We start from the raw sequence: 121,896 nt of genomic DNA on the forward strand, positions 1-121,896 counted from the left end.
GTACAGAAGCTTAGAGAATATTAATGGGGACAAGTATCTAAAGAATCCCGATACAAAAAGTAGGCTAACCAACCCTACGCTACCTCACGGTTATATGTCGCCAGATGGTATTATTCCATCGAGTGAAGAAATTCCTCCTCAACTATTTTACCACTACGATGCAAAAACCGGCAAGAAATGGTTGTCGGGTTCGATTGAAGATAGTGGGGAGGCTTGCCCTACCGAGTTCCAGAAACACAACGGGAATTATGTTAAACGAGGAGTAACTATGTATCTGGTGACTGATGATTTGACCATCACTCCTTTGAATATGAACTCGAGCTTTTCGGTTCTCGATCGTCTCGACATTCCTTTATCCAATGTCGAAGAAGTGGAGGTGCAAGTTGGATTACAAGAGGTATCTAGTTTGTGATTCAACCAACTTCTTATGAGCGATCAATCGATGCTAATTGTTTCAATGTTTAATGTTGGTTGATCGGTTTTTCTTTTCTGGTGCAGTGTTTGAGCATACTGAAGGCATCACTGACATCCACTTGTGCACTAAGCAATGGTCTCAGGATCATTGCCAAGCCAAAACCACCGCCGCCGCCACCACGACCTAAACCAAAACCTAGACCTAAAGGTACACCGATAAACAAGAAGCAAAGAATACTTCCGCCCAACTTACCGGAACAACGGGAGGAATGATCAACTGGTCGAATTCTGCTATGCTGTTGTACAAACTGGTTAAACAGCTTCCATCGGCATGTGTCTCTACTTTATAATGCAATCTTTCGGGGGAAAAATACAGTTTTCGTCCCTCACGTTAGCACCGATTTCACATTTGGTCCCTCGTGTTCACAAAAAATACAGTTGGTCCCTCATGTTTAAAAAATTCAACACTTTTAGTCATTTCTGTCAATTTTCCAGTTAAAACTAACGGAACCAAGTGTGTGACTTAACTGATAGACTAACGGTAAATTGATGGAAATGATCAAAAATGATAAATTATTGAATCATGATTCATGAGGGATCAGAAGTGTTTTTTTATGAACATAAGGGATCAAATGTGAAAGCGGTGCAAACTTGAGGAATGAAAACTGTAATTTTCCCTAAAATCTTTCGGAATGGCAATGTCGGAAAAAGCTTGACTAGACTCCTTCAAAATCATTGCAACATAGTACTTTAGTTTTTTGTTTGCTTAACATAACTTTCAAACTCAATTCAACTTCCTTATTAGTATTGTTTTGGCTTGTCTGTACAAAATCTAGAAATCTATATTTTTTCTTTTTTAATGATATGATTTCTTTATGAAATTGTATGTAGTTTAATTAATACTAATTTTTTTTTTCATTATGAAATTAAGATCATAACTTTCATACTGATGCCATTGTAGAAAATGAGAAACAAACAATGTTACAGATTATAAGATCACCAACGTAACAAAATGCATGCATGAACAACCATAATTAGTTTTCTTGCTTAGGTTGTTTGTTCAACACAGGACTGATCTTCAGACCATCGGTCAGAGCAGAAGTCGATGTAAGAGATGCCTTCATTATACTCAAACCCTACACCAGAAACCACTAGTCTCAACAAATTAAATTCATGTGTGTGTATATATATATATATATATATATATATATATATATATATATATATATATATATATATATATATATATATATATATATATATATATATATATATAATTAAGTTGAATATTCATATTAGTTACCTCTTTCAATCCAACGTGCACTTCAACTTCTTCAACGTCAGTAAACGAGATATTGAGCCGGTTCAGAATAGAGAGGCTAGACGTCATACACAAAGGGGCGACGGTTAAATCATCACTCACCATATACATTGTTGCTTCTTTAACGAAATCTCCCTTCCCTTTGAACGAACCGATAATCGTAAAAAGCTTTGCACCATTGGTATTGGAAAACGACAACCACTCTTTGTTTAGTTTCGCGTCTTGATTGTAGTATAGGGTTTGAGCCATGCACTCCCTAAGAGGAAGAACCTGATTCTTGGATATATAGCCTTTCGCTATATCGGGTTTCATTAGCCTGTTCTTCATATTTGGAGACGCAAAATATTTGTTTTCGATAAGATTGACACTCGTGTACAAGTTCTCTATACTCTTCAGACAATTAGTAGTATTACTGCCGAAATGGTACTGAAATCCACCGAGGGGGACGATGAGCAAACTACAAAGAAAATTTACGAAATCGTTCTCAGCTTGAGCAAACAATAACTTATTTGTAGATTTTTGTACCATCAGTTTCAGTTTCATGCTCTTGTAGTAAGAACCTGTCCCTTTACAAAGCTGATGCAATAGGGTTTCCGGTTTAAACTCTCTTTTGATAGATTCGATCTTTCGTTTATTGAGTATGATATCTGTTAGCGGAGTAAGTGAAATCAACGACCACATGAGCAAATCCATAATCTGAGGCGGACAACAAATGTTAATATACATACAAAACTATATATATTTAGAAATTATCTATATAATTTAGCTTGGATGTATTATATGTCAAAAGATTACTAATAATATGAAAATTTGAATTTAGTTTTGATATCAATATTTATATTAATAATTTCAAAAATTCGACTTTAAAAGATTGAATATATGTGTTTTGCTTAATTTGAATATTTTTTTTTCAAATTATAAATAAAAAATATTTTTTGCATAACTTTTATTATAAATATCATGCACCCCCTTGTCTTACGAAAAACTTGCATTGAACCCCTTCAATAGTTAACGTGTTAATTGTCAATGTAATAGGGGATTTCATGCAAGATAAAATAAAACACAGGGCGATTCCACGCAATAAAAATAACACAAAGGGGATTTGGTGCAAGTTTTCCATAACACCAGGGAGTTTTATGCAGTTAATTTACTCATACATACAATTCAAAAAATATTCAAACAATAACAGAAAAATAAGTAAGACACTAACTAATTAATTACCTCATTGAATCCAAAAGTCACAGTCCTCAACTCAGCGCCATCGGTATCGGTAATGCCAAGTTTTACGAGGGTTTGTAATGCAGGAACCGCGACATTAGGCACCATCTTCAGATCATCGGAGATTAAGAAAGAAGCTTTGTCGGCTGTAAAAGCTCCACAAGAAACATCATGCGAGACCTCTACAGGAATTTCCCTGTTCATCTTGTTACCACATCTGCATGTATCAGTATTACAGTACATGCTTACAATATTTGCCGTTACAGAACTGCAGTTAAATGTTTCACAAGAAAAGTATCTGGTGGGCTGATTCTCGCCAAGGTCGAGTTTTAGTCTACGACACTCAGTCGCGAACGGACTTCTCGGATTGAGCAGCATCTGCTTACACACATCCGTCCCGAAATAGCCGGTGCCGAGATTTTCTAATCCGCTGTACAACGCCGTTAAGCTCCCGATTGTACGACCGTGCTTCTTCAGAATTCGAGCAATGGTTCCCAGTGGCAATGTTAGAAAACTCAGCAAAACGTCCGCGAAATCGCTGTCGATTGCTGCGAAGAGTACTTTGGTTTTCTGTTTATTTATCATTACTTTCAGAGTGAACTTATTACCTGGCTTATAATAACCATAATACATTCTGCTGGCTTAGCTGTATATATTTTATTTTCAAGATTTTTGCGAAGCACCATTCTTTTAAAGCCAAAAAAAAAAAAAATTACACTAAGAGTCGATTTTTTGCTGCCGAATTCAAGGAGTCTGATCAAGGGGGTCTAATGGTTGACCTTCCATTTTCCTTGAATATTATGACTCAATACGTTGTTCTGAATGTGATATACATACTTACTTCCACGTGGCATCTTAATAGCCATGGTCAAGTCAAACACGTTTTTAAATATTTTGAAAGCATAAGGGGAGTTTGAACTTTGAAAGATAAATTGTATAATTTCAAGCAATAGAAAAGGATATTAATTGAAACTAGTAAAGAACAACCGAGGAAAAATGAATGTTTTAGTCCTGTAAGTTTACTGGTTGAGAGATTTAGTCTTGTGATTTGGTACTATGATGACTTGCTATAACAGAGAAATATTCAGAAGTTGGTTGAATGAGTTGTCACTTAATATATAAAAATAAATAGATTAAAAATAAAATCGATGATGTGCCTCAGATAAAAGCTCCTCAAAGTTTCCAGTCATAACATACGGAAAGAAGATGACCCAAGGTGACAAATTTGAATTGAAATGGCTGAAGGGAGAAGAGGGCTTTTTCTGAAAGGTGAAGGGATTGAATTGAAAATGTTGAAAACTTTCATTATGGGGCTTATTTTCGAAATTTCTAATGCAAATGGCATTTGAGTCTTTTTCAAGTCAAAAAACCAACCTCGAAGTCGCGTAAATGGCGAGTACATATCACATGATTGACTCGCAAGGGCCTTATTGGCTTTGACTAACTTTAATAGGGGGTCCTTGCTAATTGTTTTAACATAGGGACTTTAGTAGCAATTATAGATTGCACAGGAGTGGTTAATGCTATAAGCTCTATTTATATATTAGGACTAAATGCACGTCACCCCCTATAAATTTCCCATTTTCGCACTTTCCCCTCTAAAAATTTAAAGCTTGATAATCCCTCTTCAAAATATTATTTTTGTTGCACTTTACACCAGAAGCCAATTTTTGGTGGCATTGTGCAACAAAATAACATTTTAAAGGGGCAATGTACAAAAAAATAAGGGTAAATTACAAACACCCCCCTGAGGTATGGTCAAATTACAAAAACACCCCTCTTGTTTGGATAATTACAACCACCCCCTCAGCTCTTCAAATTTAGTGGAATCTTCGAGATTATATGAAATATTATCACTTTTGTACCCGTTTTATACTATTCAAACTCTACATTATGAAGTAAGATGATCATAATATGTGATTTTTAGCTTGTGTATATCAGTTTGTGATGCATCGAAAACTGTATTTTTACACAAAACGAATACAAACTAGAGCACATTCCACGGAATCTAGATGATTGTATTGAATTTGGCACAATAAAGGTGGAGGTGTAAGAAAAAATCATAGTTGAGGGGGGTAGATGTAATTATCCAAACAAGAGGGGGATTTTTGTAATTTGACCATACCTCAGGGGGGTGTTTGTAATTTACCCAAAAAATAATGTTTTTAAGGGGTAACATGCAACAAAAATAACATATAAAGGTGCAATATGCAACAAAAATACTCAAATGCCGATGAATAATCCATTAAATATTTGCTATCGGAGCAATTTGCAACAAGAATAATATTTTGAAGGGGGACATTCACTTTTTAAATTCCGAGGGAGTAAAGTGTGAAAATTAGAAATTTTTAGTGGGTGATGTGCAATTTGCGCTATATATTATTTGACCAAAATATTCCCATCATTTTTCTTGGAGTAGTTTAAGTAGTTCGATATTTAGCGTGTCTTTCTATTTGTGTAAATTGTAATAGGTGTTAATGTTATTCAATGACTGTTGTTTATACCTTAGAACGCTACAAACTTATATAGCACGGACATGGGAAGGTAGACACGGCGAACAGGGAAACTGACATGGGAAAATCCCGTTTTTCAAAAAGTTGGATATGAGAACATGGAGAAAACATGTAAATATTAAAAATATAGTGGTACATTCATAATTTTTAAAAATATTATAACGTCCACTTTTTTATTGTTACCAAAAACGTCCCGAAAACTTTTAAATATTTATGGAAACGCCCTCGAAACCTTTCCTACAAGTGTCATGGAGTTTCGGTTTCCAAAACATTTAAGAAACCTGAAAACGCGTGTCTGTTGAAGTTTCGGTGTCTCAGTGTGTAATAGAAGTTGACTCAAGGGAGCAAATATATTTAGAAAAGAAGTCTTCCCTTGTGGTCCACATATTTAGAAAAAAAAAGTCTTCTACGTGTAGATAATACTTGCACACATCCAATGAGCTTCAAGTACAAATTGTCAACGAAGTTAAAAGCAAAGTCTAAGTTCTAACATGTGCAAGATGTTATACAGGGGACACATAATTTTGTTCAATTTTAGCTGCTATAACTTCAATTCATGGGGCCACATAATTTTGTTCTTGTTCCACACACATAGTACATGCAACTCTTTTAAGTAGATGAAGCCGAAAACACGAACATCACTTGCTCAAGGAAAAAAAAAATGTTCGAACGTAAAGTAATTAGTAGTAAATTCCTTGTATTTATTCTATTACTATGCGTCGAATGTTGTCATGTATTTAGTTCTGGAGACGAAGTAATTGAGTGCATGGAGAGTGAGAGAGAAGCTCTTCTCGGATTCAAGAAAGACCTGATAAATTCCGGTGACGTTCTTTCGTCGTGGGGAATTGAAGACGATAAAAGGGATTGCTGCAAATGGGAAGGCGTTGAGTGTAGCAACATCACGGCTCACGTGATTCGTCTACGGCTTGATTTTTTCCGACTCGTAGGTAACAATATCAGTTCTTTTTTGCTTGAGTTGCATTATCTGGAATATTTGGATTTGAGTTACAACGATTTTGGAGGGAATAAGATCCCGCAATTCGTTGGTTCCATGAAACAGTTACGACACCTCAATCTCATTAGCTCCAATTTTTCTGGGGTAATTCCTCCTCAACTAGGGAACCTTACGAACTTAAGGACTCTTGATCTCTCCCTTAATAATTTACGGTCCGAGAATCTCGATTGGCTTTCTCACCTCTCTTTGTTGTCTCGGCTTGATTTGAGTGATTCGAACTTAAGCGATACCAATTGGTTGCAACATATATTAAAGCTTCATTTGCTCGAGGAATTGTTGTTGTCTCACTCAAACATTCAAGATGTACTTGTTACGTCTTCTGTTGTTGATGATGATTATCTCTTTGTTAATTCTTCTTCTCTATCTCTTTCTGTCATTAATCTATCGGAGAATAACCTCACTTGTAGTCATGCAATTGACTACTTATTTAGACCGAATCATCTGAGAGAATTGTATCTTGGTGGCAATAAATTGAAAAGGTTGCCTAGAAGTCTTGGCGAGTTTTCCAAGCTCGAGACTTTGGACATCAGTTTTAATTCATTGCAAGGCGTAATAACCGAATCCAACTTAACGAGACTTCGTAGATTGAAGTGGTTGGATTTGTCCTCCAATTCATTGACGTTTCACATTACCCCTGGTTGGACTCCTCCTTTTCAGCTAGATTATCTAAGTCTAGCATCTTCCAAAACGGGCCCGCATTTCCCGACATGGATTCGAACTCAGAGTAGCGTTAATTCGCTCGATCTTTCTGGTAATAACATATCAGGTGAAGTGCCTAAATGGTTTTGGAGTTTGTCTCCTTCACTGCGAACCTTAAATCTCTCCCATAACCAGATAAGTGGTAAGATTCCTCATTTTATCTCATCAAAACTAACAATGATAGACGTTAGTTTCAACAACTTTTCAGGTCATATACCATCAATACATCCCAATATCGAGACTTTCCAGCTCTCTCAGAATATGTTTTTAGGTTCGATTTCATCTATATGCACTACTACAACTACCCTGGAATTGTTTTCGCTTGACCTATCGAATAACCAGTTAACAGGAGAGATTCCCAATTGTTGGGAGTTCATGTATCAGTTAACATTTCTCAATTGGGTAACAATTATTTTTCTGGTGAAATTCCACGTACTTTGGGCTCCGTGTCGAGTCTCAAGGTAATGCGCTTGCGCAATAACAACTTGTCCGGGGAGTTGCCCTCAACTTTGAAGAATTGCCAGCAATTGGAATTGATTGATATCGGAGGAAACATGTTAACGGGAAACATCCCTTCATGGATAAGTGCATTCTCTCAAGACATGGCATATCTAATCTTGAATGAAAACAGATTTTACGGTTCTATCCCTCCGGAAATATGCAATCTTACTCGGATCCATGTGTTGGACCTTTCTAGAAACAATTTCTCAGGACAAATTCCACACTGCTTCAATAGTTTTACTGAATTGCTTGACAAGGGGACAACGAACGGTCAAGATCTCTTGTCGTATTACTATTACGTTGAGTCTGCATCGGTTCAATGGAAAGGTCGGGAGTCCGTGTACAGAAAAAGAACTTTGAGACTACTTAAACTGATTGATGTTTCAAGCAATAAATTAGTCGGAAATATTCCTGAAATAATTTCGTCTCTCAAGGGATTAATTTCCTTAAACCTCTCGAGAAATAGCCTGACAGGAAACATAAATCCGGACATTGGTCAAATGGAGGTGTTAGAAGTTCTTGATCTATCCAGAAACCAACTCTCCGGCACAATACCAATCAGCATGGCGCAATTGCATTCTTTGGCTGTTCTTGATTTGTCGAACAACAATTTATCAGGCAAAATCCCATCAAGTACCCAACTACAGAGCTTCAATGAGTTTTCCTATGCCGGAAATCCCAAACTATGCGGGCCCCCTCTCGCGTCTTGCCCGGGAGACAAACTAATCCCGGACACCACCGATCAAGGGAAACGTAATAACAAAGAGATCAAAGACGATGAAGATGATGGTGGCTTTATTCTGACGAGGATATCTTTTTGGAAAGAGGTTGGAATATCAATTGTCTTCGGTTTTATTGTTGGGTTTTGGGGATTTGTTGGTTCTTTGTTTGTCAAGAGATCATGGAGAATTGCATATTACAACTTCTGGGGTCGTGTCGGAGATTGGTTCTATGTTACTACAATTGTGTTTTTCAGAAAACTTAGGCGCGCCTAAATTGATCAAGGTAAACTATATATATACACATATAATTAACTCTCTATATATACACTCCTTGATCTTTAAACAACTTAATTTTATTGAAACAGTAATTTGCTTTTATTCTTTTTTTTTTTGTCGTCGTTCGGAATGTAGGTTGTATGCTTCGAGCGCGAGCTAGAGGTGTGGACTAAACACCAGAGCTGGTACCTTGGCCTAAATAACTGTAACATATATGGCTTTTTTCATGGTACCTTGTTCTTCTATATTTTAAATCGTAGTCTTTTTCTCTGCTTTGATTACAGGTGACTTGTTTAGTAAATTGTGGTCTATTTTGGGTGGTATATGAGTGAGCTTAAATATGTTGAAAACGTATTTTGTGTGTGACTCGATGAAATGATATTTAAAGATGTTAGAATATTGTACCAATCGGATTTTCGGGAAGACCAGACACACTAACAATAATGAAATATCAACGCAGCAACGATAATGTTGGAAATTTTGAGTATTTGACTCAAATTTCGTTGAATATTTAAGTGGTTTAATTTAAATTCTCAAAATTAATTTTTGATGAATGATAAATTAATGGATCATTTAAAATATTTAAGTGTGGAAAATAATAAAGTGAAATGCCACCGTTGAAAAAGATGGAGGTGTTAAAACACCTATTAAATTGAATAGGTGTGTAGTTAATGAGAACATGTGTGATACCTTTTCATGAAATTATTTTTCTAAGGGTTGTGACTTGTGGTCATAACCTTTGAAAATCTATATATAGATTCCAAAATCCACTATTTAATTAATTGATTATTCACATGGAATTCAATACATTAATTGAATTCACATCTCATCATAGCATCTCATTGCATATTGTTGCACTACCAAGTCCTTTTCTTCGTGTCTTATAAAGTCCTAAACGTCGTTTCGTTCGCCGTGTTCCAATAATTGGTGTGCTACTTTATTGGAACTAAAATAGTCGTTGTATCTTGGGGGACAATTGTCGTACACCGAGAGCACTGCACGGGGCAAATTTGTCTTAAGGAGAAAGAACTGAGTTCTTGCCTCGACTACATTTTTCTTGTCAAGCTTATGTCCAAATTTTGTTCGTTCCCATTTCGAAATACACACAGTCACAAATAACAGATAATACAAATTGTGTCAAATGTGTATATGCTGATAATATATTATTATACGTAGATCCAAACGGTATACTTCAATTGGGTGGATCGTTTAAAGAAAGCAAAAAATGGAAAAGAATAATACAAGAAATCAAGAATCATTGTCCTTGTAAGAATTCGGGAAAATTACAGTTTATGTCCCTAAACTTTACCATTAAAACGATTTATGTTCTCAAACATTTCAATCCACGAAGTATATCCTCAAACTTGCCACTTTTGATCACTTTATGTTCTGCTGTTAACGTCGGCAGCTAACTTCGACGGAAATAGCACGCGTGGCTCACGTGACGTCTATGTGGCCGTTAAATGTCGAGATGTACAACACCCAGTGCTTACTTGGTCGACGAAACGTGATGTGGAGCGACACGTCATTCTCCTCCCCTATTTCTATTCTAAAATCCCTAATTCTCCATATCCCCAATGAACCCGTAAATCCAATCCCTAAAACCCCATTTCGAATCCTTCAATTGAGGTGAAATTCGAAAATAGCAGAATATCCATGGCCATTTTTTGTGGTGTTTTACAAGCAAAATAGCCCAATAAACAAATGCCGAATGTTTCCTCGATTTCACTTTCATCTTCGGGCTGAAATATCATGTCTTCTTCCACTTCGTTGGGGAAGTCGGGGAGCTGGAATCCGTTCTTGGGCACTCTATTCTTGGCGAAAAAAGAATTATATGCAACTTTGACAGGTGCTGCATGTTTTTTTCTTTTCCGAATTGGTTCATAAATTTTGTCGAACACCTTCTGGGCAGGTTCTGAAACTACTGAGTTCGGTAGAATTTGTGTCATCTTCACCATCCTTGTGCTCGCTTCATCGAGACCACAAGGGGCACAAGCATCAGCCGGCAAAGAATCACACGACCCCAACGTCATAGAGATGGAGTTGGGAGAAGAATTAAAGCTTCCTCTAAAATCTTTTTCAGAACCAGAAGAGGAGTCGCATTTACCTTCTTCCTCTCGATTGCAGGCATGTGTTTGCACGTGAATCTGCTGTTCTTTGAGAAGGTAAAACTCTTCAAATGTGAGAATGTTTGGATTTTTTATGGGTTTATGACTTCGATTTTAGTATGGGTTCGAGCAAGAATGCAGATTGGATTGAAAATTTTGGAATGAGAATGAAACGTGATTTGGGATTTGGGATTTGGGAGAGTGAGTTAGAGGAAATTAGTATATTCTTGTGCCACGTCAACATTTAATATTCAATATATTATTCCACGTCACATTTAACGGCCACATAGACGTCACGTGAGCCACGCGTGCTATTTCCGTCGAAGTTAGCTGCCGACGTTAACGACAGAACATAAAGTGATAAAAAGTGGCAAGTTTGAGGACATATTTCATGGATTGAAATGTTTGAGAACATAAATCGTTTTAGTGGTAAAGTTTAGGGACATAAACTGTAATTTTCCCTAAAAATTCAGTCTTCAGTCTTCAGTCTTCACAGAAGTTTGAAGGCATAAGAACCAAACATAACGTCTAATGGTAATAAACTCTGGAGGCATGAAAGAAAATTACTATGATATTTATGCTGATTTCAATTGAGTCCTTAGAACTTTCTATTTCAGCCCCGTATGATATCTTCAGATGAAAAGACGAAAAAACCATGCATCTTGGGTGCCGGAATATGTCAAGATTCGTCTGAAAGTTCGTCGTAGGTGGTTAAGTGAGACAAAATAACGGATTTGAGCATGCACATGCAATTTTTTTGGGTTTTTTGCAATAACTACCCATGTGTAATCTCTTATTGTCATACTTATCAAAAAAAAAAAAAAATCTCTTATTGTAAAAAAAACCCAGTGTTAAAAAAATTAGCAAGACCCCCTATGAAATTTAGTCAAAGCCACTAAGGCCCGTAACGGCTTATCGTGTTCTGCACAAGCGAATTGTTGCGTCAGGGGTGCGTGTTTTGACCTAAAAAGACCTAAATTTTCTGTAAATAAAAATAATACAAATTTTAATAACCCTTGCTGTAGAGTATGTGGCCCAAATAAATTCTTTGTGAATGGCCCATTAAAATTCCACCTTGCAACCCACTTACGAGCAGCCCACAAAATTTGAGCCCAAAATTAAAGTCAGTCCAATCTCACTAGTTTTTCCCTTTTATTCTCTCTTGACCTTTTTTTTTTATCTCGGTGTTTTGTTTTACAGCAGATTGATTATTCAAATCTGCCCCTTTTTTCTCTCAACAAATCTTAGTGATTTGTTACCTAATTCTTCGTGAATTTGGTGGATGATTTGGGCGTATAAGTGCACCCTTTTCTTTTTCTGTGTGAATGACGAGACGAAAAAAAAACCGAGAAAATAGAGACGAGAATACTTCGTGTATTTTGAGAGGGAAAAATAGAGTGGAAAGAGAGAACCTTTTTTGAGAAGCAAAGCTCGATTCTTTCGATGGATTCGAGCTTACTTCTTTAGGGATAAACCGGTGAGATTAGGGTTTGAATTTGAGTTTCGTTTTCTTCGTATTTTTCGTTGGAATACACTGTGTGTGTGCGTGTGTGTGGCTGCCGTGAGTGTTTGGAGGCCCCACTTGGATCTTGGACGAGGACTCGGAGATTGAGGACTGAGCCGGAAAATCGACGACCGCCGGTGCAGCCGTCGGAGGAACTGTCGTTTGCAATTCTGTGTGAATTGCTCGGTTTTGTCCCTTACCCTTATTTAATTTTTCCTGCATTAATTAAATAATGTTTTATTCTAGGTTAATTGAGCATTAATATTTTGTTCATAAAATATTGAACAGTTGCATTCTGCTTATTGTTGATTGTTGGTTTTGCTGATTGTTGATTGATGGCTGCCGTGGTTTGTTGCTGATTGGTGCCATTATAAATTAATGTCATTGGATTTAATAATTAATTAATTGATTTTGTTGATTTATTATATTATATCATATTTTAATTATCTCTAATAAAATATGAATAATTTGATTTTGTGTGGTTTGTCTTCTTCGAGCGGATACCCAACAGTGGTATTAGAGCTTTGTTAAGGGTCCGTCCGGAGCGGCGTACGAAACCCTGGTCAAGGGGTTTCGCTCATGTATAAGTTTCTACTCTTGGTGAGTTGATTGATTCTTTGTGATAATTATACTTGGTGAATCTTGGTGATTCTTTGTTTATTGCTTCTGCTAATATTTTGTGTGAATCTGTGTGATTCTTTATCTTTGTGATATTTGAAAAAATTGGAATCTTTGTGATCCGTTTTTGCTCTGAAATTGTGAATCTTTGTGATTCTATAATTGTGTGATTTTTTGAAAAATTGTGAATCTTTGTGATTCGATTTTGCTAAAGTTTATTGAATCTTTGTGATTCTCTTGTGTGTTGATCCTGCTGATATTTAATCTTGGTGATTTTGCTATCTTTGTGATACTTGAATATGGGATCTATGTCTATGTTATCTTTAGCTCCTTTCGATGGAAAGGGTGATTTTTCTATTTGGCAACAAAAAATGAAAAGTATTTTAATTCATCAAAAATGTTTTAAAGCGATTTCTCTAAGTGAGGAAGTTTTTATAACTGTTGCTAAACGTGAAGAACTTGATGAGCTTGCTTATTCTGCTATTATCTTGAATCTAAGTGACTCTGTGATTAGAAAAGTAGGAAAGCATGATTCTGCTAGAAGTTTATGGAATAAATTAGAAGAGCTTTATGTTGAAAATTCTTTGCCCAATAAAATGTTTTGCTTGTTTTTGCATTACTTTGTGTTTTGCTTGCTTTTTGCATTACTTTGTGTTTTGCTTGTTTTTGCATTACTTTGTGTTTTGCTTGTTTTTTGCATTACTTTGTGTTTTGCTTGTTATTTGCATTACTTTGTGTTTTGCTTGTTTTTGCATTACTTTGTGTTTTTGCTTGTTATTTGTATTACTTTGTGTTTTGCTTATTATTTGCATTACTTTGTGTTTTGCTTGTTTTTGCATTACTATGTGTTTTGTTTTTTTTAAACTTGTACTAACTTTGTGTTTTGAGTGCATATAGTGTCATACGGCAATGATGACTTCGTTTCTCCTAAAAGGGTCCCGATGATCCATTTGGGCCAGGTGGAGATTTGTAGAGTATGTGGCCCAAATAAATTCTTTGTGAATGGCCCATTAAAATTCCACCTTGCAACCCACTTACGAGCAACCCATAAAATTTGAGCCCAAAATTAAAGTCAGTCCAATCTCACTAGTTTTTCCCTTTTATTCTCTCTTGACCTTTTTTTTTATCTCGGTGTTTTGTTTTACAGCAGATTGATTATTCAAATCTGCCCCTTTTTTCTCTCAACAAATCTTGGTGATTTGTTACCTAATTCTTCGTGAATTTGGTGGATGATTTGGGCGTATAAGTGCACCCTTTTCTTTTTCTGTGTGAGTGACGAGACGAAAAAAAACCGAGAAAATAGAGACGAGAATACTTCGTGTATTTTGAGAGGGAAAAATAGAGTGGAAAGAGAGAACCTTTTTTGAGAAGCAAAGCTCGATTCTTTCGATGGATTCGAGCTTACTTCTTTAGGGATAAACCGGTGAGATTAGGGTTTGAATTTGAGTTTCGTTTTCTTCGTGTTTTTCGTTGGAATACACTGTGTGTGTGTGCGTGTGTGTGGCTGCCGTGAGTGTTTGGAGGCCCCACTTGGATCTTGGACGAGGACTCGGAGATTGAGGACTGAGCCGGAAAATCGACAACCGCCGGAGCAGCCGTCGGAGGAACTTTCGTTTGCAATTCTGTGTGAATTGCTCGGTTTTGTCCCTTACCCTTATTTAATTTTTCCTGCATTAATTAAATAATGTTTTATTCTAGGTTAATTGAGCATTAATATTTTGTTCATAAAATATTGAACTGTTGCATTCTGCTTATTGTTGATTGTTGGTTTTGCTGATTGTTGATTGATGGCTGCCGTGGTTTGTTGCTGATTGGTGCCATTATAAATTGCTGTTATTGGATTTAATAATTAATTAATTGATTTTGTTGATTTATTATATTATATCATATTTTAATTATCTCTAATAAAATACGAATAATTTGATTTTGTGTAGTTTGTCTTCTCCGGGCGGATACCCAACACTTGCAGAATTTTCAATTAAGTCCTTGCCAATTTCATAAACGCCCTCTCTCCAAATCATCTCATTGCGATCAAACTCTCCAGCATTTTCACGCACAACACACACAAAATGCTTCTCGGCGCCCGGACATAGACCGACAGATATTTCTTTTCCGGCCCCTTTTTCGACATAATTTTTTTCCAGTAAAAAATTTCCGACGGACCACTCTCTTCATGTTTCTCCAGCAAAAAACCAAAAATTTGTGAACCAACTGACATTCTGAGCTTCAGGCTCTTTCATGTGGTTAATTGCAAATACCACCCTTGTGTTGACAAATTCGAAGCTCACTGCACACACTGTGCTTTAAGGAGCTGAGTCAAGTGAAATGATAAAAATATCATATGGATTTTTTCAGCAATTAGTAAAGATATTTGATTTACAAATATTGTATGTATTTCTATTTTTTATTTTTTAAACTTTGTAATTAATGTAATTACACCAAATTTTATAACATAATTAATTTTATTTTTTTATTTAATTTCGTAATATTAAAAGTTTCTATTTGTTCTTAATTTTAATTTTTTTTATATTTAAATTACATAAAGCCCAAAAATACCACCCTTGTGTTGATTGCAAATACCACCCTTGTGTTGACAAATTCGAAGCTCACTGCACACACTGTGCTTTTAGGAGCCGAGTCAAGTGAAATGATAAAAATATCATATGGATTTTTTCAGCAATTAGTAAAGATATTTGATTTACAAATATTGTATGTATTTCTATTTTTTATTTTTTAAACTTTGTAATTAATGTAATTACACCAAATTTTATAACATAATTAATTTTATTTTTTATTTAATTTCGTAATATTAAAAGTTTCTATTTGTTCTTAATTTTAATTTTTTTTATATTTAAATTACATAAAGCCCAAAAAGACAAAAAACAAAAAAAGAAAAAAAAAAGAAAAGGAAAAAAAAAAGGGGAGAGAGAAAGAAAGAAAAAGTCGTCTTCTTCCCGCCCCCCCCCAAATAAACACTTCATCCACCATTTCTCGAGCCCGCTGCTTCGCCGCCGCCCCACCACTACCTCACCCTTCCTGCACCACCACCTTCCTTCCAGATCCGCAACCCACCCACAATCGTAAAAATCTTTTCCAAATTCGTGAAATTTGAACAAGGAGTGGGTGACGGTGACACGGTTTGCCTGCATGGGTCTCGATTGCCCTGACTTTGTTAACACACGACGTGTTGGTGAATTTTCTTTTTTGATATTGACAATTAGAGATAATACAGGGGTAGTATTTGCAATTAACTCCTCTTTCCTATATCAAACCAAAAAAGAGTTGAATATTTTCTCCAATTAAGAATAACACAGGGTCTGTGTTATTAGCTTTTTTTTGTTAAGGTGACAAAATGCAAAAACGCACACAAAATACACGTGATAAATGGCTACCTAAGGTGATATCTGTATGTCTACGACACCACATGCAATTGACACACTCATCCGGTGAAAACTACTCGAAGGTTCTTCTACTTACCGTCTAATTATCAAAATAGCTCTGTCGAGTCAATCCCAATAATCACAGATAAAGCACATAAATTGATCAAGTTCATGCACTAACAATCATAACAAGTATAAGAAATAATCATAAAATCATAATTGCATAATCTCAAGAAAACGGGTTCACCATCCCCACATAGGGTTCCGACAAAATCCTAGATTAAAAGCTTAGCTACTCGTAATTCTTATGATAAATAAAATAGAATTAATAAAAGAAATAAGAAAAACTATGCTTGAGTCTTCGTTGATCTTCGTTCCTCGCTCCTCTCGCTCCAAGCTTGTGTCCAAAGTCGTGTCAAAAGTCCCCTAATTCGTGCTTGGTTTGGGCTTAAATAGATGTCCCAACTTGGTAGATGATTCTAGGTTTCCTTGTGTGTTTAAAAGTCCAAAATTGTCTCCAGCGTGATTTGGCACGGCCGCGCGAAAATCAGTGCAATTCTCGCACGGCCGCGCGAGAATCGCCGAACCTTCTGCCCAAATTCTGCATTTGGCACGGCCGTGCCAAAAATAGGCTAATTTTGGCACGGCCGTGTGGGCCTGTTTTCAGCCAATTTCAGCATATTTTTTATTATTTCACTTTTGGCCCATATTTTCTCCAAATTTGCATTTTTGACCCCAAACTTTTCCAATTCTTCAATTTATACCTAAAATACAATAAATCAACTTTTTAACCACCAATTATCGTTAAATCACACCAAAAGCTCAAATAAAAAGGTACAATAAAGTATAAAAATATATACTTAACAACTGGTATGGGGTCGCTATCGAGATGCCTGGTGAAAGGGCTAGATCCTGCGAGATCTCGCGTTGGTCCACTCCGCAAGGCTTTTAACTCGTCCATATCGCGCCTCAGACTGTCAACCTCCGTCCTGACGCCATGGCTGTTGCCTTCTCGATTCTCAGAATGGCTGTCGCATTCATCCTCAGCTCGCCCTTCATTCGGGGAGCGTCTAAGATCTCTCCTAGGCCGGTTGTCCTGGGGTAAGGATTGAGTGTAGTTCCGAATGGCCGCGGTGATCATGGTTTCCACCTCGTCTCTGGTGTATGTTCGTTCATTGGAGGCTTGAGCCGGGGCCGTGACTGGTTTTCTCGAAGCAGCTTCGCCACTCTGGAACTCGAAAGAGGGGCTACTCGAGATGAAGGGAATCCGACCTTCCTTTTCAGGCGTGGCTAGGCTACATCCTGATTTGTCCTTTAAGACGGACGTCGGATCAGTGGGCGTATCGCGAGCCGCTGCATCTAGTTCCTTCTGCAAATTTCGGGCAGTGGTGTCTCCTTCTTCCATTGTTCTCTACGTTTATAGCTCAGATCTGGACTTCCGGGGGCAGATCTGATATTTTCCCGGAAGTTGTTTCCAAAACTTCTAGATCTTTCCCACAGACGGCGCCACTTGATTTGGTCCGTGGGGCTTCCGTCTTCCTCAAGTCACCTTGGTCCGTACTCCGGTGAGTGTACCTGCAACGCCGGGAGGGGTTCCCGGCGGGAGAGCTCCGACGATCAAGTCAGTGATCGGAAAAGATGAATATGTGTATGCAATGTAGTAGTAAATAATGTATTTTTTTGTGTGTGTATGTGTTTGATGATCCTTCTATTTATAGATGAGGAAATCTTGGCCTCCTAGGTTTCCTTTTTTAGGGTTTGCTCCCTCCTCAAGTCAAGTGTTTGGGCCTCTCTTATTGGGCCTGCTTTAGGTCATGCTTATGCTGGAATACGAGTCATGGTGTTGCCAGCTCGTTGTTCGGAGGTCGCCGCTTGACGTCGAGTCTTATAATAGTAATTTGGCTTCTCTCAATTTGTATTTTGCTCATCTCGTCATAATGGCCCGTATCAAATATATTGATTTCTACTACCTTGATGCATTAGTACAATGGAAGGGTCGGGAGGCCGAGTACAGAAAAAATATTCGACTTCTTAAACTGATTGATCTTTCAAGCAATAATTTAGTCGGAGACATTCCTGAAACATTTTCATCTCTCAAGGGATTAATTTCCTTAAACCTGTCGAGAAACAGCTTGACAGGAAACATAAATCCCGACATTGGTCAGATGGAGGTGTTAGAAGTCCTTGATCTATCAAGAAACCAACTCTCCGGCACAATACCCGTCGGCATGGCACAGCTGCATTCGTTGGCGGTTCTTGATTTGTCGAACAACAATTTATCAGGCAAAATCCCATCAAGTACCCAACTACAGAGCTTCAATGAGTCTTCCTATGCCGGAAATCCCAAACTATGCGGGCCCCCTCTTGTGTCTTGCCCGGGAGACAAACTCATCCCGGACACCACCGATCAAGGGAGACGTAATAACAAAGAGATGAAGGACGATGAAGATGAAGGTGGCTTTATTCTGATGAGAATATCTTTTTGGAAAGAGGTTGGCATATCGATTGTGTTTGGTTTTATTGTTGGGTTTTGGGGATTTGTTGGTTCTTTATTGATCAAGAGGTCATGGAGAGTTGCATACTTTAACTTCTGGGGTCGTGTCGGAGATTGGTTCTATGCTACTACAATTGTGTTTTTCGGAAAACTTAGGCGCGCCTAAGTTGATCAAGGTAAGTGTAAATAAGAATTTCAGTATTGTTTCTTATCGAGTACTTTAAGATCTAAGTTGTTGTCAGTTTGTTTACAATTATGTTGTCCAATTTAGATTGTTAATGGCACTAATGCCTTCGATACCTGTTTTATCAATAGTTTGAAACTTGTGGTTTTGATAATTCCATATTGTATAATAACATATCGCATTTTTATTCCAAGTAATAATTCCCGAAAAAGTATTGATTCTATCTCTACAGACATGATATTTTGAAGGTGGATTATTCAGTTTTTGATTTTTTATGGGGGAAAGTGCGAAAATTGGAAATTTGTAGGGGGTGAAGTGCATTTTGTCCTACTTTTAAAGGCAAAAATTATCCTCCAAGAGCCTTTTACACGGAATCTTTACTTGTTCTTGATCAGGGGCGGAACCAGGATCAAAATGTAGGGGGGGGGGGGGGGGGGGGGGGCTAACTAAAATTTCGAGGTTCGGGGCAGTGCCCCGAAAAAAAAATTTAGGTTCACAAGACATTGCAAAAATAAGTTTATATTGAATTTTTTTTTAATTAAAAGGACATATATATTATAATTTTATCATATTTTAAAGCATGACAAAAAATCTAAATTAATCCAAATTATTCTAATAATGTATCGTACTTAATATTTTGGGGATTCATTGCATTATCTCATATTATTTTGTAGAGTCATTGATAAGAAAATTCAAAAATACGTAAATATTCATAAAGTTTATTTAAAATAATAGAAGTTTTAACGATTTTATTTTATTTATTTTATATTAATTATGATATATATATATATATATATATATATATATATATATATATATATATATATATATATATATATATATATATATATATATATATATATATATATATATATATATAATCTATTTACCAATCTAGCCGATTTAGTTGACATTCTTCAATAAATGTTTAATAATAAGATTTGGTTTTGTTTGTAACCTATGTAGACGGACATAATGGGGATACGAGAATTTGGAGGGAAACGTGTAAATCTTAAAAGCATTAGGGTATATTTATAAATATTCTATATAAACATATATAAGTTTTTATTTATATATAATTTTTTTTTATATATTTTTATACAAACATATTAAAAATAAATTTTACCATCAACTATCAATTTGCAATTACTCATTAAATTATGTAATTAAATAATTTGGGAAACAACAAAAACATTTGAAAATTTACTATTCAAACATTTGAAAATTTGCTTATTTATGTTCTTGTCTTTCCTGGGGCGGTTATGCAAGTTTCAGAACTGTTGAGAAGGGTGTTCTGGCTTGGCCTGCGGATTTGGTTTAATTACAGATTGACCCCCACCTGGGGGCTGCAAGCATTTTTAGAAACTTTTATTGGGTTGCTAGTTTTAGTACTTGTAGTTTCGTTGAATTTGAATGCCTATGAAAATCTGTTAACCGAAGTTGTAACAGTTGTTGTGGGAACAGTATTCAGTTACAACTACAATTCTTGTGTTAACACAGTTATAAACTACTGAAAGCGAGTAAACAAACACAAGAATTTAATGTGGTTCAGACACAAATGTGCCCTACATCCACGTGGACCTGCAAACACGATTTCACTAGTTCAGATTTACAGTGTACATTAATAGGACTTATTAAAAACACTAAAGACTCCCTCTTTATGTAATATGCCGTTCTTGTACACAACTTGAACTCCGTGTCTCTTCCAACAGCAGCTCCACACCGCGTGCCTCGAACTCCCTTCAGGCCTGAACTCCCTTCAGAAACGCGGCTGATCTCCTTTGAGATCTATACAGCAGATCTGTATATATTGGCACACACAACGATGGCACAGTGCAACGATGGCACAGTCCTGCTCCGCAGAACGCCTTAGCAAACCTTCGACGCTGTGAAGTGATTTTTCTTCCAAATAATGCGCACGGTTCTTGTATGTCTTGGAGGCTTATATAGCCACGAAAATAAGCCCTAAGACCTAACTTGAACCCCAAGAAATCTATTTAACTAGGTAATAGAATCCTAGTTGATCTCTACTTCTATTCTAGATAAGTACAAAAGATACCTAACTAGAATAAAATACATGGAAATAAATCTAAGTCCTAATAGAAGTATTATAAAATAGGACTCTAATAAATTCCAAAATAAACATGGAAAACAAATCTTTGCCAATCTTTTAATTCCAAAACTCGGCAGATTTCCTCGATCTTCAATACTCGGAAATCTGGCGCCAACACTTTCCTTTACTTTTTATCCCAATTTGGGGCTTCATTGTAATAGTTTAGATACATTAGACGTTGATTTTTTATTACTATTGTAGGGGTACTCTTTTTTCTTGTGTTATGCCAACAAGGTTTAACGAGGCCTCAATCGGATGTTTATAATGAAATAATAAAATCTTTTAGGCAAACAAAAAAAAAAAAACCTTTCAAAAATTGCAAAATGGCCCATAAGGTATCCGGCAGGTGTCTTCGAATTTCCGATACAAAACGTTAAGAAGTTTAAGTTTTCGTACTACATAGTTTGTAACATAGCGTGTGTTTCATTCATCTGCAACATGCAACAGAGAAGCTTGTTAATAATTAGGGTAAATTCCACTTTCCCCTTGTATTTTGGCTCGATATCACTTTATCCCCTTCTACTCTCGATTTCATAAATTTGCCTCTGTACTTGAATTTTTTTCTCAATGTGGCATCGCTGTTAGTTTTCAGACCTTTTGACCCTAACACCGTTTGATCTAAGTCTGAAAATTACAAAAAAATCACTCCTCCCAATTTAAATAATTATTAAAAAAATAAACAAATAAATTGTGTCTGACATCGTGGACTATGTTTTCTCGTTGTCTTGAATTTTTTATAATTATTTTATTATTATTTTTTTTGTTTTTTTTTATTTATTTTTTATTTTTTAAAAATATTTAAACTGGGAGATCAGAGGTGGCGTTTTTGTAATCTTCAAAAGAGCTTAGAGTGTTAAGGTTAAATGTCTAACAACTAGCAGCGAGGGCTACATTGAGACAATTTTTCAAGTACAGGGGGGCAAATCAATGCAATCAAGAGTAGAAGGGGGTAAAGTGATACTGAGCCAAAGTACAAGGGGAAAAAGTGGAATTTACCCTAATAATAAACTATAAATTTTCTTGGTCTTCATAAGACGTCATTTCAGTTAAACTAATTTGACTTTGTTCTGATATAAATTGTCGTGTTGTTGACATATTCAATGATCTTCTGTGTGTCTCTATCTATGTTTTTATTTTGGATCAACTACAACAATACTACCCCTAATTGGTATGATATATTGTTCTGCCAAACCCCTTACTACTTTATCACCATAAAAAAAAAAAAAAAGAAAAAAAAAAAAAAGAAAAAAAAAAGAATGATTGATGATCATAAAGTAATTAGAAGTAAATTACGATCTGTATTTATTCTATTAGTATGCATGGGGTACGGTAATTATGTATCTAGTTGCATACATAGTGAGAGAGAAGCTCTTCTCGAATTCAAGAATGACTTCATAGATCACGGTGGTTTTTTCCGGTCGTGGGGAAATAGTATCGACGAATCAGATTGCTGCAGATGGGAAGGCGTTGAGTGCAGCAACACCACCTCTCACGTGGTTGCTCTAAGACTTAGTTTTCTCCAACTAATTGTAGGTAACGCCAGTATTAGTATTAGTAATAGTAGTACTGCTTTGCTTGATTTGCATCATTTGGAAATTTTGAATTTGACCTACAATGATTTCGGAGGGAATCGGATTCCCGAATTCATTGGTTCTATGAAGCAGTTGCAGCATCTTCGTCTCAAATTCTGCAACTTTTCCGGGACGATTCCACTTCAACTAGGGAACCTTACGAACTTAAGGACACTCGATCTCACCCGTAATAATTTACGGTCTGAGAATCTCGACTGGCTTTCTCACCTTTCTTTGTTGTCCCGTCTTGATTTGAGTTATTCGAACTTAAGTGATACCAATTGGATGCGGCATATATTAAAGCTTCCTTCTCTCGAGGAATTGTCATTGTCTCACTCGAACATTCCCGATGTACTTGTTACATCTTCCGTTGATGATGATCTCTTTGTTAATTCTCTTTCTGTCATTAATCTATCAGAGAATAACCTCACTTCCGACGCGATTTACAGCTTATTTAGACCAGATCATCTGACGAAACTGTATCTTCGTGGCAATAAACTGAAAAGATTGCCTCCGTTTAGCGAGTTTTACAAGCTCGAGGTTTTGGACGTTGGTTTTAATTCCTTGGAAGGCACAATAACCGAAGCAAATTTAACAAAACTTCATAGTTTAAAGACGTTTTTTTTGTCCTACAATCCATTGACCATTCGCATTAGCCCTGGTTGGACTCCTCCTTTTCAGTTGGATTCTATAAGTCTAGCATCTTCCAACATGGGCCCGCATTTCCCGACATGGATTCAAACTCAGAGTAGGGTTACGTTGCTCGATCTTTCTTGTAATAATATATCAGGTGAAGTGCCTAAATGGTTTTGGAGTTTGTCTCCTACACTCAAAAACTTAAATCTCTCTCATAACCATTTAAGCGGTAATCTTCCTCATTCGATTCCGTCGATCTTCATAGATCTTAGCTTTAACAACTTTTCAGGTCCTATACCGTTATTACATCCCAATACTATGCATTTCCAGCTCTCCCAGAATATGTTTTCAGGTTCGATTTCATCTATATGCACTACAGTTCCCATGGATTTGGAGTTTCTTGACCTATCTAGTAACCAGTTGGCAGGAAAGCTTCCCAACTGTTGGAAGAACAAATCCTACTTAAATTTTCTCATTTTGGCTGAGAATAGTTTTTCGGGTGGCATTCCGCGTACTTTGGGCTATTTGTCAAGTCTCCAGGTACTGAACTTGAGGAATAACAACTTGTCGGGGGAGTTGCCTTCAACTTTGAAGAACTGCAGACATTTGAAGTTGATCGATATCGGAAGAAACACGTTAACAGGAAACATCTCATCATCATGGATAGGTGCATTCTCTCAAGAACTGGCATATCTCTTGTTAAATCGAAATGGATTTTACGGTTCTATCCCTCCGGAGATTTGCAATCTCACTGGGATTCAAGTGTTGGACCTTTCTAGAAACAATTTATCAGGACATGTTCCCCAATGTTTCAACAATTTTAGTACAATGCTCGACAAGGGGACTACTGTCAATAGGCCTTTTAAGATCTATCTGGGTAGCCAAGGAGGTTTAAGTTTTGCGGACGGATTTAATCCTGGAAACTACATTGACTATGCATTTGTTCAGTGGAAGGGTCAAGAGGCTGAGTATAGAAAAAGTTTGCAACTTCTTAAACTGATTGATATCTCAAGCAATAATTTAGTCGGAGACATTCCTGAAACATTTTCGTCTCTCAAGGGATTAATTTCCTTAAACCTGTCGAGAAACAGCTTGACAGGAAACATAAATCCCGGCATTGGTCAAATGGAGAGGTTAGAAGTCCTTGATCTATCAAGTAACCAACTCTCCGGCACAATACCCGTCGGCATGGCGCAACTGCATTCCCTGGCAGTTCTTGATTTGGCGAACAACAATTTATCAGGCAAAATCCCATCAAGTACCCAACTACAGAGCTTCAATGAGTCTTCCTATGCCGGGAATCCCAAACTATGCGGGCCCCCTCTCTCGTCTTGCCCGGGAGACAAACTCATCCCGGACACCACCGATCAAGGGAAACGTAATAACAAAGAGATCAAAGACGATGAAGATGAAGGTGGCTTTATTCTGATGAGAATATCTTTTTGGAAAGAGGTTGGCATATCGATTGTGTTTGGTTTTATTGTTGGGTTTTGGGGATTTGTTGGTTCTTTGTTGATCAAGAGATCATGGAGAGTTGCATACTTTGACTTCTGGGGTCGTGTCGGAGATTGGTTCTATGTTACTACAATTGTGTTTTTCGGAAAACTTAGGCGCGCCTAGATTGATTAAGGTAACTCTGTATATACCTTTCTTGAACTGTATATAACCTCATTTTATTGAAACTAATTTCCTCTTGTCTTGATACACTTTTTCCAGATATGGAAATGTCTTGTTTGGAGCTAATGAAGTACTGAGTTTGGTTGAAGCTAGAGGTTGATTGAATAAGATAAAATCAAATAAAATGATAAATGTAGAAGTATTTGTTTCTTTTCAAGTATTTTAATATGTTATTAGTTGTAACTTGTGATTCTGTTTGCAATTTATGTCCAATTTTGATGGACTCTTGTTTAGAGGGTTTGTGTGCTAAAAGAATTGAAACATAGGGGAGTTTTTGCTAATAAAATAATATGGGGTGGTTTTTCAGCAATTGGATATAATACAGGGGTACTAATTGCAATAAACCCAAAATAAAAAAAATATGAGCCATATTTGGGCTGGGGCCGAATCCCAATCTAATTCCCATACAATATTGGGCCTAAATATTAATGATGATAAATTCATAGGCCCAAACTCACCGAAAGATACCAAGATTGAAATGTACATTAGAAATTATTCTCGAGTTTATTGCAATTAGTACATCTTTGTTATATCGAATTGCTAAATGAATACCATATGTTATTTTATTTGCAAAAATCCCCTATGGTCTAATTTTTTTTAGCTATTAGTATCTCTATTTAGGGGGTTTTGTGTTAATAAAATAACATGGGGTAAGCTTTTAGCAATTCGATATACCACATGGGTACTAATTGGAATAAACCCATAATTTCTCATATTATGGTGAGTCAATTATTTGATTAAGCTTTTGTGAAGTAATTTGATTGAATTAAAAAAGAGAAAAAAAGAAAAACTTATCCATTCAATTAAATCCTTTATTCAGCACAGTCAATGTACTTTTTACCAAATCAAATTAATTATGAAAATTTTGCTTGCAATTATTTGATACAAAAATTAGTAGCAAATGTGGCTAAAACATATTTAATCGTCCGCGCCAACACGCACGGCGATTTAAAACCGGACGTCTGCTGGCATTGACGATATAAAAACATTAGGTGAAATCATTACACTCAACCAATAAAAGGTAAGTAAAATAAAACACGGAATTTCCAGAAGTGAATTTTGAACACGCGCTAGCGCGATTTACATAAAAGTTGTCGAAATCATATCGTAAACGACACACACAAAAAATGTCACAATTCTATTGAGGAGACATGACATGACAACACATGCAATTTGTATTATTTTAATTTAATAAAATAAAATATAACATGACAATACATGCATGTGAAAACAAAGTTTATTGAGTGATGAAACCGGGCCGGGCCAGCTTTGTTGCTTAAAAAAGGTCTGAGAATGTCCTAATTTCACGCACGTGATTTAACAAATTAGATGTACTGTACTTTTATAGCAACTTGTTGTAGATACGTACTATCCAATTGCTGCTGCTTTAATTACTATATTATTGTTTGGTACTTCAAAGTTTTTTTTGTTTCTTTTTACTACCCGGCCAACTTGCAATTTTACTTTACAATGAACCACATTTTTAGATATTCTTACTAGTTTAGATCAAAGTATATTAAATTAAATCCGGTTCATTCCAAACAACTCATGACATTATATATATATATATAACCCAATTTTTCTTATGAAATTACAATTAAATATATATGTAAGTTAGGGAGGAATAATGTTGTCTTATTAAATTTTGCTTAAAGGGATTGGGATGGCCAGACTCGTTTACGATACTCTCCCAGCGCCCACAGTGGGAATATATTCCGATACTGTGCGTAATGAAGCATGCAATTCTTCATGTACACTCCGGTTATTTCCTGTGTTGATTTATTTATCATTAGTCTTGCGAATTTTCGATATCTAATCAACAAAGCTAAAAAAAATGGTTTACCTGTTGTGGGAAATCTCCATCACTCATCTGCTCATTAATCAACAATTTTGCTGCTTTATGCAGAGGCGTCGGATCCCTCTCCGCCTGCAGTTATCAGAAATATCGTTAAATACATTTCCATTATTTTTTTATAAGAACGAAAACAAAACAAAAAAAGACAATCAAGATCAAAGAAAGAACTAACCTGTCCACCATACATAAGACCAAGCATTGCCCATGATGTCTGCACCAAATTTGTGCGGTTTCCTTCCAGTGGTGTGTATTTCTATCATCGAAAAAAAACATCAAATGTTAGTATTTTATCGGTTTTCAATCTATAATTAGTGGGAGTTAGTAATATAATTACCATGCTTGGGCAGGACTCGAGGCTTTCTCCCCATCCACCTTGTTCATTTTGCCAAGACAAGAAAAAGTTGACGGCTTTTCTAACGGCTTTGCAGTTTTCGTATGTTTTGCCAGCTGCAGCTAATCCTCCGACCGTAAAGAATGTACCGTACAGGAAGCAAATACCCCAGTAGCCGTACCTGCACGTGTATTTCCAGTTATATTATATATCATCATATTTAATAATAGTATAGTTTATTAAAGCTCACCATGAACCATCAGGCCATTGCCTTTCTTCGAGGAAGCTAACTCCTCTTGCCACAGAGTTTTCGATTTCTTTCTCCCGATGGCCTGGATGCATTCGCTTGAACGATATAAGAGCTTGGACTATAGAAGCAGTGCATTCAACATGCCTATAACCATGCACAAAAGTTAATTAGTCAGTTTTTAATATCGAAAATTCTATTTGAAATGAGAGCTAAGATCTTACTCTTGCTCGACGACTATGTCAGCAAACAGTTCCGAGGGATTCAAAACCTGAAAGATATGTAGCATAATTGCGTCGTTATATATCAGAATTCAAAGTTGCACTTGTTTACGCAAACTATACATTAAAAATGTGCGATATATCCGGATTTTGAGACGGCTCTCGTAATCTGTACCTCCAAATACGGTTGTGGAATTGCAGGTTCCCAAATAGCAAATCCACCACTCAGAGAACTCTGCACACATAATATATGTTGCAACTTAATTCACTTTAAAATCTAAAAATAAATAGGATTTGAGTGCCTTAATGCATATATCAAAAGGTATTAATCCATACCTGCAAATAAAGGAGCACGTTCACCGCATCGTACGAGCGCTCAACCGGCGGTTTTTCTCCCGAAATTTCAGTCGGCATTTTTGAGAGCAAAAGCAGGCACTGCAACAATAATTAGCATTTTTTCTGTCAAATTTCCTTCCTTTCTTTACAATTTTTTTTTTTTTTTTTTTTTTTTTAATTTAACCAGATGATGAATATATATAAGTAAGTACCTTTAGTGCTTCAGCTGTACAGTCTGATACAACCCATCCTTGATCTTGATCCGAGAAAGTCCATGCACCTTTTGTAAAATGACGATACATGCCCCTGAAGTCGCCCTTCGGATTTTCCTTTATCTACATAGTGGAATTAATTCAGATTAATTTTTAACCAAATATTACACAAAAAAGAACAATAACAAAAAAAGGTTCGGTTTCTTGAAACGAACTTGAGATTCTTTAATGTAGAAGTGAGCCTTCTCAAGACAGTCGCCGTATTCCTCAACCATACCGGTTGAAATAACTGCTTGTGTGGCTAGAGTGCTGTCCCATATTTGACTCCCAAAACTCTACAAATTACAAACATCCTTTTAATTAGTCCCATGCATGATTAATATTATTACAATTTACAATAAAGATTAAAAAATTATAATAATTTGGTTATTAATTAGTACCTGCATCTTCATCCCATCTTCGGCGAGCCACAAATAATCAGGGACCCTGGCTAGGTGATACTTGAACTCATCGCAGTTCTGATCGTGGGCCCACCAGCACATCATCTGCAGACTCTGTAATCACGTACAACATAGTATTTTTTTTTTGATTGTCATTAATTAGTCTCTCTAAATTTTGTCACGGAATAATAGTAATTACGATTCGATATTCATTGAATTTCACTTACTTTTTCTACGCATCCGATGGTAATATAACGGCTCTCCTCAGCTCCATAGCGCATGTATTTAATCGTCTTGTCGAGAGCTCTTTGTCTAATCTTATTCAAAGGCCAACGCTTCATCACTGGCTCGGTGCAGTAGTTTAGTGTATCCCAAAGCAAATCTTGTACGAATGTGTGTGGGTAATAAACATCCTCCTGCATTTATTTAACAAAGAAAAATCAATTTCTTAATCATTTGATCATGTCCCGATTTTATTTATTTATTTATTTTTACTAGATCGAGTATTAGATTCAGTCGTATTATTAGATCGAATTTACAAACCTTGCAACAATGATGGCGTGTCTTATTCCAATCAATTTGATCATAGGACTTGACGTGAATTTCGTTCCTAAGGGATAAAACAAGGTCCGTGATTGGTCCGTGGTATTTTCTACCGTAAAGGTACGACATTGGCATGTAAGTTGTCCGACAATAGCACCACATTTTTGCTGCATTTATTGTTCATGCATGTTTCATTAAATGGCGTTAGCTAGCTAGATTCCAATTACATATTAAAAATAAAAATAAAAAATCAATATATACATAAAAATCACATATTTAATTTTACCTGGATGATAAGGTAAAATTGAAGGGAACAACCAGAACTCTGGGGGAAGTGGGTTGCAACCTTCCCATTCATACACTCCAAGCACCTGATCCAATTAAAACCATTTTGTTAATTACATGCATGTCCTAAAACTGAGTTATTATTATTTTTTTTTGGGAATTTTAATTTAATTTTGTTACCGAAAGATAGGCCTTTCCCCAAGAGGGAATTCCAGTAGCTCCACCATGATCAAGAATCCATTTTCGGGCTCTAGCAATAGCACCGTTGCCATCGTCGGCACCTTCTCCGAGTATACGTAACGCAACGTAGCTAAGTCCCGACCCTATCATTGTGCTGTGTCCTTCTATGTATAATCCCCACCCTCCATCCTCATTCTGATGGTTGTACATGTAACGGATCATCTCCTTTTTGTGCTCTGATGTCAGAGTTGTGTTGATTGCTCCACTTATGTACAATGCTATAAGCTGTTTAATTTCACCACATAGATGCATGATATATAAATATTTTTCTTGTAATACCAAATTAATAAATAATGGAAAATATAAATGAGTAGTAGTAGTAGTAGTAGTACGAGTGGGGGAGTGAAAAGCATAGGCCCTGCATTTTCAGCAGGCCAGTGGCCGTCGCTAGCTTGAACTGCTCGATTTAATCGCAAAGCTTTCTTTACAGCAATCGTCGCTGTTTCGTAAGTTATTTCTTCCTTTTCTTCGAGTCTAACCGCTGGTATGCTCTCAAGATCTATTCCACTTTCCTTTTTGAGCTGGTTGTTGACATAACATTTAACAAACAAAAAAACATATAATTTTCTATTTTATTAATTAATATATACTAACTATATGATATGATACATATATACGTATATGCATGTACGTACCTGCATCCTCATGAACAAATCACCACATGAATGAAATCCCTTTATCCTGTTTTGATCGAATTGGTCCCGAGCCTTTTGAAATGATTCGCGGTCTTCGGGGGTTCCGGCATTAGGATCGTACTCCCAAGTTTGTCGGCCTACAAAGTTGTTTGTGCTGTATAGGTAAGGCCCATTGCCTTCAGCTATCTTCAGCTTCCACATTCTTCTTCTTTCTATATAATATATAATCACAAATATGCCAATTAATTAGTACTGATCATATATGTATATATATATAAGACTAGTATAACTCACATGTTTAGAGAGAGAGAGAGAGATATGAAACACCTTAGAGAGAGAGAGAGAAGAATCTAGGAATGAAAGAATGATAGTATATAACACTAAATTGTGTAAAAACTATAGACTTATAAATTCGAGTGATTGTGGTCTTAGCGAATATTGGTGCAATTTATTTATAGGCCAAATTAATATTGGGGGGTATATACGTAATATTAATGATAAATGAGGTTGTTTGTGGAAGAAAGTTTGGAGTTTTTAAAATTTAAAAGAAAGGGCAGAACGAGTAATTAATTTATATTTAATTGCAAAATATAATCGAGAGAAATGTGTTATATATGTGTAGAAAAAGATACTCAACGACCCCAAAAGGTAAATGGAAGAGAGTAAACTTTGGTTGGCTTCTACAGTTGTGAAAATAATTCATTGCATATTTTTTTAATTATATATATATTTTTTTAAGTGATTGCATATTTTTAGTGTAGGTCTCCTTTTGTTTACAAGATAAGATTAGATTTAATTAATTTCGTTTTATATATTTTAATTTATGAGAATCCAATTGTATAATTAAAAAATAAATTAAGATAAGATTTATTTTTTCCCATAATTGCAGACTGAATTGAAAAAAAATTACTGCACTGATCGATCAAATGTTACAGAGGTGTGCCAAATGTGAATTATTCATAACTTAATTTATAGTTCTTCATCAAATAATTATACCCAATGGTAAACTATGTAGATAAATTATACACGTTATAAGTTATATCCATGCGTCATAAATATAATATTATTAAAATAGTTAATTTCCCCCTACATCAGAGAATTCATGTATGTGTGATATTTGCGTCATAAATTAACCACCACAGAAAAAATTGATAACCGACAGATGTATATATACAAGTGCACATATATCACATGCAGCACTTGTATACATCTGTCGGTTATTTATATATAAACATATATTATATATACTCCTTTTTTCTTCATTAAATGATATGTGTACGTATATATATATATATATATAGACACACACAGGTAATTTGTATTCTATATATGAAAGAAATCTTATAATTGATGTATATATATATATATATATATATAGACACAGCACATATATCACGTGCAAAAAAACAAAAAAAAAAAAAACCGACAAAAAGAATCAAGTTAAGCTAAAGGGGCCTCCCCGACTTTCTCTCTCTTGAGAACTCCCTTTCTGTGGACACAAGATGATTTCTTGTCCAAATACCTCTGTTGAAGGAAATCTTTAAAGGGGTCTTATTTTGATATTAATATAGTTGGTCCGCTTATTTTGATAATTGCATTTCTTACCCGAAAATCCCTAATCACCAAATACCTATAAAACTCTGATTTCTTTTCGAACCATAAAAATGAAACCTATAATTAGATAAACGTAGCACTCGAATAATAATCTCCCTTTCCAAAGTTATTTTGAAACGAAAAAAATTTAAATGACCAAAATAACCCTAAGCAGTTTTCGGAATTCTTAAGGTTCCCAAAAAAGTTTTCATATGCCTCAAAAAGAGATTTTCAGAAATTACATTTTTGTCCTGTTCGAAAGTTTTAAAATTACAAAGAGATCCCTTTTTGCTTCCGCTATCTAAAGTTTTCGGATAAACCGGTTCGATTTATCGCCCGCCCGAGAGGGGTGCTACAATGGTCATATTCCCAATCCTCACTTTTCCATAAAACATATTGATCTTGTCAAACCTCTTTCCGGAAAATCCTTGATGGCTCAGGATACTCCCCTTGCAAAATCCTTTGAAGTTTTCTCCGGCGAAATAATACCTAAAACTCCAAAAAGGCCCAAACTCTCTTTACCTGATATTACTAGTCTCTCCATTATAAACAACCCGAGCCCATGTGAAAAAGAGTACCCTGGCAATTTTTAAGGGGTGTCTCTTTTTTATATTTTTACAAAAGTGGAAATTTTTAAGGGGTGAAGTGGGAAAAATTACAGTTTTGGTCCCTCAACTTTTCACGTTTTTCACTTTTGGTCCTCTATTTACCGCCGTTAACAATATACACACTAATGTTGTCATATTTTAACACATTTAGTCCCTCCGTCTGTTTGACCGTCAAAAAGTAACCGTCGGTCAACTGTTGAATTATGGCTGAATTTGAGATTTTTCATTGAGAAAATTGCATTCAGACTCCTGCATTCTTTAAAATATTCAAAAAACCCTTAAATTATTATTCAACTCTAATTTAACCTCAATTTCATCATTTAATCAATTTTGACAATCGGCCCCGATTTTTACCACCATTACCGCTGACTGTTGACCGCCGTTGATTTTTTTTTAACTTTTTTTAATACTGTTTTTGACGCCGTTCACCGACATTGTATTCTCGGTTAGCAGTTGACTTTTTTATTTTTCTTGATTTTTTTTAACTTTCTCTTGTGACTTTTTTTTCCGGCCAATACAATATTATTATTGTATAACACAATAATAATACTATATTAATATCTAGTATCGTAATATTAATATCTAACAAAATTTTTATCTAAAATTTTGGTGCCTAATACAATTTTAAAAAAATCTAAAATCCATAATTTCTTCCCCTCAATTTTTTTTCGTGGAACCGCTAGTGCATCCCAAATTTCTTCCCAAACAAATATGAAGAAGATGAATTAGGCCTGTGCGGAGTAATTTGGAAATGAGATAACCACTCTAGTACAACGATTTTTGGGGCTAACACCGGACGTTAATTTTATCTCTTTTTTTTTGTCTTAAAATCTTTCCGTCATTGAGCTGCATTGACTTTTTTTTTCTTTTTACTTCTTTTGTGATATTATATTTCTCGTCGATTATAAGCTTTGAATTTTTTTAAATGATATTTTTCCAACTACTCAACAATTTAAATAAAAATCAAGAAAAAAAATGTCAACGTTGTTAACCCGACATTCAACATCGGTCAACAACGGCAAAAAATGATCAATCAAAAAAAGAATCAACCGAGTTAAAAAGAAAGTCAACGTCGGATTACTCGATTTTGAAAAATCGGGGTCATTAGTTAAAATTGGTTAATTGATGAAATTGGGGTTAAATTATGGTTGAATGAAATTTTAGGAGTTTTTAGAATATTTTAAAAGAATAAAGGGGGACTTATTGCAAATTTCTCAAAGAAAAATACCAAAGTCAACCGTTAGACCGTTAGTTCTTAACGGTCTAACAGACGGATGGACTAAATGTGTTAAAATATGACAACATTAATGTGTATTTTGTTCACGGCAGTAAATGGGGGACCAAAAGTGAAAAACGTGCAAATTTGAGGAACCAAAATATCCCTGGTGAAGTGCTATTTGCCCTTATTTTTAGGACAAAATACACTTCACCCCCTAAACTTTTTACGATTCTTTCACTTTCCCCCCTACAAATTCAAAAAAGAGATTCTCCCCTTCAAACTTTTGTTCCTATTGTAGTTTGCCCCAAATTACAATTTCCAGCTTATTTTTCACTGGAATTGCAATGAATCTGTTCAAGTGAAAAGCATTTGCGTCATTCTAGGGACATATCACCATAATAGCGACTAATTGAAGAAAAGTTGAAGATTCCCGCAATTTTGGGTCAAAATAGGCACAATTCCTTTTGAGAGAAAAAATCCTAATTTTTTGTTTTTCTGAAATTAGTGAAATGGATTGTATTTTCGTGTATTAGAAAAGATAAGGATATTAGGATTTTGACGGGAATGATGAAATGACTCAATGCCCTTGAAGTGAAGGATAAATGGCAATCTCGACGAAAAATACGTCGAAAATTACGGAAAAACTCATCTTGTTTAGATAATTACATCTACCCTCAACTATGAATCTTCTTACACCTCCACCCTTATGGTGTCAAATTCAACATAATCATCTAAATTCCATAGAAAGTTCTCTAATTTGTATTCGTTTTGTGCAAAAATACAGTTTTTGATGTACCACAATTTGATATATACAAGCCAAAAAATACATCTTATGATCATCGTGCTTCAAAATGTGGAGATTGAATGAGATAAAACAAGTACAAAATTAAGAATCCATATAATCTAGAAGATTCCACTAAATTTGAAACCGCAAGGATGGACGTGTAAGAAGATTTATAGTTGAGGAGTGGTTGTAATTACCCAAACAAAAGGGGGGTTTTCGTATTTTGACCATACCTCAGGGGTGGTTGTAATTACCAAAACATGAGGGCAAATTTTTATAATTTGACCATAACTCAGGGGTGTGGTTGTAATTTACCCTATTTTTTATTATAATATTTTAAATAAAATACTAAACCCCGTTTTGCGGACCTGGAATTTGGAAGGTCTACATTTTGGAGTAAACTGCAAAAACTACCCCTGTGTAATCTTGAAATAGCAAAAACCCCCCTGTGATAAATAAACTAGCAAAAACCCCCCTGTGAAATTATTTAAATAGCAAAAACCCCCCTATGGAACTATTTGAGGGTTGACTTGATATAAAAAGACACAAATACCCCTGGAGTCTTGCAATTAATAAATTCTTATATTTTATAAATATTTTAATTATTTTATTTAAAAAATAATCAATTTAGTTGTTTACTATTTTTTTTAATTTCTAAACAAATAAATTAAAAATAATAAATATACATATAATATGTATATATATAAATACATTTTGAGGGACAATTTTGTCATTTCAAGTCTAAAAAATCAGCTAGGGGGGATTCTGCCTTTGACTAAATTTCACAGGGGGGTTTTTGCTAGTTTATTTATCACAGGGGGGTTTTTGCTATTTCGAGATAACACAGGGGTAGTATTTGCAATTTACTCCTACATTTTGCATAGAACCTTGGGGTCCTAGAATTTGATTGGACGGCAGTACAGACTCTTGGTTTATACTATGGCCTTTTAAAAAGGGATCCTCCAAGAAAATATGGTGATCAATTTCTTGAATTTATTATACAGCCAATTAAGTCACAAACAACAATGGCGTTATGGGATTTCTTGAATTTGTACTACAGCCAAGCCAAAAAAATGTCGTTCTGGAATTTCTTGAATTACTGGTACGGACAAGCCAAAACAATGTCGTTCTGGAATTTCTTGAATTATTGGCACAGACAAGCCAAACGAATGTCGGATACTTACAAGGACGTCGAGTTCAATTTGGAAGTTGTGACAGGTGAACATGACCAAGTGCTGTTCCTAGAAGCCGGTAGTGATTTCGCAGATGTCTTAATCAGCTTTCTGACATTGCCATTGGGAACAATTGTCAGAGTCCTGAATCAGCACTACTGTGGAGACGACGACAAAGAGGCACCGCCGACAATTGGAAGCTTAACAAGTTTGTACAACGGCTTAGAGAATCTCGACAGCTGTCATTTCTGGACGGAGAGCTGTAAGGAGATGCTTCTGAATCCGAGAAGTTCGTTCGAAGGTGAATGCCTTAAACTTAAACTCGATATCAACGGTACTACTCGACCGACAAAGTACTTTTGCTGCGAAGACTTTGATTGTGTTTATCCTAGACACTCAAACATAAGCATGCACCGCGATGCCGCTACATGCACGTGTGGGAAAAGTCTGAAAAGAGAAATCGGTACAATGGATTCTTCGTCTGATGGTGATGGTGGGATTTTTACTGTGAAAAACGGGTCTTTCTTAATATCGGGCGATATGGTTTTGGTGCCTAATATTAATGTGGCTGGATCTGTAATGGAAACCCTAAGCAATCTTGCCATTACAGACAATGATGGAACCGAACAATGGAAAATGACTTTCGGAGTGAATGATGTGAGTTTCTTGATCTTGTTTCGAAATTTAATTGGTAAAATTACACATACACCCCTGAGGTATGGTAAATAAATTTAAGGTCCTGTGGTATTTGTATTTACAATCACTCCTGAAATATTGTTAGAAACTTTTAATGGGATAATGCATTGGATACGTTATTCCGATAGAGTTTCTAATAATTTTTTAGGGATGATTCTAATTACTGATACCATATGGACCTTCAATTTATTTTAGCATATTTCAGGGGTGTAGGTGTGATTTACCCTATTTCATTTCTTACTTTCTTTAATGTTAACCTTTTTTGTTTTTTTTTTTTTTTTTTTTTTTTTGGTTTTAAATATTTGGATTAGATTGTGATTATGCTGGAGGATTTGTTAATTCCCGAGACGGAATCCGCAGCCATAGAAACTGAACCGGGAAATTTATTTCACGAGGCAGATTCTAACTCCAAGAAGATGAATTTGAGGTTGACGGTACAAAAATCTACGAATAAGTTATTGTTTGCTCAATCGGAGGAAGATTTTGTCGATTTCCTTTTCAGTTTGCTGACCGTCCCTCTAGGAGGAGTTGCGTTCCTTTTGGGCGGTAACACTTCTCTTACCAAGTTAGACAATTTGTACCAAAGTGTCGAAAACATCAACGAGGACAAATATCTGAGCAATCCGGATATAAAAAATAGGCTAATCAATCCAAAGCTACGTAACGGTTATATGTCCAAAAATCAGATTCTTCCTCTTACCGAAGAAAATGGTCCACGAATGTATTACAATCTCGACTTAAATTTGGGCAAAGAATGGTTGTCGTATAGCGGACGGGATCCTGTCATTGAGTTTCGAAACGGCCACCGCCATGGAAGTTACCTCAAAGAACCAACAATGTATATGGTGAGTGATGATTTGATTGTGACTCCTTTGACTATGACTTCCAGTCTTTCTATTTTGACTGAGCTCAAAATCCCGTTATCTGATGTCGAAGAAGTCGAGGTGCAAATTGGACTAAAAGAGGTAATTAATATATAATGTTCGACTTTTATGTATCGTTCTTTATTTTTGTTTATACAATTTCGAACACTTAGGATAATTTTTTTATTGCAGGGTTTAAGTATACTGAAGGCATCTCTTACATCGACTACTGCTCTGACCGATGGACTAATGGTTGATTCCATGTTCAAGAAACAGCCTAAGCAAGTAGACTGAGGCTTTTCGTGCATCTTAAGCATATTGAAGGAATCTTTTTACATCAAATGCTGGTTCAGGCATTTGTTACGTTCATGGTCTTGTTTGTAACGTGTCCTGTTTCATTGCGAAAATTGTAGTCTATTTGTCTACTGTGTGATATATTCATAAGCTAATATTTAGTTGAATGAAAGTGTATTGCCTATGTGACTCTGATAAAATAGCTACTAAATCAGATTTGAGTAAATAACACTTAATCCCCTGCAATTTATGCTTTGTATAGCATTAATATCGATATTAATACTGATACTTATAGTAATATTGACACTAATAATGATAATGATATTAATAGTGATACTGATACTATACATATAATTTAACTGATACCGATGCAAATTCTGATATTGATGTTGATATTGATAATGATACCGAAACTAATAATGATATTGATACTGATACCACTGACTTCAGTTATTAAACCGAACTTTGATGTGGGTTTTATGACGGCGGATAAATACCAAGTGGCGATGGTGGCTCGGGGCGACGACGGAAGGAGTCTAGGGTGGAATGTTTGTCGTCTTACTGGGCAACCGGATGCAGTAGCTGGAGAGACACGGGTGGCATTGGTGGTGTCTGTTTCGCATTAGCTTGTGGTTGGCAGCAGGTAATTCTCGAAGGCGACAACGCACAAATCATTTCGGCAATTTAATGAAAAGCGGGTTGACCCTTATGTTCCATTTGGATCACTTCCCTACTTGATCTTTCTAACTCTTTTGCTGTTTTTTATTGCTCTTTTGTTCGGCGAAAGGGTAATATGCTAGCTCACATTTTAATTTCTCGAATGTTGATACTCTGAAACCTTTTGATCTTCCGGTCGATTTGGCAACAATAATATAAGCTACTCTTTATTTTTGAAAAACAATTGGGGCTTTTTAGACTTTGACTAATGGTGAATAGACAAAGATACCCTAAGGGATTTTTTAGCAATTAGTAAACTATAATACACTAAATTTTAGAATCACTTTAATTTTATAAATATTATGTATTTATTTTTAATTCTTAAAAATAAAAATAAAAATTAAACAAGAATCAAATATATATTGTAATATTAAAAGTTCTTATATGTTTTTTTTATTGTATTTTTATATAGTTAGCAATTGTTTGTTACATTTTATATTAAATAACAATAATCATTTAAACAAAAAAAGTTGTACTCGGCCCACCACCACAACCATCTTCTCCATCTGCTCAATCTGCTGATGCTCTCCTACACCACCACCACAGCCATCTTCTTTATATTCACCACTACAACAACAGTGATGGCTCTGTTTGGTAAGCTTTTGGGCTTCCATTTCCATTTTATTTTGGGGAAAGATGTTTTGGGAGAAGAATTTGAAAATTAAATAAAGTTTGTTTGTGTTTTGGGAGGAGACAATTTGTACTGTAGCAAGTCAAATCATGTCTGAAAGGTGTTGGGAAAAGGTATTTTGGAAGAAGAATTTAAAAGATAAAGTAATTTGATTTTGTATTTTAGTGAAGACAATTTTCACTGTAGCGGTCAAATCATGTTTGTTAGAGAGAGAAATATTTGAATTTGTTTTGAGGAAAGTTTTTGAAAATAGTGTAGAAAGATAATTTTCATTTTGGGGAAAGTGTGAAAAGAATTTGGAAAGCTTAACAAACATAATAACAATTCGGCGGCGAATTTATAATTATTCATTTTATGCCTCACAACTCGCCAAAATCAAAGTGTTTCCGTTCAATTTGTACGAAACCCCCACCTCTAAAACTCGTCGGAAGATTTGGTCGGAAAAGCCTGTCCCGTCGAACCTACCTTGGACCAGCCCGCACCCTTAGATCTTGCTGGAAGAACTTCCTCGCATTCGTCGTTCTCGCCAGAAAACCGTGGTTGAAGGACGCAAGGGCTCAAGATCCTCCATTATCGACGAATGCCAGAGGGCTGGGGTTCTTCAGAACTTTGCGGTGACAAAGAGAAATTGGCGATGGAGCAGGATAGTCATGAAGGCGAAGAGGGAATAACCTCTGCTACGGACAGAGTCGCCGACGAGAAGAGTGGAGGAGGCGGTTGGTGGAAGAAAGGGGAGGCGGTGGAAGAAGACGATGTATTCTTGTAGATTTTTTTTTTGGGGCTAAATACATTTTGCACCCATGTACTATCACCACTGTCGGTGAACCGCGCGGTCAACGCCGGAACCTGACCGAAAAAAAAAATATTCAGAAAAACAATTAATTTCTAAAAAAATATTTTTAAAAAAAATGATGACAATGGGGGTTAATGTGATATATTTGTTCAAATCCAGGGTCAACGTGCAATATTGATAAAGTTAGAGTATAATCGATGAAATTGATAGTATAGATGGTATTTTAGACAAAAGACATGGGGATGAGCGTATTTGCAAGACTGTTTTTTGTCTGGACCTATGTGTATCTAAGTCCCTTGTCATGGGCCTATTTGTCATTTGCCATAATATTATTCAGAAGTAATAATAATAATGGATAAATTACAACCACCCCCTTAAGGTATGGTTAAACTACGAAAAAATCCCTTATGTTTGGATAATTACATTTACCCACAACTATGAATCTTCTTACACCTCCACCCTTAAGTGTCAAATTCAACATAATATCTAGATTTCGTGGAATGTTATCTAGTTTGTACTCATTTTGTGCAAAATTCACCTGAAAAAAAAAAACAATTATATGGCCCATGCAGGTCTCGAACCTGCGACCTTCGCGTTATTAGCACGACGCTCTAACCAACTGAGCTAATGGGCCAATGATTTAAAACTAATAATTAGAGGATTAAGAAGTGTTTAAGTTTTAGGATGCAAAGTACATTTTAGGTCATTTCCGAGGTGCAAACTGCAATTCACCCGAAATTTATACAATGAACAAGATAAAAAAATACAGTTTTTGATGCACAAAAATTTGATATATACAAGCCAAAAAACACATCTTATGATCATCTTGCTTCAAAATGTGGAGTTTGAATGGGTTTAAACGGGTACAAAAGTGAGAATATTGCATATAATCTAGAAGATTCCACTACATTTAAAACCGCGAGGGTCGACGTGTAAGAAGATTTATATTTGAGGGGATAGTTGTAATTACCCAAACAGAAGGGATTGTAATTTACCCTCATAATATGTAATTCGCCACGTAACAGTAGACTATGATTTGAATATGTTTGAAAGCTTATTCATTTAGCTGCTTTCGTCAAGTATGATTTCTGCAAATCTTTTATAGATTAATAATAAAAATCTAATAAAACTATTAAATGTTTGACTAGTTTAATATTAATAAACTATAGTCAGCCCAACATTAAAATGTTGTTAATAGACAGTTGAATTAAAATAGATGTGTTTTTATACAGATTCAACCAACCAAAATAGGTCAAACTGTACCAAAATAAAAACATTAGATAGTGGCCCTTTATCTATTTATTTAATTTGCATTCCAACCAAATCCGACCTATTGTTGTTTAGTGTCTCCACAAAATTAATATTCATTGGTCAATTAAATTGGTAAAATTAGTTGCAACTTCTATTAGCCCTTTTGTGGTTTGTTTTCATTCATATGATCCTTTGACAGTTTGTTTTATGAGCAAATGACAAATACGCCCATGACAAGGGCACTTAATTAAAAGAAGAACATCCAACTTTTTTGTCTTTTAAATAAATTCAGCCCATTCAAACTTATTTGTAAATAAAGAAAATCCTTTTATATATATATATCAAAATTACTCCCAGTTCATTGAAACCCAATTCAACTCCAATTTCATGATTTACATCCCAATTTAGCCAAATTTCATCACTTAACCAATTTTAACTAATTTCAATTTTGATCCCAATTTTGACCCGCCACCACAGGAGACCGCTGGTCGCCGCCGTTGACCGCCGGAGACTGGCGGTCTCCGGAGTTGACTTTTTTTTTCCTGAAATTTTTTTCCGTCCGGTCAACTGCCGTTGACCGCCGAATCTCCGGCGTTGACTTTTTTTTTTTTTTATATTAATATTACTGTCTTTGCTGCTAAATTACTGTCTCCAACAGTTATTTAACTGTCGGAAACAGTAATTTAACTGTTAATTGACTTTTTTTTTTTTGAAATTTTTTTTCGTGAAAAAAATTCTTTTAATTAATATTACTGCCTTAGCTGCTAAATTACTGTCTCCAACAGTAATTTAACTGTCTTAGAGAATAATATTAATAATATTACTGTTCGGGAAAATAATATTCATAATATTACTGTCCCAAACAGTAATATTACTGTCTGAGACAGTAATTTAGTAGCCAAGACAGTAATATTAATTAAAATATTTTTTTTTCTAAGAAACAAAAATCGAAAAAAAGTCAACGGTGGTTGACCGGCCGGAAAAAAAATTTAGGAAATTTTTTTAAAAATAAAAATAAAAATAAAGTCAACGCCGAAATCTGGCCGGAAAAAAAAATTCAGAAAAAGAATTATTTTCTGAAAAAAAATATTTTGGGGGTTAATGTGATAAATTTGTTTAAATCCAGGGTCAATGTGTAATATTAAGGAAGTTAGAACACAATGGATGGAATTGATAAGAATTATATTATGGAGGGTATTTTAGACTAAAGACATGGGGATGGGTTTAATTGAGAGACTGTTTTTTTTTTTTTTTGTGGATCAATGTGCATTTAAGTCCCATGTGATGCCATTCGCCCTTGTTTTATATTACATTCGAAAAATTTTATCGGATTAAATTTTACTATACATGTGTATAAATAAATTTATACATATTTTACACACATTCATATTTATGTGTTTAATTTTTTGGAAAGATATTTACGCGTGTTTGATTGTGTATAAATTAAATATACAAAACTAAGCAATATACTTCACCTGATGAAGCATCTACAACACCTCCATTCGACTTCTTATGTAATGTCAAATATACTCTTCTATATTTGTCTTCTTATAATTGCCAATTTTAGTTGGGCTATTATTTCTTGGTAATATAATGTTGAATAATTTCTAAGGTTTTATTATGATGTTAGACTTCATTTTGAAGTATGGCATATAACTAAATTGACATGAGACATATCTTATTAAAATAAATAAATAAAAATTGTCAATTTCTGACTTTCAATCCTTCCTACTCGTAGTTGGATGAATAGTGATTATGGTTTCAGGGTGTGACACATGTCATTTTTATGGTTATGACAAGTAGCTCATGATCACTTAATATACTATTAATTGGATCTTTAAAATTATGAAATATTATTTTATTATTTTATTTTCTTTTATTTTTCATTTTTCTCATATTTTTCTTATTGGAATTTTTTTGAAATTCTTGTTTTCCAAGTTAGGGACCACCAAGAGCAGACAGTTTATTGTTGAGATGATTTATATCTTAAGATTCAATAAATATGATTATGTGTTTCATCTAGAAGGTGATCATTAAAGAGCAAATTAGACTTCATAAATCAATGATCACATTAAATCTTGGTCCAAAATTTATCTTCTAAAACATATATAAAAGTGAAAAATGGAGAGTTTTATTAGTGAGATGGTTAATATCTTGAGATTACAAAAAAATATTAAAAATTTAACCACCAAATTCAACACTTTTACATAAAAACAAATATATCATATATAATCCTCTTGCCAACAATCACTGAGTCGAGCTTGTCACACATGGTTAGTCTAGTATGGTTTACATCTCTCGTATGATTTGCAAATTATTATACGATAGTGTAAGTTTATCACGTGCATCTATATAGTTGGTTGCGTGCATCTATATAGTTGGCTGCGAGTTCCTTCATTAACTAAAAGAAAAGAAAAAAATATATCATATGAACATAGAATTTTAAAAGTTCGTTTTGCCCAAGTTTCATTAATACATCAATTAGTATATAGCACCGTAGATTTACACAAGCACGAACGCAGAGCCTATACTGATAAGGGGGCCTTAATTGTTTTTGGGAACTATAGGGCAAAATTAGTAGACAATTAATAATATAAAAAAATACTATAAAATAAAAAAAGCATTAAAAAAATGACAAAATCTTTTTTTCCTACAGGAATAAGGGCCACTTCCGATCAAAAAGTGGTTTCACCCATGGATTTATACATAATCACACAAAAATATGTATAAATATATCTAAAATATGTAATTAATATATATACATATACGATTTGGCACTAACTAGTTGAATTTTGTCGAGTGTAGCATACAATAAATTCAACCAAGTATCTAAAATTAGTATGCTGCAGATTTAAATACCAAATTAAAAAAGATGAGTTGTTCCTCAATCTAGACAAAACATAATAAACATTTTTATTTAAACACGTGATGAAAAGAAAATGTGCATCAAATTAATTCCCTCATAGTTTTGACTTGCTGCAGGTTTTTCTCTTTCTTCTTATGGTACTTTCAGTTGACTTTCTAATTGGAAACAAATATATTAATTTACAAAAGTCATCCTAAAATTCAACGTGTCAACCAAATAAAGGTATATTCATAAATATAGAAAATGAAAAAGAAAAAGAAAAGAAATAAAAACATTTTGTTGGTTGGGTCAACCCACTTTAACAAGAGTTAGCCAACTCACAAATTTAATCTTCAAAGTCATTGCCCACTCCATTACAATACCACGCATCAAACTTTACCATATTTTTTGATTATCCATTATCCCAATCTATCCACCTAACCTTATTATATTTGTTGGTAAAAATAAAATTATCGCGCCAAGAAAATTTATAATTACTTAAAATGCATTGAATAAATTCTGCTTCTACAAGAACTTGCAAACTACATACGTTCAATTTTTTTCGATACAATACATTTCACTTATTTTTCCGTAAGTAAAACCATAACAAAACAATTTTTAGTGGGAGTTTGGTTGAATTTTTATAAAATAATTTAAATTTGAATATAATGGAGGATTCGCTAATATAGTTTGAAACACGTTGTTATATTTTACAAAAGTGTTTTTTAACTCTCTTACTTTCAAACTAAATTTTAGTTATTACTTAGTGGGCTAAGTGTTATGACTTAGTGGGTTAAGTTGTGATTAGTAGGTTTAATTGTGGGTTTTATTTTAACTTCCTAACTAACCCACTAACCCATTATCTTGAGTGCTCTTGTGGTTGGTTTTCTTGCAGATTATGGGCTGAGGAGTGGAAGCTTGGCAAGTCTATAAATACCAAACTCAAGACTCAAGAACTCTACAGATTTCGAGAAAACAATATAGAGCTGAAGTTTTAATCTCGAGAATTTTAGTGTGTTTTCTAGGATCTGTTGTACGTACTCCTTATGAGTACATTCTTTGAAATCTAGAATTTATAATATTTTTCTTTTAGTATCTAGATTTGATTGTAAGAGTGATCTTGAAAAAGATTCATTCATAAGGAAGAAGTTTTCGCACCTCTTCTGTTTGTATTCTTAGAATACTAATTTTAATATATTTTTCCGTCCTGTAAAGGGCAAGTTCACAAGTATTTACTTGTGAACATTTTTCAATTCTGAGCATTGGCTTTTAATCTTTATATTTCCGCTGCATGTTGTCTCAAGTGTCATAACATCTTAGATAACATCTCTGTATAATACGAATTCGGGACCATAAATTCTTTCAATTGGCATCAAGAGCCAACACTTGACGTATACTAAGTGTTTGTTCCTATTTTCTTTACAGAAACGAATTCGTGATGGATACTCAGATGACTGCTTCTATGCGACCTCCTGTACTTGATGGCACGAACTACACCTACTGGAAAGTCAAGATGAGGGCATACATCAAAGCCATTGATGAGAGAGCATGGAGATCTATTCTCACTGGATGGAAGCCACCAACTATCACAGATGTGGACGGAGATGTTTTTCCAACTCCAGAATTACGGTGGACACCAGATGATCTTGCAAATGCTAACCAAAATTCAAAGGCGTTAAATGCAATTTTCAATTCAGTAGATTTAACAATGTTTAAATTAATCTCTGTATGCACTTCTGCGAAGGATGCCTGGGAAGTTCTTCAGCTACATTGTGAGGGATCAGATAGTGTCAGAAGAACCAAGCTCAGACTACTCTCTTCCAAATTTGAGAGACTGAGAATGGAAGAAACTGAAACAATTTCTCAGTACAATGAGAAGTTGATTGATTTGGCTAATGAATTTCAATCCTTAGGTGGTCCTTTGAGCAACGAGACACTGGTGAATAAGGTATTGAGAACTCTTCCAGAAAGGTTCAGCATGACGGTTACTGCTATTGAGGAGGCTAAAGATACATCATCTCTACGGCTGGACGAATTAATTGGTAATCTCAAGTCCAGAGAGATGAACTTCGAAGATCAAAGAAAGGAGAAAGGAAAGGCTATCTCAAATGCACTCCAGGCAGAATTAGAAAAGGAAGATGTTGCTCTGGAATATGATGATGATGCAGAAGAATGTCTCAACAATGTGGCATTTCAAATTCAGAAATTCAATAGGGCGTACAGACGAAGTGGAATCAAGCCCAGACAGTTATTTCCAGAAGGCTCTCCACAAAACAGACAAACTCAGCCCCGGAACAGATCTATTCCACATAAAACATTTCCTCAAACATCTTCTCAAAACACTTTAAAAAATTCTTCATTTATTCGTTCAAATTCTGAACCACCTAACTTGGATCATATTAAATGCAGGGCTTGTTCAGGGTTTGGACATTATGCTAATGAATGTGCAAACACCTTGAGAAGAAGATGAATGAGTTTGATTTGTGCTGTCAGTGATGAGGAGGAAGAACAACCTAAACAGACAGAGGAACAACAATCCTCTAAACAAGCTCTTTCTGTCAGATATCTTACTGGAAGTTTCTCTGAAACAGAATCCCAAGGAGTCTCTCTGGATGCTGCAACACTTTCTGAAACACTTTCAGTTTGTGGGTTAAGTACTGATCATTATACATGTTTAAACTCTATTTCTGTGAATACAGCAGAATCCAGTAATGAAGCAGTCAGTGATGATGAAGAAATATGTAAGAAGCTGATCAGAAACCTGGAGAAGACGACTCAAGCTCTAGATGCAGCCAACAGGGAAAATTCTTCCCTTAAAGAAACAATCACACATTTGGAGGTTGGTATCACCAAAAAGGATCTTGAACTGGCAAAGGTGAAAGATGAACTCAAAGAAGCAACTCTAGCAATCAAGAGGATGAATACCGGCACAACTAAACTCGAAGAGATTGTGTCACTGGAAAAGTACAACAAAAAGGAAGGTCTAGGGTTCAAGAAACAAGTGAAGAAACACAAGCCAGTAAAGAAGAAAGAAATTGTCTTTGTCAAAGAGAAGGGTTCAAATGACAAGGAATCCAGGAATCTCACTGTTACCACTTCAGAATCCAGAACAAGGGGATACATTTGTCATTACTGTTTCTCACCAGGACATATTCGTCCATTTTGTGAAAAACTCAGCAGTGACAAGATGTTGTACAAAATAAGGCACATCACTCCAGGGAACACTTCAAAGAAAAAGGTAGAATGTACCAAAAGGGAGTGTAAAATATGGACTCCCAAAGGTAAACTTTTGTGCAAAGCAGTATACACCTCTTTAAATGCTAACATTTCAGGTTCATGGTACTTTGATAGTGGATGCTCTAGGCACATGACTGGAACAAAGGAATTTCTATCAAACTACCACACACTTAATGGAGGACGTGTAACCTATGGAGGAGGAGCTAAAGGCAAAGTGGTTGGACGTGGAACACTCAGTATTGAGGGACTCCCAAAACTTTCAAATGTCTTACATGTTGAAGGATTGGGGTCAAACCTCATCAGTATCAGTCAATTGTGTGATGATGATCTACGTGTAGAGTTTGATAAATACTGTTGTTGAGTGTTTGATAACCAAAATCATTGTGTATTGACAGGTTCCAGATCAATGGATAATTGCTATCAAACTGGTGACACCATATCTTGCAAGAGCTCAAGAGTAAGTGAAGTAGAGCTATGGCACCAGAAGCTAGGACACACAAACTTCAAAAATCTGAAGCTGCTCAACAAATACAATGCCATAAGAGGAGTACCAGACCTCAAGATCAAGGATATTCCTATATGTGGAATGTGCCAGAAGGGAAAGCAAACCAGAGTACCACACAAAGTGCTGCAACACGTTGGTACCACTATGTGTTTTGAACTTGTACATATGGACCTTATGGGTCCTATAGAGGTAGAAAGTCTAGGTGGTAAAAAATATGTCTTTGTATGTGTTGATGATTTTTCAAGGTATACTTGGGTGTATTTTTTAAGAGAAAAATCAGACACTTTTGAAGTGTTCAGAAATCTGTACAGGTTTGTGAAAACTCAATTTCAAGCTTCTGTTCGTAGAATTAGATCTGATCATGGAAAGGAATTTGAGAATGCTTTATTTCTTGCATTTTGTAATAAAAAGGGTATAAAGCATGAATTTTCTGCTCCAAAAACTCCTCAGCAAAATGGCATTGCTGAAAGAAAAAACCGAACCATCCAAGAAATGGCTAGGGTGATGATGAGTGCAAAAAATCTGTCTAAGAGGTTTTGGGCTGAGGCTGTCAACACAGCTTGTCACATCTCAAATCGTGTGTATCTAAGATTAGGATCTATGATGACTTCATATGAAATTCTTTATGGTAAGAAACCTAATCTAGAATACATGCATGTGTTTGGATGTGTCTGCTATGTTCTAAATGATAGAGATCATCTAGCTAAATTTGATTCAAAAAGTGATTTGAGTTTGTTTATGGGATACTCTAACAACAGTCATGCTTATAGAGTATATAATCTAAGAACTCGAACCATTATTGAATCTATAAATGTGGTATTTGATGATTTTGCTGATCTTCGCAGTAAAACAGCTGAAGATGAAGTTGATGATTTAATTGCTGAAAGAGAAACAACCGAAGAAGTCATTTCTACCACAGATGATCCAGATACAGACAGTCCAGGTCCGAGAGAAGAAGGTGCTGAGCCAAGTGTTACCACATCGGACTCAGTACACCATCCAGAAACTGAATTGCAGCCAACCCTTGATGTCTGCAGAAAGGAACCCTCAAGTAGAATTCAGAAAAATCACCCATCTACTCAAGTAGTGGGAGATATCTTTGATGGAATGAGGACCAGAAGAAAAGAGAGAGTAAACTACAGAGATATGGTAAGATTTGCAAATTTATCTTCTGAATGTGCACTAACTGGAACCACTTGTTTTGTGTCCTCAGTAGAACCAAGAAATATTGCAGAAGCTCTGAAGGATGAATTCTGGGTAAATGCAATGCATGAAGAGTTGAATCAGTTCATCAGAAATGATGTTTGGTACTTAGTTCCCAGACCAAATCATGTAAATGTGATAGGAACTAAGTGGATCTTCAAAAACAAAACTGATGAAAAAGGTACAGTGGTTAGAAATAAGGCTAGGTTAGTAGCACAAGGTTATACCCAAATTGAGGGTATAGATTTTGATGAGACTTTTGCTCCAGTAGCTAGAATTGAATCTATTAGATTACTTCTTGCTATAGCTTGCTTTCTTAAAATCAAACTATATCAGATGGATATCAAAAGTGCATTTCTGAATGGGGTTCTGAATGAGGAAGCATATGTAGAACAACCCAAGGGTTTTGAAGATTCTGCCAAGCCTAATCATGTTTTCAAGCTTAAGAAGGCACTGTATGGTCTTAAACAAGCTCCTAGAGCTTGGTATCAAAGACTCACTGACTTCTTACTTGACATACAATTCAATAGAGGAGAGGCAGATAGAACTCTATTTATTAGAAGAACAAATAATCATATCATTATTGTTCAGATATATGTTGATGATATTGTTTTTGGCTCTACTTGTGCTAATCTTTTACAGTCTTTTGTAGATTCTATGTCTCACACTTTTGAAATGAGCATGGTAGGGGAGTTGAATTACTTCTTAGGACTCCAAATCAAACAAACAGGTGAAGGAATGTTTGTAAATCAAAAGAAGTATTCTCTCAATCTGGTCAAAAGATTTGAGTTGGAGTCAGCCAAGCACATGAAAACTCCAATGGGTTCCAGTCAAAAGCTGTCCAAGGATGATGTTGCAGAAGATGTTGACAGCACTCTATACAGAAGCATGATTGGAAGCCTTCTGTATCTAACAGCAAGCAGGCCTGACATTATGTTTAGTGTTTGTGTGTGTGCCAGATATCAAGCTAATCCCAAAGTCACTCATCTTAAAGCTGTGAAGAGGATTATTAGGTATGTTGCAGGTACAGTAGATTTAGAGATTCAGTTTTTCAAAGACACAAACACAAACTTGATAGGTTTTAGTGATTCTGATTGGGCTGGGGATATTAGTGACAGAAAAAGCACTTCAGGTGCATGTTTCTTTTTGGGGAATAATCTGGTTTCTTGGTTTAGTAGAAAGCAAAATTGTGTATCTCTATCAACAGCTGAATCAGAATATGTAGCTGCTGGAGGGTGTTGTGGTCAACTACTTTGGATGAAACAAATGTTGGGAGATTACGGGTTGACCAGTGATACCCTGACCATATATTGTGATAATTCAAGTGCTATTGACATTTCAAAAAATCCTGTTCAACACTCACGAACTAAACACATAGATATTAAACATCATTTTATTCGTGATATAGTTGAGAAAAATATAGTGTGCTTAAAGTACATTCCTACAGAAGATCAGCTGGCTGATATCTTTACAAAGGCATTAGATTATGAGAGGTTTTCTAAACTCAGAAAATCTCTCGGGATGTGTACTCAATAAACATGTCCTGAAAAATGTTTCAGCACCTCATCAAATATCTTAAGCTGCAACATAATTTATTGAAGCTTAGCTTCTTTAAATAATGACTTCACTGTGATGAATTATTTTTCTAAATAAGTAACTGGAAGTCTTTCACCTTGAAACGTGATCATGCTTCATGTAAACATTTAGGGAATAATTACACTCACATAAGTCAAACTCCTCTATTTTGATAGTCATATCTTAGTAACTGAGGAACCTTCAAACTGAACACTTGATCATGTTCCATGTGAATTGTTTGACTTGAAAATAAGAGTTTATATATATATATAATACAATCTATGCCTGTTAGCCAATTTTTTCTCATACTATTAATCATTAATAAATCGGTTTTTCTATTTTTGTGAATATTTCGTGAGTGATAAATATTATTTTTATTATTTATATTGAATTATCACTATTTATATGGGTCATGGGGTTCATGAGTTAGTCTTTTTATTTTCCACTAAGTCCACTCCTTATTGTGCCACGTGTCACGTTTTGCTTTAAACTGCCAAAGGAAGTGTTATTCTCCTTAATCACACTTTCTCCAAGAAAAACGCACCCCACTTCTTCATCTTCTCCACTTCGATTTTTCTCAGCAAAAATTAGGGCTTATAAATTTCGTGCTTAATCTTTCAAAAATTCACACCTTCAAATCAAAAGCACAAAGAAGAAATTTTTATCTACTGTATCATGGCATCTCCACCTAGAAATCCCCTTCCAGCCGAAGATGATGTCCACAACGATGCTGCAGCACCTGAACCGGCAGACCCAAATCTGGCCATCATTGTTCATCCGGTCAACCTTGATGCTCTTCCTATCAGCTACATTGAACCGGGAGACGAGCTGAATCCGATTGACCCAGACAACTTCGATTTTGTGGGTCCCTCTTCCACTGCCGGAAGATTTCCAACTCGCCGGTCCAAGCGCATGAACCCCTTCCCAGATCTGAATACGGCTGGACCACAACGCCGGAGGGGAGAAAGCTCTCCCAGAAGAGAAGGCAGAGGTGGAAGAAGAGGAGGCAGAGGTGGCCGCACTCCAGTTCGGCCAAATCCACGACGAGGCCTCCATTTGGTAGATGAAGAAACTGATGATGAAGCAGGGGATCCTACTTTTGCAGCACCAGAGGCTCAAGCTCTATCCTCCAGCTCCTCCGAGTCATCATCCAACATTTCACCTCCCCTAACATCAAGTCAGGGGGAGACATCTCAGCCCAGCATGTCAACAGCAGCCTCTCAACATCCTGTTCCAGAAGGTGTTGCTGCACCTATTTCTGAAGGTGTTGCTGCACCTGTTCCAGAAGATGCTGCTGCACCCACTGTTTCAGCAAATGTTCCTCAGAATGCTGCTGAGGGTGCTGCTCCTTATCAGGATGAAGAAATGCCTGATTTCTCTGGGATGTCTTCTGCAGAGCATGTTGACATTCCCATTGTTGATGCTCAGGAGTTCACTACTACTGAAGAAACTCCATCAGTCCCTCATGCAGACCCTCTGGAAACCCTGGCAGAAGCAGCAGTTCAAGCAGATACATCTCCTCCTCAAGCTGAAGAACCAGAGAAGAGTGATGACAGCTGGGAGGTTCCTCTAGCTGCATTTCGCAAAAATTTGCCATCTTCAGATTCAGACAGTGAATCTTCTGAAGACTCTTCTCAGCAGGAAGAAGATGTTGTCCCACCTGCTGCATCACCTGAACCAGCATACATTCCAGATGAACTGGAAGATTCAGAAGATGAAGACACCTCAGAAGAAGAAGAACCAGACTTGGATGGGAAGAATTTGTCGACCCTTTTTGAGGTAAACAATGTCTTCAGTCCTAATTTTTATTTTGAATCTGATTCCATTTTGAGTCCTCAAGTCATGAATTGTCAATTCATTGAGGAAAAGAAAATTTCCAAGGAAGAGTTTGATAGGCATAGAATCACAGCTTTTCTTCATCAAAGAAATATTCTTAGCCTAATTGAGATTGCCTGCTCCTATGATCCCATTGTTGTGAAGGAGTTTTATGCCAACTTGCAAACCTCTTTTTTAAAGAAAAACTCTCCAAACTTTGGCAAAGTTTTTGTTAGAAATTCAATCTTCTCTTTCTCTCCCAAAATTATCAACTCTCATTTACAAACTCCTACTGTGATAGATGAGGATAATTATGGTGATTTTAATGAGGTTTGTAAAGTTATCTCTGGAAACCGTTTAAGAAATTGGCCTGCACACCCCAGAAAATTTAAGGTTTCCCAACTCTCTGCTTTTTACTCTGTCCTGTTTAGACTCACAGTGACTAATTGGATTCCATCCAAAAATGTCTCTGTGGTAACTAAACCTCATGCAGTACTCATGTACAAATTGGGGATGGGATTACCAGTTGATTTTGGCAAACTCTTCTTCAATACTATAGGTCATCTTGCCCAGAAAATCTCACCCTCTACTCATCTTCCTTATCCTTCTCTCATCTATTCCATTTTACTCTCTCAAAACTTGGGCCAAGATGACTCTGAGTATCTTCACACTCCACAAGGCATGATCACTGTATCTCAAAACTTTCTAAGAGCTCCTCATGTCCAAGACCTTCCCTGGAATGGAGATAATTTTCTCTCAAGTGAATCAGGTCAAAATAATCTGGGTACTGAAGGTGTTGCTCCCAATGTTGACAACACTTCTAACCTTCTTGTGTCTGTTCCTAGAGATTTTTTGTTACAGCAGCGTACTCACTCTCTAGCTCAGATTACCTATCACCAGACCATGGTGGACATGCTCCAAAAGGCTCTTTCTGATCAAAAATGGGGAGAAAAAGGTTATGAGGCTGAAGCTGGAACTTCTCACCCTTTGGATGCCAGAGGCAGAGGGCAAGGAGGAGTCAATGAAGGGGGAGCAAAGAATGAGGGTGAAGATCAAGAAGCAGAGGAGAGCAGTGGATCCAGTGCTGGTGATGGAGGAGCAGCAGCTGACACTGAAGAGACTTTGGAGATTCTACTTTAAATGTTTTCATGAATATGTTGATTCTGTTCTGTTTTTTATTTTTCCCCTGAACCTTTAATTAGGACTGCACTTTGATTATTTCTTGTTTAAGTTTTTGTTGGACTATCTTGCTGAATTTGTGTTGAATTTATCTTTCTATATTATTTTTGATATTTTCAAATTCAGGGGGAGTTCTAGCAATATCTCAGGGGGAGTTCTAGCTAAAATTTAGTTTTGATCAGAAAGTTAAAAAGGGGGAGTTTGAAACACGTTGTTATATTTTAAAAAAGTGTTTTTTAACTCTCTTACTTTCAAACTAAATTTTAGTTATTACTTAGTGGGCTAAGTGTTATGACTTAGTGGGTTAAGTTGTGATTAGTAGGTTTAATTGTGGGTTTTATTTTAACTTCCTAACTAACCCACTAACCCATTATCTTAAGTGCTCTTGTGGTTGGTTTTCTTGCAAATCATGGGCTGAGGAGTGGAAGCTTGGCAAGTCTATAAATACCAAACTCAAGACTCAAGAACTCTACAGATTTCGAGGAAACAATATAGAGCTGAAGTTTTAATCTCGAGAATTTTAGTGTGTTTTCTAGGATCTGTTGTACGTACTCCTTATGAGTACATTCTTTGAAATCTAGAATTTTTAATATTTTTCTTTTAGTATCTAGATTTGATTGTAAGAGTGATCTTGAAAAAGATTCATTCATAAGGAAGAAGTTTTCGCACCTCTTCTGTTTGTATTCTTAGAATACTAATTTTAATATATTTTTCCGTCCTGTAAAGGGCAAGTTCACAAGTATTTACTTGTGAACATTTTTCAATTCTGAGCATTGGCTTTTAATCTTTATATTTCCGCTGCATGTTGTCTCAAGTGTCATAACATCTTAGATAACATCTTTGTATAATACGAATTCGGGACCATAAATTCTTTCCTAGTTGTAAATGGAGAGTTATATGCTACACTGAGCATCGAGTGACTGTCAACCCTAAATGGGGTTAAATAACCACTCAATAAGTACAGATACACATGCACGTGTGTGTGTCAGGGCCAGCCCTGAGGTGGAGCGAGCAGGGCCCACGCCCAGGGCCCAATTTCATAGGGGGCCCAAATTTTCAGTTTTTTAATATATATATTATATATTTTTGTGTGCAAAAAATGTTTTATTGTTAAAAAAAAATATTCTTCTATTTTTTTTCAATTTTTTTTACTCTTTTATTATTTTTCTTTTTTATAATTTTTTAAAAATAGATTTGAAATTGAATGTTTTTTTGTAACATCGATTATACAAAAGATTTTTATCTAGACAATTTATGAGGTTTCTGTTAATAAATAATTTATTTATATTATTTACTAATCTTAAGATGCGGGAACAAAAAAAAATTCGGACGTTGCCCCCAAATACGCCGGACCGGCCCTGGTGTGTGTGCTATGGTCAACAAACACCCGGTGTTAAAATCAGAAAATTTTATGCTACAACCGGTTATATATTAATACTGAGTGATTGTTAATTGAAGTTCAATTATCAAGGATTTTAATTTTTAATATATCACGTTTAGATACGTTTGGCAACTATGAACCCATGCCGATAAAACTTCATCGAAAGCGTGATACATCTTTCCTTGTGTATAAAAAAGCTTTATTGAATACAAGTAGAGTACTACTATCTATGTAAATCATAATTCTCGACTCTTCATCCTCGTTCCTAAAGCTGCCACGTGGCGAAGACCCGTTTGGCCAAGTAATAACCCGGCCTCCGCCTACTTCCATTTGTGCCCAACTAACTAATAGCCATACATATAACGCCACGTAGTGGGCTCCCGTTAAAGCAACCTTCTTCCAACTCACCAATTCCCAACTAATTCGGACTACATCCAAACTTTTTTTAATTATGCCACCTTCTATATTCTCATCATTGTTTTCACACACACATATTTCCATATATATATATAGATAGATTGTACAACCAAACATGTACTAAACAAAAAAAAAAATATTCCATTCTTGAACTCAGAGCAAAAAAAGAAAAGAGAAAAAAAAATGGAGTACTGGACCAGAGGCCATACTATAGGCCACGGAGCCACCGCCGCCGTGTCGGTGGCTACTTCACAGATCTCCGGCGAAATATTCGCCGTGAAATCCGCTGAGCTGTCGCAATCGGAGCCTCTGCAGAGAGAGCACAAAATCCTATCCACTCTTAATAATCCTCATATAATTTGTTACAAAGGCTGCAACGTTAGCGTAGAGAACAACAAGCCAATCTTCAATCTGATGATGGAGTTCGCGCCAAAAGGCACAATCGCCGATCGAATTCTCCGGTGCCAGCTGGACGAGCCGTCAATCGGTTACTACACGTGTGGAATTCTTAAGGGGTTAGAGTACTTGCATTCCAAGGGGATAGTGCACTGCGATATTAAAGGGAGCAACTTATTGTTGAACGAATTAAATGAAGTCAAAATTACCGACTTCGGCTGCGCTAAGTTTGCCGACGAGGCGGCGATCGGCGGCACTCCGATGTATATGTCGCCGGAAGCTGCGAGAGGGGAGGAGCAGGGTTTTCCGGCGGATATTTGGGCGCTAGGCTGCACGGTTATCGAGATGTCCACCGGAAAATCGCCGTGGCCTAACGCCGCCACCACGCTTCGCCGGATTGCGTTCTCCGGCGACTGCGAGTCGCCGGAGATTCCGGGTTTCATCTCCGGCGAAGCGAAGGATTTTTTGAGCAAGTGCTTGAGAGTTGATCCGAAACAGAGATGGACTGCGAAAGAGCTATTACGGCATCCTTTTCTTGACAAATTTCGATTCGAACATTTAGAGAAGTTTGAAGATGACACGTGTTCTCCGACGAGCATTCTTGATCATGGAATTTGGAGTTTAATTGAGGAAGAAGTACTTTCGGAAACTCCATGTGAGGTGAATTACGAAGATTTTTCGGATTCTCCGATGCAGAGGATTAAAGAATTAGGGACGAATTCTTCCGGGAGGGCAAATTGGGATTGGAGAGAGAGTTGGATAACAGTTAGAGACAGTGACAATGTCAATATTAGTATTAACAGTAGAGATTAATTATAATCTTTTACTTGGTAAGAATCTCAATTTGGAGAGATGTACAGAGGAATTTGTATTAGGCCAATCTCAATTTTTATAATTTTTATAAATTAATAGAATCTCCCTAGTCCCGACAGTATTCATTTATAGAGGTTTAACTGTATTAGAGATTATGATTTATTTATTTTTTGCTTCACAGTCATTTCGACCGTTGTGGTCAAAATAAAATGTCGCAACAGCTATATAAATGAGGCAACCGGGGTGTTACGCCACATGTTTATTGTAAATATACATGTGCACAAGTAATCAAAATATAAAGTCTCTTTGTTAAATAATAAATACAAAAAAGAAATAAAATTCCAACTGATCGTATGCATGTGTGACACGATTACTTGGAGACTAACTTAGCGTCGAAAAAACTCGAAAATCAGGGCCGAAAAGCTTTACGAGCTGCTTAGAAAATATGACATGTTTAATAAAACAGAGTACTGATGTGAACAAATGCATGATTGAACCTTTGCAACCAGAATTACGATTATTAGCGAGGCCATCAGATAAAGCATAAGCCGATGCAAGAGATGCATTCAGTATGCTTAAAGCCTACATCAACCAAAAAACGAGTCTCGTTATATCAACATGTAAAATAATAAACAAAAATACTTTTAAGAATGATCCAAAATCGATGGTTTGATCAGCCTTTTTCTTATACATGGACTTGTCATACACTTGTCGTTTATCAGTTCGGTTATGCTTTATGTACAAATTGTCGATGTTCCTAAGCGAAGTTTTGTTATCTAGAAGATATTCAACTCCAGCTAGAGGATGGTCAGCAAACTGAAGTTGAAATCGGCGAAATCTTTCTCGAATTGAACAAAAAATAGCTTGTTTGTGGATTTTTCTACTCGGCCTAGCACTATCATTTTTTCCTATAGTTTAATGATTGCGATTCTTTATGATGAAGTGAATACGTTGGTCCATGTTCCATTTCATTTTTTTGATGGAGAATGATAACATATCCATATTGATGCAGAGGTGGGGGAGCCGGAATTGGGTGAGGCCAAGTTTTTCCGAACCGGAAAGACGAGGGGAGTCAATAGGATTAATTCCAGAGTTATCGTGTTCTATAGGATTAATTCGTAGAAATTAATTCTTTACCGTGCTTCCGTACTGCGTCACATATTGAATCGATTCAAATCCGATTTCTAAGTCTGGATCCATTTCGAAATTAATCGATTTTGTATCAAACCATAAGTGAACCGCACCAAATCCGATCATATCCAACAAACATTGTGCGCGCCTACATTAATATTGGCATGATTTTTCTCAACTTGAATCCATTGATATGCATTATATTCCGTAATATATCTGAAAACACCTTTTGAGACATACTCAAGTAACATTGTTTTGGAGAGTACCGCACAATGCATTTTCAGTATACTTAGGCCTCGTCTTATTTGTAAGACAAGATCAGTCAAAGATAATATTAAATAATCTAATGAAAACCCAATTGTATTATTATTGCACCATGGCAGGTCCAACAAATAAAGTCCAATTATTTAATCAATCATGTCTAATCTTCAAAAACAAACAAGACCTTAACAGACATAGCAGACAAATGCATTACAATATGCATACTACCGATGAAATGATCGTAAAACAATTAAGGTCATTATAGAGAAACACAAAACATGCCAATATTACAATACAAGACGACCAACATAACAAATTCACGAACAACCTTATTAGTGTTCTTGCTTAGGTTGTTTCTTTATCATGTCATTGATTTTCAGGGCATCGGTTAGAGCAGAAGCCGATGTGAGAGAGGCCTTCAATATGCTCAAACCCTACAAAAAAATGAACTCTCCTCAAGCCAACATAATAAACGAAATAAACATCGACAAACGAAAGTTAAAATATAATCATACTACCTCATGTAATCCAATTTGCATCTCCATTGTCTCGACATCAGATAGCTTTATATTCATCTCGTTCAGAATAGAAAGGCTTGAGCTCATACTCGAAGGGGTCACGGTTAAATCATCGCTCACCATACACATTTTTTGTCCTTTAACAAAATTAACATAATTTTGATCCCCTTGCGCGTAAATTGCAACGGGTTGATTTCCAAAATCGGAATAGGTCAACCACACAGTCTTAATATCGGGAGTCGCTAGATACTTGTCGTCAATTAGATTAGTTACGCTCCTATACAAATTATCTATACTCCGCAGACAAGTGTTACCGCCCAAAAGACGCTCGACTCCTCCAGGAGGAATTGTCAGCAAACGAAAAAGAAAATCAATAATAGCTTCATCTCCTTGTGCAAACATTAACTTATTTGTAGATCTTTGACCAATCAATTTCAAAAGCAAAATTTTAGAGCTAAAATTTGCCTCTTTCTCCTTCTCATGACTCAATAATATTTCCGGTTCGAAGTTTGGTTTGGTTGAGCTACCTTCGCTTTTATCGAGTATAATGTCGGTTAGTGGAGCCCGCGACAGTAACGAACCCTTCAACAAATCCATAACCCAAGGCAAACAAGGAATATTAAAAATCAAAATACATTATAGCATTCAACAAATTAAAGATCCTTACAGAAAATCATGACATACACTAAAGGCCTTGTAATTATATCACATTGCTAACGATTATTTTATTGACAAAACCACCCCTGTGATTCGATTTTTTGAGCACAAAATATTAAATCATAGGAAGTTTTTGCCAATAAACAAGTTACTAATTGCTAAAAAAAATTAGGACAAAATGCACTTAACCCCCTACAAATTTCCCATTTTCGCACATTCCCCCTAAAAATTCAAAAACCGGACAATCCCCCTTTAAAATATTATTTTGGTTGCACTTTGCCCTAAAAACCAATTTTTGGTGATCATTGTGCAACAAAAATAACATTTTTAATGGGCAATATGAAAAAACGATAATGTTTTTAAGGGGTAAACATGCAACAAATATAAAATATAAAGGGGTAATGTGCAACAAAAATACTCAAATGCTGATGAATTATCCATAAAAAAAATTTCTATCGTGGCAATGTGCAACAAGAATATCATTTTGAAGCGGACATTCACTTCTTAAAACTTTGAGAGGGTAAAGTGCGAAAACTAGAAATTGTTAGAGGGTGATGTGCAAGTTGCCCAAAAAATTAAATCGTAGGAAGTTTTTCCCAATAAAATAACACAATAGTTTTTCAGTAATTCGATATAACACAAGGGTACTGTTTGCAATAAACTCTACAGAATCTACACTAAAAACTAACCTCATTGAATCCAAAAGTCACATTCATTAGCTCACTGTTAAGTGTATATTTTTACACTTTATCGTATCTTTTTATTTGAGCTTTTGGTGTATTTTAACGATAATTGGTGCTTAAAAAGTTGATTTATTGTATTTTAGGTACAAATTGAAGAATTGGAAAAGTATGGGGTCAAAACTGCAATTTTGGAGAAAATTTGGGCCAAAAGTGAAAAAATCAAAATTCTGAAGATTTAAAGCTCGGACCCCGTCCGAGTTTTAGTTCAAATTCTGGGACCCCCGTCCGAGACTCCGAAGCTGCGCAGTAAAGGAATTTTAATTGCACAAGGAAACTGTCTTCTTCCCCAAGTTCTTCACCCTATATAAGACCAACCCAAGCACACAATTGGAGATATCTTGGGACGCAAATTCAAGAGCAAAGAAGATCAACGAAGATTCAAGCATAGTTTTTCTTATTTAATTTATTTATTTTATTTTATTTATCATAAGAATTACGAGTAGCTAAGTCTTTATTTCTAGAATTTTATTTGGAACCCTATGTGGGATTTATGAACCCAATTCTATGATTTTATGCAAGTTTTAATTCCGGATTATTTCTTCTACTTGTTTTATTAAGTTCATGAAACTGGCCACTTTATGCGCTTTTATGTTATTGTTAATCGCATGAATCGGAAGATCGGGTTAATAATTAGAATTGTGGTAGAAGAGCCTTTGTAGTATTAACATAGGAATATAGTTAATCTCTTAGGTAGCCATTATTGAGATTTGTGCTTAATGCTGTGTTCTAGAATTAATTGCATAGGAATATAGTAATTGAATCTAGAGTATTAGAATCGTAATACACGCGGAAGCGGGTTATGATTATTTTAGCATCTCAGGTTAATAATTCGGGTTAATTGCTTGCATAATTGAAGGAATTGGGGGAGTAATAATCACATAGGGGGAAGAATAAAATCCTAGGCTTGCTTATCTTGATTAAATCTTCGTTTTAAATTGCTTTCTTGTTTTTACTTGCTTTTTAATTTAGTTTAATTTAGTTAATCTTTTTCCAAATTCGACTGTGTAGGGTGGGCTTGATAGCAATTGGTAGAATTTAGCGTCTATGATTAGATAATTAAATATTCTATGTGGGATCGATACTTGGACTTAAAAATCCACTTTATTACTTGTACGATATGTGCACTTGCGTGTAGGTTTTCGGCCAACAAGTTTTTGGCGCCGTTGCCGGGGATTATTTTAATTATTTATTTTATTCTAGCTCTAAATTTGAACAATTTTCACGATTCACCCAAATTAATTTTTTTTTTTATTTTATCTTTTCGTTTTAATTTTTTTTAATATATATTTTTTTCTTTGGTTACATGTCAGGTTACAATCTTCGCGCACCTCAAACGGGATATGAATGGCTTCCGTCTGGCGAATACCTCCAAAATACCTATGATATGCCGTTACTTTGCTCAATATGTGGTGGAGATCATTACACTAACCAATGTTGGTATGCACCGAAAGCGAATAATTTCATAGATAACACCAACGGCGGTTATTGGAACACATACACCAACACGCCACGAGAACCCACTGTTCAGGAGTGTTATTTGAACTCCGTCCTTGAAGAATTTATGAAATCCACTCAAGCATCTATCCGGAGACTGGAGTTACAGTTGGAAGAATTCAAGCGCCAAAGGTCTCTTGAAAATATTTCAGACAATATCGAGAATGGTTGCAACAAAGAAAATCCGTCTACAACTTGTAGTGAGAAAAATCCTTTAGACCTAGAAAATATTGTCGATGAGAAGGAAAAGGAACTTACGAAGACGCTTAAGGATGATGAATATGAGAATGCAATCGAGCTCAACTCCAAAGATGTGTCGGAACAAGAGAAGAAAGAGATGGATGTGGTTAGTGCAAATATTCAAATTGAGGATATTATTGTTGTTCATGACGTGGCTTTGAAGGCATCAATAGAGGTTGATGAGAAGACGAATGTGTTTGAAGTGGAGGTTATACGCGGACGTGAGGTTTTTGTGTACCGATTTGAGGGAGCGGGTGATGAAGATCCTATCTTGGCTTCGTATCGATTGATTACAACCAAGAAAGATTACAAGCTAAAGTGGACCCTGACATATTGCAATCCTATCCCTGTATCGGTTGCAATTGAAGTCACAAAACTCATGGATGGATGCGCAATCTACAAGGCTTTGGATTGGACATAACGATTTCAAAAAGCAAAGTCCGGCTGAAGACTTTAAACTTAGCGCTTCTCGGGAGGCAACCCGAGCTTTATTGTTTTTCGTAGTTTTCGTTAATTTTTCGTTTCGTTTTTATTTTCATAGGCATGCATTCTAATTAATTTATTTGAATTTTACTTTTCAGGGTCGAAAGCACGATCGGGGGTCTAGACGGTCGTCCGTCCGAAAAAAAAAAAAAAAAAAAAAGAGGTTGAGACGGCCGTCCCACAAAAAAAAGGCACAAAACCGGGACGGCCGTCCCCAAACCAGTGATTGGTGGCAAACTTCGGACGGCCGTCCGAAAAACAGGTATAAAAAACGGACGACCGTCCCCAAAACAGTGAGGGACCGGTAACCCTCGGACGGCCGTCCGAGAACAAGGCATAAAATGGGACGGTCGTCCCGTGAGCAGTGGTTAGGCAGAAGACTCGGACGGCCGTCCGAGAAACAGGCTTAAATGTGGGACGGCTGTCCGAGGCAAAAATTGGGCGTTTTTAAATTCTAAAAATTAGATTTTCTCCCCCATTATTTCCTAAACCCTTCTCTTTCATTCTCTCAACCTCCCACACACAATTTTCGAATTTTGAACTTCTCTTCCAAAAATTCTTCAATTTCACACATATAATTCACTCACGCACTCTCAAATTACTATTTTTGTGTTGGTATTGACAGGGAGGCTAGAGAATCGAATCAACCTCTACAGAATCTACTCATTCAAGGCACGCCCACAAGGTGTTCGACAAATTGCTCCAACCAAATTTGGGGGTCGATTCTCGTCCAATTCTTACCGAATCCATTCCCAAAGTTCTCCCAACTATGTCGTCCAACAAACGAGGCCGCATGCGTGAAGCATCATCTTCCAAAGGGAAGGGAAAGAGAAAGAAAAGTGCCACCGCCCGTACCCGAGTTTTCCGATGAGGACGAGCATGAGAGAACGAGGGAGGAGCACCCCAATCACATCGACTCCGACTAAATCAGGTGTTTTCTATCCTTAACCTTTGTGCTAATTTCGTTGAGGGCAACGAAAATTTTAAGTTTGGGGGTGAAAAACATGTTTTTGTGCTTATTTGTTTTAGTTTGCATGCATTAGGTTTTATTCATTTTTATTGTTTTTCTCGTTTTTTCCGGAATATATATAAAAAAAAAAAAAAAAAAAAAAAGAAGAAAATTTGCTTGAGTCGAATGCATCGATGATTTATGATGGTGAGAGATGATCAATGTTTGATGATGAGATTGCTTGTTTTGTGTGATAAGGATTTGATGTTTGTTTAGCTTTCGATTCAACGGAACTTAGAAGCGAATTATTGCTCACCACCATCAATATTCGTAATGACAAGATTTCGGAGAGTTTGCACCGTTGGTAATGCCACATTAGGCACCATCACCAAATCATCGGAGATTAAGAAAGAAACCGTGTTAATCGTAAAAACTCCATTATCACCATCTTCTCGAGTACGGACTTCATTCGTCATCGTTTTCCCACAGCGTCCGCATCTACCGGTATTATTGGAGTGCATGCGTACATTTCACAACCATATAAAAAATCTAAAAAACCAGTCTTGACAAGGATAGTACTTGGTGGGGTTTGTGTCACTAATATCGAGTTTGTTTACGACGTTCCGCATCGAATGCGCTGACTGGATCGAGTAGCATCTCTTTAGCTGCCTCGGTTTCGAAATGATCAATGTCGAGATTCGCTAAGCCGTTGTACAAATTTGTTATGCTTCCGATATATATTGACACGCGTCTCTTGGTCATCTCCGTAGTGCTTCTTCAGAACTCTTATAATTGTTCCTAATGGCAATGTCAGAAAGCTAAGTAAAACGTCGGCAAACTGTCGATTTCTGCGAAGAGTACTTTGGTTTTTTGTTTGTTTATCATTACTTTCAAGGTGAATTCAACTTCCTTTGTATCGGACATTGTTTTTGGTGCTTGGCTGCACAAATTGAGAAATCGCTGGAAAATAGTTATGATTTCAAAAGTCAATATGGTTTTTCAAGATTTTTATAGGGCAGAATTTCTAGAAACCCGGGGGTCGAAGGAGGTTATTTCTATGCTATACCCGGTGAAAGTTACACCGGGTGATTTTTTACCGATGATCTACACACACCAATGTGGGTGTGTGTGTGTGTTTGTGTGTATATGAATGGTAAAGATCTACCCGATATTTTTCACCCGGTGTAGCATAGTATAAGCGGTCGAAGGAGAAGGTGGACTGTTCGTTTCTCATTAAGAAAACTTTTTATTTTTTATTTTTAATTAAATCAATTTCCCCAAATTAGGTTACTAGTTCCGAGAAAAACCCATGCAGATTCTGATAGAACAAAATGGAACAAAATGCACTCCACTCCCTATAAAATTTTCATTTTCACATTTTCCCTCCTAAAAAAATTAAAAAATCGATACTGATGATGCTAAAATATAGCTCACCTAGGGTAGTGAAGAAAATGAGCTGGGAGAGCAAAGCAGATCAGTAGCTTGACAACTTGATGATCCTGAGGTACCTGCGATCATAGAACACATGAACTACGCCGGGGGTTGATCCGGCGGAAACCCCTCCGACGCTCAAGTCAGACGTGCTGATCATAGAAATAGTCCAGAGAATACAATTAATAGTATTGCTCAGATAATAGGACGTACCTTAAGGAATGAATTCAAACCTTTATTTATAGCTTAGTTGAGATAGTCGGGCCCAAACCTTACTTGAAGGTGATTGAGCCTCTGTGATAATGGTCTTCGATATTGGGCTCGTGGCCCAGTAGGTAAAGAAATTATAGGCCCATTGGGTTGGCCCAATTAGGCATATCATTAAGCCCCCCACTCTCGATTCGATGTGGGGGCCATGTTGAAATGGATGACAGATCGTGTCGAGAGTAAAAATTGTAGTAGTCGTTTGTTGGCGTATGGCCTGATGGTGTGTGAAAACGCGTTGGAGCGTGTGTCGGAGGGGAGTGAAGGCGCGTTGGCGCGTTGCGCGACCAATTTGTCGCGATATAAGTTACTTGAGTCGTCGGTGTTGTCCCGCGACGATGTAGTAGCTCGGATCAAGTTATCTCCTTGTGGGAGTTGTATCGTCGCGTGGTAATAGAATTGATCGAGTTGTCTCCTCGTGGGAGTTATCTCGCGATAATATAGTAGCATGGAGCGAGTATTCTCCTCATGGGAGTTGTTATTTATCGACATTGTCAATGTTGTGACGCGTTGCTTGTATGTGTTTACATATAGCCTTGTGCGTGATGTACTTGAGGAGGGGATCAGGCTCTCAAGCTTTTTTATGGGGATCGTGCCCCTTGTTAGACCTCGTGGGTCGTGAGTATGTTTGGACCGTGGCCACGTTTTAATGAAGGACCCATCGAAAACAAGTAGATAAATTTGAGTAATCAAGCTGGCCAGGCTATATAGATTCCCATAATATCTCTAAGTGTTTCTAGGGTTGTAATCGTGCTAACTTGAGCTTGCAATTATGTAGTGAATTGCGTGCGAGTTGTCTCCTCGTGGGAGTTGTCTCGAAGCGAAGTTGTTGGAGCGTTGGATAACGCGCGACTGAGGAGCGTGTCGATTGAGGTTGCTCTGAGCGAGTTGTCTTCTCATGGGAGTTGTCTCGCAGCGAGTCTTATTATCGAGCGAGGTGGCCGCACGTGGGAGTTGCCTTGCAACGGATTTTTAGTGCCGAGTGAGTTGGCTCCTCGTGGGAGTTGCCTTATTGCGGGTTGTGGTACCGAGCGAGTTGCCTCATCGTGGGAGTTTTCTCGCTGCGGGTTGTGGTACCGAGCGAGTTGGCTCCTCGTGGGAGTTGTCTCGCTGCAGGTTCGTAGAACCGAGCGAGTTGGCTCCTCGTGGGAGTTGCCTCGCTGCGGGTCGTAGGATGGAGCGAGTGGTCTCCTCGTAGGAGTTATCTCGCTGTGGGTTCGTAGACCCGAGGGAGTTGACCCCTCGTGGGAGTTGTCTCGCTGCGGGTTGTGGTACTACCGAGCGAGTTGGCTCCCCGTGGGAGTAATCTCGCTGTGGGTTGTAGGACCGAGCGAGTTGTCTTCTCATGAGAGTTGTCTCGCAGCGAGTCTTATTATCGAGCGAGGTGGCCGCACGTGGGAGTTGCCTTGCAACGGATTTTTAGTGCCGAGTGAGTTGGCTCCTCGTGGGAGTTGCCTCCTCGTGGGAGTTTTCTCGCTGCGGGTTGTGGTACCGAGCGAGTTGTCTCCTCGTGGGAGTTGTCTCGCTGCGGGTATGAGACCAGAGGGGGTTGGCTCCTCGTGGGAGTTGTCCCGCAACGGGCTATAGGACGGAGCGAGTGGTCTCATCGTGGGAGTTATCTCGCTGTGGTTTCGTAGACCCGAGGGAGTTGGCTCCTCGTGGGAGTTGTCTCGCAAGCCCCCCACTCTCGAGACGATGTGGGAGCCAAGTCGAAAGGGGTACCGGATCGTATTGAGAGTACATCGGTGCTGTAGTCTTGCGTGAATCGTTGGCATGGCGTGGAGAAATAATTTTATTTTTTTTTTCCATTTGATAGCGAACGCAATTTGGTAGGTGCGTTAAAGAGCTCGCGCAATTTGGTGGAGCGCGTTGAAATTCTCGTGCGATTTGGTAAAGCGAGTAAAAATCAACGCGCAATTTGGTGAAGAGTATTGATAGTTGCGCGCGCTCCGAGGATCAGAGGCGGCTTATGAAATAACACGCGCGCTTGGGATCGCGCGCGCGGTGGCAGCCTTTGGAAGCCGCAGGAGAGAGAGTGTAGAGCGGTCAAATAAATTCATGGGGAAGCGCGCACAATAATTGCAGAGGAGAGAGAAAGAGTAGTGCAATAAATGCTGCAGGAGAGAGAAGAGGTAGGCACGTGCCTTTTTCTTTCCTTTTCTTTATATTATTTTTCTTTTTCTTTTTTGGCGGGCCCGCGCGCGCTGCACGATGGGCGCGTGGCAGTCACGCGCGCGTGCTGCTCACGCGCTCTTCATCTCAATTATTATTAATTTTTTTTGGCCGCGCGCGCTGCCCATTTGGCGCGTGGCTTCCACGCGCGAATGCAGTGCACGCGCTCTACCCTTTTTTTTCCTTTTTTTTTTTTTTTTTTTTTTTTTTAGAATGGAGCCGGGCGCGCGCGGCTTGGCTCGGCTCGCGCGCGCGGCTCGGCTGCATCTCCACCCTTTTTATTTTTTATTCGCTTTTTTTTCTTCTTCTTCTTTCTTCTTCTAATTCTTCTTCTTTTACCCTCTTTTTTCTTTTTCTTGTTCTTGTATTTTTTCATCTTCTTTTTTCTTCTTCTTTCTTCTTCTTTTTTTTCATCTTCTTCTTTTTTCATCTTCTTCCTTTTTTTTCTATTTTTTCATCTTCTTCTTTTTTCATCTTCTTCTTTTTTCTTCTGGGGTCTCGCGTACGCGATTTTACCCCCACTTTTTTTTTTTGGTTGATATTCACCCCCTTGGGGATGTTCTATTTTTTTAGTAGGGAGATTATCCTCGTTCCTTGAGATGGGATGTGCACCCCCTTGTGGACGTTCTATTTTTTGAGTCGGGAGATTCTACTCGTCTCTTGAGATGTGATGTGAACCCACTTAGGGTTGAAAGGTAAGGGTCATGCCCAACCTTAGGATGGGGATAATTTCCCACTGTAGGATGAGGCGCTCGAGACCTATGGTCTGAGGTGGATGCGCACGGTTGTGCCATTTGTTCGCGCGTGCGCGTCAGACCTTTTTTTCTGTTTTTGAAGTAGGGACGTGAAACACTTGATGGGATGTGAAACCCCTTGGGGTTGAAAGGTAAGTGGATGTACCACCCTTGAGATGAGATGCCCAACTTTAGGATGGGATAGCCCCCCATTTAGGATGAGGCGATCACGAACCACTGGGGTGAGATGCCCAACCTTGGCGATTTATGGTGTCACTGATTCAGTGGCAGCACGAGTTGAATCTTCCGTGATCATACGCTGAAGGTTTTCTTCGGTTATCTGAACCGTTCGAGAAGTAAATAGAAATTGATCATGTTGAGGACCCAGTGGGGCCTCACGAGGAGGAGCGTTGGCTCCTGCTATGACGATGTATGGTGCCATTGCTTCAGTAGTAGCACAAGTTGAAGCTTCCGCGATTATACGTTGAACTTCCTTATCGGTTATCTGAACCGTTAAAGGAGCTAGTAGAAGTTGATCTTGTTGAAGGTTCGGCGATCATATGCTGAAGGTCCTCTTCGGTTATCTGATCCGTTCGAGGGGGCGGAAATAGACCCCCAGAGAGTCGATGACCCATGGCGAATGAAATGTTTTGGGGGCACTGTGAACCCCTAGGGAGTCAATAACCCTTGGCGAACGAAATATTTTGGGGACAATTGTAAGCCCCAGGGAGTTGATAACCATTGGCGAACGAAATATTTTGGGGGCGATGTAAACCCCCAGGGAGTCGATAACCCTTGGCGAGCAAAATATTTTGGGGGCGATGTAAACCCCCAGGGAGTCGATAACCCTTGGCGAGCGAGATATTTTGGGGGCGGAGGTAAGCCCCCAGGGAGTCGATGGCGGTGGTGCCATAGGTGGCTCCACATGTGGAGCAGGTGCTGGTATCGCGTTGGGAGCATTTGCTCCCATCGTGGCGATATATTGGATCACGGCCTCTGTGGCAGCGCGAGTTGAAGCTTCTGCTATTATGCGTTGAAGCGCATCCTCGGTTATTCGAACCATTCGAGGAGCAGGGAGTGATGGATCGGCGAGTGGTGGGTCCCGAGGGGGGATCACCTGAACCTCGCGAGGCGGATCCATGGGATGGGGAGGAGGTGGCAAGCCAGAGCCTCCACGAGGTGGGAGGTCGTTAGCCGTGTCATTTTCTCTCCGAGCAGACGCCTCAGGAGGATCTTGTTGGCTACGTGATCTGGTTTGCATCGTTCCCACAGACGGCGCCAAAATGATGATGCTAAAATATAGCTCACCTAGGGTAGTGAAGAAAATGAGCTGGGAGAGCAAAGCAGATCAGTAGCTTGACAACTTGATGATCCTGAGGTACCTGCGATCATAGAACACATGAACTACGCCGGGGGTTGATCCGGCGGAAACCCCTCCGACGCTCAAGTCAGACGTGCTGATCATAGAAATAGTCCAGAGAATATAATTAATAGTATTGCTCAGATAATAGGACGTACCTTAAGGAATGAATTCAAACCTTTATTTATAGCTTAGTTGAGATAGTCGGGCCCAAACCTTACTTGAAGGTGATTGAGCCTCTGTGATAATGGTCTTCGATATTGGGCTCGTGGCCCAGTAGGTAAAGAAATTATAGGCCCATTGGGTTGGCCCAATTAGGCATATCAGATACTCTCCTTCCGAAAAAATTATTTTAGTTGCACTTCGCCCAACAACCATTTTTCGGAGGGCATTGTGCAACAAAAATAACATTTTAAAGGGGCAAAATGCAACAAAAATAATATTTAAAGGGACAAAGTGCAACAAAAATACTCAATTTGGATGAATAAGATTCATCAGAGTTTTGTTCTCGGGGCAATGCAACAATAATAACGTTTTGAAGGGGGACATTCAAATTTAAAAATTTTGAGAGGGTAAAGTGCGAAAATTATAAATTTACAGGGGTGATGTGCAATTTGCCCAACAAAATATTCCGGGGGAAACACAGAGTCTAACAAAATGCGTTTATGACTTTAATTTATTCTATGAATTTTGTCTCGTATTTCAAAGTTGACATACTCTAGAAACTAGAAAGGCAATTTGACCAACTAAAAATTGGAGATCCCCTATATAGAGAGATCTTTCTAGTCCACCGACTAAGAGCCTGTTTGGCTAAGCTTAGAGCAACTCCAAGAGTGAAGTGCAAACTTATTATTTGCATTTATTACATAATTTCAGCCCAAAAATAGAGCTCCAACAACAAAATGGGAAAATGCAAAATTTTTTCCATTTTAATTTGGTTTCTCAAATTTGAGAAACCAAAGTTACCATTTAACAAATTGTGTAAAGATAAAATATAATAACTTTACCACTACGCATCCCTTTCATCATATATATATATATATATATATATATATATATATATATATATATATATATATATTGTTCAAAGTTTTTTGGAATATATTTTTTTGAATTTAGTTTTTTTATTAAGAAATATTAATTTTTATTAATAATATTATTATTTTAAATAAATTGTTAAATGGTCGTTACAGTACGGTCGTTCGAATTTGACAATATAAAATATTAAATATAAAATTTAACAGTTTTCTTTATTTTGATTTAAAAGAAAATTTTGTAATTATTTTATTTTTATTTTTATTTTATTTTTGATTTTTTATTTTAAATTATTTTTTTCTTATTTATATTTATCATGTTTTTTATTTTAATTTAAAAAAAATGGTTTTATTTTTATTTTCGTTTTTTCATGGTTTTTCTTTTTTCTTAGTTTTGATTTTTTTTAAAAAGTGGGTTTTTTTTACAAAAAACCACTCTATATAAACATGAAAACCACTGCATAAACAACTATATAAACATGAAAACCACTCTGTATAACAACTATATAACATGAAAATCACTTTGTATAACAATTATGTAAACTTGAAAACCACTCTGTATAACAACTATGTCAACATAAAAAACACTCTGTATATACAGATATATAAAAATATGTACAATAATTATTGAAAACGACTATAGTTTTTGTACATATTTTTATAATAGTTTATGTAAAATATTGAAAACCGCTATAAAAATCTGTACATAATTATTGAAAACCACTATAAAAAATCTGTAAATAATTATTGAAAACCACTCCACCTTTCCAGTCACAAATTATTTGAAAACCACTCTGTGGCAAGCATATGTATACAAACATACTCCAAAATCCATTATAGAAAAAAAAAATCAGTTAAGGAAAGATAATCAAGATTTGAAGATTAAGGAAATCATAACTTATGAAGTGATATCAAAAAAACCGAATATTTTTTTAGTGGGCAAAAAGAACAAATTTGAGTTTGATGATATTATTAGAATTATGGAAGCAAACAGTAACTTTATTGTGTTCCATTCTCAATAGCCTTTAATGTCGGGGAAAAAATAAGGAGATCAAAATTACAAAAAATTATACTATAGGCCGAGAGAATCAACATCTTACATGCCAATCTCTCCCGCCGCACGACCTTCACAACCCCGAAATCAAGCAGCCCGTCATCCGCGCCACCACCTACCACGATTCCTCCTCCGACCGCCGCAATTATTTCTGATGCAAGGCCTCCGTCGTCATGGGGTGCTAACAAACGGCGGCGTCCGCCTGCAAAGGACATGAACCGAAGAAAAAGAAGGCAACAATGTGTAAATTTAGTTCATTAAAAAAAATTGATCTCCAAAGCATGAATTTGAAATCCACTACAATGGCATCGCTACCCACTACAAAAATATTGAAGTCCACTAAAATATTAACATAATCCAATACGAAAAACAATTACAAGAATTACGTAAATAGAAAAAAACAACTACATTGCCCACATTCACCACTATACAACCACGCATCCACCCACATTCACTTAATGCGCACACACAGTATAATTGACACATCCAACAGATCTTAATCTCTTACTATGTTAATAAAATTAGGAACATCTTCAATGGTTTTTGAATATTCTCTTTTTGAATATTCTCTTTTGCCTCAACCTTCAATGGTTAAAAAATTAACAATAATCAATCAGCATATAAAACCAAATATTCAATTATGTGTTCTGACCATCACCACCTATTTCATCGTAGAGTACTTTTCATCTCAGATGGATTAAATACATTTTATTTTTCCATCCATTTTTCTGCCCAAAAAATAATATAGTAATTAGCGTGTTACTGTTCCCCCTCATCTCTCTAACGATTCTCACTATCTAAAGAGAAAAATAACAGGCGGAGAAATAAAGAGAAAGATTGTGTGGGAGGTTAAATTATTGAGAAGGGTATCATTGCAGATTTGTATTATTTATGGTTGATTAAAAATCTTTTGGATTTATCTTAAAAAGAGAAAAAAAAATTGAACCCATCCTAACTGTACAATGCATACGAGGGGGTTTTATCAAATAATCTTTTTTTTCTTATTTGGGGGCAACATGCAACATTTTCTTAGTTCAGGGGTAATGTGCAAAATGTGTCAAAGTTTGGGGGCAAAATGCCAACAAAAACTCAATAAATCTTGTAATAGCCTGATTGAAATTGCTCTTAGTTTGGACGGAAAAGTGACATGCGAGGCATATGATCATGCTCTTTTACCCCCTATTTTACCTATATTTTTTATTTGGCCCCAGTTTAACTTTATTATTATAGATTCAGTCAAAAAAATCATATCTCCAAAAAAATGTTCCGAATGCCCAAGCCCCGCCCCGTCCACCATTTTCACCTCCGCTGCCGAGCCATCAAATGTACATCTGTGTCACTTTTTTTTTAATTGAAATGATTTTTAATTAATTTGTTTTTTTGTATATATATATATATATATATACAGGGCCGGCCCTGGGGTGGGGCGAGCAGGGCCCACGCCCAGGGCCCAGTTTTAATGGGGGGCCTTCAATATAAAAAAAAATATATACTTTCTATTTATAAATTTTAAAGCTTAGTTTACGATATATACAATTTAAATTTTTTATTTTATTCAAACAAAAATTATTTCATACATTTCTAACATTTGCTTTATAAAAAAATATTTAGATATACATTAATATTTTCAATATTTTATTGATAATGAAATTTAAATAAATAAATATTTATCTATATTATTTCATCAAAAAAAAAAAGTTGGGCCGAGACCCCATATTATTAAAGGCACAAAATATATTCTCGCCCCGGGCCCCCAAATACGCCGGACCGGCCCTGTACACACACAATAAATATAAATAAATACTGTTAATCTGTTATAGAACATAGGTGAGACTAAAGCCCGGATAACAATAAATAAATAATACAGTTTAAAGCAACTTGATCTTGATTAGTAAATGCATTTTCAAATATTAATGAACAAACAAGACTGCTGGATGATCCGTTGCGACCAAGGTCACTGGTCTCGCTTAGGTTGTTTCAGTAACACGTCATTGATCCTCAGGCCGTTAGTTAGAGCAGCGGTCGATGTAAGAGATGCCTTCAATATGCTTAAAACCTACAACATAAGTGCAAAAGTGAATCTCAATATGTACGAAAACCATACGATGTTCTGGTAAGGAGGACAGCTTTCTTCACTGAGAGGCAAAATCGGGTTTCCAGAAATATAGCCATGGAGTAGCTTGGGCTTCACTAATCTGTTTTTCATATCTTGAGTGACAAGGTATCTGTCACCATTAATATTAGCTACACTCTTGTGACTCCTCCAATGGGGATAGCTAGCAAACTACAAAGAAAGTCGATGAAATCTTCCTCTGATTGAGCAAACAATAACTTACTGGTTGATTTTTGCACCATCACTTTCAGAATCATCTTCTTTGAGTTAGCTTTCTCCATCTTATCAAACGGGATAACCGGTGGTTTAGCTTCTGATTTTGCGCCTAATTCGACTTTTCTTTTATTGAGTATGACGTCGGATAGTGGAGTAGGGGATAATAAGAAATTTGAATAAGTACTTCGAGTTTGAATTAATTATGACTGACCTCATTAAATCCAAAAGTCACATTGATTGGCTCTCCCACATCGGTCTCCGTAATTTCAAGATTACGTAGAGTTTGAATGAATCCGGTGGTATTAGGAAATATCTTATGATCATCGGAGATTATGAAAGAGGCTTTCTTTTGTGTAAAAACTCCATCATTATTTGCAGCTTGAGTATCCTTCCAACCTGCAACTCTTGTCATTGTTTTTCCACAAAAGCATGTAGCAGAACCAAAGTAGTTGCTTGTACACAAGACTTTTGTAATCGTTGGAGTCAAATTTGAGTGATAACAAGTGAATCGGTCGATGGGCTGAGTGTCGCTAACATCGAGTTTTAGTTTAAGACATTCATTACGGAACGAATCGAACTCATAGGATCGAGCAGCGCTTCCTTACAACCCTTTGTCCAGAAATGGACACTATCGAGATTTGCTAAACCGTTATATAAAGTGGTTAAGCTTCCAATACTGATGACACGTTCTTCTTCTTTTCCAAAGTGCTTCTTCAGGACCCTCACAATCCTTCCCAACGGCAACGTCAAGAAGCTAATCAAGACGTCTGTAAAGTCGCTATCGGCTTCCGCAAATAGAACTTTTGTTTTCTGATTATTCATTGTAACTTTTAAAGAGAACTTTACATTTTTGGCACTAGACGACATTGTGACTATGAAAATGGCAGGAAATGACTGCAGCTTCTCTTTCTTTTTATAAGGCCAAAAAGTAAACCAAAGGGACATTGTAAGCGAAGCGTTTCAGTTTGTTTGTTGAAATTTGATTCATGGTACATTGTACATGCATCAAGTAAAAAGAACTGAACCACTCTTTATTCATGTATAGAGATATAATTGAGAAAAAAAATTGAATAATTTTTATTTTTTACTATATGCGTAAACTACATATAGCCTCCTGTATTAAGGGAAATTCGCAACAAATCCCGTTATGCTAATTTTATTGCATAAAAGCCCACTCTCTTCTAGTTTTCTTTGCATAAACTCTATTTTCTTTTAATAATTAACACCATTATTATAGGAGAGGATTTAATACGAGCTTTTTTTATACTAACTTAACACAACAAAAATCACTATTATTGTGTAATAGAGTAATATTAATATGTTGACCGTTCAACAAAGACAAACATAATAAAAATCAAAAGAAGTAATATTGATAACAAAAATCACTATTATTGTGTAATAGAGTAATATTAATATGTTGACCGTTCAACAAAGGCAAACATAATAAAAATCAAAAGAAGTAATATTGATGTGGTCAAACACAATAATGTTATTATGTTTACAGTAATATTACAATAGTAGACAGTAATATTATTACGTTAATCGGTCAACAATAGTAGACAGTAATAAAAATGCCTCGTTTGGTTGTCAAGATAAGATTAATAATCTAACGAAACTCACTTATATTATTGAACTTTGGAATATCCAATAAAAAACATGCCTAAAAAACAAGATAATCATGATAATATAATATTTGCAGGTCGACGCGACAAGTTATTAGGGATGTCAAACATCAAATTAATTATTTAGTTAATAACAACTAATCTCCCCAAACAAGAGGCCTAAGATTACTAATTAAACAATTGTGCGAACCGCCTTATGAGTGCTCTTGCATGCTTAGGTTGTTTCTTTAACATGCTATCGATCTTAAGGCCATCGGTTAGAGCAGAAGTTGATGTAAGAGATGCCTTCAGTATGCTTAATGCCTGTGCCCAAAACGAACCTCGTAATGTATATATATACATGAATAAATGAAGCATGAGATATATTATAAATCAAATTATATTAGTTACTTACCTCTTGCAATCCAACGTGCACCTCCATTTCTTTGACATCAGATAAAGGGATCTCCATTTTCGTAAGTATAGTTAGGGTTGAGGTCATACACATAGGAGTTACAGTTAAATCATCGGTCACCATATACGTTTTTGTTCCTTTCACAAAATTTTCTCGGCCTCGAGAGAACATCTTTGCACGAAACCATCCAGAATCTTTTCCGATTGAATATGAAAGCCATTCTTTTTTCTGGTTGATATCCCGATGGTGATATAGAACAACTTGTTCACTAAGAGGAAGAATCGTACCTTCGGAAACATAACCGTTAGGTAGATTGGGTTTCAGTAGCCTATTTTTTATACGTGGACTCACCCAATACTTGTCATCGATAAAATTCACTATGCTTTTATACAAATTGTCTATACTCTTAAGACAAGTGTTACTTCCCAAGAGACACTCAACTTCTCCTAGTGGGATGGCAAGAAAAGAAAAAAGGAAATCTACGAAATCATCATCGGCTTGAGCAAACAATAAATTATTGTTCGATTTTTTAACCACCAACACTACAAAAAAAAGTATCTTTTGTGACAGTTTCTTGTGACGAAAGAATAAATTGTCACATAGTAGTAAGATATTGGGACAAAATTTTAAGTCGTCATGTAAATTGATATTTTATGTGACAACATTATAATACGTCCCATAAAATTGATTTGAGGTGACAAAAGTAAATATTCGTCATGAAAGTTAATGCGGTCATTTATTGGCAATTTATGCACTGTGTACTGCGACAAGTTTTAGTTATGTTATGACAAAGTAATTTCGTTACATGGATTTTTGGTGACAAAATAAAATTTTCGTCATCAAATTAATTTTATTAAAAAATATATTTTTTCTAATAATATTGGTATTCCCTCTAAAGATTCCCTCCATTTTTTTAGTTGTACGTATTTCGTTTGTGTGACAATATTATTGTCCCTTAAAATACAATACTACGCCGTTTTGGATGTTAGGATTTTAAAATACCTTTTAACTCTCCACACCGTCTTTTCTTCACCCTAATTCCGATTCACTTTTCACCCCTTTCGCGGCGCCCTCAGTTCTCCCGTCGCCATCGACTTCTCCGAGGACCACCATTCTACATCTCTCGTCGCATTCCCTAACAATTTCTCAATTTTGCTGCTCATGGAAGCCCGACGCTTCATCGGTGACGGTGACTAACCTTTCATCTATTTTTTTTTCTTAATCTGCATTTGGTTTTTGATGTTAATAGAGTGCTAAGTTCTTCACCTTTCACCGATGAAGCCCGACGCTTCATCGGTGTATTTTATTTGCGATTTCATTTTAATCTTCGTTCAAATTCTGTTTCGTAATTTATTATTTTTTTAAGGTGACTCTTTTTGGGGATTTTGTTTGAAAGTTGTGTAAATAATTTCTATTTTCCTCATTTAGGTTGTCTAAATAATTTCTACGGGAACTCGGGAAGTGTAATCAATATTTTCAATAATATCTTTTTTTCTGTTCTTACCTAACTCTGAAGTCTGAAGGCAAAAGGGCGTTACACCGAGATGTTGAGTTGATTTATTCGGTTCTCGATGTTGCCAGGAAAGAAGCTGAGAACTGCGATTGCTTGCAAGGTATTTGATGTTGATAATTGTTATTTTTTCATTCTTTTTACCTTGTTCATTTTTTCAATGCATACATTCTGTTCGATTAAATGCTTGAGTTGTTTATTTCGTGTGTTTTAGATTATTATTATTATTCCCTTTCTCATAAAATATTGTTGTTATGACAACGTCCTGAGGTGTTCTTTTTGTTAGAACTCTGATGCTAATTTATAATGCCACTTTGTCTGTTCATCAGCTGGTCGAAAAATGAAGATGAGTGTATAGTTCTTGTCAACGAAGCTCTTTACGACATTTGTTTCGGCACATTGAAACTCACCGCTCCCAGTTGTAAGTTATTACCTCTAATTTACGAGTATTCGGGGTTATTGCATCCTTTTTATACTGTCACAATGCCTCAGATTTATTTAAGTTTTTCAGTTGTAAATGATATGGGATGTTGTTGCCAATCAGTCATCATTTTACAAAATTAATTTATGTTATAGTAAATGAATATACGTTTATTAAGTAGACTGGAATATATTCATATATATATTACACTTTCCATAGCAGCTTTGTAAATTTCTAATTCTGATTGCAAGAGTTCTCTGGAACTATCTAGCATTTACAGTTAATAGTTATGTTGTCAATTGAGATTTTTCTTTGACAGTTAGTTTATATGTAATTGTTTTTCTGCATTTATATGGATAATACAGTTTTGCTTGTTGAAATTATTTTTATCCTGATTGTCTTGATGGTAAAAATTCTCATTGGATTTATGAAGGTTCCAGGTACGTGTATTATCCCTATTGAGCATGGCAAATCATCAAGGAATACTTTCTAAGCACTCCTCGAGTCTGATGGTAAGATTGCTTTATCTTCTCTAAATGATTGACCTTGTATAACATTCTACTATTATTTGTTAAGTTAATACCCTTACAGTCGTAGGAGATTTTTATAAGGTATTACACATTAAAAGGCAAACTGATGACACCTCGAAGCCCAAGTTTTTGAACAATTCGTTCAAAATTCACTTAAGTCTTAACTTTCTGGAATAACAAAAACGAAAAATCTAACTGCTCCAAATGCTACAAGAGGTAAACTGTAAATGTTTCATTGTTGTAAGATTGTAATTTTCATATGATGTTGTATTTGTCATCTTGATCAATATTGTTTTACTGTAAGTGCTACCATTTCCAGTGCCGTAAATTTTTAACTTTAAGAACTGAAATACTACATAATTTCCCTTATGTTATTTTCTCATTCACTGTGTTCCATTTTATAGATGAAGTTTTTATTTGTGCAGATTGATAGAAGGTACAAACATTATACGAAGCAGTGGCGGAAAATGGAGCTGTGTATTTTCCAATAATTCACAGGCAAGAGATGAAATTTTGAGTTAAATTAAGATCACAAAGAAAGCCAAAGGGGAGAGGAATATATTACTTCACATGCACAAGGAGACTCCAAGATTAAGGATTTTTTGATAAACACTAAAGATTAGGCATTCTAGTTTAACTTGAATGTTTTAGTTAACTCAAGTGTTTCTATATATTGCAATACAACTAATTTTAGTTTTGAGAGCAATCTTTAGTTCAATGATATTTTTAATATTCATGTTCATTAGTTTCGTGATCCATATGGCTGAGTAATTAATTTTTGGAGCAGCAAAAAAAATATACATTTTAAACCATTAAAAACAGGACTTTATGGGACGAAAAAATTGTCTCAAAAGATTTATAACTCAAGTGACGAAACAATTCGACACAGTAAGTAAGTCAAAAGAATACTTTGTGGTGACGAATAGTTTGTAGTGACAAAATTAATGTGTTTATGCGACGCAATGTTCGTCACGGAAAAGTAGCTATCTGTGACAAAATTTATTTCGTCGCAGTCTCTAGGGACGAAATTATAATTTTGTCGCTTAATACCTTTCGCGACGGGGCCTACGCGACGACCCCTGTGACGATATTTTTTGTCACGTAATATTTTATGTGATGAAATTTTAGCTTGTGGTGACAATTTTTTTCGTCACTTAAAATACTTTTTTTTGTAGTGCAACCTCAAATTCATCTTCTTGGTCGCGTCTAATTTCTTCTTCTCTTGAAGGGAAACTCCGGCCTCATATTTCAGTCCGGCAAAATCATCTTAAACCTTTGTTTTACTGAGTATGAGGTCGGTTAGCGGAGTACGCGACATTAACGAGCCCTTGAGCAAATCCATAACCTAATGCAGACAATGATTATTAAAATTCACAAAACTGAAATAGTTATATGGGAGAAAATTGTAATTTAGATCCTCCATGTTGGCCAATTCAGGGATTTAGTCCTCTTGGTTATCCTATTTCAAGTTCACATGCAATAACTTTGCAGGTTTTCCTATTTTGGTCCTACTTTGCTAGAACTTTTATCCAATTTAGGAACTTATAACTTTTAAAAGTCCGTATGAGCAAAATCAGGAAAAGGAAATTCGATGTTACACCTGGTTATTTATACGGGATGGATTTGAACCGTGGATCTACATATAATCACACATACCCATGTGTATGTGTGCTTAGTGGGCAATTATTTAATTAAATCTACTGTCCAAATCCACCCGATGTAAATAACAGGTGTAACATCCAACTCCCAGCAAAATCCATCAAATGCCACATCATGAAATGCAAAATCTGCAATTTTATTGCATGTGAAACGGAAATATAATATAACTCAAAGGACTAAATCCCTAAATAGACCAACATAGATGACCAAAATTACAAAAAAAAAAATTCTAATTATATATACAATATACACATTCAACAAAAAATCCAAAAGTTTTAAAAGAATCAAGAAACAAATTATATTACCTCGTTGAATCCAAAAGTCACATTCCTTAGCTCGGCACCATCGGTGTTGGTAATCGATACAGCCACATTAGGCACCATTCTCAGATCATTAGAGATCAAGAAAGAATTTGTCTTAACGGTGAAAACTCCACCGCAGCCATCATCAGCAGTTTCAGATTCCTCTAAACAAACTTCTTTGTTCATCGGTTTCCCACAAGGGCAAGTTAAGGTAGTACCTCTTTGCATTGGTACCTCACAATTCCAGTCCGAGCAAGAAAAGTACTTAACGGTCAAAGGATCACCGATATCGAGTTTAAGCTTTCGACGTTCAGCTTCTAACGAGCTTACGGGATCGAGAATCATCCCCTTGCGGGATTCATTCCGTAAGTTGATGCTGTCGAGATTCGATAATCCATCGTACAAAGTTGTTAAGCTTCCGATATCGACAGGTGTCCCCTTAGCATCTCCGTAGTGATTCTTCAGAACTCGCACAATCGTTCCCAATGGCAAAGTTAAAAAAACTCAATACAACTTCTGCGAAATCGCCGTCGACTTCAGCGAATAGTACTTTGGTTTTCTGTTTGTTTATCATAACTTTTAGATTGAACTCAACTCCATTAGCAAGAAACATGATGCTGTACGAATGGAATAAATCACAGGTTGGCTATTGACTTCTTTGAAGAAAAATGATGCTGCTAAAATTTAGCTCACCTAGGGTGATGTAGAAAATGAGCTGGGAGAGCAAAGCGGATCAGTAGCTTGATAACTTGATGATCCTGAGGTCCCTGCGAAAAGAGCACACGTGAACTAAGTCGGGGGTTGATCCGGCGGAAACCCCTCCGACGCTCAAGTCAGATGTACGGATCGTAGAGATAGCTGAGAGAATAATATTCGAGATTGATTGTGAATAATCAGAACGTACCCCAATAAATGAGTAAAACATCTATTTATATATCGTTGAATGGGTTGGGCTTACTTTGTTGGGCCCAAGCCTAATTTTGAAGGAGCTTGGGCTTTCGTGTAATGGGCCTAATTAGTAGATAAAATTGAGGGCCCATTGGGCCGGCCCATTGGGCCGGCCCATTTAGGTATATCATTAAGCCCCCCAACTCTCGATTCGAGATGGGGACTTGTATAGAGGGATCCGGGACGTGTCGAGAGTTAATTGCGTCGTGGTTTGAATTGTTTTCGTTGGCGGTGAATTGATTCCTTCATTTAAATAAGGGATAATTATATTTATTTGGCAGCGAGGTATAATATATCAGGGCCAGATAAATAAAATCCTTCTGCGGTGGAAAGAATTAATCTTCAACTCTCGCGTAATAAATATGGGTATGTATTTTTAATTTTAAGTCTTCTTCTGTGCTCTTGCTTCTCCAAAAAATATTTTTGTGGTAGAGTAGAAATTTTTGTTTCTTGATTTCTTGCTTGGAGGAAAATATTTATCATGTCGAATCCGGGTAAGTCGAAATCTTTACGAATTAAACTTCGAGATCCGGTTGAAGGGGGGGAGAAAACTTTTGGTTCCGTGGGCATGGAACGCGAGAAGTTTGTAACATCGGGTGCAAAAGTCGGATCTGCAGTAGTAGGTTCACGGACTATGGGGAAGGGGTCCAAAAGTAGGTGGCTCGGAGACCGGAGTCGGCTCGAGCCGTGTAATTGGGCGTCCAAAACAGAGTGGGGGCGCGCGTTTTAATGCAGAGATGGAGCCGAGCCAAGCCGTGGAGCTGGCGGCTTGCACTCGGACCGAGGAGGGGAGGGAGAGAGAAAGCAGGCCACGTGGGCCTGCTGCTGTCGGTGCGTCCTACGTGGTGGAACGCGCGCGCGGGATAGGGCCGTGTCCCGACGCGCGCGTGGTGGCAGGTGGATTGGGCAGAGATGACGCGCGCGCGCTGCCCAATGAAAGGGCGTGTGCGCGCGCATCGATGGAGGGTGGGAGTGCAGGTGACGCGCGCGCGCTGCCCACTGAGGGCGCGCGTGTGCGCGCGTCGCTGGGGTGTGTGATGGCGCGTGAGCGCGCGTGTGTGGCTGGGAAAGAGGCACGTGGCCTTGCCGCACTGGAGGACGCGTGCGCGTGTGAAGAAGGCCTTTTTGGGGTTCCGCGCGCGCGTGAGGGCGCGTTAGAGGGTGTTTTTGAGCCCGGTTCGGGCGAATTTGATGGGCGAATTTCCGAGGGTGCTGATGCGCTTGGTGTTTTAAACGGAGGAAATTTTGATCGGCGAGAAATTATTGAATCTTGGAGTGACGATGTACAAAATAGTGATAATGTTCTCGAGCGAGTAGATGGGGTTGTGGCTAGCAGGCGTTATTCTCGGCGCCAAATAGTGGATTTTGGGAGCGATAGTGACGATTCTAATCAAGCCCCGTTGGCGAGTGATCATGCGGGGCCCAGTAGTGAAGTTGAGCTGACGGATGAAGAGGAGGTGGAGGATGATATTCCGCCAGGTGATATTGAGATTGATAAGAGGATGCAAAAGAAAAAAAAGCCAATTAATTTGGACTTAGTTGATTTTGATAGTGTGTTGACGGAAGAGCATCTGCACTCTATTCGTCGTTTATCTGGAGCGCCAAGTAATGTTGAGTTGTTGTTGCCTCAGAAGGGTGACCGTTTGTATTCGCCACCCGATGGATTTCATACGGTGTTTTTGGGTTACTTGATGTGTACATCTCAGATTACACCGCATCCGACCTTGTTGAAGGTTTGCGAGGAATTCAAGATAGGGTACAGTCAGTTAACGCCGACTGCAGTTCTTACGTTCGAGGCGTTTCACCATAGGGTGTCTTTAGTGGGTTTGCCTATGACCGTGAGTTTGTTCAAGGCGTTATTTACGTTACATCGGCCCAATATGACGCCTTTCTTTTGTTTTCATCCTCGCGTTCCTTACCAATTCGTGAAGAGTGTGAAGTTATCTTTGGGGAAATGGAAGACCCATTTTTTTTATGTGAGGGCTCCCACTTTTGACGTTCCTGTTGTTTGGAATCCTACGTGCGCGAGTTTCACGATAACTACGAATATGGCGAAAATGATTGAAGAGTCGGGATTGTGTGATGTGGAATTTGACCCGAGGGTTTTGATTCCAAAGGCGAAGGGTCAGCGCCGTATATCCTTTTGTTGCCTTGACTTGTGTTTTTTTTTTTTTTTTTTTTTTTTTTTTGTAGTTCTTTGGTAGTGTATCCCTCATGTCTCTTATGTTTTTGTTATCTTTTGTAGATGGGGGTATCACCTTTGCGGGGCACTTCAAGCTAAGGCGAATAAGACGTCGAAGAAGGCATCGAAGAAGGTGCCTTCTACGTTGGGAGGTTCTTCAAGTGGTTTGCTTCGTGAGGAGGTCCATGTAGAAATTCCTCGAGTAGTCGCAGATGACCGCAACAGTGCTGGTGAAGTGGAGGGACGTCCACCGACGAGGGTTCGTGGCAAGGGAAAGAGGGTGGATACCGAGTATGTGGTTGTGCCTAAGCGTCCACGGGTAGACCCAGAGGAGACTTATGCTTTCCATGGTGGAGGAGGGAAACAGCTGTTTACTTATGGCGTAAACCGCGATGGTAAGGAATCGTACTGGGATGTGTCGGACTATGATTTGCCGATGTTGAGTACCGAGGGTTTCGTTCGGGAGTATGATCGTGTTCGGATGTCTGGTAAGGGTCCTTCTCACATGCTAGAGTTAGCTGGTGGGGACATATGTCGGGTGAGTATTTGTCTACTTAAAACAAGATTTTTTTTTTTTTTTTTTTTTTTTTTGACTTACGAAAAATATTGTTACTATTTATTTGTTTTGTTAGTTGGTAGCGACTTGGAGATATCTCATGGAGCACGGTAGGAGTGTGGACGTTGGGAAGGAAGAGGAGCGGGCTCGAAGTCAAGCGCGTGAAGATGAACTTCTAAGCCAGTTGGAGGTAGCGCGGTCCGATCTTGCTCTACGATCGGAAGAGCTTGCTCGGCGGACAGATGAGCTTGCTGAGAGGACAGAGGAGCTCGAGGTTATTCGAGGTGATGCGAAGGCGTATAAGGATGATGTTCATAAGTTGAACGAATGCTACGACCAGCTCAAAGAGAAATACGAAGCTGAGAAGGTGACGGGGAAGAGGTTCCTCGCGACATCAGGTGGTGTGGCTTATAAGAAGTCCATCGTGGAGGAAACCAAGGCTAGCTTCCGAGGTAGTGATGAGTGTGCTGCTATGATTGAGGAGCATGCATTGGCTGTGGTTTATAAGCCATTAGTGCGTGCTTGTCGCAAATATCTGCGCGATGCGGGTGGGATCAGCGATGAAGTGATTCGTGGGATGGAAGTTGGCATATCCGATGAAGAGGAGGATGCGGTAGATGTTAATGGGACGGGCACAACGCTCGTGAATGACATGGTTGCGGACGACTCCACTGTGGGTACGTCGTCCGCTCGCGGTAGGGGAGCTTAGACTTAGTTGCTAGGATAGTTATCCTTCTCCTGTGAATCCTTTCAGGGGTGTGGAGACGGGATTAAACCGGGCATTATCTATGCCCAGCTGCTTAAACGCGTGGAGGTACATGATGTCAGCTGAGCTCCCACCGTCCACTAATATCTTCTTGACCAAGAAGTTGGCCACCGTTGTTGTTACTACCAATGCATCGACATGGTCTTCATCTGGACCTTCAAGGTCGGAGGAGTTGAAGACTATGCTGTGATCAGGTCTTCGTATTTGATATATGTGTGCGGACGGAGCGGCATGTTAGTGATTCATGCGTGCTGATCGAGCAAGAGTGCGTCTTGCATTTTGTGAATCGCCCCCCGCCGGTCCTCCGGAGATAAAGAAGATGATTCCTCGGGTAGGCTGATTATCGTTGTTATCTACGTCACGTCGATGACCTCCATCCTCTCGCCTTTGTTGTTGATCTCGATTGTTATCTCGGCGTGGAGGATCATCACGGCGTTTATTTCGCGGCTTATTAATGTATTCGCCTTAATGGCCCTGTTTGATAAGCCTCTAGGGGTGACAATTTGTAAGTAACTTTCATATAGGAGGGGTATGATGGGTGGTGACCCCAACTGATCTGAAGTAAAGGTGGATGTATACCTTAAGCGTAGAACCGTTTGAGGTTCCCTATATTCCATGTTCTGGGTATAGGGTGTCCATCAATGTTCTCGAGGCGATATGCTCCAGTGTTGACCACTTTTGTGATTTTATATGGTCCTTCCCACTTTGGGTCGAGCTTGCCAATGGGGTGGGAGGCTTCAGCTTTCCGGAGGTATTTTTCGGCTCGATTCAGTAACTCCTCTAAGTTGCCTGGGGGTCTTCCGGCGATAGATTCTTTGAATCTACCAGGTTTCAAGTTCTGCTGCATAATCCCGGAGAGCATGTTTTGCCCCACACTGGGGACTTCGTGGACAGCCTCTACGAAACGCTTAATGTAGTTGCGGAGCGTTTCGTTATCTCTCTGTACTACAGAGAAAAGATGAGCTGGGGTCTTGGCATATTGTTTGTTGATGGCGAATTGATTGGTGAACCGGGTCGACAACCGAGCGAAGGTGTCAATCGACCCTATGGGTAGGGAGTTGAACCAATTCATTGCCCTCTTGGAGAGGGTGGTGCGGAACATTTTTCACATCGCAGCATCGGTTGGGCCATACAAGTCTGCCATGGCACTGAATTTCTCTATATGTTCCTGTGGGTCGGTGGTCCCTTCAAATTGTGGTAACCCCGAGATCTTTACTCCTTGAGGTAATACCTCGTTGAGAATGTCTATGGTGAAGGGACTACGTCTTGTTGGGGGAGGCATTCTTTCACCCATCTGATTATTTGGTTGGGAGAACAGGTTTTGGCGAGACATTCTGTTGTTTACCTCGCCTTCTCCCTCATTAAAGAGAGGGACTCTCGGTGGTGACGCATTCCCCCGTGGGGGTGAGCGCGGACGTTGCTGTCTGGGCTGTGCTCCTCTGTGGTTGGTAGATAGCTGCACTCGGGACCGTGGATCCGAGGTAGAGGAGGAGACACTTATTTGATTCTGGATTGGCGGTGGGGCCATGGGTGGCGCTACAGGGGAGCTGGTGCTGGTATCGCATTGGGAGCGTTTGCTCCCATCGTGGCGATGTATTGAGTTACAGCCTCCATGGCAGCGCGAGTTGAGGCTTCTGCTATCATGCGTTGGAGCGCGTCCTCGGTTATTTGAACCGTTCGAGGAGCGGGGAGTGGTGGATCGGCGAGTGGTGGGTCCCGAGGAGGGATCACCTGAACCTCGCGAGGTGGATCTGCCACACGTGGAGGAGGTGGCTCCGTGGCACGTGGGGGGAGTTGCTCCGCGGTACGTGGATGTGGTGGTATTAGGGGTGGGCATTCGGGTCGGGTCGGGTTATTCGGGTTTTTTTCAAAAAAAATATTACCCGAACCCGACCCGAGATAACCGGGTACCCGGCAACCGGGTACCCGGTTATTTCGGGTCGGGTTCGAGTCGGGTTCGGGTTTTCCTGTTTTTTTTTTTTTTTTTTTTTTTTTTCATTTTTGAAAAATAAATAGTAAAATTTACTTAAGATATATATATATATATATATATATATATATATATATATATATATATATATATATATATATATATATATATATATATATATATATATAGACATACAGACATACAGACATATATGTATATATATACAGACATACGTATATATATATATATATATACAGACATACATATATATATATATACAGAGATACAGACTATACATATATATAGACATATACATACATATACTGCATTACACATACATATAAACATACATATACTGATATATATATATACATATATATATATAAAAAAAAAAAAAAAAAAAAAAAAAAAAAAAAAATTCAACCGGGTACCCGATCGGGTAACCCGGTAGGATTTCTAATACCCGGACCCGACCCGGTTTGGGAGCACCGGGTACCCGAACCCGGAAAAAACCCGGTTTCATAAAAAATTACCCGATCCGGTCGGGTAATACCCGACCGGGTCGGGTTATACCCGAATAACCCGACCCGAATGCCCACCCCTAGGTGGTATGCCAGATCCTCCACGGACTGGGAGGTTATTAGCCGTGTCATTTTCTCTCCGAGCTGACGCCTCAGGAGGATCTTGTTGGCTACGTGATCTGGTTTGCATCGTTCCCACAGACGGCGCCAAAATGATGATGCTAAAATTTAGCTCACCTAGGGTGATGTAGAAAATGAGCTGAGAGAGCAAAGCGGATCAGTAGCTTGATAACTTGATGATCCTGAGGTCCCTGCGAAAAGAGCGCACGTGAACTAAGCCGGGGGTTGATCCGGCGGAAACCCCTCCGACGCTCAAGTCAGATGTACGGATGTAGAGATAGTTGAGAGAATAATATTCGAGATTGATTGTGAATAATCAGAACGTACCCCAATAAATGAGTAAAACATCTATTTATATATCGTTGAATGGGTTGGGCTTACTTTGTTGGGCCCAAGCCTAATTTTGAAGGAGCTTGGGCTTTCGTGTAATGGGCCTAATTAGTAGATAAAATTGAGGGCCCATTGGGCCGGCCCATTTAGGTATATCAAAAACAAATCGGCTTTGTAACGATCTTGGTGAGAGGCTTCCTAGTGGTTTGAATTCTTAAATTATATTTGTTGTGTGATTGATTGTAATTGACGTAATTGGTTAGGAATTAACTTTTATTTTACTAGGATTCTTATAAGTTATTTACATAAAATAGGATTTCGTATCTTTATTCCTAAAATAAAACAAATTGATCCCATCCCACATTGATTTATTAGTAAAAACTAAAAAGCTCGCATAATCAATATCTGAGGGCACCTAATCACTATTTTATTTAATTGCTTTCAAGTATTGAATTATGGGTAGATTCCACTTCCCCCTTCTACTTTAATTGGCTCAGTATCACTTTACCCCTTCTACTCTTAATTGCATCGATTTGTCCCCAGCACTTGAAAATTTGTATCAATGTGGCCTTTACTGTTAGTTGACAGACATTTGGACTTAACACCGCTTGGTCTAAACTCCGAAATTACAAAAACGCGACCCCTCCCAATTTAAATTAGTATTAAACAACAAAAAAAAAAAACAAAACAAAAAGTATTAATAAAAAAATCAAAACAACGAGAAAGCATAGTATATGGCAGCCATAATTTGTTTTTTATTTAAAAAAAAATTAATAATTTTTTTAATAATTATTTAAACTGAGAGGGGTGGTTTATTTATTTATTTATTTTTTGTAATTTTCAGACTTAGATTAAATAGTGTTAAAGTCAAAAGTCTGGAAATTAACCGCAAGAGTCATATATTGAGACAATTTTTCCAGTACATGGGGGCAAATCGATGCAATCGAGAGTAGATGGGATAAAGTGATATCGAGCCAAACTACAATGGAGAAAAGTGGAATTCACCCTTGAATTAATTATTAAGACGCGATATCATCTGACTTAAACATCGTGTACCTAGATCAATGGAAAGCTCGTGGCATTCGAACTCACATTCTTAAATTATTATTTAATTCGACCGAAAAGCATAAAATCCAAATAAATCTCTCAAAAATGCATCAAACCTTGTCTTATGGTTCCCTATATTTGTTGCTGGTTTGCTAGGTGGTTCTTTTTTCCAATACCATTTTGGCTCCTCAATTTTAGTGACATTTATCTTTGAATTCCACTGCTGCAATCTTCACAATTTGATCACAAATAGGTCACATATGCAAAACATGTGCCCTTTTCCATCCAAACCAACCACAATTCAGATGGAGGACGAAAATGAAAAAACGTGGTTTGTTTGAGGGCTAAAATCATTAAAAAAGTTAATATATGGACTAAAATCAATTTTAGTGTATAACATAAGGACTAAAAGTATATTAACCCATTTCTTGCTTCTCTATTAGCTGACTGCCAGTGCTAAGGGACTAGTGTTGATTTTTTTTACAAAGTCCCCGACTTTGTTTGGTCACATCGGATCGTATATAGTTATTTCAGAAATCAAAAAACAAAAATAATATGTTTTTATATTTTTTTTGGCTTAATCCCACTTTGAACCACATATATTCTTTTGACACTTTCCACCATTGAAAAAAGGGTAAATGGCATTATGCTCCCCAAACTTTGACGCGTTTTGCACTTTGCCCTCTAGACTACAAAAAGTTGCACGGTGCCCCTTGGGCTCACATAATTGGAGCACCGTTCACGAAATTTGCTACTTTTGGCCAAATTGTCGCCGGAATGTCGCTCCATGTGTTTGAGGAGGGGTAAAATTGTCAAATCACATTGTTTCATTGGAACCAAAAATAGCAACCATCATCTCTTCCAACACCACAAATCGGACGCCACCGTCACTGCAAATCTGAGGTACAAATATATTCCAAGTAATAGAAGAAGAACAAGAAGAAGAGCCGTTTTGTTCTCTCGATTTATAACTGAAATTCTCTAATGGGTATTATAATTAGCTAGTATTAGTATCGATAGCAGTATTTATATTTGATATAATTATTGTTATATTATTCTACTAATTTCAATTGCTATAACGTCCAAAGTTGTTGTAAAGTGCATGAAAATAATGTTTTAACTAGTCACAATAACAATTCTCACCAATTTGGAAGTAACAGGAGTTGGGAAATAAATGGAAAAATAATAACGAATTAAAGGAAATGTAGAAGAGTAAAGTTTCGACGAGTAAAATAATAATGTAACTTCAAGGTAGTTGAAGAGTTAAAATAGCTTTCAAATATAAACTACAACTTCGTATATGGTGGATTGAAGCACGGAAAACACTTCTCGATGAAGCTGTAGTGAGATCGACGATTTTGACTAACATCGGTCTCCTTACTTGGTTGTTTCATGAACATGCCATCGATCTTCAGGCCATCGGTTAGAGCACAAGTCGATGTAAGAGATGCCTTCAATATGCTTAAACCCTACACAAAAGAGAATTAGTACCCTCAACATACATGTCATACATAAGATATATACTAAAAATAAATAAAAATTCAAATTATATATTGAGGACGGCTAAAACAAATACCCGTTTCTTTGTCACTTCAATACCACCAACATAAAAAAATAGAAAATAAATAGGTAATGAAATTAATACCCTTAATAAAATCAATATCAGACTATTTTTTTGTGTGATATCGATTTTCATTAAGGGTAATAATGCCATTACCTATTTATTTTTTATTTTTTAAGTTGGTGGTATTGAAGTGAGAAAAAACCGATATTTGTTTTAGCTGCTCCCTTATATATTACCTCTTCCAGCCCAATCTGAAGCTCCATTTCATTGATGTCAGATAAAGGGATTTCAAGGGATTCGATATCGGAAATAGTTGAGGTCATACGGAAAGGTGTGACAGTCAAATCATCGGTAATCTTGTACATTCTTGGTCCCTTCACATATTTCCCTTTCCCTCTCACAAACTTAGCAGAAGAAAACTTTATAGTACCCCATTCACTTTTAAATGTAGGCCAAAGATATTTTTCACTCAGAGGAAGAATCTGGTTTACGGAAATATATCCATGATGTAGTTTCGGATTCATTAGCATGTTTTTACTCGCTATGTGGTCCGTAAGATCTGCCACACTCCGGTACAAATTGTCTATACTCTTAAGATAAGTGTTACCGCCCAAAACGTGTTCAACTCCTCCTAGTGGGATGGCGAGAAAACTAAAAAGGAAATCGACGAAATTATCCTCAGCTTGAGCAAACAATAACTTTTTGGTTGATTTTTGTGAAACGAGTTTTAAGTTCATTGTCTTAGAGCTTGAAGTTGCTTTCGTCGTCGCAATCCGTTCAAGTGAAAATTGTGGTTCGTATTTTGTTCGAGCGTAGTCGTAGATCTGGTTTTTGTTGAGTATGATGTCGGTCAGCGGAGTATGGGATAATAATGAGGCCTTGAGCAAATCCATAATCTAATAGAGACAAACAATATTTGTCATTCAATTGAGATATAGTAATATTTAACAAAGAAAAAATGTAATTTAGATCATGTATATTTCTATTTTACATACAATAACTATGGAGAATTATCATCTTTGGTCCTATTTCACCTTGAACATTGAAAAAATTACTAGGGTTTATTGATGTAGCTAACAATCTAGCCAAAATTTAAACATATGTTAGAAACTCTAACAGGACAATGCATTAAGATAATGTATTGGATACGTTATTTCGATAAGATTCTAAAGGACTATTAGTTTCTCGAAGTGGTGGAAAGAACATAGAGCTAGTGGGTGATTTAAAAAATATTGGGGGAACCACGTCACCACCTAACTCTATGTTGTCTCTGCCACTTATTGAAACTAATAGTCCATTAAAACTCTATTAAAACTCTATCGAAATAACGTAACCAATGCATTATCTCGTTAGATTTTCTAACAATATTTCAGGGGTGATTGTAATTACCTATACCACATTGACATTAAAGTGTAATTTACTCTAAAATAAAAACATCATGCAAAACAGAACCAAGAATACTATACTTGCAAAATTATAGCATGTAAATTGAAATACAACAAGTAAGAGGACTAAATCTCTAAATACGCATTTTCCCATTTAACAAAACATAGTTAAAACAAAATAATGAAGATACTAACCTCATTGAATCCAAAAGTCACATTCCTTAGCTCCGCCCCATATGTGTCTGCAATGCCGAGAATTCCGAGACTTTGCACGAAACCCGTCGTATTAGGAAGTATCCGAAGATCATCGGAGATCACGAAAGAAGAATCCGAATTTCGGGTAAAAACCCCGCCCTCGCAATCATTAGCTTCAGGCATCTTTTGACCTACGAAAGACAATGCGTTGCCGTCATTATCTCGATACTCGTTTCGAACTACTTCTCTTTTCATTGTTGCCCCACAGCAACATGTAGCATTATCATAATAAATGCTTAAACACGGAAATCGGACATTATTTGCTCTACAATTCGAGTTTCTACAAGTGAAGTACTCGACGGGCTGAGTTTCACTTATATCAAGTTTTAGTTTACGGCACTCGGCTTCGCTTTCAGACAAACTTTTCGGATTCAGAAGAATCTCCTTACAACCCTCGGTCCAGAAACTGGCGTTTTCGAGATTTGCTACGCCGTTATATAAAGTGGTTAAGCTCCCAATATTGTTGACAGATGGCTCTTGATCATCTCCATAGTGTTTCTTCAGAATTCTGACAATTGTTCCCAATGGCAGTGTCAGAAAACTCAATAATACGTCGGCGAAATCGCGGTCGACTTCCGCAAATAGTACTTTTGTTTTCTTTTTATTTACAACAGCTTTCAAAGAAAACTGAAAATTCTCTTCATCAACCATTATAATATATGTTTCTATAGATTATATTGTAGAAGACTAGAACTAAGAAAATTCAGATGAAAATTCTAGTAAACAAAGCTATATATAATTGGTAGTGACCGTGTTTGGGTTTCTTGCAATCCTACGTTGTGTTGGTTTCTTTACACTTGTTAGAATCCAATTGGAATTATATTCCCATAACTTACGTGTGGATTTGTTGTTGTGTATAGGAAGAATTCTTTTTTCCCATATGAAAAATAATCCGTATGAAAAATTAAGTGCAAAATTAACAGACGCTTTTTTATTTTCATCCGTTGACCGCTTGTGAAAAGACGAAAAAAGCACTCCTAAAATTAATAGAATTTTAATAAATAATAAAAAACCCGATGGATCAATACCCAAGTCAGAAATTTTGAAAAATAAAAAATTCACCCTAGAATTTTTATTTGTGCCAAAATACAGTTTTCAAAATTTTCAATTCAGTTCCCGACATTTTCAATAAAGCCATATCTCCGAAAAACCCAAAAACATAAAATAAAATTCTTCAACTAACCACCATTTCCGTAGCCATCCTCCATAGCCACCGCCAGTTTACGCACCATTTCAGATTTGCGTTTTGAGGCCACGAGCACCACCACCTCTGCCCCACCTTGTTTTGTCTTTGCATACGAAAAATGTAAAAAAATCGCAAAAACAGTTGAACAAACAGCGAGTCAATAACACGGACAAGCGTGAGGTGTTTGTTTGCCTTTAACTACCGATTACACGGGGGTTTTGCCATTTTTTTTTTTCCGGGGCGTGGTTAATATCATATTTGTTGAAGGAGTATATCATGAAACTAGATCTGAACATAATAATAGATAAATGACAACACAACTATGACTATTAACAATTGTATGGAACTCCAAACAAGACTGCTGCTTGAAGCAATCTCCGCAAGAACCTACGCGACCGACCTTATTTTTCTTGCTTAGGTTGTTTCATTAACACGAGATCGATCTTCAATCCATCCGTTAGAGCAGAAGTTGACGTAAGAGATGCCTTCAGTATGCTTAAATCCTAATACACCAAAACATTAGTCTTAATATATATATGCTAACATACATAAGAAATAAAATAAAGGGTAAATAACACTTCACCCCCTTGTGGTTACAAGCTTTTACAGATAACCTCCTTGGCTCGTAATATAAGCTCATAACCCCCTTGGTGATTGATATTACGAGCACAACGAAGTCATTTGTAAAAGCTTTTAACTACAGGGGGTTAAGTTCCATTTACCGTAAAATAAAATAAAACTATATTACCTCTTGCAAACCAATCTCAAGATCCAACTCTTTGACATCAGACATAGGTATTTTCAGACCTTTGAGAGTCGAAAGTGTTGAGCCCATATCAAACGGTGTCACAATCAAATCGTCAGTTATCTTATACATTCTAGGTCCCCGCACATACTTCCCTTGCCCCCTCACAAACTTGACCGAACAAAGGTATACATAAGCTGCGTAACCCTTAAAAGTCTCGACTTCTTGGGTCCGAGAAACACTTTCTTCACTGAGAGGAAGAATCGGGTTTGTGGAAATATAACCGTGAGGTAGCTTGGGTTTCATTAGCTTATTATTTGTATATGCCGACACCATATACTTGCCATTAATAAGATCCGCTACGCTCGTGTACAAATTGTCTATACTCTTAAAACAAGTGTTACTGCCGAAAAGGCACTCAACTCCTGCTAGTGGGATGGCCAGCAAACTACAGAGAAAATCAACAAAATCTTCTCGTGCTTGAGCAAATAATATCTTATTGTTCGATTTTCGTAAAACGACATTCATCTTCTTGGAGTCAGAAGTTGCTTCTTTATCCACCTCACGACACAATTTTTTTGGTTCAACGTCGTTAACCTGTCTTGTATTGAAGACGAGGCTAGACAGTGGAGTACGAGTGAGTAAGGATACCTTGAGCAAATCCATAATCTACAAACAGTAGAAAACAAATAAATAAAACAATACAGAGTATATATAAAAAAAAAAAAAGAAATTAAAGAAAAAATGACTTACCTCATTGAGTCCAAAAGTCACAATCATTGGCTCGCCGATATCAGTATCATTTATGCCTAAAAGTTTGAAAGTTTGAAGAAATCCTTTTGTAGTAGGAAATATCTGAAGATGATCGGATATTATAAAAGAATCTGTATCGACAGTAAATACTCCACCATCAACAGTTTTACCAACCTTTTCACCTGCTTCTCTTTCCATTTTTACTCCACAACAGCATGTAACAGTATCATAGTACACACTTCGACGATAGATCTTCGTAAGCGTACAATTCCGGCTTTTACAAGTGAAGTGTTCAGTGGGCTGACTTTTACTAATATCGATTTTCAGATTAAGACATTCAGCCTCGAACGAGCTTCTCGGATTGAGAAGCACCTCCTTACAACCCTCTGTCCAGAAATGGGCGCTCTCCAAATTTGCTAAGCCATTGTATAAACTTGTTAGGCTTCCAATAACGACAGCTGCCCCTTCGTCATGATCTCCGTAGTGCTTCTTCAGAACTTTCACAATTGTTCCCAATGGCAACGTCAAGAAGCTAACCAAAACGTCTACGAAACTGCTATCGGCTTCTGCAAATAGAACCTTTGTTCGTAGCTTATTTGTCATAACTTTTAGTGAGAACTTAACATCTTTATCAGCAGACATTTTGTTGTTTGTACTAGTTAAGAAAACGGCTGCATCCTCCTCTTCTTTTTATAAGGCAAAAAAAATAAAACCAAGAGTCATAGTATACGTAATGTTAGACCAACGGACGTGAATTAAGGTCTTTGTCATTAACATCATATTAGTTTGAGTCCTTCCAGTTTTTTCTTGAAATAATGAACAATTCAACAATTCATTTGCACCGAGAAGTTTGTGTGCATGAATATATCAATACAAACTCCTAAACTATTAAAATGATCAAATAAATATATACCCCTTGACTTGGATAAATTTTGGAATAAATGGACAAAAATGCCCTCACATTTTTATTATTCATATATCTTTATAGGGATTAGATGCTACAACTGGTTATGTACATTGGGTGGATTTGAACCGTATATTTGATTAAATAACTACCTACTGAGCACATATACACATGGGTGTGTTTGTGATTATGTGTACATCTATGGTTCAAACTTCAAATCCACAAAGTGTAAATTAGGAGTGGTAAACGAGTTTAGCCGACTCGTGAGCTCAATGAGCCAGCTCGAAAAAAGCTCGAACTCGAACTCGCAAGCTCGAGCTCGAGCGTTTTTTAGTTCTTCGTGAGCTCACGAGCCCACTCGCGAGGCTTATTTATTTATTTATTTTTTATTTTTGTATATTACATTTTATTTAAATAATGAACTCGAGCGCGATGTCACGGACTTGTTCCCTCAACAAAGAACCGTGCGGCCTTAGCTCCTTCTCGCCCCTCGCGATAGCTAAGTCAGCCTCTCCCGAATGTGTTGCTCGAATGCTTAAGTGATGGAAACGAAGAAAGAAAGTAGAAGACAAGAGAGTTGGTAGAAGAGTACTTTATTGTTGGATTTCTTGAATGTGTGTTGGATATGTTGAATGATTACAAATGAGGACCCTACCTCTATTTATACAAGACCACCTCCTCAATGGACGGTGGAGATCGATATGATCTAACGGATGGGAGTGGAACAATCCCTTGATTGTCTCTACCTACCACCACCTACCTCTACCTACCAAAAATGGCTCTACCTACCACTATACAATTGGGCCAACTTGGGCCTAACCCTACTTGGGCTACATCTTGGACTCTTTATAACCTCCCCAACCCAAGGGAAATCGGCAAGGGGTTGGGTCAAAACTAGCGGGCCGTGACATCCTCCCCCGCCTAATCCGGCGACGTCCTCGTTGCCTCGAACCAGTGGGGACGATCTTGAAATTGCCCTCCTTGACAAGTCGAATTAGCTCCTTGGCGATTGGATCATGTTCGAGCCCTTCTCGGATCATGTCGGCCAAGTTTCCCCTTGTCGAGCTAATCGCTGCGAGTTCGGCCTTTCTACTCAAAGCATCGGCCACAACGTTTGCCTTCCCCGGTTTGTACTCCAAAACGTAGTCGAACTCCGCTAAAAAGTCTTGCCACCGTGCTTGCTTTGGCGAGAGCTTCTTTTGCGTTTGGAAGTAACTCGTGGCAATGTTGTCGGTCTTGACCACGAACGGTGCGCCTAATAGATAGTGCCGCCATACTCGAAGGCAATGGATGATGGCGGTCATCTCCTTCTCTTGGACCGTGTAGCGCCGTTCCGTCTCGTTGAGCTTTCGGCTCTCGAAGGCGATCGGATGCCCCTCTTGCATCAAGACCCCTCCAATTGCAAAGTCGGAAGCGTCCGTGTGCAACTCGAACGACTTCCCAAAGTCCGGTAAGGCGAGGACCGGCTCTTGGCTCACCGCTGCCTTTAAGTCCTCGAACGCCCGTTGGCATGAGTCGGGCCACTCCCACGTCTTGTTCTTCTTGAGTAAGTCGGTTAGTGGCGCCGCTCGTGCCGAGTACCCTTTTATGAACCGCCGGTAATAATTGATTAGACCAAGAAAAGATCGTAACTCGGTTACCTTCGTCGGCGGTTCCCACTCGGTGATAGCCTTGATCTTCGCTCCATCCATTTGGAGTCGCCCGTGTCCGATAATATGCCCCAAGAATTGGACCTCCTCCTTGGCAAACTCGCACTTCTCCTTCTTCACGAACAACTCGTTTTCGCGAAGTACTTGGAAGACGGTGTGAAGGTGGTTGACATGCTCCTCCATGGTATTGCTATAAACGACGATGTCGTCCAAGTAGACCACCACGAACCGATCTAAGTATGGATGGAAAATCTTGTTCATGAGGGTGCAAAATGTTGCCGGGGCATTGGTTAACCCGAACGGCATGACAAGCCACTCGTAAGAACCGTATCGAGTGATGCACGTTGTCTTTGGCTCGTCCCCTTCGGCAATGCGAACTTGGTAATAGCCCTTTTTCAAATCCATCTTCGTGTATATCTTGGCTTTACCAAGCCTATCGAACAAATCGGCTATCAAGGGAATAGGGTACTTGTTCTTAATGGTTACCTTGTTTAGCGCCCGGTAGTTCACGCACATCCTCAAAGAACCATCGTGCTTCTTTTGGAATAAGACCGGTGCGCCATAAGGTGCCTTCGATGGTCGGATCTTCCCCGTCTCGACCAGCTCGTTAAGTTGTTTTCGGAGCTCCTCAAGCTCCGGCGGTGACATGCGATAAGGAGCCATGGCGGGTGGCTTGGCTCCCGGCTCCAACTCGATAGCGTGGTCCACCTCCCTCCTAGGTGAAAGCTTGTTGGGCAAATTCGGTGGCATTACGTCTTGATTGGCCTCCAAGACGGTTTGGATGATCGGTGGCACGTCCTCCTCTTTGTCGTTGGGCGGGCTTTCCTCCTTTAAAGCGGCTAAGAATGTCGGCTCGCCCCGTCGAACTCCCTTGGCAACTTGTATGGCTGACAGTTGCCTTGGTTGCGTGCTTTCTTCCTTGGTGGGGCCGCTGGTGGCCGGCACCATGCAAGGTGTCCCCTTCTCTAAAATGCAAACCGAATTGAAACAAGGCATAGGGATAGCCATTACCTTGCGGAAGAAATCCATGCCTAGCACCACCTTGAAGTCATCCATCGGTGCTATCGAAAAGTCCACTTGGCCCTTCCAAGTGCCTAAGTGTAGCTCCGCGTCTCGTGCTACACCGTTGAGCGGTTGTGCCTTAGCGTTAACGGCCTTGAGCCAACCGTCTCGTCTAGTCCACCGTAGGCCAACCCTCTTGGCCTCGTCCTCGGTGATGAAGTTGTGGGTCGTTCCCGTGTCCACCATCACCTTTGCTGGGGTACCGTTGATGCGGGCCTCCACGTACATCAGCCCCTTGCTCAATGTTGCCGGCATCGGATTACCCTTTAAGGCGCTCAGAAGTTGGAGCGATCCCATGTTGCCTAGCTCCTCGTTTGTGCCTTGCTCGGTCTCTTGTTGTTGTAAGAGTGCCGACAATGACCCCATCTTGGGACATTGACTCATCGCGTGCGGCCCCTTGCACACGAAGCATCCTCCCTTAGGCACAAACGATCTCTTCTTCTCTTCAAGTTGTTGGTGTGAGGATGGCTTGTCTCCTCCCCTCGAGGTTGACGCTCGCCTTGGGTCTCGGTTGTCTCGATAGTCCCGACTATGATTGTCCCGTCTCTCTTCTCCGCCTTTAGTCGGGTTCCACTTCTCTTTTCGCAACGGCTCTCTCGGTTGATACTCGGTTAAAGACTCGGCGGCGGCAATAGCCTCATCGACGGATTTGATGTCTCGTCGGTGGAGTTCTTGCTTGGCCCAGCCTTGTAACCCATCGGTGAAGTGGAAAAGAAGGTCCTCCTCGGAGAGGTTGGGAATTTGAAGGGTGAGGGTGGTGAACTCCGTCACGTACTCGCGGATTGAACTTCGTTGCTTGAGTTCCCTCAACTTCCTTCGAGCCTCATAGACGACGTTCTCCGGGTAGAAGTGTCGCTTGAGTTCCCTCTTGAACTCTTCCCAAGTATCGATTCGGCAAATGCCTTTCTCGATATCGGCGTGCTTCCTACGCCACCACAACATTGCCGTATCGGAAAGGTAAAGGGAAGAAGTTTTTACCTTGGTCGTCTCGTCGACTAGACCGATACCCTCGAAATATTGCTCCATCCTCCATAGGAAGTTCTCGACTTCCTTGGCGTCCCTTACGCCATTGAATCCCGTTGGCTTCGGGCAGTCCACCCTTGGACTCGAAGTAGCACCAACGCTACCGTTAGCGGCGGCCTTTTTGCACAAGGCCAAGTCGTCGCGCATCCCCTCGATGCTCTCTTGGAGGGATTGGATGATGGCCTCCAATCGATCCAACCGTTCCTCCCGCAACGCCTCATTGTCTCTAGACAAATCGAGTTGCTCGGCGACGTGATTCTCCAACACTTCCGTATCGTGCTCGAGCTTCTCGAATCGTTCGCTAAGCTCCGCTATGGCGACATTAATCTCGAGCCTCTCGAGTCTTTCGCCATGATCCGCTAGCACGGCCTCATTACCGGTACTCTCCCCACGAGCCTTGCTGTGGTCCCTCTTCTTCTTGTTGTTCACGTGGGCCTCCCTGCCACGTCCCTCGGTCACGTACGAGATATCTTCAACGTTCGCCATCGTTGAGAATTCGATCAACACAAAGCCCTTAGCCGGGCTCTGATACCACTTGTCACGGACTTGTTCCCTCAACAAAGAACCGTGCGGCCTTAGCTCCTTCTCGCCCCTCGCGATAGCTAAGTTAGCCTCTCCCGAATGTGTTGCTCGAATGCTTAAGTGATGGAAACGAAGAAAGAAAGTAGAAGACAAGAGAGTTGGTAGAAGAGTACTTTATTGTTGGATTTCTTGAATGTGTGTTGGATATGTTGAATGATTACAAATGAGGACCCTACCTCTATTTATACAAGACCACCTCCTCAATGGACGGTGGAGATCGATATGATCTAACGGATGGGAGTGGAACAATCCCTTGATTGTCTCTACCTACCACCACCTACCTCTACCTACCAAAAATGGCTCTACCTACCACTATACAATTGGGCCAACTTGGGCCTAACCCTACTTGGGCTACATCTTGGACTCTTTATAACCTCCCCAACCCAAGGGAAATCGGCAAGGGGTTGGGTCAAAACTAGCGGGCCGTGACATCGAGCTCGAGTCTGCCAAAATTGGCTTGTATTTACTCGTTCACACCCTAGTGTAAATACACATGGATGTGTTTGTGATATCGTAGATATATGGTTCAAACTTCAAGTCCACCCTGTGTAAGTGTAAATAACCAGGTGTAGCAAGAAAATAAAATAGTTAAATATATATTAGATTTTCTATTTTGTAAATAATATTTTGGGTAAATTACATCCACCTCCTGAGGTGTGGTTAATTTACGAAAAAATCCCTCTTGTTTGGATAATTACATCTAACCCCCTCAACTATGATTTATTCTTACATCTCCATCTTTATGGTGTCAAATTCAACATAATCATCTATATTTCGTGGAATGTGCTCTAGTTTGTACTTGTTTTGTGTAAAAATACAGTTTATGATGCACAACAATCGTGGGTCGTAAGTATGTTTGGACCGTGGCCACGTTTTAATGAAGGACCCATCGAAAACAAGTAGATAAATTTTGAGTAATCAAGCTGGCCAGGCTATATAGATTCTCATAATATCTCTAAGTGTTTCTAGGGTTGTAATCGTGCTAACTTGAGTTGGCGATTATGTAGTGCATTAATGCGAGCGAGTTGTCTCTTCAAGAGAGTTGTCTTGCAGCGAAGTTGTAGGAGCATTGGATGACGCGCGATTGAGGAGCGTGCGGATTGAGGTTGCCCTGAGCGAGTTGTCTCCTCGTGGGAGTTGTCTCGCAGCGAGTCTTATTATCGAGCGAGGTGGTTGTATGTGGGAGTTGCCTTGCAATGGATTTGTAGTATCGAGCGAGTTGGCTCCTCGTGGGAGTTGTCTCGCTGCGGGTTGTGGTACCGAGCGAGTTGGCTCCTCGTGGGAGTTGTCTCGCTACGGGTTCGTAGTACCGAGCGAGTTGGCTCCTCGTGGGAGTTACCTCGCTGCGGGTCGTAGTACCGAGCGAGTTGGCTCCTCGTGGGAGTTGCCTCGCTGCGGGTCGTAGGATGGAGCGAGTGGTCTCCTTGTAGGAGTTATCTCGCTGTGGGTTCGTAGACCCGAGGGAGTTGACTCCTCGTGGGAGTTGCCTCGCAACGGTTTATATGACTGAGCAAGTTATCTCCTCGTGGGAGTTGTATTGCTGCCGGTTGTAGTACCGAGCGAGTTGGATCCTCGTGGGAGTTGTCTCGCTACGGGTTGTAGTATCGGGTGAGTTGGCTCCTCGTAGGAGTTGTCTCGCTGCGAATTGTGGGACAGAGCGAGTGGTCTCCTCGTGGGAGTTATCTCGCTGTGGTTATGAGACCCGAGGGAGTTGGCTCCTCGTGGGAGTTACCTCGCAACATGTTATAGGATGGAGCGAGTGGTCTCCTCGTGGGAGTTGTCTCGCTGTGGTATTGAGATCCGAGGGAGTTGGCTCCTCGTGGGAGTTGTCTCGCAACGGGTGTGTAGGGCCGAGCGAGTTTGCTCCTCGTGGGAGTTGTCTCGCGGCGGGTTTGTCTCGCAAGCCCCCCACTCTCGATTCGATGTGGTAGCCTAGTCGAAAAAGGTACCGGATCGTGTCGAGAGTAGATTGGTGCTATAGTGTACCGTTATTCGCTGGCGTGGTGTGGAGAAATGATAATTTTTATTTGTCCGTAAGAGAGCGTGCGCGATTTAGTGAGGCGCGCTGGAGAGTTCGCGCAATTTGGTGGAGAATAGCGGGAGTTGTGCGCGCTCCAAAGTAGAAGGTAGCGCGCTGTGAGAACGCGCGCGCATGGGGTCGCGCGTCTGGCGTTGTGTACGCGCTCCGCCCTTTTTTTTTTTTTTTTTTTTTTTTTTGATTTTTTTTGCCTCGGGAAGCGTGCCCGTGGCTGCCTCTAGAATCGTGCCCGTGCGCACCTCGGGAAGCGTACCCGCGCGCTGACTCGAGAATCGTGCTCGTGGCTGCCTCGGGAATCGCGCCATGTGCGCCTCAGAAACGTGCCCGCGTGCTGCCTCGGGAATCGTGCCCGATTTTTTTTTTTGCATCGGGAAGCGTGCCTGCGCGCTGCCTCGGGAATCGTGCCCGTGGCTGCCTCGGGAATCGTGACCGATTACTTTTTTTTTGCATCGGGAAGCGTGCCGCGCGCGCCTCGGGAAGCGTGCCCGCGCGCTGCCTCGGGAATCGTGCCCGTGGCTGCCTCGGGAATCGTGCCGCGCGCGCCTCGGGAATCGTGCCCGTGGCTGCCTCGGGAATCGTGATCGATTTTTTTTTTTTCTTCTTTCTTTCTTTCTTCTTCTTATTATTCTTTTTTTACTCTTTTTTTCCTTCTTCTTGTTCTTGTATTTTTTCATCTTCTTTCTTCATCTTCTCTTTTTTCATCATCTTCTTTTTTCTTCTATTTTTTCATCTTCTTCTTTTTTCTTTTTCTTTCTTCTTCTTTCTTCTTCTCCTTTTTCATCTTCTTATTTTTTCTTTTTCTTTCTTCTTCTGTTTTTTCATCTTCTTTTTTTTTTTTTTTTTTTTTTGGTTGATATTCACCCCCTTGGGGATGTTCTATTTTTTGAATAAGGAGATTATCCTCATTCCTTGAGATGGGATGTGCACCCCCTTGGGGATGTTCTATTTTTTGAGTAGGGAGATTATCCTCATTCCTTGAGATGGGATGTGCACCCCCTTGGGGATGTTCTATTTTTTGAGTAGGGAGATTATCCTCGTTCCTTGAGGTGGGATGTGCACCCCCTTGGGGATGTTCTATTTTTTGAGTAGGGAAATTATCCTCGTTCCTTGAGATGGGATGTGCACCCCCTTGGGGATGTTCTATTTTTTGAGTAGGGAGATTATACTCGTCTTTTTTGATGTGATGTGAATCCACTTAGGGTTGAAAGGTAAGGGTGATGCCCAACCTTAGGATGGGGATAACTGCCCACTGTAGGATGAGGCGCTCGAGACCTATGGTCTGAGGTGTATGCGCACGGTTGTAACATTGGTTCGCGCGTGCGCGTCTGACCCTTTTTTCTGTTTTTGAAGTAGGGACGTGAAACACTTGATGGGATGTGAAACCCCTTGGGGTTGAAAGGTAAGTGGATGTACCACCCTTGAGATGAGATGCCCAACTTTAGGATGGGATAGCCCCCCATTTAGGATGAGGCGATCACGGACATCTGGGGTGAGATGCCCAACCTTGGCAATATATGGTGCCACTGATTCAGTGGCAGCACGAGTTGAATCTTCCGTGATCATACGCTGAAGGTCTTCTTCGGTTATCTGAACCGTTCGAGAAGTAAGTAGAAATTGATCATGTTGAGGACCCAGTGGGGCCTCACGAGGAGGAGCGTTGGCTCCTGCTATGACGAATGAAATGTTTTGGGGGCGATGTGAACCCCCAGGGAGTCAATAACCCTCGGCGAACGAAATATTTTGGGGGCAGATGTAAGCCCCCAGGGAGTCGATAACCCTTGGCGAACGAAATATTTTGGGGGCGATGCAAGCCCCCAGGGAGTCGATAACCCTTGGCGAACGAAATATTTTGGGGGCGATGTAAGCCCCCAGGGAGTCGATAACCCTTGGCGAGCGAAATATTTTGGGGGCAGATGTAAGCCCCCAGGGAGTCGATGACGGTGGTGCCATAGGTGGCTCCACATGTGGAGCAGATGCTGGTATCGCGTTGGGAGCATCTGCTCCCATCGTGGCGATATATGGTGCCACTGATTCAGTGGCAGCCCGAGTTGAAGCTTCTGCTATCATGCGTTGAAGCGCATCCTCGGTTATTTGAACCATTCGAGGAGCATGGAGTGGTGGATCGGCGAGTGGTGGGTCCCGAGGGGAGATCACCTGAACCTCGCGAGGCGGATCCATAGGATGTGGAGGAGGTGGTAAGCCAGAGCCTCCACGAGGTGGGAGGTCGTTTGCTTTCTCTCCGAGCAGACGCCTCAGGAGGATCTTGTTGGCTACGTGATCTGGTTTGCATCGTTCCCACAGACGGCGCCAAAATGATGATGCTAATTACTTAGATCACCTGGGGTAGTGTAGAAAACGAACTGGGAGAGCAAAGCGGATCAGTAGCTTGACAACTTGATGATCCTGAGGTACCTGCGATCATAGAACACATGAACTAAGTTGGGGGTTGATCCGGCGGAAACCCCTCCGACGCTCAAGTCAGACGTGCTGATCATAGAAATAGTCCAGAGAATACATGTTATAGTATTGCTCAGTTAATAGGACGTACCTTAATAAAATGAGTAAAACCTCTATTTATATGTCGTTTATTGGGTTGGGTTTGTTTTGTTGGGCCCAAGCCTTACTTGAAGGTGTTTGGGTCTCGGTGATATTAGTCTTCGATATTGGGCTCGTAGCCCAGTAGGTAAAGAAATTGGAGGCCCATTGGGTTGGCCCAATTAGGCATATCAGCGCGGAAAAAGGGCAAATAACATTTATAGCCTTAAAGGACAAAATTACCCTTCCCCATTACTCAAATCGGGCAAGAATTAGACCAGAAATACACATTTGGGGCAAAGTGCACCGAGTTGTATATTTCAAAAGGGGACAATCTAGTTTTGTATTTTGGGAGGGAAACGTGCATAAAAGGCATTTTTTAGGGGTCAAAGTGCAATTTTCCCTTTAATAAATCACAAATTTAATGGCTTATTTGACCCTACACCCAGTGATAAACTCCGGATAGGTCTTCTGCTGTCACGTGTCATTTTTTATATTTTTCTTAAACCCCTACAAGTTTTTTTATATTTTTCTAAACGAGATATATATTATATTATAAAATACGAAAAATAAAATACAAAAATAGACACGTGACAGACTGTAACCCGCAATATTTTATTTTAATTCAATAAATTATTTTTGTGCAAGTCTTTCTTGTTTGTTTATATCGCAGAGCAGATAAGAAATTTGTTGCTACACACTACTATTATCGTTTTACATTTTTCGGAAAAAAATATCAGAAATTATTTCGGATTGGAATATATATTTCCAATTCTGATCCAAAAAAATCGTAATAAATTGAAAATCGGAATTTCGGAAACCAGAATGAAATTTTGTTATCCAAAATCGGAAATTTCTCGGATCGGAATCACATGAAAATCAGAATGAACACACACACACACACACACACACACACAAAAGTACCGATATTGAGTGAGCTCTTCCGCGATGGATTTCTGGGGCTTGAATCGATCAGGTGAGAAGAATAAATGATGATGAGAAATGGATGAAATTAGGGAAACTGGACGACGTCGTCAAAACTACTCTACCAGTTTGGAGTGTAAATGAGGTGAGCCGACTTGACAAAAATTCGAACTCGAACTCATAATTTTCAACCTTGAGCTCGAGCACTCTGATGAGTCGAGCCCGAGCTCTCACAAACTTTTTATTTATTTATTTTTGCTAATTTTTCAATTTAATTTTAAATATAATAAATATAAATTAAGTAACAAATTCATATAGCTTCAAAAAATAAATAATAAATTCATATAAATAATTATTAAAAAAATAAATTACTGATCATTTTCTTTATTTAGAATTTTTTTATTATAATTATTTGGGCAAATTACGGCAACCCCTGAGTTATAGTCAAATTACGAAACCCCCTCTTGTTTGGGTAATTATAGCCACCCACCCATCAACTATGTATTATCTTATGCGAGTACCCCTCAAGAGGTAAATATAGGGATGGTAAATTGGTAAAATCGAACCGAAATTTCAGTACGCCAACATTTCATACCGTTATCGAACTGAATATACGATTTGGTTCGGTAAATAACCAAATTACATAAACTTTATATAAAAATATTTAAAATGAGGGGTGGCCTGTAAGGATGTAATTATCCAAACAAAAAGGGATTTTTTCGTAATTTGGCCATAACTCAGGGGTGGTTGCCCTAATTATTTTAAGAAAAAGAGAGGAAAAGAAACGAGCACTAACTAATGAGATGTTCCAATTGACAGTGATGAATGATAACCGTTTGAATATCTGGGGAAATGGAAGGTCTCTACCGGTAGTCAGACCCCCTGGAGCCCTTGAATTCGGTAGGACACAACAGACTCTTGGTTTTCAATTCAGGCATTATTTATTTATAAGAAATGGCAGAAATTCTTGTTATCTTTATTATAAATAAAACTCTTTAATTCTGATAAATTAAGTTTCTTGTATTTTGTACAGCCAAAGTAATTAGCAGAATGTATGGCACAAACGAGGATGTTGAGTTCACATTGAAAGTAATGATAAATAAACAGAAAACCAAAGTACTATTTGCAGAAATCGACAGCGATTTTGCGGATGTTTTAATTAGCTTTCTGACAATGCCATTGGGAACAGTTATAAGAGTTCTGAGGAACCACTATGGAGAAGATGAAGAGACACGTGTTAATATTGGAAGCTTAACCACTTTGTACGACGGCTTATCGAATCTGGACATTGATCATTTCGAAACAGAGGCTGCTAAGAAGTTGCTACTCAACCCAAGAAGCTCCTTTGAGGCCGAACGGTTACGACTGAAAATTGATATGGTCAGACGTCCTCGGGCCGTCAGTTACTTTTCTTGCGAAGAATGGAACTGCGAATATCGACGGTCTAAGCAAAGTATGGCCAATTATTTTACGGCTACATGCCGTTGTGGAAAAAGTCTGAACAGGAAAGTTTGTTTATTAGAGGAGTCTGAAGTTGCTGGAGAAGTTTTCGCCACCAAGAAAACTACTTTCGTGATCTCTGATGATCTGAGAATGGTGCCGAGTGTGACTGTATCCATTATGCAAACTCTCGCAAATCTTGGTATTACTGACACTGGTGGCGCTGAGCTAAGGACTGTGACTTTTGGATTTAACGAGGTAATTAGTTTCTTCGTATTAATAACAATCAATTTTTTTTTTTAATGCTATCTAAATTAATACAGTTTCTATTAATTTGGCTAAATATTAAATTATCGAGCTAATATATTAGTATGTTTTCACTGAATCGGGACTGCAAGAAATTATTATTTGTGCGAGGTTATTAATTTATCGAGGTTCTACTCTGTTAATAATCCTTTGTGCCTTAGATTATGGATTTGCTCAAGGGATCCTTACTCTCAAGAACTCCACTATCTGACATCATACTCAAAAAAAGACGGGGAATTGAATTTGGAGGCAAACGAAAATTTGAACCGGACGAGAGGAAAAAAGAAGAAACGTCCAACTCTAAGAAGATGATTTTGAGATTGATGTTGCAAAAATCGAACAATAAGTTATTGTTTGCGCAAGCTGGGGATGATTTCGTAGATTTCCTATTTAGTTTGCTCATCATTCCCATAGGAGGAGTTGAGTGCCTTTTGGGCGGTAAAACTCGTCTTAAGAGTATAGACAATTTATACAACAGCATAGCAGATATTGATGATAAGTATATGGCCACTAGAGATATGAGAAACAGGATAACGGATCCGAAGGTACCAAGCGGTAATATCTCGGCAAACCAGATTCTTCCATTGAGTGAACAAACTCTTGTATATTACCATCAAGACTTCAAACAGAAAAAAGAATGGTTGTCTTATTCCGGTCGAGGTGGTGGACAAATTCATGATATGCACTATTACAAAGGCGAGGGAAATTATGTTAAACAAGGACTAACGATGTATGCGGTGAGTGATGATTTAACTGTGACTCCTCTGAGTATGACCTCTAGTCTTTCGATTCTGGACGAGATGAAAATCCCTTTATCTGATGTCAAAGAAGTCGAGGTGCAATTTGGACTGCAAGAGGTATGTATAGTTTGATCGATTGAACTTCGATATGTTTATTTCATCTATATGCACTATTCACTTGTTGAGATTCATATTTTGGGTGCAGGCTTTGAGCATATTGAAAGCATCTCTTACATCAACTTCTGCTCTAACGGAAAGTCTGATGAATAATCCCATGTTAAAGAAACAACCTAAGCAAGAACACTAGAGCTAAGCCTTTGTTGCCTTGGTCTGAATAATTGTAACGTGGCCTTTTTCATCATTTGTCTAATCATTGGTTAATTGTTTGGTCAATTGAAAGCGTATATATTATGTGACTCGATGAAATGAGTTTATGGAACAAGTGAAATGATGTAATACCAGTGTAATTTAAATTTCACATATAAATATTTGGGTAAAATTCATTTTGCACCCCTGTACTATGATAAATGTATCGTTTACCCCCCTGAAGTATTGAAAACATCAAACACCCCCCTGCCGTTAGTTTTTTTCTTCTAATTCCGTTAGTCAAACACTTTGACCGACTATTGCAAAGAAATGTTGGCTTTTTTTTTAATGAAAATACCCCAAAAAAATTCTATATATAGGAAAACTAACGGCACAAAACCCACAAAAAATGAAAACTAAAAGCCCTGAAATCTATATATAGAAATTTTGTGGGGTATTTTCGTTACAAAAAAGCCAACATTTCTTTGCAATAGTCGGTCAAAGGGTTTGACTAACGAAATTAGAAGAAAAAAACTAACGGCAGGGGGGTATTTGATGTTTTCAATACTTCAGGGGGGTAAACGATATATTTATCATAGTACAGGGGTGCAAAATGAATTTTACCCTAAATATTTTAAAATTATTCGATAATTTTTTTATTACAATTTGTATTACAATTTATTTAATAATTATTTTTTTTCATTTCTGAATGCGATCAGGTGCAACACACAAGTCACGATTACTAGTATCTTTTAAAGTAGATATTGGTGAAAATTTATTATGGACGTTTTTTTTAAGTTACCTATGAATATTTGATAATTAAAATCTTTGAAATAAAATAAAATTTTCAAATAACTTCATAACAAAATTTGATCATGTAGTAGTACAATGGAAGGGTTCGGAGGCCGAGTACATACCCAGTACATAAAAAGTTTACATCCTCTTAAACTGATTAATCTTTCAAGCAATACCGATACTAATACTAATACTGTTTCTATTAATACTATTCCTACAAATATTAATACTAGTAATGCTAATACTAATAATACTTATACGAATATTAATATTGATACATATAGCAATACCAATACTAATATTGATGCATATAGCAATACCATTACTAATATCAACATAAATAATAATACTAATGCTAATACTACTCATATTACTAATACTAATATTGATACTAATACTAATGATAATATTAATACTAGCAGTTCTGTATTTACTATGTCGAATGGTATTTATGTAATTATTTGGTGATTGGCAACTCTATAATTACTTGGTGCATCCTGATTTGTTGAGTGTCAGTTCTGTAATTACTTGGTATTTATGTAATTATTTGGTGATTGGCAACTCTATAATTATTTATGTAAGTACAATTGAATGGTATTTTTGTAATTATTTGTTCAGTTACATTTCTGTTATTACTGTTAAGTGACACTTTTATAATTACTGGCTGAGTGGCAATTCTATAAATACTTGATGAGTGGTAGCTCTTTATTTATTTTTGAGTGGTAGTTTTATAATTACTTGGTTAGTGACAGTTTTGTAATTATCTGTTGAGTGGTAGTTTTGTAATTACTTAGTAAGCTGCAACATTGTATTTACATGTTGAGTGTAATTTTGTAATTACTTAGTGAGTGGTAGTTCTGTAATTACGGTTAAATGGTCGTTCTGTAATTATTTGTGTAACAGTTCTATAATTGTTGTTGAGTGGGTAGTTCTTTAATTAGTTGATGAGTGAGAAATATGTAATTATTGCGAACTGACATTTCCTGTAATTACTTATGAGTGATAAGTGACAGTTCTGTAATTATTGTTGAGTGACAGTTCAGTAATTACTTGTTGAATGATAGTTTTGTAAGTAGTGTAGAGTGGGAGTGCTGTAATTACTTGGTGCATGTCAGTTCTATAATTACTTGATGAATGATGAGCTGCATTTCTGTAATTATTTGGTGAGTGACAATTATGTAAGTACAAGTCAGAGAGCTTGAGAAAGAAAATAGAGATACACTAGAGAGGAAGATAGTGTAGGACTGATCTTTTGTGCTTTATTATTCTCTATAATTGGTGGTGTTTGATTAATAAAAGCAGTGCTCCATTTCCTGGTGGATGTAATAGGCGTTGCTCTTGGCCGAACTACGTTATTTTTTGTATTATTTATTCTGTTTTTTTTTTTAGTTGTACTCATCATACAAACGTAATTAGAGATTACATGGTTCTCTGTGAAGAAATTTTCTATCAACTGCCGTAACAGTTAGCATGTCTTGACAGTATTTGTCTCAACAGTTGGTTGACATAACAATTGGCTGATAATTCTCTGATATATGTAGTGAAATGCTATTTGCAGTTAATAATTTGTTATTTGCGGTTCATAACCAAAATTGTTTATCTCTCTAAAACCGAAAATTCTACCAAAACCTCACAAACCGCAAATAGCAAAGAAAAATTCGAAATTTTGAATTCAAGCTTCAAGAACGGTTGGGCTTCGATTTTTTAGGTAATTTCGACTATTTTATGTATAATATGCATTGCCCATGTCGATTACAGAACCAATTTCATGTTAAAAGACAAATCGAATTGTAGGGGCTTTTTTTTTCGCACATTATGAGCTGAACGCCCAAGTCGGGCGCCCATGGGGTGTTCGAACGCCCGATTCGGGCATCCAAACACCCCTTGAAATATGGGTCTTGATTTTTTATGAGTTAGGGCTTCAATTTGGGGATATCTTGTAAGGGGGAGTGGTGGAAGAAGAAGAAACGATAATGTTGACGGGAGAAGAAACGATGTTTAGGCAGTGGCAATTTTGTAAATTACAGAGTTGACCAAACGGCGTTAGTCAAAATTGAAAAAATTTGACGGAGAAGGCTGTATTGGGAAATTGTACAAGTAAGGGGGGGGGGGGTACATCGAGAAAATTGAGAGTACGAGGGGGTTAAGTGACTCTCGGGTAGAGTACGAGGGGGTAAAGTGGAATTTACCCTTTTTATAATTATACTGTCGATCTCAAATTTCTCAATACATATTTTTGAAGCAATTCAAAAGTAAAGCACAATGTCCCATACTAAGGAAGAAGTTGAATTCACTTTGAAAGTTGTGATAAACAAACATGCAACCAAAGTGCTATTCGCAGAAATCGACAGCAATTTCGCAGATGTTTTATTAAGTTTCCTAACGTTGCCATTGGGGACGATAATTAGACTTCTCGAGAATCAATACGAAGAAGTCAATATCGGAAGCTTAACAAGTTTGTACAACGGCCTATCGAATCTCCCCAGTCGCCATTTCTCGACGGAAGGTGTTAAGATGACGCTTCTCAATCCAAGAAGCTCACTCGAAGCTGAATACCGTAAGCTGAAACACAATATTAACGACACAAAGCCCTGCAAATACTATGCTTGTCAAGACTTGGACTGTGTCAGCTCTAGAGAGTCAAATATATGCATGTACTATGATATTGCTGTATGCGATTGTGGGCAACCAGTTCCAAGAGAATTATATAATACGACTAATTTGGACTCGGGCTACGATGATGGAGGAGTTTTTACGAGAAATGGAGCGTATTTCTTAATTTCTGATGATTTGCAAATGGTGCCTAGTGTGGAAGGATCTGTAATGGAAACTTTGAGCATTCTTGGAAGGGCATATTACAAATAAGTTCATCAGTGGGTACTTATTCATAAAGAGATCCAGACAATAATCTCCTTTACCAATAAGTCCACACATGGTCCAGATTTTTGTAAAGGACTAAAATAACCCCTCTTACTTTAATATGCTCCAATTTCATCCTTAACTTAATTTAACTTCAATTTGACCCCAAATTTCACAAATTATTCAATTTTGACCCAAAACTTTTTTTTTTTCACAAAATTTTTTTTTTAAAAAACTTTTTTTTTCCGCCGGTCTCCGGCGCTGACTTTTAAAAAAAAAAATTATTATTATTTTTTTTTTCTTTCTTCCGGATTCCGGCGTTGACCGGCGGTCAACGCCGGTCTCCGGCGTTGACTTTTTATTTATTTTTTTTATTTATTTATTTTTTTTTTCTTTCTTCCGGATTTTTTTTCCGGATTCCGGCGTTGACCGGCGGTCAACACCGGTCTCCGGCGTTGACTTTTTAAATTTTTTTTTTTTTTTTTTTTCTGTAACTTTTATTTCCATTTAAACAACAATATTGCTGTGAATGACAGTAATATTAACTATATTACTGTTAAACACAGTAAAATTAACTAAACTATAGTTTAACACAGTGATATTGCTATATTAATCTCTAGCACATTAATATTAACACAACAAAATTCATTATTATTGTATAATAAAGTAATATTACTATGTTGTCCGTTCAACAAATGTAAACAAAATAAAAAAAACCAAAAGAATTAATATTACTGTGAGTGACAGTAATATTACTATAGCAACAGTAATATTACTATAGCAACAGTAATATTACAATAGTAGACAGTAATATTATTACGTTACTCCGTGAATAGCTCAAACAAACAAAAAATCCAAACAAAATAATAATATTGATGTGGCTGACATGAATATTACTATAACAACAGTAATATTACCGTCAACCACAGTAATATTATTGTGTTTACAGTAATATTACAATAATAGACAGTAATATTAATACGTTACTCCGTGAATAACTCAAACAAAACAAAAACCCAAAAAAAATAATAATATTGATGTTGTTGACAGTAATATTATTGTGTTTACAGTTATTTTACTGTCAACGACAGTAATATAATTACGTTGACTTGTCAACAAATCAAAAAAAATAAAAAAATATAATATTGCATTAATTTACTGTCAACGGCACCACAATTACATAAATGTAATGTCAACGGCAGTACAATTACGTTAATTTACTGTCAGTGACAGCACAACTACGGTCAACGTTTAGCGGCGGACGTGGAAAAACAAAACAAACCAAACAAAAAAAAAAACTTAAAAAAACACTAAAAAAAGAGACCACCGGAAACCGGCGAAAAAATCCGGAAGAAAAGAAAAAAAAAAAAAAAAGAAAAAAGCAAAAAAAAAAAAAAAAAAAAAATTAACGCCGGAGACCGGCGTTGACCGCCGGTCAACGCTGGAAACCGGCGAAAAAATCCGGAAGAAAGAAAAAAAAAATTAAAAAAGTCAACGCCGGAATCCGGCGGCAAAAAAAAGTTTTTGAAAAAAAAAGTTTTGGGTCAAAATTTAATAATTTGTGAAATTTGGGGTCAAATTGAGATTAAATTAAGTTAAGGATGAAATTGGAGCATATTAAATTATACTCCAAAAAAAAGTCAAAATTGAATTTGTGTGGTCAAAATTGAACTTTTATGGACAAAATTGATTAATTGGGGTTACAATTAAGAATTGGGTATAAATGATTGAGGGTAATATTGGGATATACATAAATTTTTCCTTTAGTTATAATAAATATTAAATGGATGGACTTATTGGTGAAAGAGATATGTCCCCTAAACATATAATAATAAACATGCTTGGTTGGAGACTTTTGCATAAAAATCCCTTCTTGGAATTACAGATATGGATGAAGCCCAGCTAAGGAATGTGGCTTTTGGGTTCAATAAGGTGAGTTTATCCTGATCGTGTTTCAATAATTTTTTTTTTTAAGTATAACTACTCTTTCGGTTCATATATTATACACAATTAATAAAGTAGTTATTTTTTTTCTTTTGTATGTGATGATGCTGTAGATCTACACATAATCACACACCAACACTCTCGCGTGTATGCGTACTTATTGGATAGTTATTTAATAATGTGACGATGCTAACTGTAGATCTACACGTAACCACACACCCACACTCCCGCGTGTATATGTGCTTAATGGGTAGTTATTTAATCACATTTACGATTCAAATCCATCCGGTGTAAACAACCAGTTGCAACATGTAACTCCCCCAATCAACCCTCCTTACGGCTCCTTCGACCCTACACCCGGTGATAAATGCCGGGTGGGTCTTCTGCTGCCACGTGTCCTTTTTTTTTATTTTTCTAAAATCCCTAAAGGTGTAAAATACAAAGAAGAACATGTGGCAGCAGAAGACCCACCTGATGTTTATCACCGGGTGTAGGGTCGAAGAAGTCCCCTCCTTACCGTACCGTTCTTTTTTTTTTTCTTTAAATTTAGTCCTAAATACACTTTTCTTCCTAAAATTTCGTCCAAAAACATAAAATTTCAAAGTCTTCTAGCTGGGAGTGAAGGTGTCGAGCAAATATGCTTACAACTTAAAAGAGCGTAATAAATTTTGCGTTATGTATATTCTTTTTTGCATTAGGTTATTGATTTGCTGAAAGGGTCGTTGCTATCGAGTACTCCATTGTCTGACATCATACTCGGTGAAAACCGGAAGTACTATTCCGAAGAAAAACCTCCCGCAGGCCGAGTTCTATTTCACGGCACGGAGAAAGAAGCAACAACTTCTTCAAACTCTAAGAAGATGATTTTGAAATTGATGGTGCAGAAATCCACCAATGAGTTATTGTTTGCTCAATGCGATCGAGGAGGATTTTATTGATTTCCTTTTTAGTTTTTCTGACCATCCCGTTAGGAGGAGTCGAGAAAATATTTGTACACAAGCCTAGAAAATATTAACGGGGACAAGTATATGAGGAATCTAGATACAAAAAGCTGCAGGCTTATCAATCCTACGCTGCCTCATGGTCATATGTCCAAAACCACGATTTTACCTCTGAGTGAAGAAATTGCTCCTACAATGTATTACCACCAAGGCGTAGCCCGTGATACAGAATGGATATCGGAGAGCATTTGGAATGAGGTAAGAGATGGTCTTGCTGTTGAGTTTTCGGGAGGAATGGGAAGTTATGTTAGAGAAGGTGGACCGACAATGTATATGGTCACTGACGATTTAATCGTCACTCCTCTGTGCATGTACTCGACTCTTTCTATTCTAAATGAGATGAAGGTCCCTTTGTCTGATGCAAAAGAAGTTGAGGTGCATATTGGATTACAAGAGGTAATGTGAATGTATTGATCAACTTTTATATGATGTCTTTTATATTTCGTTTAGGGTAAATTACACACACCCCCCTGAGGTAAGCTTAAATAACTGTAAGGTCCCTGTGGTATCGATAATTACACTTAGCCCCCTGAAACGTAGTCAGAAACTCTAATGGGATAATGAATTGGATACGTTATTCCGATAGGGTTCTAACGGACTATTGGTTTCAGAAAGTGGTGAAGACAACAAAGAGCTATGGGGTAACATGGCTCCCCGAACATTCCCGAACATTTCTTAAATCACCCATAGCTCTTTGTTGTCTCCACCACTTTCTGAAACCAATAGTCCGTTAGAACCCTATCGGAATAACGTATCCAATTCATTATCCCATTAGAGTTTCTGACTACGTTTCAGGGGGCTGAGTGTAATTATCGATACCACAGGGACCTTACAGTTATTTAAGCTTACCTCAGGGGGGTGTGTGTAATTTACCCTTTCGTTTAAATATATGTTAACTTGTGCGTCGATATTGGTTTTTGGTGCAGGGTTTAAGCATATTGAAGGCGTCTCTTATGTCAAATTCTGCTCTAACAGATGGCCTGAAGACAAATTCAATGCTAAAAGAAAATTGAGGCTGGTGTTCATGGAGTTATCTATATTTGTAGTCTTATTTATAACTTGGCCGTTAATTATTAGTTTCTTTAATCTCGTTACTAAGTTTAGTGGTCTAATTTGTGTACAATGAATCTATGAGCAGCTAAATATCAGTTACATCGACTACTGCTCTAACCGATGGTTAATCATGTGTTGAAGAAATGAACAAAGCAAGAATACCAAGGCTTGTTTCTGTTCTTCGATAATTTGAATTGTTGTCTTCTAATTGTCTGATTTGATCATCGATGACTTGTGTAGTAACTTGTGGTCTATATTGGGGGAGAGTTAGATGCTACACTTGGTTATTTGCATTGGATGGATTTGAACCGTATATTTGATTAAATAACTAAAGCATATACACAGGCGTGTGTATGTGATTGCATATAGATTTACAGTTCGAATCCACCCACTATAAATAACCAGATGTACTATCTAATTTCTCCTATTTTAGGTGTTGATGTAGTGCTCAGTGGTGATTTTCCTCTTAAAAACTAGGGTGGTGATTTGCATATTTTGTAAATCGCTCTATCCAGCAAAGATCAAATAGCAGATATCCTAACTAAGCCTCTATCAATGGTTCCTCACTTAACCGTACTCAAGCAGGCACGTTCCTAGGATATTTTGGGGGCCCAAGGCAAACTTCGTAGACCTTGTTGAAATTGGGGCCCCTAGTAGGGGCAACGATGGTTTTTTCTTTATTTTTTTTTGGAAATAATATGGTTGTGTAGGTTAAATATTTGGGGGTTCGGGGCGTCGCCCCCAATTTTTTTAGAGGTATTCAGGAAAAAAAATGCCAAATTTTGGTAAAAATATCTATAGGGTTTTAAACATAATATTTTTTACTGCAATGCTAAATATAAAATAAATCTAATATATTTATGAAAGAGTATGAACTAATTAAACAAAACAATTATGGGGCTAAACTCTATAACTAAAACACTTAGGGGGCAAAAACCTCATATTTATAAAATATTATCGAAAAATACTTAATTTTTTTAATCTTGGAACAAAACAAAATTATAAAGATTAAAAACATCTAAAATACAAAAATAAGTGCATCATATATTGTACGGGAGAATATTTTAAGATCAAACAAAACTATAAAAATTAATAACATCTAAGAAACAAATAAATTAGACAAAATTAATATATGTTAGTTAGCATTTCAAATAATAGAGTTATGATTACTCGTACTACTAGAAAAAAAAGGACCATAAACAAAAAGAAAGATTAAATCTTTTACTATGAAAATTTTGATTTGAATTCTTAATTTATATTTTAGAATACTTTAAAAATAAGTGTAAATTATTTGTATGGTTATAATTTGTTTAATAATAAGGGCCCTTAAATATATATATTATCAACGACAACAAATAATAATACATAAGGACTAATTTTTTAGAATTGGGGGCCCCTAAAATTCTTAAAAGAATCGGGGCCTAGGCAACCGCCTTGGTCGTCTTCTCTTCCCTCATAACCGGGCCTGTACACAAGAGAAAATCAATGGGAAATGAGATTCTGCAATTCCTTTCTTTATGTCTCCTTCTTGTTCTTTCACGATGAGTAAAGCTCCCGCATGGGTATAGCTCAACGTTTCGGAGGTGGTAAGTTGGTACAAGGTCCTATGATCGAATCCTGGCAGTTGCAGTGTAGGAATTTCAACTCTAATGAGGATTGGTTCCTTATGGGCACCGGGTCCGGTTTCACTACCTTAACGGGCCGTTAAGTCGTCATGATTTACATTTATCCATCAAATATTTATCGGGCTAAGAGATGGACCCTGGGATAGAGATTTCGCCTTTTGGTACAACATCATGAGTAAAGCTCAAATATTGGGCCGGGGCCGAGTCACAACCTAATACCCATACAACATTGGGCCTCAGTATTAAAGATGATAAATGCATAGGCCCAAATTGGTGAACATAGTTTAAAGTTTATGCAACAAAATATATTTGTAGTGATGGTTATTCATTTTGCACTATAATTTGTAACAGAAGTTACAGAGAAATGATAGATTTAATACATAGATAGATATTAGAGTGCTTTTATGTTTGTTCTTGTTCCCTCCAATTAAATGTCAATTTTTGAAATTAGTATTGTTTACATCCCTCTATAATTTGAAAGTTATTACACGAGAGTATATGTTTATATATTTCGTGAACTTATATGGTTGGCCGCAGATTATTTGAATAGAAAAAAATGTCAATTTTATGATTTTCTCCAATAGTATGATAGGATCGCTATGTAACATAATTATCATATAGTAGCAAATGTGGCTAAAATATATTTAATCCTAAACGAAATTTCCTTCATCCCATTAAATCGTCCGCGCCAACGAACACAATGCAACAATTTAAAATCAATTTGGTGCCATCGACAACATAAAGCGTCAAGTGAAATCATTACACTCTACCAATAAAAGGTAAGTAAAATAAAACACGGAATTTCCAGAAGTGAATTTTGAACACGCGCTGCACAATTTACGTGAAAGTTGTCAAAATCCCATCGTAAACGACACACACCGAATACCGCCACGAAAAATGTCACAATTCTATTGAGGAGAGCAAAAAAAAAAGGGAATCATATATTCATACAAAACTTGCAAATACAATGATATATGTTAAGACAAAAAAAAAAAAAAAAAAAAAAAAAAAAAAAAAAAAAAGAAAATCATTTGACATAATATTGAAAAACACATTGCATAATGGAGGAGCATTCATCCCGGGGCCTATTTACAAGGCTTCACCTATAAATTCTCACAGCCCCCATTTTCCCTTACTCAACTTTTGATCCTCTCTCTCTCTCTCTCTCTCTCTCTCTCTCTCTCTCTCTCTCTCTCTCTCTCTCTCTCTCTCTCTTACATTTCTTCTCTCTCCTCCATCTCCAAACCTCCATCTCTCTAATCCTTACACCTCTTCTTAATTTGTTCATCATTTCTTCCCATTGGAAACCCAAAAAACAAGAAAAAAAAAAAGGAAAAAAAAACTAAGTGTTATGGCACGAAATGGTTGTGGAGGAGGTTTAAGAGAAACACCAATAGCAGCTGTGAAGAGCAGAAATGGGCTGAAGAAAGGGCCGTGGACATCGAACGAGGACTCGACCTTAATCGAATACGTAAAAAATCACGGCGAGGGGAATTGGAATGCTGTCCAGAGGAATTCGGGGCTTTCGAGATGCGGGAAGAGCTGTCGGCTCCGATGGGCTAATCATTTGAGGCCTAATCTTAAGAAAGGTGCTTTCTCTGCCGATGAAGAGAAACTCATCGTCGAACTTCATGCCAAGTATGGCAACAAATGGGCTCGCATGGCTTCTCAGGTCTTTGCTCTCTCTCTTTCTCTCTCTCTCTCTCTCTCTCTCTCTCTCTCTCTCTCTCTCTCTCTCTCTCTCTCTCTCTCTCTCTCTCTCTCTCTCTCTCTCTCTCTCTCTCTCTCTCTCTCTCTCTCTCTCTCTCTCTCTCTCTCTCTCTCTCTCTCTCTCTCTCTCTGCATAACCCTGTTTTTATTCAGTTGTCGTAGATTGATTCTGAAATCCTGACATTTGTTTGTTATCTGTTTACCTGAAAATGACAGTTGTGTGTATATATATCTAATTATATATATAACTCTGTTTGTATTCAGTTGAATTAGGTCTTAATTATTCACTAATTTCTTCACATGTGTATATATATATATACATAAATACATACAGATACCTGGAAGAACAGACAATGAAATCAAGAACTATTGGAACACAAGACTGAAGCGGCGCCAACGTGCAGGATTACCAATTTACCCTCACGAAAATCAACACAAGCAGCAACTCAACTCTTCACCACCACCACCACTATCTTCATACTTAGTCTCAGCCCATCTCCCAAACCCGAACCCAAGCCCGAACCCGATCCCAAACCCGAACCCGAACCCGAACCCAAACCCGTTAAGTTTCTACGAAATGTTCACCTCCCCACAAAACCAGGCTAACTACAACACTCCATACATCAACAACCAAATGAAGCTCTACAACGACAACAATAACGGCAGCATATCCCTATCTTTATCGGCCTCGAATTCTTCGTTTTCTTCGCCAACTCTTTCCGCCGCCCCGTTTTTCAACCACGCGCCTTTGCCAAAGCCCTCGTTTAATCTTCAATATAATAATTCTTTAAACTTATACGGTATTAATTCGGGCCCTGACATGGGTGTATTCGGGCTGCCTTCAATCCAATCTCCAGTGGCTTCTTCAAGCGACTTTGTTATGACGACTACGACGCCAGGTTCGAGTGACTGTGCCGAGGATTATTACGAGGTTGAAACGGGCTTCGAACGGTGTAATAAAAAGAGTGGTTTGTTGGAGGATTTATTGGGTGAATCTCAAGCTTTGGCTGGAAAAACAGAGGATTCTTTCATTGCAGAAGATGGAAATTTGCATGCTAATGCAGATGCCTTTGGTTTTGATGAAGGTATGCACTCTTTCTTCCATATATGATTTGATGAAAATATTTTTTAGTTGAATTGATGCATAAATATTGGAAAGTTATATGCTGCATCGGGTTATTTACATCGGGTATTTGTTAACCACGGATGAGGTTAAATAATCATCCAGTACTAAACACACATACATATGGGTGTGTGTGATTATGTGTAAATCTACGGTTAACAATCATCTGGTGTTAATAATGGGGTGTAGCATAGAATTTCCCAATATTTATTAAGTTCTAATTGTGAATTATGTATTTAATTGAAATAAATGTTGTTATTCCTAAATTGATTTAGTGTCCCTATACCCAATTGCTAAAAAGATCTATGTGTTATAAATATTAGCAAAAAAACCCATCAAATTATAAAGCATTTATTATAGCACATAACCCTCTAAAAAGTACATTTAAAGGGGTGGTTTGCTAGAAGATTTGAATTATTAGGGTTTTTGCTAATAAAATAACATGGAATGTTTTCTAAATAAGTAGAGAGAAATACAAGGGGTCGGCATGCGATAAACCCATAAAATAAACGTGACGCGATTTACTATCGTACAATCCAATAAGTCTCGATTGAAGTCTTTTATTACGACCTAATTTATTTTGAATATTTCGATGCATTTCAATACGTTGTTACACGTTTTTTTATAACACGTGGCTTGTCGCAGAGGCGGAAAATAAGGCCTCCGGAGAAGGCGGCTCTTCTATGGACGATGATTTATTGAACCTTCTAGATAATTTCCCATTATCCGTGCCGATTCCAAATTGGGACGAAGAAATTGGCAATGAATCGCCATGTTTGACCGATGGTTCAAACGGGGCGGTAGAAAGTCAACTTGTTGCTCCGCAGTACAACCCGGTTGCAAACTCGAATGGCGCAGCGAATCAAGATTGGAACTTTGGAGGATCCTTCATGTGGAACAACATGCCTAGTATTTACTAAAGTTGGTACTATATATGCAATATATTGGAGATTTTCAAATTTAGGTGGACAGAGATTTGAAAGATTTGTCTTTTAAATTTTGTCTATTTTAAGTTGGATTTGTAGGATTTGTTAGTCTTAGATTGTTTGTGTTAGTTCATGAAAGACTTTCCCCATTAAGGCATTATGTTGTATTATTAGAATGTTGTATTATTCCAACCAAGTAGCATGTTTGTTCATTTGGTTTAAGAATGTGTTTGAAACTCTCTTTTGGAAGTTTTGTGTTGATCATAATTTGTGTTATTTGATCAATATAAAATTGTTTACATTTCATTTGGTCTTGCTTCTAACTAGTAATGTTCTAGAATAATCGTATTTATCATCCTTAACATATCAAATACAATCACATTATTATTATTTTGTTTTAGTATTGGTATCTTAATTAATTATATTTACAATAAGAATAGTAGACATATCTTTAATTTACAATATTTTCTTAAAAATAAATACTCTTAAGGTTGTCTCGCGGGCATGACAATACTAGTAGGCCCGATCGTGATTAAAAAATCGGAAGTTCTCAGGTAAACATATTAAAAAACGTCGGTTCATGGGTTTTGACTTATCCCGACTCTTAATTGTAAGGACTATCAAAGATGTGCAACTAAACATATCGATCAATTGAGTGGTTCAAATAGGGGTGTAAACGAGCCGAGCCGACTCGTGAGCTCGAAGAGCCGGCTCATAAAAAGCTCGAACTCGGACTCGAGATTTTCGAGCTCGAGCTCGAGCTCGCGAGCTCGAGCTTTCTGACGAGCCGAGCTCGAGCCGGTTTTCATTTGTTCATGAGCTCGCGAGCCGGCTCGCGAGCCGGATTTATTATTATTTTTTTATTTTTATATGTTATTTTTATTTAAATAATGTATAATAATGTAAAATATTATAGAAATAAATACAAATATTAAAAATATATATAATTACAATTTAGTTTTTATTTTTTATTTTTTTAAATAATATTTAATAATAAAATAATAATTAAAAAAATATTTAAAAAGAAAAAAAAAAAAAAAAGACAATGGGCTCGAGCTCGAGCTCGAGCTCGACAAAATTAACACGAGCTCGAGCTCGACAAAATTAACACGAGCTCGAGCTCGAGCCAAAAAAAGAGGAGCTCGACGAGCTCGAGCTCGACAAAATAACTCGAGCTCGAGCTCGAGCCAGCCAAAAGAGGCGAGCTCGGCTCGAGCTCGGCTCGTTTACACCCCTAGGTTCAAATTTCGACTAACGTTAACTTTTTTTTAATTGAATGATTGAATTGTCGATGAATCGACCTTCGATAATGGTCATTTAATAAGATCATGGTTGTTAAAGAAAATGTGTAACGGTTGGTTTACGTTAATTGCAAATTTAATCATACTATCAAATAACCGGTTGAGGGTTTGAGGTCAACCATCCATAGTCTAATCGGTTTGTTGACCACATATCGATTCACGGCTCAATCCATA

General features: G+C 37.7%; 16 protein-coding genes, 1 long non-coding RNA gene, 1 other non-coding gene and 1 pseudogene across 26 annotated transcripts in view; 10 read left to right on the forward strand and 9 right to left on the reverse strand.

Annotated features, from left to right (window-relative positions):
• Positions 1-891, forward strand: part of LOC105961743 (hypothetical protein) — a 3,611-nt gene extending 2,720 nt beyond the window's left edge. For 2 of the 3 annotated variants that reach the window (XM_012986000.2, XM_012985998.2), the window contains exons 3-4: positions 1-397; positions 499-808. The exon at positions 1-397 is cut by the window's left edge and continues 305 nt beyond it. In XM_012986000.2, coding sequence (XP_012841454.2) covers positions 1-397; positions 499-687 — 586 coding nt within the window. In that variant the 3' untranslated portion in view covers positions 688-808. Of the gene's footprint in view, positions 398-498 lie in introns of all 3 variants that reach the window. The other variant, XM_088812193.1, reaches the window with a different exon arrangement.
• A 429-nt stretch (positions 892-1,320) lies between these two features.
• On the reverse strand, positions 1,321-2,425 carry LOC148765568 (uncharacterized). The gene is made up of 2 exons (XM_088812197.1): positions 1,718-2,425; positions 1,321-1,550 (listed from the first exon to the last, which is right to left on the reverse strand). Exons 1-2 carry the CDS (start codon positions 2,414-2,416, stop codon positions 1,449-1,451), a joined length of 801 nt encoding a protein of 266 aa, XP_088668323.1. The 5' UTR covers positions 2,417-2,425; the 3' UTR covers positions 1,321-1,448.
• Positions 2,426-2,944: 519 nt separating this feature from the next.
• LOC148765569 (uncharacterized) lies at positions 2,945-3,586 on the reverse strand. Its single transcript, XM_088811788.1, has one exon. It carries the CDS (start codon positions 3,584-3,586, stop codon positions 2,945-2,947), a length of 642 nt encoding a protein of 213 aa, XP_088667914.1.
• A 2,492-nt stretch (positions 3,587-6,078) lies between these two features.
• Positions 6,079-9,031, forward strand: LOC105961725 (receptor-like protein EIX2). Its single transcript, XM_012985980.2, is given in 3 exon segments — positions 6,079-7,577; positions 7,580-8,686; positions 8,815-9,031. Coding segments are annotated over 2 exon segments (2,547 nt in total). The 5' UTR covers positions 6,079-6,127; the 3' UTR covers positions 8,677-8,686; positions 8,815-9,031.
• A 9,072-nt stretch (positions 9,032-18,103) lies between these two features.
• Positions 18,104-19,046, forward strand: LOC105961724 (receptor-like protein EIX2). Its single transcript, XM_012985978.2, has one exon. It carries the CDS (start codon positions 18,104-18,106, stop codon positions 18,947-18,949), a length of 846 nt encoding a protein of 281 aa, XP_012841432.2. The 3' UTR covers positions 18,950-19,046.
• Positions 19,047-22,266: 3,220 nt separating this feature from the next.
• On the forward strand, positions 22,267-25,274 carry LOC105961723 (receptor-like protein EIX1). The gene is made up of 2 exons (XM_088812191.1): positions 22,267-24,917; positions 25,004-25,274. The coding sequence occupies exon 1, from the start codon at positions 22,337-22,339 to the stop codon at positions 24,905-24,907; it is 2,571 nt and encodes an 856-aa protein (XP_088668317.1). The 5' UTR covers positions 22,267-22,336; the 3' UTR covers positions 24,908-24,917; positions 25,004-25,274.
• Positions 25,275-26,464: 1,190 nt separating this feature from the next.
• Positions 26,465-30,733, reverse strand: LOC105961740 (dammarenediol II synthase). 2 transcript variants are annotated; one of them, XM_088812192.1, is made up of 18 exons: positions 30,637-30,733; positions 30,310-30,521; positions 30,007-30,195; positions 29,615-29,899; positions 29,436-29,520; positions 29,150-29,316; positions 28,834-29,022; positions 28,607-28,720; positions 28,382-28,501; positions 28,167-28,289; positions 27,955-28,053; positions 27,794-27,853; positions 27,622-27,668; positions 27,401-27,544; positions 27,154-27,331; positions 26,992-27,072; positions 26,808-26,891; positions 26,465-26,733 (listed from the first exon to the last, which is right to left on the reverse strand). In XM_088812192.1, exons 2-18 carry the CDS (start codon positions 30,508-30,510, stop codon positions 26,614-26,616), a joined length of 2,286 nt encoding a protein of 761 aa, XP_088668318.1. In that variant the 5' UTR covers positions 30,511-30,521; positions 30,637-30,733; the 3' UTR covers positions 26,465-26,613. The 2 variants fall into 2 exon arrangements, with proteins under 2 accessions (XP_088668318.1, XP_012841448.2); XM_012985994.2 differs by having other exon boundaries at positions 30,604-30,733.
• Positions 30,734-35,538: 4,805 nt separating this feature from the next.
• LOC105961722 (uncharacterized) lies at positions 35,539-37,538 on the forward strand. Its single transcript, XM_012985976.2, has 3 exons — positions 35,539-36,342; positions 36,693-37,346; positions 37,437-37,538. The coding sequence occupies exons 1-3, from the start codon at positions 35,539-35,541 to the stop codon at positions 37,536-37,538; spliced, it is 1,560 nt and encodes a 519-aa protein (XP_012841430.2).
• A 2,701-nt stretch (positions 37,539-40,239) lies between these two features.
• TRNAI-AAU (transfer RNA isoleucine (anticodon AAU)) lies at positions 40,240-40,313 on the reverse strand. The gene has a single exon. It is a non-coding gene; the product is annotated as a tRNA-Ile (tRNA).
• A 14,895-nt stretch (positions 40,314-55,208) lies between these two features.
• Positions 55,209-56,397, forward strand: LOC148765571 (mitogen-activated protein kinase kinase kinase 18 pseudogene; annotated as a pseudogene). The gene has a single exon (XR_016029036.1). The product of XR_016029036.1 is annotated as a mitogen-activated protein kinase kinase kinase 18 pseudogene (transcript).
• A 1,623-nt stretch (positions 56,398-58,020) lies between these two features.
• Positions 58,021-58,803, reverse strand: LOC148765572 (uncharacterized). The gene is made up of 2 exons (XM_088811789.1): positions 58,207-58,803; positions 58,021-58,122 (listed from the first exon to the last, which is right to left on the reverse strand). Exons 1-2 carry the CDS (start codon positions 58,801-58,803, stop codon positions 58,021-58,023), a joined length of 699 nt encoding a protein of 232 aa, XP_088667915.1.
• A 17,333-nt stretch (positions 58,804-76,136) lies between these two features.
• Positions 76,137-78,333, forward strand: LOC148765573 (uncharacterized). Of its 5 annotated transcripts, none has more exons than XR_016029095.1 (5): positions 76,137-76,355; positions 76,595-76,779; positions 77,006-77,097; positions 77,531-77,609; positions 78,053-78,333. It is a non-coding gene; the product is annotated as an uncharacterized LOC148765573 (long non-coding RNA). The 5 variants fall into 5 exon arrangements; XR_016029097.1 differs by having other exon boundaries at positions 76,137-76,349; XR_016029098.1 differs by having other exon boundaries at positions 76,138-76,349; positions 76,683-76,779.
• A 561-nt stretch (positions 78,334-78,894) lies between these two features.
• On the reverse strand, positions 78,895-80,201 carry LOC148765574 (uncharacterized). The gene is made up of 3 exons (XM_088811790.1): positions 80,100-80,201; positions 79,592-80,047; positions 78,895-78,972 (listed from the first exon to the last, which is right to left on the reverse strand). The coding sequence occupies exons 1-3, from the start codon at positions 80,199-80,201 to the stop codon at positions 78,895-78,897; spliced, it is 636 nt and encodes a 211-aa protein (XP_088667916.1).
• An 8,980-nt stretch (positions 80,202-89,181) lies between these two features.
• Positions 89,182-91,897, reverse strand: LOC148765575 (uncharacterized). Its single transcript, XM_088812061.1, has 3 exons — positions 91,133-91,897; positions 89,789-90,448; positions 89,182-89,457 (listed from the first exon to the last, which is right to left on the reverse strand). Exons 1-3 carry the CDS (start codon positions 91,841-91,843, stop codon positions 89,275-89,277), a joined length of 1,554 nt encoding a protein of 517 aa, XP_088668187.1. The 5' UTR covers positions 91,844-91,897; the 3' UTR covers positions 89,182-89,274.
• An 882-nt stretch (positions 91,898-92,779) lies between these two features.
• On the reverse strand, positions 92,780-94,518 carry LOC148765576 (uncharacterized). Its single transcript, XM_088811792.1, has 3 exons — positions 93,877-94,518; positions 93,127-93,792; positions 92,780-92,881 (listed from the first exon to the last, which is right to left on the reverse strand). The coding sequence occupies exons 1-3, from the start codon at positions 94,516-94,518 to the stop codon at positions 92,780-92,782; spliced, it is 1,410 nt and encodes a 469-aa protein (XP_088667918.1).
• Positions 94,519-95,610: 1,092 nt separating this feature from the next.
• LOC148765577 (uncharacterized) lies at positions 95,611-99,530 on the reverse strand. Its single transcript, XM_088811793.1, has one exon. It carries the CDS (start codon positions 98,998-99,000, stop codon positions 95,611-95,613), a length of 3,390 nt encoding a protein of 1,129 aa, XP_088667919.1. The 5' UTR covers positions 99,001-99,530.
• Positions 99,531-105,414: 5,884 nt separating this feature from the next.
• LOC148765578 (uncharacterized) lies at positions 105,415-107,386 on the forward strand. The gene is made up of 4 exons (XM_088811794.1): positions 105,415-105,514; positions 105,627-106,291; positions 106,501-107,196; positions 107,285-107,386. Exons 1-4 carry the CDS (start codon positions 105,415-105,417, stop codon positions 107,384-107,386), a joined length of 1,563 nt encoding a protein of 520 aa, XP_088667920.1.
• A 3,056-nt stretch (positions 107,387-110,442) lies between these two features.
• Positions 110,443-111,045, forward strand: LOC105961720 (uncharacterized). The gene has a single exon (XM_088811795.1). The coding sequence runs from the start codon at positions 110,443-110,445 to the stop codon at positions 111,043-111,045; it is 603 nt and encodes a 200-aa protein (XP_088667921.1).
• Positions 111,046-117,970: 6,925 nt separating this feature from the next.
• Positions 117,971-120,713, forward strand: LOC105961739 (uncharacterized). Its single transcript, XM_012985993.2, has 3 exons — positions 117,971-118,334; positions 118,707-119,457; positions 120,141-120,713. The coding sequence occupies exons 1-3, from the start codon at positions 118,014-118,016 to the stop codon at positions 120,413-120,415; spliced, it is 1,347 nt and encodes a 448-aa protein (XP_012841447.2). The 5' UTR covers positions 117,971-118,013; the 3' UTR covers positions 120,416-120,713.
• The last annotated feature ends 1,183 nt before the right edge of the window (positions 120,714-121,896 follow it).

This window comes from Erythranthe guttata, chromosome 13 (genome assembly GCF_056151865.1).
Source record: "Erythranthe guttata isolate IM_541 chromosome 13, IM_541, whole genome shotgun sequence".
Taxonomy (NCBI): domain Eukaryota; kingdom Viridiplantae; phylum Streptophyta; class Magnoliopsida; order Lamiales; family Phrymaceae; genus Erythranthe; species Erythranthe guttata.

What these genes read in the sequence shown, in the direction of transcription:
- LOC105961720 (XM_088811795.1), top strand. Translation starts at nt 110,443, where the DNA reads ATGTCCCATACTAAGGAAGAAGTTGAATTCACTTTGAAAGTTGTGATA.
- LOC148765577 (XM_088811793.1), bottom strand. Translation starts at nt 99,000, where the DNA reads ATGGCGAACGTTGAAGATATCTCGTACGTGACCGAGGGACGTGGCAGG.
- LOC105961739 (XM_012985993.2), top strand. Translation starts at nt 118,014, where the DNA reads ATGGCACGAAATGGTTGTGGAGGAGGTTTAAGAGAAACACCAATAGCA. An exon ending in GGGCTCGCATGGCTTCTCAG is followed by an intron (nt 118,335 to 118,706) that starts GTCTTTGCTCTC and finishes AAATACATACAG; the next exon opens with ATACCTGGAAGAACAGACAA. An exon ending in TGCCTTTGGTTTTGATGAAG is followed by an intron (nt 119,458 to 120,140) that starts GTATGCACTCTT and finishes GGCTTGTCGCAG; the next exon opens with AGGCGGAAAATAAGGCCTCC.
- LOC105961724 (XM_012985978.2), top strand. Translation starts at nt 18,104, where the DNA reads ATGCTTATGCTGGAATACGAGTCATGGTGTTGCCAGCTCGTTGTTCGG.
- LOC148765569 (XM_088811788.1), bottom strand. Translation starts at nt 3,586, where the DNA reads ATGTATTATGGTTATTATAAGCCAGGTAATAAGTTCACTCTGAAAGTA.
- LOC105961722 (XM_012985976.2), top strand. Translation starts at nt 35,539, where the DNA reads ATGGCGTTATGGGATTTCTTGAATTTGTACTACAGCCAAGCCAAAAAA. An exon ending in TGACTTTCGGAGTGAATGAT is followed by an intron (nt 36,343 to 36,692) that starts GTGAGTTTCTTG and finishes TATTTGGATTAG; the next exon opens with ATTGTGATTATGCTGGAGGA. An exon ending in TGCAAATTGGACTAAAAGAG is followed by an intron (nt 37,347 to 37,436) that starts GTAATTAATATA and finishes TTTTTATTGCAG; the next exon opens with GGTTTAAGTATACTGAAGGC.
- LOC148765568 (XM_088812197.1), bottom strand. Translation starts at nt 2,416, where the DNA reads ATGTGGTCGTTGATTTCACTTACTCCGCTAACAGATATCATACTCAAT. An exon ending in TGCACGTTGGATTGAAAGAG is followed by an intron (nt 1,551 to 1,717) that starts GTAACTAATATG and finishes TTTCTGGTGTAG; the next exon opens with GGTTTGAGTATAATGAAGGC.
- LOC148765572 (XM_088811789.1), bottom strand. Translation starts at nt 58,803, where the DNA reads ATGGATTTGTTGAAGGGTTCGTTACTGTCGCGGGCTCCACTAACCGAC. An exon ending in TGCAAATTGGATTACATGAG is followed by an intron (nt 58,123 to 58,206) that starts GTAGTATGATTA and finishes ATTTTTTTGTAG; the next exon opens with GGTTTGAGCATATTGAAGGC.
- LOC148765578 (XM_088811794.1), top strand. Translation starts at nt 105,415, where the DNA reads ATGAATGATAACCGTTTGAATATCTGGGGAAATGGAAGGTCTCTACCG. An exon ending in TAGGACACAACAGACTCTTG is followed by an intron (nt 105,515 to 105,626) that starts GTTTTCAATTCA and finishes TATTTTGTACAG; the next exon opens with CCAAAGTAATTAGCAGAATG. An exon ending in TGCAATTTGGACTGCAAGAG is followed by an intron (nt 107,197 to 107,284) that starts GTATGTATAGTT and finishes TTTTGGGTGCAG; the next exon opens with GCTTTGAGCATATTGAAAGC.
- LOC105961723 (XM_088812191.1), top strand. Translation starts at nt 22,337, where the DNA reads ATGATTGATGATCATAAAGTAATTAGAAGTAAATTACGATCTGTATTT.
- LOC148765575 (XM_088812061.1), bottom strand. Translation starts at nt 91,843, where the DNA reads ATGGTTGATGAAGAGAATTTTCAGTTTTCTTTGAAAGCTGTTGTAAAT. An exon ending in TGACTTTTGGATTCAATGAG is followed by an intron (nt 90,449 to 91,132) that starts GTTAGTATCTTC and finishes TGTCTCTATTAG; the next exon opens with ATTATGGATTTGCTCAAGGC. An exon ending in TTCAGATTGGGCTGGAAGAG is followed by an intron (nt 89,458 to 89,788) that starts GTAATATATAAG and finishes TCTTTTGTGTAG; the next exon opens with GGTTTAAGCATATTGAAGGC.
- LOC105961740 (XM_088812192.1), bottom strand. Translation starts at nt 30,510, where the DNA reads ATGTGGAAGCTGAAGATAGCTGAAGGCAATGGGCCTTACCTATACAGC. An exon ending in AAGATGGGATGAAGATGCAG is followed by an intron (nt 28,502 to 28,606) that starts GTACTAATTAAT and finishes TGTAATTTGTAG; the next exon opens with AGTTTTGGGAGTCAAATATG. An exon ending in TCGAGTCCTGCCCAAGCATG is followed by an intron (nt 27,073 to 27,153) that starts GTAATTATATTA and finishes TTTCGATGATAG; the next exon opens with AAATACACACCACTGGAAGG.
- LOC148765576 (XM_088811792.1), bottom strand. Translation starts at nt 94,518, where the DNA reads ATGTCTGCTGATAAAGATGTTAAGTTCTCACTAAAAGTTATGACAAAT. An exon ending in TGACTTTTGGACTCAATGAG is followed by an intron (nt 93,793 to 93,876) that starts GTAAGTCATTTT and finishes TACTGTTTGTAG; the next exon opens with ATTATGGATTTGCTCAAGGT. An exon ending in TTGAGATTGGTTTGCAAGAG is followed by an intron (nt 92,882 to 93,126) that starts GTAATATAGTTT and finishes TTGGTGTATTAG; the next exon opens with GATTTAAGCATACTGAAGGC.
- LOC148765574 (XM_088811790.1), bottom strand. Translation starts at nt 80,201, where the DNA reads ATGTTTCTTGCTAATGGAGTTGAGTTCAATCTAAAAGTTATGATAAAC. An exon ending in ACGGCGATTTCGCAGAAGTT is followed by an intron (nt 80,048 to 80,099) that starts GTATTGAGTTTT and finishes CGAGTTCTGAAG; the next exon opens with AATCACTACGGAGATGCTAA. An exon ending in TGACTTTTGGATTCAACGAG is followed by an intron (nt 78,973 to 79,591) that starts GTAATATAATTT and finishes TGTCTGCATTAG; the next exon opens with GTTATGGATTTGCTCAAGGG.